This window comes from Dermacentor variabilis, chromosome 1, assembly GCF_050947875.1.
Source record: "Dermacentor variabilis isolate Ectoservices chromosome 1, ASM5094787v1, whole genome shotgun sequence".
In the NCBI taxonomy this organism is placed as follows: Eukaryota; Metazoa; Arthropoda; class Arachnida; order Ixodida; family Ixodidae; genus Dermacentor; species Dermacentor variabilis.
The window spans coordinates 228,310,145-228,454,323 of record NC_134568.1 but is presented as its reverse complement, the minus strand read 5'-3'; the positions used below and the strand labels follow the sequence as shown (position 1 = coordinate 228,454,323).

General features: G+C 44.2%; 3 protein-coding genes and 1 pseudogene across 7 annotated transcripts in view; 1 reads left to right on the top strand and 3 right to left on the bottom strand.

Moving 5' to 3' along the window:
• The first annotated feature begins 33 nt into the window (after positions 1–33).
• Positions 34–25,565, top strand: LOC142558302 (retinoic acid receptor RXR-alpha-B-like). Of its 2 annotated transcripts, none has more exons than XM_075670452.1 (3): positions 34–422; positions 2,070–2,737; positions 12,246–25,565. In XM_075670452.1, exons 1-3 carry the CDS (start codon positions 34–36, stop codon positions 12,494–12,496), a joined length of 1,308 nt encoding a protein of 435 aa, XP_075526567.1. In that variant the 3' UTR covers positions 12,497–25,565. The 2 variants fall into 2 exon arrangements, with proteins under 2 accessions (XP_075526567.1, XP_075526572.1); XM_075670457.1 differs by lacking the exon at positions 12,246–25,565 and adding an exon at positions 9,382–9,522.
• Positions 25,566–33,760: 8,195 nt separating this feature from the next.
• Positions 33,761–115,546, bottom strand: LOC142558269 (ras-specific guanine nucleotide-releasing factor RalGPS1-like). Of its 4 annotated transcripts, XM_075670426.1 has the most exons (13): positions 115,040–115,545; positions 114,466–114,575; positions 109,085–109,135; positions 106,550–106,633; positions 105,689–105,874; positions 95,938–96,114; positions 87,872–88,035; positions 66,984–67,130; positions 65,350–65,382; positions 50,420–50,554; positions 48,106–48,193; positions 39,244–39,336; positions 33,761–34,049 (listed from the first exon to the last, which is right to left on the bottom strand). In XM_075670426.1, exons 1-13 carry the CDS (start codon positions 115,110–115,112, stop codon positions 33,864–33,866), a joined length of 1,527 nt encoding a protein of 508 aa, XP_075526541.1. In that variant the 5' UTR covers positions 115,113–115,545; the 3' UTR covers positions 33,761–33,863. The 4 variants fall into 4 exon arrangements, with proteins under 4 accessions (XP_075526541.1, XP_075526545.1, XP_075526551.1 ...); XM_075670430.1 differs by lacking the exon at positions 50,420–50,554 and having other exon boundaries at positions 115,040–115,546; XM_075670436.1 differs by lacking the exon at positions 95,938–96,114 and having other exon boundaries at positions 115,040–115,546.
• On the bottom strand, positions 71,273–73,576 carry LOC142574589 (uncharacterized; annotated as a pseudogene).
• A 17,330-nt stretch (positions 115,547–132,876) lies between the features above and the next one.
• The window catches only part of LOC142558241 (stearoyl-CoA desaturase 5-like), a 16,227-nt gene continuing 4,924 nt past the window's right edge, over positions 132,877–144,179 (bottom strand). Inside the window, exons 4-5 of the mRNA XM_075670393.1 lie at positions 133,934–134,139; positions 132,877–133,689 (exon numbers count right to left, since the gene is read on the bottom strand). Of these exons, the coding sequence (XP_075526508.1) occupies positions 133,239–133,689; positions 133,934–134,139 (657 nt within the window). The 3' untranslated portion in view covers positions 132,877–133,238. The remainder of the gene's footprint in view (positions 133,690–133,933; positions 134,140–144,179) is intronic.

The window sequence follows — 144,179 nt, the reverse complement described above, 5'->3', positions numbered from 1 at the left end:
GTTCTCGTGTGCGCACCTGTTGCCGTCGGCAGCATGTACAAGAAGGAGCGGCCCAAGCTTTCTGTAACTGCTCTGTTGTACGGCTCTGCGGGGCCTGCGGCCTCGTGGCCGACGCGACCGCTGCAGCCTCCTGATATTTCTCCCCCGGGCATCCGCGCAGCGCCGGGCTTGAACGGCGGGGCTTCCAACGGGGTCTCAAGCAGCCTTCCGCCGCAGCCGTCATTCCTGCTGAGCGGCTACGGCGCACCTTCGGCCAGTCGATCACCGTTGGACGGTCGTCAGCTGAACAACGGACCTCCGGCCACTCCGCAACAGCAGCAACAAGCCATGCGCTATCCTCCTAACCACCCGCTGAGCGGCTCCAAGCACCTCTGCTCCATTTGCGGAGATCGGGCTTCGGGAAAGCACTATGGCGTGTACAGGCGAGTGATTTCATGTGCATTCGCGTTATATTGGCTACAAGCTTTAGACCGTGTGCGTACACAAGTAGTCCGTGTGTGCTTTCAGTTTCCACTTGGCTGCCAGCTAAAAGTGTCTCTTTCAGCATGCTGGACTAGAAACTCTAGGTAAGAGGCAGCCTGTGCAAAAGAAATTCATACCATATTATGCTTACCTTGCACCAAACATACCATTAGTATTAGTATTCGTTGCATTCGAGGCATGCTGCCAGTACAATTAAAAGTGGCCCCCATGACCGACCATGACCATTTCAAAGGATGAATCAACAGGGAAGAAGAGTAGCAAAACATTGCAAGCTAAATGTATGCAGCAAAATGGTTAGTGACCACAGCATGATTCGCTTGCACTACTTGGTTATGTTTTAGAATTTGTTCAGTCTGAACTACGATGTAAATAGGTGCTTCACGATAATGGTGTCCCTACTTTTGAATCCTTGTGACTTTGAAACAAACGACAAGTCAGAGTTAGATTGTGTGAGAAACATGGTACTTAAAATGCTATTTGCAGCTTCAGTAGCCTACATTGTAACCATTGGTGTATTACAGTTTATTGAAACGCTCATACAGGTGGCATTTCGCAAAACTCTTATTGCGCGTAAGGAAGTAGACGACATGTGGCAAATTGTAGACCTAGTCACATATTGTTTTTATGATGTGTGATGCTTTATCTTAAATATTGCTGTGTTTATTTGTTCCTGTTATTTATTCTCCCAATTAGAAAGGTACACATATCCTTCTACATTTGAAAAATTTTTGTTGAGTGAACATTCAATTGCAGTGTCACAGCTTTGGGAGATAAATATTGTAGAAGCACTGAAAGTTGAGCTAATCACAATGAGTTCATTGTGACTAAACAATGCATGAAAACACATACATGAAAAAAAGAACAAAGCAAGGTGCTTAACATGTGCGAATTTTTTTTGCACTGTTCAGCCACAGGATAAATAATATTCAGTGTGAGAGATGAGGTTCTAGCACAAAGTTGCCAAAGGTTTAACCAGGCAGGACACTGGAGTTAATGGATCTGAATACTTTGTTATGCAAAGAAAAAGAGCTTGAGCCCAATAAATCTCATATATATATATATATTCATGTGCTAACTTGCATTGGCAAATTGTTAGTTTTTTTGCTTATTATAATAGTTATTAGACACATCTTATTAGTTTTTATTTTTCTTGATGTTTCTGTTTACTGTTTACACAATGGCAAAAATTAGTGCAAGTATTGCTCTTTAGTTACTTGACATTGAAAATGTAGTGCTGTGTAAAATTTATTGGTGGTACATTGATGGTCGGCACACATTTCTTTTTTCATTTTTTTTTTTCGTGAGCCTTGCTGTTTTTTCTGTATGGTCACCATTTTTCAATTGCCCGTTTAAGCTAGTGGTGCTTGTAATTGTGTTATGTGCATGATGGCCACATTTCAATGGGGGGTGAAATGCAAAAATGCCCATGTACCGTGCATTGGGTGCACGTTAAAGAGCCCCAGGTGGTTAAGACTAATCTGGAGTCCCTCACTATTGCATGCCTGATAATCAAATCATGGTTTTGGCATGTGAAATCCGGTACTTTAATTTTTTAGTTGACTTATGTGGCATTGTTCTGTGTGCAGCTGTGAAGGATGTAAGGGCTTTTTCAAGCGCACGGTGCGGAAAGACTTGACATATGCCTGCCGAGAGGAGCGGAATTGTGTCATAGACAAACGGCAGCGTAACCGGTGTCAGTACTGTCGCTATCAGAAGTGCCTCTCTTGTGGCATGAAGCGGGAGGCAGTGCAAGAGGAACGGCAGCGCACAAAGGATCGTGCTGACAGTGAAGTGGAGAGCACGAGCGGTGGAGTGCCCCCCGAGATGCCCCTGGAACGCATACTGGAAGCTGAGTTGCGAGTTGAGCCACACACTGGCACCCTGTCGGAGAGTGTCCAACAGCAGGACCCCGTGAGCAGCATTTGCCAAGCGGCTGACCGGCAGCTGCATCAGTTGGTCCAGTGGGCCAAGCACATTCCACATTTTGAAGAGCTTCCCCTCGAGGACCGCATGGTGCTGCTTAAGGCCGGCTGGAATGAGCTGCTCATTGCCGCCTTTTCGCACCGGTCCATAGATGTGCGTGATGGCATTGTGCTGGCAACAGGCCTCGTGGTGCAGCGGCATAGTGCTCACAGCGCTGGCGTTGGAGCCATCTTCGACCGGGTACTCACTGAATTGGTGGCCAAGATGCGCGAGATGAAAATGGATCGCACCGAGCTTGGCTGCCTGCGTGCTGTGGTCCTTTTTAATCCTGGTAAGCAGCACCTTCAGCTTTCCTTTGGTTATCGTATATTTTCTGCTGTTTAATACCCCTGTCGCACATGCACTTTTGAGTGTGCTTAAATCACAATTGACCTGCCGTGGTTGCTCAGTGGCTATGGTGTTGTGCTGCTGAGCACAAGGTTGCGGGATCAAATCCTGCGCCGCATTTCGATGGGGACGAAATGCGAAAACACCTGTGTACTTAGATTTAGGTGCACGTCAAAGAACCCCAGGTGGTCAAAACTTCCGGAGTCCTCCACTACGGCAAGCCTCATAATCAGAAAGTGGTTTTGGCACGTAAAACCCCATAATTAAAATAAAAATCACAATTGAGCACTGCTCCATAGTCATCTCCATGCATGCCTAACTTCACCTCTGCTCAGTGCAACTATGCTTCATCAATCATGATTGAAGACTGGTGTTGACATACTCAAACTTAGTTGGCACATGTAATATATGAAGAGTCATCACAATGACCCTCAAAAAAATAATAAGCACATTATTGAATCACAATAAGGTTTTCGCTTAATATGTTACCTAAATTTGCAAATCTGTGCTTTCATTTGCTACACACATGAAATTTAAAGATGAATAAATAAATAGCATTTTTCTGATAAAGTTACCTTCTGCACTAGTTTTACATATCAAAGGCATGTTTTTCAACTAAGCTTTCAGTTTCCAATGCATCTAGCAGCATCTGCTAGAAGGAAATGCTCGCAGGAAATCAACCAGGATCAATATCTCAATGAGCTGAGTTAAACTTCTTAGCAGTGTTTCTTAGCAGCATTTAAATGAAAGTCAACCTGATAAGCATTGCCCATGTAACAGTGGTGTAACACTTTTCCAGATTCTGCTTTCACACGGGTTAAATGTAGATGTCCGGCACTATTACTAAACTCTTTAGGTCTTCAAGTCATAAATATGCAGAAATGTAAACCTCAGTGACCATTATTTTCTGTACTTTAATGCATATTGACGAACAGTGGCCTTCGACCTTGTGCAAGTTAAAAAGGCACACATTAACACTGAGTGATAGAAGTAAAAAAAAAAAATTGTGCATTACTGCAAAGCTTAGTGTGCAGGCATTTTTCAAAGTCATCACAAACTTGTTCTAATCAAATCCTGATTTCTCAAAAAAAAAAAAAGAAAAAAGAAACTCAATATTCGCAACGTAATTATACAAATATGATGGGCAACAAGTCTGAGCACGCACATGTACATGCACAGAGAGAAGAAAAATTTCACTGTTCAGAATTGAGAAATACCTGGGTTTCACCTGTGGCAACATAGTCAAATTTGGACACAGCACAGATATCCAGAGTGGGAACCTGCTGATCTATGAAATTCTTTTCAAGAAAGCAAACACTGTTTCTTCCTGCTAATATGCAGGTCTACAAAATGTCTATTCAAGATATTAGTTTGGATGAACTAAGGTGTGGCCCATGAATGCATTCTGAATCATGGCTGTATGGGATGTGGAAAAATGTGCACATAGAGGCAAGCTGGGTGTTAAATGCCCAGCTTGCCTTGCTGCTCAGGCCACAGTACCTGGTAGAAGCAGTGAAGTTTTGATGCTGGAGTGGTTGCTTAAAGTAAGGACTGGTTCGTTTGACATTGCCAAGCAGTATTGCAGTCTCTGCTCAAAAAAAAAAAAGAAGAAAGCTGGATTTGTGTAGTGATGCTGTTAGGATTAGAACCGCTTTTCATATAATGGCAAGGCATTGATTTATCTGTAGCATTGCACTTCCCATCATTCTTTCTTTGGCGAATGCTATGAGAGAGCCACAAGCATTGGTATTTTGTGTGATTTGTGTCTGTGCTGTCCTGTAAAGGACGGTCACATGAGCACGTTGTCTTGGGTACACACCAGAGTGAACCTGCTGTTTCACGGATAGTAGTTACTGTGTCCAGTTTGTAGCATTTTACTACAGATAGCTTTTGCTGTTGGACTAGCTCCTAATTTAGTGATAAAACAAAAGGGACCTGCTGAATTGTTTTTCGGGGATGGTCTGGTATTATGGTGAATAATGCCTGTACATGGGTGAGCACAGTAACAATGGTAATCACCATTGATTACAGTGGCTGTCCATCATTAATATCTGATGCTGTGGCAATGCAGCTTGCATGCTAGCACTGTGTTCCTGCCATTAACATCACCATTACTTGTGATATGGTGTAACGCTTCTCGGAAGAAAGTGACGTGAACCAAAACATGCTACCGTAGAATCCCGAACTGTGTTCAAACAATACATGGGTACAACATATTGATTCAATGCAACACGTAAGGCAACTTCTGCTGGGTAGAAACAACAGCGCCTTGGCAGCTTAAGAACGCCTCTTGCACATGTGGACGTTCGAATGTTTAGTGTATCGGGCTTCTGTGCTTGAGATGTTTTGTTTGAATCTGGCCATTGGGACAATTTTTCTTCATCATCATCATCATTATTATCATCATGATCATCCTATTTTATGTCCACTGCAAGATGAAGGCACCAACCGATTCCGACTAGCGCCCGCAAATTTCCTCATTTCATTGCTCTACCTAGTCTTCTGCTGTCCTCAACTGTATTTCCCTTCTCTTGGTACCCATTCTGTAACCCTAATGGTCCAACGGTTATCAAACCTGCACATTGCATGACCTGCCCAGATCCATTTTTTTCCCTTATGTCCATTGGAATATCACCTATACCCGTTTGCTCTCTGATCCAAACCACTCTCTTTCTGTCTCTTAATGTTATGCCTAGCAATCTTTGTTCCATTGCTCTTTGCACAGTCCTTAACTTGTTCTCAAGCTTCTTTGTCAGTCTCCATGTCTCTGCCCCATATGTCAGCACTGGTAAAATGCACTGATTGTACACCTTCCTTTTCAATGATAATGGTAAGCATCCAGTCAGGAGCTGGAAATGTCTGCTTTATGCGATCCAACCCATTTTTATTCTTCTGTGAATTTCCTTCTCATGATCAGGAGTCCTTGTGATTAATTGACCTCAGTAAACGTACTCCTTCACAGACTCTAGAGGCCGACTGGCGATCCTGAACTCTGGTTCCTTTGCCCTGCTATTCATCATTATCTTTGTCTTCTGCATATTAATCTTCAACCCCACTCTTACACTCTCTCTGCTAAGGTCCTCAATCATTTGTTGTAACTCGTCTGCAGTGTTGCAGAATAGAACAATGTCGTCGGCATACCGAAGGTTGCTGAGATATTCGCCGCCGATACATACTCCTAAACCTTCCCAGTTTATTAACTTGAATACTTCTTCCAAACACGCATTGAATGGCAATGGAGAGATTGTGTCTCCCTGTCTGATCCCTTTCTTTATAGGTATCTTCCTACTTTTCTTGTGTATAATTAAGGTAGCTGTGGAATCTCTGTAGACATTTTCCAAGGTATTTACATAAGCGTTCTGTACTCCTTGATTGCATAATGCCTCTATGACTGCTGGTATCTCTACTGAATCAAATGCCTTTTCGTAATCTATGAAGGCCATATAGGGAGGCTTATTGTACTCTGCGGATTTCTTGATAACCTGATTAATGAAATGTAAGTGATCGATTGTAAAGAATCCCTTCCTGAAGCCAGCCTGTTCCCTTGGTTGACTAAAGTCCAGTGTCACCCTTATTCTGTTGGAGATTATTTTGGTAAATATTTTATATAATACTGGGAGTAAGCTAATGGGCCTATAGTTTTTCAGTTCTTTAACGTCTCCCTTTTTGTGGATTAGTATAATGCTTGCATTCTTCCAGTTTTCTGGGTCGATAAACACCTCGTATAAAGAGCCGCCAGTTTTCCAAGCATTATGTCTCCTCCATCTTTGATTAAATCGACTGTTATTCCATCTTCTCCTGCCGCACTTCCTCGTTTCATGTCGTGTAAGGCCCTTCTCACCTCATCGCTAGTTATAGGAGGAGTTTCTGTATCCTGTTCATTACTGTTTCTAATGGAGGTATCCTGACTCCTCTGGGCACTGTACAAGTCAGTATAGAATTCTTCCACAGCTTTTACTATACCTTGTTGATCAGTTTTGACAGTTCCACGAATTCTAGCTTATCTCTTGACTTCGACACTTTCATTCTTTGTCGTTTCTTTATTGGGTCCTCTGTTACTTGCGAGAGCTTGCCTACTGGTTGCCTTGGTGCCTTGCCTCCCACTTCAATTGCTGCTTCTGAAGCCAGCCTAGTTACGGTTTCATTCATTACCTCTATGTCATCATCATCTCTCTGTTCTAAGGCTGCATATTTGTTTGCAAGTACCAGCCTGAATTTGTCTGCTTTTACCCTTACTGCCTCTAGGATTACCTGTTTCTTCTTCACCAACTTTGCTCTTTATCTCTTCAAATTGAGGTGAATCCTAACCCTCACTAACTATGATCACTCCACTTCACCCTACCTATCACTTCTACATCCTGTACTATGCTGGTGTCGGCAGAAAGTATAAAGTCAGTTTTATTTCTTGTTTCGCCATTAGGGCTTTTCCATGTCCACTTTCTGTTGCTATGCTTCCTGAAAAAGGTGTTCACTGTTCGAAGCTTAATCTTTTTTGCGAATTCTACCAGCATATCTCCTCCAGCGTTCCTAGAATCAACGCCGTAGTTTCCCATAGCTTGTTCTCCAGCCTGCTCTTGCCCCACTTTTGCATTGAAGTTGCCCATTACTAGAGTATACTGAGGTTGCACTTTTCTCATTGCTAATTCAACATCATCATAACACTGATCTACTTCCTCATCATCATGACTGGATGTTGGAGCGTAAGCTTGTACTACCTTTAATCTATACCTCTTATTATTCAGTTTGATTACGACTACTGCTACCCTCTCATTAACGCTGTAGAATTTGTCAATGTTGCCCGCTATGTCCTTATGGATTAGGAATCCCATCCCGTATTGCTTCTTATCTGGGAGACCTCTATAGCAGAGGACATGGCCGTTATTCAGCAATGTATAAGCCTCACCAGTTCTTCTAATCTCACTAAGGCCGATGATATCCCAAACAATGTTTGATAGTTGTTCAAAGAGTCCTGCTAAGCTAGCCTCACTCGACAGAGTTCAGCAATTAAAGGTTGACAGGGTCAGTTTCCATTGGCGCCCTGTCCAGACCCAGAGATTCTTAGCACCCCCTGCTGCGTTGCAGGTCTGACCGCCGCCTTGGTCAGGTGCTCCGCAGCTGCTGGGGACTGAGGGCCATGGGTTAATTATAGGAATCATAAGGAAGGTAGTGGCTGAATACTGCACCAGGAAGGCCAATTCCTGTTCTGGTGAGGGAGTGTCTTTGTTCAAGCTTAGTGGGCCTTCCTAATTTTGTTGTACCTGGCTTAGTATAGCCCCACTCGCTCTCGGCTTCTTTTGACGGTGTCAGGTGTCACTCCAAGCCTGCAGATGTAGTGCACTGGGCCCGTATTATGAAACGTTCGCCTTCCGTGAAACTATCGCCTTGGCCACGCCTCCGCCAACGGCGTGCACAGATTGGCTGTTTTAGCAAAACCGTAAAATAAACAGCGCCACCTAGTAGTTCCGGCCTACATCATTTTAACATCATGATGTCGATGGGTGCTCTCGTCATGTATTGAATCGAAGAACACGTCTTTTGGTGTTCCGTTGGTGGTGGAGTGTAGTAAATATGAGAGGTGGTAGTTTATAGTAGTCCTTTCGGTGGCATCTTATACGCGTTGTATCGCGGCAGTATTTGTTCATTCATTTAAAATAAAAGATTTCACACTTCCTTTTTCAACTTATTTTACCTAAAGCGGCCGTAGCCAACCGTAGTCAGCGCGCAGAACCCGTACGGCGGCCACTACACTCGAAAACAACACACCCGAGCCGCTCTGCACTCGCACGGCACAGTCTCTCATGCGATGTGACGCGTTCAAGAGCGGATGTTGGTAGTGCACGCTGACGTCACGGGTAAGCAGCCGCTTGATTTACTGAATGTGACTATCGCGGTGGCGAAACTATCGCATAAGGCAAACATTTCGGAATACAGCCCCTGGAGGAGGTGAAATTCAGATGAGGTATTATATACATGGATCTCTATGGGGATTTCAAGAGGAATTTTATTTATTTTGTTATATCCGTTATATCCAATTTCATTATAACGAGGTTCGAGTGTATAATGCAAGCCATTTCCCAAGTCTCTTCATTGCTTACCTGAAGTCCCCATGAATCAAGGAGAATGAAACTGACCAAACATGGAACACCAAGTCTTGTGCTCACTCACCGTGGTCTCGCATTTATTTATTTATTTATTTAAATATATATATTGTTATATATATCTCAAACATCATGGCAACGGCACATATTCGCCTGGAATGTCCATATAGTTGTCATTGCAATAAAATGTAGACATGAGAAACAGTGTCATCTTGTGATACAATATGGTAACTGCAGTTGCAGTTACCATATTGTGCCAACAGGTGCTGGTGTAAAGATGTTGATAAAAATCATTAACGTATAGTGCCAACCACTGCTTTCTTTTCTTCCTTCAATAAGAACATTCTTGCAACACAAGATCTTTTGTAATGCATCATGGTTAAACAAAGTGTCAATATTGGGGCTGTTGCTACTGGATGCATAGATACGTATCCTGTGTTTCATACATGGTTATAGAGTGTAGACAGGCTAAAACTTTCTATGCTTGCAGACAACTTTCTGTGGCAAGAAAAGGAAAGCTACGAGGATGGAGCTTCTGCATGTGTTTTGCTTCACCAAGTATTCCAGCAGCATTGACAGCGCAACTTCCACACGTGACGGTATCACATTTGCCCAAACATGAAATTGGAAAAGCAGAAAGATAAATAAATTAAACATTCAGTGATATATTTTGCTTGCTTTATTTCGCTGTTGTAAATACAATGTTTATATGTCTTCGCTTCGCCAGCCTAATCTAATGTAGATGAGAATGTGGGACTTCTTTCAGGAGCACTCTTACTTGTGTGTGTTCTGCCTTCATAGCTTTCCCTCCATTGCCACAGAAAGCTTTCCATGAGTATATCACGCCCCACATCTGGTCATGACGAGTTTCCACAATCGGATGTCTGTCTTCTCACTTTGCACAAGCACTTCTCACGTGGCAGTGACTATGTGATTATAGTTGCTGAAGAAAGATATCAACACTAATCCTCAATATGCAGGAACGCGTTCTTAAAGGGGCCCTGAACCACATTTTATCGAAGTCGTGAAACCAATTTGATGTTAAAATAGATTATCTGAGAAATACTTTGCTGCAAAAAAGTACTTCAATGCGTTCAGCAGAAGCTGAGTTATTGGTAATCAAACGTCCTCTACAGCGGAGCAGGGCATGCCCACAATGCTTCGCCTACTGAATGTCACTGTGGCACGCAGTTCTAATTTGATTTTGGATGTTAACGTAGATACCAGTACTTCCAATTTTGGCACCTATGACGCGCCACACATGGTTGTCCACAGCAAGTCGCAATGCGCATAGTCAGTGGACTCGTTGCGGCACCCCACAGCAGCCCCGGTATCTACACTACGTAGCAGACCACAGCTACATGCAGCTGTAGTGCATATTTGCAGGGTTTGCTTTGTGCATGACAGGGCTTGAGTGCGCACTCACACTCACATGCTGCAGTCTGGCTGTGCTGTATGGCACAGTCCGGCTCTGTCCAGCTACAGCTTGACCGGTGGATGATAGCCACATCCAACTTGGGCATTTCGGAGCACTCTAGAGAAGTCTGCCAAGGCATGTAACCAGGAGAGAGCAGGAGCGAGTGTGTGTGGTCTGACCTTAAGTATTGCATGGTTTGAGGCTAGTTGAGCATTCAGAACTAGTCGAAATTAGCTAGCCGGGATGGTTACAACACCGATAAGCAGGGTGGCCAAAGTTTAACTCCTATGCAGGCAGCCATGGCTAAGCATGAGCAGACGATAGTTAGCTTCTTCTGGAAGTACATAACTATTGAAATTTGAAAGCAGATTTTCGCTTACTTCAGCCTGTTTGTTAAACTGCGTCAATAAATATACACAGTAACGGTACGAAGAAGTACACTGACCCAAATGCCCTTCTTGATTGATGTCATCTACTGGCCAATAGCAGCCGCCTATGGGAGTCTGCTATATTGCGAAATAGAGCATCCAGAAAAGAGTGAGAAGCAGGCTTCTGTTGAAAAGAGCATTTGAGAAAAAGGTGACTTTGTGCTCCGCTTGCTAGCTCCACGCGCTGTGCACGAATGCAAAATTTGGCTGAGGTGTTCACCAAGCCGAAGGGTGGTTCAGGACCCCTGTAATGAGAAGCGAAATTAGATTCTGCGAGTCACTTAGTGACATTGCTTGTTTCACCAAGCACAAAAGCAGGTGTGAGCATATGCTAGTCACAGATAGTGGAATTTACTCCAGCTCTGATTAAGTTGGAACTACCTCTGTATGTTGATTTTATCATTTGATATTAAACATATAATGCCGGAAGCAAGACAGGAAAAAATCAATATGTCATGCTGTGCTTATCTCAACAGTGAACAGCCACTTGGAATGTGGAGGATTTGACTGTCGCAAAAATGTACCTGACATCACTTCGGCTCGTCAAGGGATAGTTATACCAGCATTGGAGAGATGGCACTCTCTCACTTCATTTCACGTTTATTTTGTGGCCTCCTAGTAAATGCAATATTTTGCAAATATAATTGCAGCCATATTATCTACGCACTGTGCTTGTTCATTCAATCTGTTCAAATCTGCTTAGGGCCCCTTTAATAAGTGAAGGTGAAGACAACATGCTTTCCTAAAGATTTAAATTTCATGAACAAAGGGCTGTATGGTGTAGACATCACTACATTAAACGTGGTAAGACATGCAAGCCCTCTTGCAGTCAGAGCTCCCAAAAATGGAAAAAGCTTGCCACACTAAAGAAACACACTTTGCATCAAAAGTTAATGGCAAAACGTTCTTCAATCTAAATCTCGAATGTACACTAAAGGGTAGTAGTAGCCTAACCTGGGATGGTTGATCACACATCTGGAATAACAAATTAGTGACTATTACCAACATTAGCGGATTGGTATGGGAACCCTACCAGCCTTCATAGAGTGCTCAGGAACCCTCATGTCCCTGCATCCTCTCTCGCCTCTTCTCCTCATTTTAAGCCTATTTATGTGTGGCCATAAAGCTTCTCGCAATACTACTTAGAGGGAAATCAGGCACTGCCGAATATGTGAGTCCTTTTAGGGGCACTGTGGCTCCATGAGAAACCTGGGTTATGAAAACTTTGGCTTGTCTTGAACTTGGCTTGGCGTCAATATGGTCATGGCTGCATAAATAAAGCGTCCTTGGTATAGTCCTTGCAGGACGTTTTGGTTCTACCATAGTACATATTTCGATAATGTTTTCTCACATATAATGTAGAAAGCAAACGAAGGAAATGAGAACGTATGACCGAAACCAGTACAATTGTACATAGATATCCTCGTTCCTTCTCCAAATTTAGCAACCCATATCTGTGAGGAAGTCAGTATCACTGAAAATGGCCGACTGTTTTTGCCGATCATGCAGAGGCGAAGGGTCTACGCAGCACTGCCCAAGTGGAGGCCCTAAGGGAGAAAGTATACGCTGCCTTGGAAGAGCACTGCCGGCAGCAGTACCCCGACCAGCCAGGACGCTTTGCCAAGCTGCTCTTGCGACTTCCAGCTCTGCGCAGCATCGGCCTGAAGTGCCTCGAGCACCTCTTTTTCTTCAAGCTCATTGGGGACACCCCTATCGACAATTTCCTCTTATCCATGCTGGAGGCCCCATCTGACCCATGAGGAATTGCACTGTACAGGCTCTCTGGGAGAGTGGTATGCCCCTGTAACTGTTTTTGTTGAATTTTCATCCTGCTACCTCAGGGTGGGATCAGGGCTCTGACTTCACAGCCCTGTGTCTCAGCTGTGAGGGGAAAGAAGCTCTGTGATGCCATTTATTTAGCATGTTAACTACTGGCCTGTAAGCAGAAAGCTTTCCATTAATCCTGCGCAAATTAGAGATAACAGCAATGTGATATGATGTCTGATGGGCCAGTTTCAGGAATGGAAGATTTTAAAGAAGTAACAGAAAAAAAAATATAGTTGTTATGAAGCTGTCACTCTTCCAGATGCCACTCAGAGTAATAGTTTTCTTACATATTTCTATAGGTTTTAACATTCACAGGGTATTCATTTCAAGTATTGCTATTGGACATGTCAGCTTCAGTTGGCTCATAAAATTCTTATAAGAGTAGTTTGAGCGAGTTGGCAATGCTATAGTTCAATAAAGTAGTACAGGGTGAGTAGGGACAAGAGAGTAAGAATATTTACTCACAATGCTAGCTTCCAGCTTTATTTATTCTTGTGATATGATTTTATAGAGAATCAATAGTGCAAGCGCAGTTCGCATACATTGAAGTCAAGCTCTTTTGTGGATAATGCAGTTCCCTTAAACATGCAGTGGTTGCCAAGGCCTGCTACTTGTTTAGCCTCAGTTATCTTGGGGAATGGATGGATGTAGTTCACCCTTACAGTGACAGATTTAGTCAAGAGTCTGCGCTGCATGCCAGAAAATTCAGTGTTGATTTTGGATCTTGGTTCACTGCTCTCTAATGTAATCATCCATGGTTCTTTCAATTTGACTCCAAAACAGCACACGGATGTCACCATTTGTCATTGTTGTAGTATTTTAAAAAGCGACCATTTGTGTACGAGGGTGAATTAGAAAGTCTTTGCCCCTATTTTTTATTAGCCAAAATAACGTACATACAGGTAATTACAAATACACATGCTATTCTATAAACTTTAAACTATTTTTCCACATAATCCCCGCACGTGTTTAGATGTTTGTCCCATCCCGGCACTAAATTTAAGATGCCCCTGTGGTAGAATTCATCCGGCTGACGGTGAAACCACCGTTGGACTGTTGTCTTGGCTTCACGGCCTTTTACAAACTCGCAACACCACCACCTGACACTTCTCAAAGCAAGACACCTTTCCCCACACGGGGGCTGCATTTCCCTGTGAATTTTGATGGGCGTTCGTCCCTTGCTCCATAGCACAACCACCATCTTCAACAACTGACAGCAGCGCCGTGCTGCAAAGCTACTGGTAGATAAGGCCGGGCCAGTCCAAGAAAGGTGCACCGCTGAGAATGGATATGATGACTTTGCATTTGCAGCCATAGTTTGGCTAAAAAGAAAAAAGGGGTAAAGACATTCTGATTCGCTCTTGTATCTTCCTTTTACTGCAAAGTTGATAAAGACAGTTTCACAGGTTTTCGTGAGATGGCGTGCAATAGCATGGTTGATATAAAACGTAAATGCAACGAAACGTGTGCCAAAGCCCCGAATGAGCTTTAAAATGTAATGATTATTATAAAACAAAATTTATCTTGCGTATTTCTCATTCAAATTGAAAACAACTTATATGTGCAGTTTCTTTAATCAGTGATCCGTAATTTTTGTTTCTCGCATCACATTATACTGGTCCCACATTGGAGGTCAGCCAGCAGTTTGTATGGCTGCGGCAAAGACAGCAGGACGCTGCCATAGTGCTGCAATGCAGCCCGCATAGGAGCCGTCAATAGGACCAGCCAGCCACGGCCTCGCTCGAATGCAGCAACATAGAAGTAACTGCTGCTTTTGGCTGTGGCGGTGAAAGCTAATGCTGTGGTGCTGCAACGCAGCTTGTGTGGGTCCCATCAGTAACACCAGCCAGCCACGGCCACGCTCGAACATAGCAGCAATTCTGCTGTGTTGCTGCTGCATTCGAGTGAGGCCACAAGCCACCAAGTGGATGCTTGGTACTTCCAAAGAGTGTCTTTGTCTTTGATGTATCAGCTGTCGGATCGGCATACATCTGTCAAGAATTTTTTGCTAACATGGTGCAGATTGCAAAGAAAGCAAATGTAATGCACATGCTGTTATTCTGTGACTGGCGCTATGTTGGTTGTACAGGCAGTTGTGTGAATAATTGCCTTGGAATGCACCGCAGCAATATTGAGAAACAATGGTGAACTGCTTTACATTTAATTCAGGGTTTACAAATATCAGCCATTCTTCGATAAATCTGAGTAATCTGCAATGCTGTTGAAGCAGTAAAGATAGTAAGCTTTGGTGGCCATTGTGTGTCTGGAGCTGTTTTTATAATGATCACATTATTGGGAAATATTAATTACACTCTTTGAGAGTATACATATATTCACTTCGCTTACGCAGATGCTTTCATATGAAGGTGTTCTTGGCTAAGAAGAATAGACATGGGCTAGAGATGTGTCTGTGTCTACTTATTTTCTTGTCCTCAATCATTCTGGGCTTTGCCTAAAATAAATATTGCATGTGCTGTAATTTACTGAGAGGTGATACCTAGAAGAATATTGATGACACGGATATACTGCCCGATTTATACTATAAATGGGCGTTTATGGCCAGTTCTGAGGTCACTTATTCTAACGGGAAAAGGGATGTGTCTCTTAGGACTTTTTCTCTTGCAGAATTGGTCATGAGCATTCATAAATATGTATTTCAAAAGGTGTGTACAAGCAAGTGTTCTCACCAAGTGCAAAAGAACAAGTCAGACCAGGATGAGCCTCGGTAGTGATACAGAACACGTTCTGTATGATATGCAGGCGAAATTACAAAAGTGTGGGTTGAAGGCCAGCTGCAACGAAATTGTAGACTACATAAAAGGCCTAGTTTTATGTAGTGTAGATGGCAGCCTCCATGCGAAATTTTACTTCCAAAATGGGAGAGGGGGGAAAAAAAGAAAGCTGCCAATACTGCTCACTTGAAGTGATTCATGGCCGAGAATGCAGAGCTTTTCGGCCTGACCTCCGAGATTAGGCAGCGCGTTGAAAAATTTTGGAGGCAACATGCTGGGACTTTCATGATATCTGTTAAACACCAGGTATATGCGTTGTCTGCTAAGATGCTGTTTAAAGGCTACTAATAAGGAAATCGTTCCTTTACCAGCACTGCGGTTTCGCAAGGATTGCTTCAAAGTAGAAGACTACTCATCTAATGATCAATTTAGCCAAAGTTAAATTTCGTTGCAATTGGCTTCTAACAATAGCAGGAAGCACAACAATTGTCGAGTCTCGTTAATTTCAAATAGCACTTGCCATGACATTTGGAAGAATCGCTGCAAGATAACAAGTCAAATCTGAATGAAACATTGAAATGGTCGAGAGGGTGCATTGCAGGACATACTGGAGAAGTTACAAAGATGTGGCATAATTTGGAGAGTCTCAAGAAATTATCAAAACTGCACTAATCAGTGTGCACCACGCATATTATGGAGATACGAAAACAATAGCCTTATAAAAATTAAAAGGCGGAAGAAAACTGCAGGAATATCTGCAGGAATATATTCAAGTGTATTGGCTGATTAAGAAATTAACAAAGCACCACAAAGCCCAAGTACTGTAAAAAGGAGTGAAATAATTTATGCTCTAAGCAGGGGAATATAAGCTTTGAGCTGCAGTTGTGCACAGTCATAGTGGAAACTCTCTGGAAGCCAATGTGGGCATTGAAAATCTCTTTATGAAAGCAAAAATGACCACTTAAGCTTGGTAGTAAGAGTGAGGTGCTCTGGGTGATGGCAGCAGAGAAGGGATCACATGAGCAACATTTGTCATAGGAATGAAATTGCGTCCAGGGATACAGTTCACCATGATGGCATGATCCTCTTTGGCAGAAGGGTGTGACAGCTTCATTTGTTTTTCATCTTCAATTCTGCACAGTCATGTAAGTCTGCCATGAGTTTTTATTGATGCATTGATATTGTGAAGACCTTGACTATATATGTATTTTGCCATGCTAAATTCAAGTTATATGCAATCAGTTCTCTTGCACAGCTAATATTTTGCAATCATATCATGTATACTGTCTGGAAGTGAACTATTTATTAAAAATTATGGGGCATGAAAGAGACTGGCACAATGAAAGAATTGAATTATGTATCAGAAGGTCTAATAAAGCAAGTATGAATGCTCTAAACCATTTGGAACCAAGTTATAGCATCCAAAACTCTAGTGCGATGAATGACATGTAAGGCAGATGTCAATGTTTCCTTGTGATAGCTGTACAACAATAAGTAAAGGGACTATGACTGTAGCAGAAACGCCACAGATGTACATGTCCCCAAAATTGCAATATTAATATTGATGCTTCGATAAAAGAAGGATTTAAAAGTGTTTCAGGGCCTTTTTAAAGAGTGTACAGTAATGTGGACATAAGTTTACTGCATTTTACTGAACCACTTGTAGCAAGTGAGCACAAAATCACGGGTTAAATCTAAGCCGCTGCGGCTGCATTCTAATGGGGGCAGAAGAGCAAAATGCTTGTGTACCATGCATTGTGGGCACATTAAACAAACCCAGCTGGTCAGAATTAATCCGGAGCCCTCCACTACGACGTGCCATCAGATCATACTTTTGGCATGTAAAACTCCAGAACTTCACTTGTAGCAAGGAAAATGGTTATAAGAAAAAAAGCCATTTTGCCATCTAAGGCAGAAAATGTTTTGGTAAATTTGTCATTTTTGTGTGTACATATCTCAGTCTTGGTGCACTCTTCATTGCTTGCATATAAAGTAACTAACATAAAACATATTTTAAACAATGGCAACAATGGGTTGTATTTTTTTGTAGGTATTCGTTTTCTTCGCTCTTCATTTTTTTTTATCATCCATCACATTGAGCGGCCGCTTCTTGCAGCGTGGTGACATGCAAGCCTACGACAAAGGGCAAAAAGAATGAAAAAAAGAAAATTGCTGCATAGTATAGCCCCCCAGATATTGTGATACTACTCCGAAACTTGCAACTTTCTGGACATCATATGTTGTAATAGTGAAAACATTTTTTGGCTGTGCACTATAACTGATTGCGTATTTGAAATGAGCATGTTGAGATATGTCAATTGTACAAATTTCATCAAAATCCACGTTACAAAAATTTTAAGACACTGTGGTCCAGTGGGTGTGGCATTTCATCCTTGAATCGAGGTACCACAACATATATGTGGTATTTTTTAATGAAATTGCACACAAGTGCAAAAGTTTACAATGAACACACACAGAAAATGTGATTTTTGTGCAATTTTCAATCCCCAAGAGTCATGTCCCCTGCTTTACAGATACCCTGAAACGATGGCAGTAAATCAGTAAGTGATGGGACCGAAATTAATTGTGCATATTGTTAATGTGACGTTTTTTACTACCCAAAAATAGATCATAGAACTTAACACTGGTGTCTTGCCCGCCATTATAGCATGAAGAAAGAAAACTACAGTATCAAGAATTTGAAACATTACCTCATAGAGTTTCTGACTATATTGTCCAGAGGGAAATCTAGCACTACTGCACTGTTGTATGCATGGGAATGCTGGTATATAGTGACTTTGGTTTGGCATCATTCTCGGAGAGCCAGGACACTTTAAAGACACACCTGGCCAGCACCCTTCCATCTGTCACAATTCATTTCCTACAAAAACGGCATGTAAAGAGCTCTGTTAGCTTTATTATTACACAAAAATATGTTTTGTTTATATATAAGGACTTGTGAGTGGATGTACTAGAATTATATGAAACGCAAAAAGGTATCAATGGGTCGCTAAAGTTGAAGAACAGACAAGATTTGCACTCGCTTTGGAACAATTTGCTGCCTGTTGCTTTTCTTCGCTTGATTATGCATTGTAGGTGAGTAAACTTTATTGAAAAATGTAATATGGGTGAATGATAACTTTTTATGAAGATTTTATTTTAAGAACGCATTATCTGTATAGCCATATCCATGTTTTAGATAAAGCCTCATACAACTCCAGCCAACACAAGCCTTGCCCACCCATATACTGTCATTCCCATGACGGCACAGTGCTCGTTAGAAAACTCGCGTAAATGATGGTGCCAGATTTTCGTCTAGGTAATATGGTGAGAAACTCTATGCATTAGCCACCCATTAAACTGTGGCAATATACTGTTACTTAAGAACTCTGCTTCTGGTACTTGCTTAGAAGAGGTGGTTGTCTTGTGTGCCATTGTTTAGTAAAGTTGAAGTCCTTATTAACCATCTCAATGATTTGCTGTGCCAGCCAATCTTATGTCACCATTTAATGGTCCTTTAGGAACAGTCGAGGTCTATAGTAAAATACTGTAAGAAGGAATTCAAATGAACTGGTAGACCTCCAGAATCATGTCTCTATTTTTAATAAGGAGGCATATGCCAATGAAACTTTAGCTGGCACTCTGCTCTTGTGTTTAGAGATTTCATTTGCGAAAAAAAAAAATATAATAAAAAGACAGACATCTAAAATTAAATGCATGAATTGAGGGCACTTTTAACAAGCTTACTTAAATACAAATCAGTCCTTACTGATTTTTTTTTATGACATCAATTACCCTAATTTATAGGTGCCCTGCTTATTTTGGTTATCTTGTACAAACCTAGCCTGAATGGGAGCATGCTGTAACAAATGCTTCTTAAGTTCTATGCTGGTTCTGTTAACTGCCACATGGCCATCCTAGGTTGACTGTATACGGGTAAATATATACTACATTTCCTTGATGGAACTGTTTTCCATCACTTTTGACTGCAGTGGGTGTCAGGCGCCTCAGTAATATCACTTGCCCTTGTTAAGTAGACCCTTTTCGTTATTGTAAAGCTTACTTCCGTGCAGAAGAGTTTTCCCAACTAATGGCGGGATAGTCATTTTTGCAAACAGCGTGTACAAGCACAGTTTGCTTGTATTATTATGTGGAAAATGTAGGTGTGGCTCTCCTGATGAAGCCGTGTGCATGAGACAAGCCCCAGCATGTGCAGCTAGCACTTCTTCATTTGAACAATGGCTGGTGCTGCCATTAGTTGGGCAAATATGAGAGCGCAGAGAAGTGCACTTGTGAATTATGAAAGGACTTTACATGTTGAATGTATGTATGCAAGGTTAGCTTCCACAGTAGTCTGCTAACACTGTTCTCAAATCTAATGTTAAGAGACTGCCCCCTTTTTTTCGCTTAAGTAATGCAATGTAGAGGACGCTTAAGAAACTGCATGTGTGTTGTCGTATTGCATACAAGGCATTATTTTCTTTGCTGTCTTACTTAGGACAGGTAGACCAAAAAGAGACCTTATCAAAAGGTCTAGTTTGGTGGCAGTGCACTTATTTCTACAGTTTTTTTCCTCTCTATGTGTAAAATTGGATCGTGTGCAAGGGCCACCTATATTTTCGAAACCAGCTATCATTATGAAAAATTGACAAAACAGGAAGACTGTATATGCTTGCACCACAGTGGCTTCTTATTAATGACGCAGCAAAAAAATGAATGTTTTAGAATATTATGGCTATGTTTTCATCCTTTTAAGATGTCAAATCTGTGACCTGCTGTATTTTAGTGGCTCTGGGGACCATATTCTGTATTAACAGATGGGTTCCACCCTCAGAACATGTCAATTGCCTTTATTTATGTATATATTTTTCATGGTGCAGTATGATGTATAACGTGAGTTATGTCTCTCATGAAATTACTAGTTATACATAGTGTGCTCTGCTTGCATTTATTGAGTTAATGTTTGGTTCAGTGTGTTTTTGGTACCTGGCTATAACAACAGAAAGCGCACACTTATGTTGGCCAGCCTTCATGAAGCAACTCACCAGTTGTCGTCAGCACAACTGTTTCCGCACAAAGTTTGTTTAGTAAGCATGTATGTGAAGTGGTGAAGTAGACATGTTAAAGGCACATTATTTTGCTTATTTTTATTATGTTTTTTGTTGTGGTTGCCTGTAGAGCACTGGCTAGTAGTGAAACAGTCGGGAGTAAGTGGAAAATAGTTGTATGTGAATCCTGTGCTGCTAGAAGCTTTATACTTTATTCTGTGTTGTGGAAGAGTGACCTTTTTGGTGAATTTCCAGTGCATGCATGACAGTCAAGTACAGGCAGCTTCAGATCGCTCGTCACAACCAAAACTGTTTGGCAAACAATGTGCTATGTTGTTAAAATCAAGATTGTAGCCAGCAGTAATTGTACTTTTTTCACTGGCCTCTGCTTGTGTTTCTGTGTTGTTATTCATATGAATTTCTGAAACTGTGATTTGCAGACACTACAGTTGAACCTCACAATAACGAAATGGGTGGAGAAAGGAAAAAAAAATCGCATTCATGAGAATTTTGTTGTTGCGAAATGAGACAGCAAAGATAGGTAATGCGTCGCAGAACGAAACTCTACTGTCAAAATTCCGTTAGCCTACTTTGGCAAGCTTTGCTTGAGGATATAGAACCAACCGCATTGCTGACAGTACAAGTGCACCACATGCGTCAATCAGCAGTAGAAGCACTGCCGTGGAGCAGTATTCTCGAGCAATTGCTTTTGGAAATACGATTACTTTTGTGAGATTTTGCGTAACTCGGCACTGGACGAAGAGCACCAGCGCTCCACACATGCAGCAGCATTTCCCCAGCACATGCTGTCGCCCATAGGCGCCGACGCGTCCGGTGCTGAGTGCGAAAGTGATCATATCTCGTATAGCCGAAGGCAGTTGGGGGGATCGAGATTATGGCCCTTCCGCGCAAATCTATGTTCGCCGCCGAATCCACACATGATGCCTGTCGGATGGCACCAAAACCAGTGTTCTGGAAGCAAGAGATGCGCATTCCCAGACGATCGCTCAATCACGGCATGATGCGTGGCACTCCATGCTGCGACCGCCATCGCTAGCGCCATAAACAATTCCACATTGATGGGACGTGGATTTCCTTGTTTTTGCTGCATTTTTCACACCAAGGTGCACATACGCACTGCATCAGGTGTGCAAAACTGTTGTCGCATGCCGGTAGCAACATGTGTGCCGCTGGAAACGGGCAGTCAACCCAAGATGGTGGCCATGACGTGTTTCCAGTGCATGCAATCGCTTTAGGCGCTTGGTTGTTTTTGTAAGCAAAAATGGCAGCCCCCACACAAGTGTAATGTGTTGGTATTGTACACAATTTTAGTGCAAGGCAATCATATTTGAGCACATTTTGGAGCCTGCTAGCCTTACCTGAACAGGTAATATGTGGGGTTACGTTCTGGCAAATTTCGTTGGTGCGGGATTGTAGTACAGCAACATTTCGTAATCGAGAGGTACGAAATGCATTGAATCCTTTGGGCGTTCACTGGGGATTTGAAAATATTTCTTTCTCGCGGGATTTCGTTATCGAGGGTTTTGACTGTATTGTCAATTGTGTAGGCATTGTGTAGGCAGCGTGCTAGACTACTCTTGTAAATGAGTGGTTTAAACACCTTTGTGCGACTATCAAGTATGGCAGTGCAGGAAAGTTGTAGATTTTGAGCACCTACTACTAGCTTTTAATCTTTTAGCAAAGCAAACTTTAAAACTAGTTTCAATGTTATGTCCCTCTAGACAGTATGGTCTGAGGCACTTCATTTCTGAAGGTCTAGAGATGCGTGGCAAGTTGATATATACATTGCTTGAAGCAGCGAATCTCATTGCTCGTCTTGGAGTTCAACAAATGCTTTCCTTCCATATGTGGCATGTGTTACAGTGTGTGGATGCTTCCTCACTGATGTTAGCATTCATTCTATAGTACCATCTGGCATGTAAAAATGTGCACAGTTCCTTTTCTATTCACAAACTGGTGATGTATATCTTATACACAAACCATGCCATTCATGACATGCATAGCACTTGAGCACTACACTCACTTTTATTTTTTTCCTTCAAGCAGTTTTAATGCAATTGTGTACTGTCACGCAAAAACATTCTTTTTTTTTTTTAATTTTTAAAAATAAGGTCTGAAAGGCACCGCTCTTCAATTTCTTAAAGGGCCCCTCACCAGGTCTGGTCATTTTGAGCTGACAAGCGCTGTGCATACAATTTGTGCTAACGACCGTCTCTGCTAAGTATTACATTGCTACGTGCTACAGAAAGAGCTGGCATTTCAAACCGAACGCCGTTTGCCATTCTCCTCGCAGACGCCACAATCCAAACAGTAGGGATGACGTATATGTGCAAGTGCGCCTATGTACATGTGTCTGTGCTGTGACATCACTCATAATGACACGCGACTTCAATAATTATTCAAGGCAACATCTGTTATCTGTGTCATCTGTTGCTTCAGTAGACGAATTAAAGTTTAGAGAAACATTAAAACCCACAAACCAAATGTATGCGTCTTTTGTTTTACTTCGTATCGCAGCAAGAGACATTTACGTCCGTTTCGTCTGCTTGTTCCCACGTCGTGCTCGTGCACGCAGACATCGAAACTATGCCATTTTCTACTGTGTTCCAGCGTGCGATCATGCTCTGTGATCCGCTTGTGTCTGCCTCGGTGTTGTGTAGCACTTACTTATACCGCTAGTGAAGTGTTCTTGTGCACTGCATGAAAAATCGTGCACTGCGCAAAACAAGACAAATGTAACAGCTCACACACGACTCCATCAGCGGAAGTGCGCCGTGCAGCAAAAAAGCGAGGAAAAAAAAATAAAGGTGGGGCCCGCGACATATGCGTCACGCGATCCTCAAGCTCTGGTATGGGAGAACACAAAAAAGGAATTCCGCTTGCAGAGGCTAGACAGCACGAGTGGAGAGAGTGTCTCTCTTGGCAGTAGCGCTCACTTCCTGAAGTCATGGGTTTGCGGCACTGTATTTCTATCTCGGCTATTAATGGAACCAATTTGGAAAATTCTTGCAGCGGAACGCTCCATAGAGGGCACATGACAACTTCTAGCATATAACCAAAATTTGCTATATGGCCTGGTGAGGGGCCCTTCAAGTGAAAATTGGATGTGGCAGTATACCTTCGGACTTGACCATCTCTGCACTTTCATTGAAAACTTGCATAATTAGCATCATACTTTTTACCTTGTATGGCAAATCCTTAGAACTTTTGTTTTCACATTCATTCTCCTGTTGCTTCTACACAAAAAGGTAACAGAAAAGAAATTGTGCAGGTTTAACACAATCTTAGCATCTAAATGAAGCGAAGCTTTCATCCTATGTTTAGGTGCATTTCCCAATGTCGGACGAAGCCACATTGAAGGACGCACCCATCTTCCATTGAAGATGCAAATGCGTGACCTTGACTGAAATGCAGAAACTGCGAGTTAAAAGCCGATGTGTTTATATTTTCTTGCACAGTGTAGTGTCTTTTTTACAGTTCATGAAAATGAATTATTTACACACGTAGTATATATGTGGGGTTTCGAGGGTGGCAACTTTAGAGGGAACATGCTCATGTAGCGATGAGGCCACTACATTGCACACGCTTGAATGAGTTCCTCCTCATCTTCCCGCAAAGGAGTGCGGGGAAATTCTAGCAGGATGCTCAAGGTGGTCCGGTGCGTGGAGTAGTACGAGCTGTACTTCAACTCACTTAGGGTATCCAACCTGCGAGCAAAAACGTGGTCGATTGCATACCGCCTGCAAAACACGATAGCAAACTGGCTTGGGGGCATATTGAAATGCAATATCAACTTGAGACCTTAGGTGACCTTCATGAAATTGAGGATCCACGTGCTTTGGGGTTTGTGAAGATCTACATGGAGGTCCCCATGACAATTAGAGGCATCTTCATGTCTGTGTTGTTGTCGTAGCCCAGAGTTATACTGAAAAGGGCAAACTGAACTAAACATTATTCCCTCCTTCCCTTTTAGCCCTACTCCTCCTTCTGAGGGGGGGGATTCGCTGAGACTACCCTCTGAGCCCTACTCAGCAAGATAGGGCTCTACGACAAGAAACAAGGAATACTTGACAAAAAAAGCTTCACAATGCATTGATATGCTTAATGTTACACCTGTGGTTGATATGCTAGGGCTAGTCAGTGCTGAATTGCACTCTTCTTTGCTGAAAATAGATTCAAGGAAGCGAAATTTGCACTAGCGGCTAGCATAGAAATTAATAGACCTAGTGGCATATTTGCCGAGAGCAATAACAGTCCTTCACTTGGGTACACAAGCTCTGCCAGAGTGAAAAATATACCTGCCTCCTGGCAAGCCTATGTCATAGAACATTTTAATAGATGACCACAAGATTGCATATATTACCTTGCAAGTTTAACCTTGACAGTGCAGGCCAAGCACAATATTTATTTGTAAAAAGAATGGGACAAGCTGCTGAATACAGATTTTAATGTGCATAGCATTGTTCTTTGACAGAAACTTGGCTACCATTTTGTTTCTGACAAAGTTTTGCTGCTCAAAGCTCTACTCCTGAGCACAGTGTGTGCTGCATACTGGGCAGCACTTGCCAACTGTTATGGCTAGTTAGTGATCCCGGTGCTGTGACTTCTGTCACTTTGTTTTGCTTGTTGAAGATGTTTCTTTGTAGCACTGCATGTCTGTGCTCATGTTTTTCATACTAGTGAACTTCACAAAGAGTTCACATGTCACATGGTTTACACCAGCATGGAGTCGTTGTGGTTGTCACATTTTCACATAAGCATCTTGTAGATAAAATTGAGTGCATTGTTTTGTTGTTGTGTGGGTGCTCTATTGAGGCCCTGTCTTGGAGCTTTCCACTTGTTAATTTTGTGGTGTCAAAACCCAATGCTTCTCTGTTAGTTTCTGTCATAGTAGATCTTACAATCATGTTCTTGTTCGACACTGCCCTGTAGAAGTCCACCTGATTGTGCCAGCATTCTTTATTCACTGAAGAGCATCACTGTGGTGCTGAATTGCAGCTGAGTCTGGCTCAAGTGATAAAGCCGCCAAGGCTGTGGCAGCACTAATACAGAAGTGTCTTATATGCATGAAAATAAAAAATGTTTTATGGTTCTCATCTCTCAGACTTGTGACCCTTGCAAGCAGTTTCTTGGCAGAGTTCTGCATCATTGTTTTGTACACACATTAGTTATTAAAATGATTTAAATATCGAAGGATTGTATTTTTGGGTGTGTGTGTGCTTTCTTAGCATTTTGACAGTGGGCCAGCATTTGCAAGTTCAACTGCACCATGATGCAGCACTCGTAATGGTGATTACTTTTACTGGTTCTTCAAGGGTAGAATACGCACATGTAGCTGTACCAGGAAGGTCTGTCAACAGATCTTGTACTACCAGAGAGTGCGTCAATAGCAGATTTCTAGTCCGGTACAGAAAGTATAAATAATTCATTAACCAAATTCAGCACAAGAAATGGGATGTGACGAGTCAGTTCGCAGCTTGTTAAAATGGTACATACCATGTGTTTGGCCATTTGTATTTACTGTTTGTCTAGTAAAGTGGCAGCATTTCTTAAGTGCCAAACAGCTATTTTTGTGTACAGCAGGTGTGTGTAGTGTGGCAGTCTGGAGTGGGAATTTGAGACACCTTTATTTTTCGATTTACAGTTGACACGGAATTTCAGTTTTCTACATTTAAGTTATCCTGCAAATCACTGCAGCTCCCAAACCTGGAACCTCATTCTGGACAACTTATGCTGGCATGTGCCCAGTGTTGAGCCATCACAGCAACAAATTTCTGGAAATATATTTACACTGAGAAAAAATCTTACGTAGAACACATCCCGGATGTCTCCATGTAAATGAATCTTTCTTAGTTTTGGAGAACAGCTCATTTAAGGACAACACATCGTATGTACAATGTGCAGGTCTCTTTATTTATAGGTTAGAGTACTGTGGCACCACAGTGCCATAGTACAAGAGATGTGCTGCAAATTCCCTCAACCACTGTGGTGGACCTTGCAGATCAAGCAGAAGTGTTGTTCAGCATTAAAATGTGTTGAATCACAAGACATGGGGTGCTCGACCTTGTAGAAACGCGCCAAAGTATTACGAGAGACTGCAAATTTCAGCAACGAATGTGTCCTGTAACTTTTATCTTCGTCAGCTAGAAGATGCATGTGCTCACTATTTATAAGTAATTTGTTGCTATGCAATGTAGCTGCCGTGCAAAGCATCTCAAAGCGCTAGCTTGCACAAGGGAAATTTGTATGGGTGTTTTATTCCACCTTTTCAGGCATGCATCCGTGGCCTTATAATTAGAACATCAGGCTTATATGTTGGGGAACCAGGTTCGAAACCAACAGTCAGTAATGTAATTTCTTCATATATATATGTAAGTGATTTACATTAGTTATGCGAGCACAGCGTTTGTGCACCTGCACAGTCAATAGAGGTTAGATAGATTATAGATACCGCCAAACCGCAGGAAGAGGCTAGGAAAGCTTCACTTTAAAAAATAATAGCAAAAGGCACATTGACAGCCATGGTGCACTCTTACTCTGAGCGTTCTGTAGTTGGGCAGACCTGGTGCTGCCAGTTCGCACCAGCAAAATCTTGTAAACACTTGCACTATGTCCTTAAGAAAGTGCAAGACCGCCAAACAGAAGTCTGGCATCTTCTGGGCGTACTTTGTTCTTCAAGCACAATGACAAGCTTCATGCTTGGCAACTCGCAGCAGTGATGATAGCACCTTCTGTCTGCTCATATGTGTCGCTGTATGCCTAATGTGTTGCTAACAAACACTACTTTCCACTTTCTTTTGCAGGAAAGCTAGTGTGGGAAAGCTGCCAGATCATAGTGTATTTTTATTGGTAAATGCTTGAAAGCACAGACCATTTTCTGCATTCTACAATTTGGTGTGAGTAGAGCAACCAATGACATGACTCATGCAAATGGTCATCTCTCTCAGGTACTGTACCTCCTGTCAACGTCCAAGAGAGTGGTGTCTAGATGTAAAACTATAAGTACCATACTTTTGCATAACAGCATAATGACTAGCAGCTATTTATGATGAAATGGTATGCAAAACTCATAATTACTCATGTGAACAAGACCGGGACAGGAGGACAAACATAGATAGGACTTGTCCACGTCTACCGTATAAGAGCTCCACAAGTAGGGTTTGCCACACAACTTCAACGCCATCGCCAAAATAGCGATGCTTGCGCTGCTGCATATGCTACTTTCCTGTTCCTGACTTGCAGTCCTAGTGGTAGTGTTTGAGCCATGTGAAGCAGCCTACCAGAGCGTGCCTTCAAAGCTTTTAAATCTAGGCCTAAACAATATAAAAGGCCAGTGGTCTGCCTTGCAAGAGCACCAGGGCAGTGCAAGAATCCACACAAGTATGCACAGCATTTCAAAAAGCTTCAAATGAGTGCAAATCAGTCATGCATAATGATGTGCTGAGAAGGAAACCAGAACGTTGGATTGGCAGCAAAATTGCTGCACTTGACCAGTAGCCCAGATCTCGCTACCAAAAGCACACTCACGTCAGTGGTTGTGGCAGGTTAGATTCTCGGGCACAGTGGCAGCATTCCAATACGGGTGGAATGCAACAATGCCTATATACTGAAATGTGGACACTGAAGAACTCCTCAGTGTGCTAGAGTGGTCAAAACAAAGGTCATCCACTGTGGCTTTCTTTATAGCCTGTGCACAGCTTTCAGATATAATGTCCCATGAACCAACTGTCCAGTAGCTGATTTCAGTGATGTAGCCCCAGATTGACACCCATGTCGAGAAGTGTAGTGCAATGTCTTGTGTAAAATAACTTTTTCTTGGGCAAGTTGGCGCCAGGTCTGCTGGCAGTGTTCAGAGTGTTGGTTCCAAAACTACGTCACTTGGGAAGGGCACCACTAAAATTGGTACCTGCAAAAGCCATGGATTCTTGCTCATGGCATATAGTCCTGTACAAATCAAAACAATTTAACAGGAAGCAGAAGTGGAGTTTCATGGGTGGTGTTAAGAATAGCGGTAAATATTATATTGCTGCTGACCTATCTCAGGTACAGATTTCCATAAAAATTGAGGTGCACAAATTTCTAATAAAATTGAATACAAACATTCCAGAAAAATCACCTTTTAATATTGAATCAAATAGTAAACACATATTTACACTTTCTAAACAAAGTGAAATATAGAAGTTGTAGGAGTCCATAAGGCAAAAAGGCTTATTTACATTATCGAGTACATGTAATGCCATTAGCAAATGGATGTCGGGCCAACTGTGAAACTTACATAAAAATGAGGAACAACTGAAAGGTGATCATCACATACAGTGTGACAATGACAATATTAAAACAAAGGAACAGCAAGTCACAGGATACACGTAGTAGAATGTTTGTTGAAAGAGCTAAATATAGAATACTACACCAGCACACATCATTTAAGTGATCTAAATAGGGCCAAATTGGCAATATAATTGCGCTGCCTAAATCGAGGCATTCTTATTTAGCGACTGGAAACTACTGTACACACACAATCTTCTCCATGCACTCACTCAGAAACGTATGTGCAAAACTCTTGGCTTTCCTACAGTACATAGTATCATTAGGAAGTCTCCACTTTCATTGCTCCTCCTCCTTGTACACTGCAACACCTACTTTTATCCCTAATAGTAAGTACTGAAACAGAACGAATATTTGACAATTCTAAATAGTGAAATATGAATCAAATAAAGACTATTTGTATTTGAATATGTGCACACCCCTACTTTATTCATTTACCTCTTTTACATACCTTCAAGGCCTAGAGGACGGAGCTTATGGGTACAATATCGTTCATCTATTCATTTCAAAAGTGGTTCTTAATACATGTAGCAGACTCGGATGATATGCCTTCCGTGGCAGGTCTGGAAGCTTTCCACTACATAACAACTGGCACGTGAGAGAAACATGCACAAAGTGCCACACCCAGCTGGAATTATCTCAAGCAGGTGTTTGGTTACACACAAAATGGATCCTCACTGTGACTTTCCTTCATTGTCCTGCTTGAGGAAAGTCAAGCTCCTTTGTTTGGGAGTACCACCAGTCTAATGTGGTAGCCTCCACCATGTATTATTACTGCTAAAATGTTTGAAACAACTTGTCACCAGAGGACACGGAGCAAGAAACATTTAGGAGAGGAAACTACGCTGTTTGCGGCGACCAGAAAAAGTCACAAGCCCGCGGAGCCGTTATCGTGCTGGCGGCGCCTGGCGGCCTGGAAAGAAATTACCGCCGTTGAGAGCGCGCCGGTGCCCGGGCGCTGCATTTTTTTTTCGCCGCGGCTTCTACGACACGCCGCATGGCGCCGCCACTGTATATGGCCCCATCGGCGCATACAACAATTGTGACTTTATCTGGTCGCCCGCGCTCGCTCGCGCTGACGGGAGTTTCACCTCCTAAATGTCTTACTCCCTGCCAGAGGACATTAAAATATGAAAAGGCATTCACCACACGAGTTTTCTAATTTAAACAGCACACCATCCCTTGAAGAAACTTCATCCCATTTTATTCAATCAGCTATGGAGGCCTGTACTTGTCTCAAGGGGGGGGGGGGGTTAACTCCTCCAACCCATGCCGAAATCTTGACTATGATGCAGATGGCACCCAAGATAAGTATGGCTGACTAAACATTGATTTGTATTAGGCCAGCTGACAAACCTTTCATGAACGCAATAACGGCCTCTATGGGATGGGGCTTTATAACCTAGCCACACCTAGCAGAGTTAGAGAGAGAGAGAGAGAAAACATTTATTTGGACCATCGAGGTCGTTGCTCTTGAGGTCGAGTGGGTGGTGTCTTCATTTCAGGACTCCACTGGCCATGGCTGCTCGACGTACTTGCTGGACGAGAGCTTCTTGTCCCGCCAGGGTTTCACCGGTCAGCTGTACCTCCCACCGCTCAAATGACGTGCTAGGCGTCTAAATGTTGAGGTTTGCCTCCGCACCCCCACGAGATGTGAAAGAGGGAAGCGTGTGTGTCACCGCACTAGGGTCAGATGCCGCAATACGTATGTGGGAACATTTTACTGTATCTGTGTAGGTTTGAAAATGTGTTGGTCTGAATAAGTCTGAGAGCTACTGCCTCTTCAGTGCTGAGCTTTCTGTGAGGGGGAGGATAAATCCTGCGGCTGAATCACTGGATGTCGAGTCGGTCACAGTAATTGGATGGTAGGGGCACGAAGGTAAATGGTGGGGATTGATAAGACGATTGGTCTTGCCCCGCTCGGTTGATTAGCGCTCGAGCTAGGGCGTTTGCTCTTTCGTTCCCTCCAGACCCGCGTGGCCTGGCGTCCATATGATTTGATGGGATTCTTGCAGCCTCGAGCCTAGAATCTGAGCCGCCAGCAGTGGTGTTCGTCCATTGGTAAAGTTACGGCAGGCCTGTTGCGAGTCGGTAACGACATGAACTTCCCTGCCTACCCTGTCTTGTTGCTTTATTACCAGCGCCGCGGCTATGGTCTCAGCCGCAGCTGGGGTCTCTGCCCTGACAGAGGCCGCAAGGGTCAAGGAGTTGTCTCTCCCGTTCATGGCGGCTACCGCGAAGAGGCCCCCTACAGGGTACGCCGCCACGTCCACGTACGTTACGTACGAGTCACCATTCAATTGTCAGTGCTGTCTGTCGACGCGAGCCTTGCATCGTCCTTCATGGTGTTCATGACTCGTGCTTCGGTATCAGGTTCGCCTTGATCTTGCCTCAGACTTCAGGCGGGAGTGATCATTGCCCATCAAGGGCACGGAGCTCCGTTGCCATTCTGGTCCAGTGGAGGATGGCTCTGCCCGCCGCCGTGTTCTGTAGTCTGGCTTTTTGCGAAGCCATAACCGTGTCCGACAGCTCAGCGAAGGTGTTGTGGATCCCGAGGGCCGCTGCTAACTTTTCGTTTGAGGTGGTGACAGGGAGACCTAGGGTCGTTCTGTACGCGCCTCTGATGATGGCATCGACTTGTTCTTGGTCGCGTTTGTTTAGCGAGTGGTAGTGATACGGCATGCTATATGTTACACTGCTGATCACTAGAGCCTGGACGAGGCGAAGCGTGTCCTCTTCTCGCATGCCCTTGAGGAGAATGTCATCGTAGATGGGGTTGGAAGCTTGACCTCAGCAACATCAGGATGCATGGTTAACATAAAAGACTGAGTTAATTTTGGCCCACTTTGAAGCTTCCTTGAAGAAAGACACAAAGACACCATGAGGCCTCTAAGATGTGTGATCTTCATATGTGGCAAGCTGGAAAAGCCAGTCTGTTGTCAACAATGATAACAACCGACAGGCTCTGGCATGAGCACACACATTGCAAAAATTGCAAAAGAATAATGTTGAATCATTACACATTTCACAGCTATTTGACAAGGGAGGGGAAATTGCATTGGATGAGGTGTAAGGGAGTAGACCAGCTGCAGAAGAGAGGCTCAGGCTGCAAGCCTGAGCTCTAAAGCTTCTACTGGTTACCATTCACGAGGCTGCTCTTTGGTCTTCATGCCTTTCCATGTGTGCTCTTAGGGCATTCAGGCATTACTCAATGCTGGTGGCAGCAAGGACTTCGCCTGCTCATCCTGCACTACCTTGACGAAGCTGCAAACCTATCGCAGAGCACCAAGCACCTCAACCTAAGCCTATGCTACATGCACCCTGCCCATTGTACCACCTCTTCACAATTCCAAGTGAAGTAAGGACAAGTTGCTGGGCTAGCTGGTGCATGGCAGTAAATAAATAAATGCTTGTGCAAAACAGATGACCACAAAACCAATACACACGGACAGGACAGTACTTGCCCTGTCTAGGAGTGTATTCCTTTTGTGGCCTTCTGTTTCGCGCAATAACCTACTTATTTACTGTTCAACCAAAGTGTCATTGACTTTTCCTGTTCAGTTATAAAGCGAAGCTTTCTTTTCCAAACCCTCCCAGACTTTCCAGACCGTGGCTGTTGGGTGCTGCTGCTGTCTTGCTGAATAGCTCACACTTAAAAAAAATATATTTGAATTACATGCCCGATGGTGGGACGTTCTGGAACCTCGATCCCCCAGTACAGCAGCCCGATGCTCTAACCATTAGGCCACAATTGTACGTATGCTTCTATCATGCCAACACCAACTAGCTCTGTGAGATGACCACCGCATGTGTCACATTGCATAGCATGGGTGCACGAGAGCATGTGCATGAGTTTCCTTTATGCCAAAGAAACAAATGAAATGGGCAAATTTATAGAATTTAATTGCTTCACAAAAGCTTCACTTCACATAGATTCCAAGATGTGCATTGCATCTGCATAATTCTTTTAACTAGTCCCAGAGCAGATAGAGCTGCTGTGCAGCACTGCTAGTGCAGGCAAAGAGTAATACGACTGAGAGCTGCAAATCCCAAACGACAGACTGACATTTATTATATATTTCTCCGGGCAGTGGCAGAGAGCCTTCTCACCACACTCTGTCTCACTATGTAGTCTTTCTTTTGTGCCTTAGTCTATTGCAGGGAGAGGGAGACGCACAACCAATTTCCTTGGCAGTTGAGGTTGAGAGTGGTGTGCAGATGGAGTTCACTGCACATTCTTGCATTATTTTTCTTATAATTAAATCTTTTAACTTGTGCTTGCAACCATCTCCATACATGTTGTCCGCTACTCTGGAACACCCAGCAACCCTCCCTGAACTGCTACTTTCTGCAGCTGCTGGCAGGCGGCGACACAAGTTTAAGCTAGCACTGTCACAGGACTTGTTTGCGACACAAGTTTACGGTAGCGCTGTCGCAGCAGTTGTTTGCATCCCCATAAATGAAGGCAACTTGGGAATTGACTGAGCCAAGTGTTACACTGAACGACATAGACACCAAAATGCAATTTTTCTGCAAAATTTGAACAAGAACGGTGCTTTTTCTTTAAACATATTAAGCGAAATATGCACATCCCTGTATATGATGCCTCAGTTTGGAATAAATAATTTGCGAATGTGAACATTTCTGTTATGTCCTCGCTGTCCATCCTAGCTTTACTGCACTATAAACTCATCTACATCAATTTTATGAATCCAATCAATAACATACGACTATTTCTTGTGGCTGGCATCTTGTTTATCCAAGCTTGACTGTACTTGACTTCCACATACTAATACGGTACATGGGTTGATTTAACAACAGTAATTACTCTTCTCAAGTTACACAACACTCACATTATATGCTTTCATGCAGATGACTGAATGTTATTATTAAATAATATAATACAACAGAATTATTCTTATCTGGGAACGTTTTGTTAAATGTTTTCATGATACCTTCCGAGTCTAAAAGATCAACCCACAATGTAGTGGTAAAATACAAAACTAGGAATGCTTAGCGAAGAATGAGCCAGATGTTTGGTCCACAGCACAAGTGAAATCAAGTCAGTAAATAGTATCAAAATAATTTATGATACTTTTCAGTATAATACAGTGGCAGCTGATAGCACTGGCTTAATGCATCTACCAGCATTCATTGCACACCTCAGGAGCTGTCTAGAGTGTTGTGCCAGCAGAAGCACTTAGACAGGCACACCAATCATGGGCTGAGCTGCCCACAGCTGGCCGGAACTTGTAACGACTTCCTCGAGCAGGGTCCAACAACTGGAAGGAGTCCGACTCTGGGCAGGCAAGCACCACCCAGCCCGCAATGCAGCTCTGCTTACAGGGTTGACGCTTGAACTGAAAAAAGAGTCCTTCATTCAACTTCTGCACAGTTTTGTATGGCTTTAGTACAATTAAGCTATACTTTTTTCAGCACCTCTCAGCATTGTGGAAGCTACAGTCATCCTCAACCAATTAGAAAGGCAAGCACATCTGAAAGGGACTGACAACCAATTTTCATGGTACCCATTTTTTTTTTTTGTGTAATGGGAAGCTTACTGGTTAGAGTGTATAATCATGAAGTGGTAACGCAGAAACTGCTGTGGAACATTCTTTATTTCAATTTTTCAATCTGCAGCGAGTATCTAGTCGTTCACTGGAAGCATGATGAAAACAATGATAGGCGAGCATGATAGCAATTATATGCCGGCATTGGTGGGAGACAGACAAGTGCAGCCACAGCTGTGGGAAAGTATTTTGTTTATCAAGCTGATTTTCCTGCAATTAATGTTTTCCAAAGTGTTAAATTATTTCTACAATAATAGCTACATGTTTTTGTCGTTTCCTGTTCAACTGCTTTCATCATTAACCAGCCAAGAGTGTTCTTTAGCCAAGACAAGTTAAGTTCTTGAAAGCGAAACAATGCTTTTACACATGATACGCAGTTCAGCATGTTGTCGTAGCCATGTGTTTGCTAATTATGTAGAGCTGGCACCCATTTATGAACCAGTCAATGGTATTTTGTACCTCGCAGGAAGACCACACAACTCTAGGTACCTACTCGCAAACTCGCGCGTGTACAACAGCATGTGCGCCGCCGTGCATTATGGGACGTGTGTGCTGCTCGTTTGCATAAACTTTGTTTACTTCCATAATAAGCATACAAACTGCAACTTTAAGCAATAAGTATGCTGTGCTAAATAACAGCCGGCTCACGTACAGTAATATTGTATACTACATCCGGAGTACCAAGATTTCATCGCCAGGCCATGTCGCCTACTGGTTTTTGAGACTTTCTTTGCCGATAGCATGCAGGTGACAGCAGCATCTAACACTGGAACTGTACAATGAGATCAGCTGTCGTGATAGCAGGGGTAGAAAATTCACTCTGATACTGATAAGGCATGCATATTCGAGATACCAGAGTCTAATACTTCAAGATACAAAGGAGAAGGAGTGTTGTGTAGTATTCAGAATAAACACTCGACCAGCGTGTACCATGGCACAGGATAGTGGCACCATCCCTCAATCCCCTATAGTACACGCTGCGCTTGCCAATTTGTAAGTGCAGCTGCTCTCTTAATTACAGATTCGTGCTTGCACCTTTCCGCAATCCTGCCACACTGTTCCAAGCGCATTCAATGCCAGCTGCTTCATTCCTCTAGTGCAAAAGAGCAGCTTGGAATGATACCGCACAGGCGAGTCTGCAGACACTAGGGTGCCTTGATGTCAACGCCGCCTCCTGCCATTCACGGTGACGACACCCTCTGACCAGGCCTGCGCCACACCACAGTTCCACCATATTGCGTCGGAGCTGTTGAAGCAGCCATACATGTGCATGTATTAGTCAATGCGGTGCTGTCGTGTTGCCTGATGGTTGCAATTTCCATAGGGCTGAGGATGTGTTCATTAGGTTGACTTTTCAGGCTCGTGATACGAGATCAAAAATGTGTGACAGTTTTATAGCTAAAAACACTCCATGCCCATTAATTGCGCACCTTTGTGCACGAGATCAGCGGAAAAATCACACCTAGTCTTGTATTTCCCAGCAACCAAGAATGTAGGAAAAGGTCAGCAAGAACTTCGTTCATGTAAGCCATGACGCTTAAATTCGCGTCTTTATGTGAAACGGTTTTCGGTAAATTTTCTGATGCACTAGCCAATGAGAAGCCTCCTCAAACCCGATGTGCCATTTTCAACAACCGAATGCAGTGAGCACCCAAATGTTAGGAAAATGTTCTTTGGGAGTTTTGTCATGTTGCAGCTCAGCATTTACTTACCCTAATTGTGCCAGCCAGATGTAACGAGGAGGATGGAATATGGCTGTATTCCATTTACACTGCTACCTAAATGGTAGCAATGTAAGAGTGTTTTCGACCACATGCTTTTTATTAGTTTTACTTTTCACACACACAATTTGTATCTTGATAACTACAGTAGCTTAAGTTATTGGTAACGCTGCCATATTTATTCACCTCGTTTTATGCTACGACTTTTTACATGTCTGATTGGCGACATTAAGCAGCTATAATTTTAGGGGTTAAAAGTTGCGCCAGTCTTTTTTAATGGCAACCTCTAAAACCTGAAGTATACACCATATGTCCATGTGTGTCAACTTTGTTTTCTCAACAAATTTGTGAACATAAGTGAAAGCGGGGCAAAAACGACTAGTTAAAAACGGGGCTCGAAATGTATTCTAGCAGCGCTTTACTGTAAGCATTCCACCTCCATTTCTAAGGTGAAAGGTAAATGTTACAATGCATGTAAGTGTACAAACTGTGCAAATTACGAATTTTTACAATGTCAATGGGCGCAGAGCCTACATTCCTACTGTCCGTCATAGTGCACCTTTGCATGTTCCGACACAACATCGCGGCGCAACCAGACATGTCACCACCCTGTACCTCTGGAGAAGTGCAATATCGAAGCACCATAGCGGATGGCATTCTCATGAAGGATGAAGCACTACCCAGGAGGGGGCCATCCGCAATGCTGTGGCTGTGCAGGCTCTACCTTCGAATTTAGCCAGTGTCAAAGCAATTAACTGTTTGCACCTTTTAAATGCAAATTATTGCCTATACGGCAGCATCGAATTAATTTTTTTCACTTGAACAAGTGGACAACTCATATTTTCAGTATCATAGAGAATCAATAAATATTTTATCTAAAAGCGAAGCAATAGTGCACAAAGAAATCGCAGCTGCAAGTCGCAGAGAAGCTTCCCAGTAAACACCTGCCGACGAGACCATTTGTCAAGAAAATTTAGTCAAGCAACAGGTTCCAAACTATGGCACATCTCATTGTGCAAGAATTCGCACTCGCAGGCCTTGTAGCTTTGGCTCCGCTGCAAGGAACCACTAAAACAGAGTATAGTTAAACCTTGTTATAACAAATTTGAAGGAGCAGTGCAATTACTTTTTCATGGCCATGCATTTGACTGCAAATATTATACCATGGCTGCCATGACTTAAAACAGCTAAGTTGACGTGCCATCACTGTGGTCTATCTGACAGCTGGGCAACCGTGCTCGTGCAAACTGTTTTGAGAAGTATCAGTGCATGTGGGTATCAACTCTCTGCAGGTCTATCAGTGCATGCACCTAGAGCACAGCAGCAAAAATGACACTAGTCATGTGGTCTTTTGTAACAAGGTCAACAGTTAATGCAGTTTATTTTTGTCTAGTGTCTCATTAAACAACATAAGCAATAATTATTCTTGTATTTTTACTTGTAGATTACTTCTGTTTCAAAATAATGATTCAGGAAAATTTGGACATGCTCTCATCATGACCTAATGACAAGTGGTGACTGCAGGGGATCTGATGCATCCATACATGCTTGGAGGCATTTAGCTGTGCTTTCAGAAGCAATTCTTGATAGGGTGAGGCTCTATCACAGGCATGGCAACAAAAATATAGAGCATAGACCTTCACTACTACCAGCGCACTTTTGAGGAGAAAGTGGCATAAAAACCATTTCCCTGCCGGACATATGAACTGTGACTAAGATGAGGCAGAGCAAAAAAAGGTTGTATGAACAAAGCCAAATACTGCTGCAGAAATATAGCTTGCATACCACGGGGTTTCAAAAGTTCTGGCCTTGAGGAATTGAACTGGTTTTGATAACTACAATGGAACTCACACATTCTTGCACCTTGGATATGCATGAAGAAAACAGCACCAATGAAATGCCCTTCAATAAACATACTAAGTAAATCAAATTAGTTACACAATGTTAACTATACATACGCAAAATGAAAATGGAACACATGTTAATATGGAGGGTATGGAGGGCAGGGTGGGCAAGTATCAGAAAGTAGCTTTGCAATTGTGAAGAAAACTTAAACAGACGCCACCCCTCTTGAAAAGATAAGTAATCCATTGAACCCAACAGTCTAAAGAATTCCAGTTCGGGCAGCCTAGACTAAGCTTACAAGTATTTTCGTACAAGAATTTTGAGACCTAATGCTGAAGGCGTTGTACAGAATAAATGGGCACTAAGTTTGACTGAAATGGTGAACAAGCAGATGGACATGGCAGGGAACTTGTTCTACAGTATTTAGGGTACGAAATTAGTAGTGTGTCAGAAATGCATGAGACAAATATAAGCAAAAATTTAGTTATCGATACAAATGCAGCACTTATGACATAATCACTGACTAGATTGAGCCCACATCATGGTCTGTATCTACTACTGCATCTTCCAGTCTATAGGTCACACCTAGGTATAAGTCGCACCCCCCTAAAATCGGCAGTTTTTCTGGAAAAAAAAATGCATATAAGTTGCACCAGTTTATAAGACGCACCTGCTCATTCGGTAAATTATTTTTTAAAAATACAGTAACGCTTCACTTCGTGCACGTGGGCAAAGTGCAAGCGTATTGGTACCATTCCTGTAGAATTGCGATAGCAATGATATGGACACTCCAGGTGCATTTATGCCATTGTGGTTGCTGCAATGTTCCGTATAAAGTTCAAGGGCGATAACATTGTCCCTGCGCACTGTATACTGCATGTGTGAGTGTAAGCGTGCGACGGTGAGCCGAATTGCGCACAAGGGAGGAAAGTAGGAAGGTAGCGTGGGAGGGAGGGGGAGTGGCTTGTACTCTGGTAGAAACTGCGTAGTTTGCGCAGCGGTGTGCGCCGTATCTTGAAAGCAATCTGCAGCTGCGACGACTTTGGAGTCGGTCGACTCGCAGCCGCTTGCGTTGCTGGCCCATCCTTCTCGCTCGGCAGCTCGATCACAAGAAGAACCCGGCACCTCCATAGCGCGTATGCAATTCGTAGCAACTGCCAGAGTAGGTCAACCCAAAGTGCTTCGCGTGGCCATAGCATTCAATCTGATTTTGACGGCAGCTTTTTCCGAAAAAAGAAATGCATATAGGTTATAAAAAGCACCGAAGAGAAATTCAGAAAGAAAAAGCGCGGGCTATACACTGGAAAATACAGTAAACATACTTCTACCTTTATCTGCCAGTGCAACTGCAGCTGGCTAGTTCCTGCACAGGGTGAATGAGATTTGCTCTGTAAAGTTTGTGCAGTGATATCACTCACATCGGAGCGCTCTTTGGCCAGCAGTGACTTGGGAGAGTAGAAGACTAAGGAGTTTCCCCGCAGCTCCACCCAGTAGCGCAGCCATGAAGACATCTGCAGAGAATGACACAGCATTCAACAGAGCACTAGGAGCTTCCCCTAAACCAGGTGTTCCCAAACTTCCTGCCTCTGGGGATTGACACCAGCCTTCACCAGAGCGCCAAAAAAGAGCCCCACTCCATTTCACCAATGTGCTATGCACAGCCTCCCAATAAATGTTGGAATAAATCAGTCACAATGAGCACAAAAACAGTCGATAAATTGCTGTAAATAGGAATTCAATGTGTAACACAGTGCCCTTAATCTCAAGTTTGCTACTACATATACCGTGTGCGCGAGGTATTTGAGAACACTATTCCTTATCGCCACAGACACCAGCAGGCTCGTCAATCTATCTAGGCGTACTGCTTCTTCTTGGTTGACCCCTAATCATTTATACTGCGATTTGTTCAAAGATGGAAGCATACAGGTTGATGCAGGAAATGAAACACCATGCAGTCCTCGTCGCCCTGGCCGCACACCACAACGACTTGGAAACTGCCACCTTTCTGAACGTAGCAAAGTCTTTCGTTTACAAGGTGCGGACAGAACTTATGTGTTCTGGTGGTGACATGGCATCTGTGGCGAAAAGGAAAAAGCACAGTCAGCGGTCAGACATCGTCAGAACCCCTGATTTTCTCTGGCAGTTGCAAGTCATCATGAGTGATGACCCAGGGAAGTCAATGTGGGCCACTGCAAAGGAGCTCCAAGTCGCAGCAGAGTCGACTGTCAGGCTCACTGAGCATGAGGACTTGAGGTACCACTCCTACGTCATGAGGAGGGGGCAATTCATATCCGATAAAAGTCGGGAGAATCATCTGCTCTGGTCCAAGTGCTTGCTAAGCAAGCTGAAGAAGCCCGAGGAGCCTGGAATGCTGTGTTTTTTTTTTTTTTCAGATGAAAAGAACCCTGACCAAGACCAAAAAGTTAACCGCTGTAATGACAGGTGGGCTTGCACAAATGCTGATGAGGTGCCTACACCTCATCACACAGGATAGGAAGAGACGATGACACACGCTGTGTAGTTGTCTTTTCCTGTCCTTGTGAGAACGTTCTGCTGGAAACAAATTGTGCTATGTGCAAAGAACAAGCTCAGGCACACACTATTCTATGGTGATGACCATCGTCGGCAACGAGGGTGATGTCATGCCTCCACACTTTTTTGCAGAGGGACTCCACGTTAATGCTGCCGCATACGTGAAGCTGCTCGCCACCGTTCTAAAGCCCTGGATAGAGACTGTTTCGAAAGGAAGCCCTCATGTCTTTCAGCAAGAGACAGCTCCCACCCACACCGCCTGCATTACCCAGGAGTGGCTGGCTGACAACTTTTATGACCACGTCACTCCCAACTTGTGGCCTCCTAGTTCGCCAGATTTAAATCTGCTCGACTACTACGTCTGGAGCGTCGTTGAGAGAGAGGCCAACAAACAGCCACCAAATACAAAAGACTCGTTGAAGGCCACCACTGCTGACTCAATGACCAACATTTCTAAGGACCACCTGATACATGCATGCAGCCGTTTCCAAAGCCAAATTGAACCAGTTATTGCTGCGGATGGCAGATTCATTGAGTAATTGTGGAAATAAACCATAAGAGACGTATTTCTTAAAGTTTGGTGAAAACATGTCCATTTTTGCTGGACATGTTCTCCTCTGCCTGAAACTAAACATTGTGTTCTCAAATACCTCGTACACCCAGTAAAAAACCTGGATCTAAAGTTGCGCTTGCAAATAGAAATTCCATTAACTCAATTTTATCAAACTAATGTTTCTGTGTTCGGCAGCCAACCTGAAGATTTGGAAATTCATAAAACTATCGCAGCAGGGGCAGGTGGGGGGGGGGGGTGGGGGGGTGGCAGCACTTTTTTTTTAAAGTATTTACCTTTTAGGGAAAACTTACTCATGTTTCACAACCGCAAGAGAAATCCGTGTCTTGGAAAACAAAGAGCAAAAGCTCCACTGGGGCACAATTTATTTTTGCAATGATTTTGCTGTTGCAGACTTTGCCTGCTTCAGAAACTTCTCCGTGTAGGTTTGCTCAAAGCAAGTACCACTCTGGTGCCCCTTGACCATCAGCAGACTTTTGAGTGTTTTCTCACACACAGATGAGCAAAACTCCGTTTGAGTTTTAGTCACAGTGCTGAATATTCTCTCACATTCAGCATTGCTGTGGGGAATGGAGAGAATACCCAACATAACCACTGAAATTCTGTGGAACATGAGCAATCCATCGACACTTCGAATGCTTCCTAATTGCGAACACTGCACGTCGCACCTTGGCTCATTCAATATGTCGGCTGGAACCTGATATGCTTGCAAGTTGCCAAACTCGACTTCAAGTGCGTCGATTGCTTCTTTTGATTCGCCACTGGCTGGGGTAGGATAGCAGGGAATGCCATAATAAAATGACGTACACTGTTGAATGAAGCAGTTCCCAGAGCTTGTACTTGAGCAACTTCAGCCATATTGAGATTGACGTCTTCTAGCGGGAATTTGTGGTGAATGTAATCGCATGCTGCCGTTAAGTACAGATGAACAGCAGAGAAGAACCGTTCTCTCTCAATGCAGCTCAGTGGCTCAACCACAGAGCAGGTTGTGCTGCCAATGACTATGTCTTCATCACCTTTCTGCTTCTCTGCAGCTCCATAGTCAAGTTCCAGCAATGAATGACGTGCCTTGACAACACCTGGGCACACAAATCTAGTCAGGAGATGCTCAGAAAGGTGGCTCAAGAGGCCCCTCAGTACATGAATCTGAGGAGCGAGCCTGTGCCAAGAAGGCAGTTTGCCTTCTCAAAAAGCAGTATAACATTTTGGAGGAAAAGGCAGCATGCCCGGTTTAGCTCCTTCATACCCCAGAATCCTTGGTATGAAGTTTCAGTTTTTTTGCTTGAGGTCCAGAATGAGCTCCTTTCCTCTTTAGCGAGAGTTCATCGCCATCGGTGCTTTTTTTCCCAAGGCCTGCAGCAGTCTTGTGAAGATGTGTAGCAGACTTTGGGGTCAGTGCAGGGTTTTTGGGGGTTTGTGAGGAAGTCTTTGGAATTTGGTATGACTCCAAAAACAAGCTCAGCTTGTTGCACGGCTTTGTTTCAAATAAAGAAAGCTGAGTAGTGGTTTCCACTGGTCGAGCAGCCTCTTCAAACACTTTCCTAATGACAGCCAACGTGTTGGCGAATGCTTCAACATCTTTCTGACCTCGGCGTCATGCATTTTTTGGAACTCTTTAAGTCGATCTTTCCGTTTCAAGCTTTTCTCTAGGTAAAAAAAAAAAGTCAACCAAAGCTTCATCAACCTTTCCAGGAAAACATGAAGCTCCTTTTTGGGCGGCCAAGTTGATGAGATGGCACGGGCAACCAACCCCTATCAAACCCGGTTGAGCCTCTCTCAATACAGTAGAAACACTTTTTCTTTTTTTTTTTTTGCCGATCATGACATCGGCATTGTCCGAACACATAGCCACTAGGTTTCCAACAGGCCAATTCCGAGACTTCATCTCGTCCAGAACCAGACTTGCAATCTTGTGACCCGTCGCTTCCCCTTGGAATGTCCCGAGGCAAAGAAGGCAGCTTTCAACTCTACTTGTTTCTTTTAACGAAATATGTCACAACAATAGGGTAAAGCTGCGTATCCCTACTGTTACTGCCATCTACAGTGATAGAAAATACTTGCCGTTTTAGGGCATCCAGCAACACAGTCTCCGCGCTGGTGGCCATTTCCAGAACAATTGACATCGTCTTTGTTCGTCCACAAGCGTAGCATTTCGCTTCTTCGCACTTGGGGAACATCTTCCGGAAGAGCGGTCTGGCATGATCGCTGGCACTCAGCGGGATGTTGTATTCAACTAAAAACACCGTGAAGAGGCATTCTGCATGAATCACACCGAGGTCGTTGTCACTGTATACAAAACTTGATAGGCTTGGTTAGCTGTTCACGGCTCGCACATATAACTGATGCTTTTTCGAAGCGATGTGCACCTTGATGTCAGACTTGCCGCCATGCAAGATGTTCACATCACAGGCACTCGTGGTGCAGAATCTGAACTTCTCCCCTTCCTTCAACGGCACGAAGCACGGAAATTCTGCCGTGTACGATTTCAAAAACACTTGGAAGTACTGTCGGGGCTTCGAGCCCACCATTGCACTGCGAAGCCGCTACAGACCAGAGTCGCATTGCGTCTTACGCGGCAGCTAGTCACACAAAAGGCGAGGCCAACACTTCAGTGACTGAAGCTGACTGAAGTCCAAACCCGCGCGCCTGTGTGAACTAAGGCAACAGCATGGCAACAGGTTTGCGGAGGCGCTATCGAGCTTTGGATATGGATTCGTGATGCCCCTAGTAGACGACAGAAGTTACTACAACCTTGCAGCTGCTGATGATATCATGCATACGTATTGCTCCCTCGTGGTGGCGCAAGGTACCAGGGTACTACATTTTCAGTTGTTTTTTTTTCGCAAATAAAATGTTTTCCGTAAAGTTTCAAGCACGACTCGTAAAATTGTAATACTGCTCGAAATTCGTACATTTTACGGAAAATTCTGAAGAGTTGGCAGGTATGCAGCAGTGAACTCGACAAACTGCCATAAAAATCCTATTTATTACCAAATTTGGATATTGATTGCATTAATGTGATTGCGTAGGTCTCTCTTGCAGAAGGCATCTTATTGTCAATACAAAGTGTGATGGCTCTGTTGAACCCAAACTGCAACATAAAATTTTTTCTCTGAATTGAGAAGGTGGAAACTAAAGGTGAAGGAGGTGGAATCAAATTCGTCTTGGCTGTTTGTAGAACCCTAAAATTCCACAATGTGAACCCCAGATTGGAAACCTTTGCTCTAAGCTATTTACTTTGGTTCCAATGTTACAGACTGTAACCAATAAAGAAAGATACTTGTATTCAGGTGTTATATATAGAAAAGGAAGAATAGGCACACAAACAACAAAATTTTACCTAAGGTCTCCTTTGTTACTGCTCTGTCGGCACGTCTATGTGTGTACATACATGCATGCGAGTGTGTGCAATAGACAGTGGGCCTTTCCATTTTTTATTTCTGGTTACTCGAGGGCTGCCAGAGCCAGCCAGAGCACCTTCGTTTTTCTCGAGCTGCTCCGCTCACTGCCCGATACACTTTCGCCGCGCATTCGTTTTACTCGGGCTGGACGGTTATGGCTACCCGCGGACGATTTTGGTCGAGGTGCTCTCTGGAAGTTCTCTGGCTAGCAGACAACAAAAAGAGGCGACGAGCACTCACTGCCATCTTTTTGGGGACTTGACAGACTAAAACGCGCCTGAGGACTTTTACGTCACTCAACCAACTGGCTATGGTCAGCTTTGGAATTTATTATCTTTAGTGTTATCTTCTAAGGCACTAACGTACTGTCCCGCCTTGAGAGGCAGTGCGATACGAGCGGCAGTAAACCATTTGAAGATTTTTTGTCCCAGGAGGGCTTCTTCCTGGTCGTGAACAGTGCGTTGTGCTCTCATGCGTGCTTGCTATATCTGCATCGTGTTCCACAAAAGTCGTAGACGCTTATTCCCACACATTGCAGTGCCTTCTCGGTTCAATTTTTCCGGTGAAATCCCTTTCCACATCTCTCGCACATATGCGGTGATATCTCCCTTTTCTGTAGTTAGCAAAAGGCAATGCAGCTAGCCATTGTTTGCTATGTTTCTGTGTCATATATTTGGGTGGCAGCTTGAAACCAATGCGTTCTAATTAGGCTGTTGATGTCAAAAGAATGCACTAGTTGAGTAATGGCCATACATAGATTAGCTTATTGCTCTCGTGATCAATCAAAACTGTTGTTCAAGTAAAACTTTCGCTGGTGGTCACAGGCGGCGTGCATTTTCATGCGCCAGCCACAGCCCCAGCTCCTTCAGCACAGGGGCAGAAGAAAAGCACCATCAGCCAAAATAAGTTTTCTGAAATCGAAGCCCAAGCAGGTTAGCACAAGATTTTATGCATATAATGCATATCTGATATCCTGCTTTTTCGTGTCTTGTCAAATGATGACAAAACGTCAACTCATCAATGCTGCTGGTAGGCGACATGATCGCTGCGAGCAGGCATCCTCGAGCGATCGCTTTCGAGTATGTGCGATTTTGCGTCTTGGCATCGGACATGTCGTAGGCCATTTGTTGCGCTGCTCAAAGTGAAGTTGGCCTAGTGCATGTCCTGTGCCGAGTCACGCGAAATCTTGCGAAAGTGAACATATGCCTGAATGCAACTACAGTAGACTCTCGTTAATTCAAACTCGAAGGGACCCCAGGATTTTGTTTGAATTATCAGGAAGTTTGAATTATCGGAAGTTCTCGCATATATGACTCTGAGCAAGATTACAGCGCACATTACAATTAATTATCCACTTAAATCATATTTTAAACATTTCACTCTTTAATTACACAGTAAAAACAGAGCAGAGGTGAAGGATCCAGAACAAGTTTAATGGAAATCTATGGCTGACTAGACCGTTTGAAGAAATCATGAATTGTTTATTGTTTTTTCTTTACATGTGCATTAAGAACAAAGTTCTCTATTCCATTAAGAGCAGCCAGTTGTTCTTGAGAATTTTCTTCTACAGTCAGAAATTTGCGGACCTCGGCAAGGTAGTGGAAGGCCTGTGCTGCTGTCACAGAGGATTGCTCTTCTGATTCCTCTTCACTTTCGCTGCGATACTGTGCTGGCAGCACCTCAGCCACCAAGTCGTCCAGGGTGTCTTCCCTGCACACGCAGAGGTTATTATCGGCAGCCGCAAATTCACTGAGGTCAGCAGCTATGTTGTGTGCTTGGAGTGCAGAAAGCACTAGCCCTAAAAGTTCGGGCTTGTGACTACCATCCATATTGGCACAAACCATGACTGTGAGCCGCTCCTTGCTCAGCTTTCCGCCGGTGCAACGTTCCCCCTTGCGACACAATGGTTGCTGAGGAAGGCACTTGAAGAACAGTCCCATTTCGTCAGCATTATAAATGTCAGTTATAATTCAAGCAGTAGGCTCTGAAGACGCGTCTGCTGCCAGTCGGTAGTAACCGCCTCATCGACCGCTGCCGCTTCTCCACTTACTGTTTTGAAAGTGAGGCCATGTCGCTCCTTGAATCGCGACACCCATCCATCACTACACTTGAAGTCTTCAATTCCAAAGCGCAAAGACAGTTGTTCGGCCTTCTCTCGCAGGATTGGTCCACTTACTGGTAGACTGCAGCTCCGAGCGCGCTTCAGCCAAAGAAAAACTGCCTTCTCAAGCTCCAGATGCGCCGCCTCCCTAAGCCTTTTTCTGTCGGGAGCGAAATGGCCTGCGTTGTTTTGCAGCTTGTCTTTCGCTTTCACAATCGTTGTCAGCGTACTTTTTGTGATTCCATACTTCAATGCCACAGAAGTCTTCTTTGCTCCAGCCTCAACTTCTTCTATGGCTGCCAATTTTTCTTTCACAGAAAGGGTTCGGTACTTCCCCCGCGGAGACATGATGCTACCAACGCGGGCGACCGACCAGGGAAAGAAAAGCGCGAGCGGTCACGTGATTCGGAATCGGCCGATGCTACTCGCGTCACTTTCGCACCTTTTTTTTTTTTCCTTTTCTCGTGCTCTTTGTTTTTACGTCAGGTTTTACGTCAGTTTTGAGCGTTTTGACAAACGCAGGTGGACAGTCGTCATTTCCACAAGTTTTGAGGGTTATGTGTTTTAATTTCGAACTTCCTGCTTTGAACTGGCTAGCAAGCATGCTAGCAAGCCACGGAAAGTTGAGCAACAATGTGCCCTTCGGGAGGCTTTTGTTTCGAATGTTTGTTTGTTAGGCTCTTGTTCGCTTTCTTTTATTTTTTTAGGCCATAGTGCGCTTATTTTAACATTTTCCGCTGTTGTGGTGATATAAGAAGTCAGATTTTTCACCAGTGGTGGCAACGATAGCCGATAATTTTCCGGTATGGACAAGCAAAAAGTATGAATTAACCGAATTGCGGTGTTTGAATTAAGCGGCCTTAAAATACATTGAAAACATGGCGAACCAACCAAAAATTTGATTTTTGTTTGAATTAACCGAAAGTACGAATTATCAGAGTTTTAATTATCGCGAGTCTTCTGTATATATTTTCAAGCTGAGAACGCAGAAATGGGCCAACAATGCCGAGCTTGCGCCGGCCGCCGCCAAGCTGGTAGCATGTTTACATTTATCCCGCGGCCAGCTGTCCCAGTGTTCGATTTTGCAAACTTCTGGCAGCTTCGGGTTCTCTTGGGATTCCTACTTACGTGACTTCCTCTCAGGACTAGAACTAGCTGGCTGCCAGTGGCTGCCAGAACTCCAAAAATCGAAGAGGCCTCTGTATTTGTGTGTGTGTCGCCAAGTAGGTGGGGAGCACAGTGATGAGCATGCAGTGAGAAGTGCCCTTGGTAGTACTACTAGGAGCTGGTCGGGCAAAAGTGGCAGCATTGTCGAACACAGGTTTTTATTGCATTGTAGCATTGTCAAACCACACAAGCTTTGAAATGTGTTAGGCTTCAAGCATTGAACATGCACAATATACTTGCAACATGCACCATCACATCAGAATGAAACACAGACAAGAAAATAAAGTAGATGGTAACCATTGAAAGGTATTTGTATAGCACAACAAAGCAAGGACACAAGAAGAAATGAAGAGGAAGACAGATACCTTTCAATGATGACTGTCCAACAAGCCCATATCGCCACCCTCGTATAACATTCACCGGCGCATGGAAAACCAGTCCGATTCTTAAAGCTAACTTTTACCAGCGCGAAGAAAACGAGACAAAGGCACAATGAAGGGACACTTACAGCAGGTCGACGACCATCTTTAAGAAGAGTTTTTCTGCGCACACAACCCTGGCAGCTAGCTGGCTGAGTGGCCAGCTCTTCCTCCCACCTGAAAAAGGAATACAAGATGAAGCACATAACAAGCCAAAAAATAAAGATATAGTACTACTATAGTAAGGAGGCAGTCTGTGATCCAGCATTGTTAACAGATATTTCAACACATATTCTCAGTACAAGAATGCTCGTCTTGCACAATTATTGCTTTCAACTCTGATGAGTGCAGCAGTGCCCTCAAAACCGCATTTCCATCACAGTACATACCCAACCCAACCTGATATAGCTCCAAGTGAAGAAAACCAGAGATGCCAGGCCACATGAACACATAAGAACATGGTGCCTCTTTTCTCTTCATTATTTAACAAGAAAGTGTTTTATGCAGGGGTCCACCATCAACTTCTTGTAACGGGTGTGACGTCGGTGCGAATGCGTAAAATATGCTCTATCTTGACAGGGACAGCGCCACCACGTAGGAGCGGTGAAGCGAAGTACTGTATCATGACACTAACGAGTACCGACAGTGAGCGCTTCAGAAGTCTCAGCGCAGCAGGGGCTACAATGCGGTGCAGCCAGGTGTAGGCAGTGTAGGCCTTCTGCTGAGGTGACGACGCAGTTTTAGCACATGGTTTGCCTTTCACATCAAATTAGCCTATGACGTCTCATCGCCTACAGAGTGCAGCTTCAACATGCAACAGCAGTACGCAGTACATGCAGTGAACTCTGCCACTCACATTACTGAAGCTGAGCGCTTTGCAACTCAACTGGCTGCCCAAGACACTACGGAGCCGCACCAAAATGCTCGTACCTACGCCAAAGGTACTCGGCAGCAGGACGCCATGCGCTAAGCAAACCTGCAACACGGTCGCCGACCCGCAAATCGTGCATCTTTCACTGCAGCAGAAAGTCACGTGATTCAAGCCGTCAAATTCAAACAATTCAACGACAGATACTGGCATTCCTAGTCCACCGTGCTTCTCGTCGGATGCACGGAGGACAGCGGTAGCAAAGCGTCTTCACCTTGCTGAAGTGCTTGAGACACTCGACGGCGAAAGCAGCGAAAGCTACTGTCACCGGATGTGTCGGAGGATGCGTCGGCGTTGCACAAATGTATGTTATATGCGGCCACAAACCAGTGAACACCCGACGACCACAACACGATTACACATGTTTTGCCGCTCTCTCACAGAGAATGCTGGGACGTCGATTGCTGGTGTCACATGGTACATTTCACCTCACACGTCCCCCTCCAACCTGCTCTCCGGATGTACGCCGCATTGCAGTGGCGGGCCAAGTGTTCCAGCTCTCACTGCGTTGCCACCCAACTTCGCACTGCACCGCGCTTTACCCCTGTTCTCTCAATGGAATTCGCCATAACGGCCCACCCCCTCCCACTTCTAGCACGCGCACATCTCCCCATTGGTGAACACCCTCCCAGCCTTTCTCCCTTGTAAACACAAGAAGACACCGTCGCATCCCCCCCGCCCCCCCCCAAGCCACGATCCTTCTCGGATCACGCTCGCAAGCTTTCACTTGCACCAATAGCATATGGCACACGGCCACAATGCACTTAGACTTTATACGGAACATCATGGCGCCGGCGACGCCAGCAGAAATTCGCCTGGAGTCAATATAATTGTTATTGTAATAAAAACACACACACACACAAGGTGGAAGTCAACAAGGGCACACATTTGACCTCCTTCATGCGCATGATTTGTTTTGCGTTTAGATTCCTTTCTTTCTTTAACCAGCTCACCTAACAATGGCACTGTCAGGAACACACTTAATGCTAATCAGCATAGAAGGCATAGACTTTTGTTAAAGCTTATAGTTCTTTGCATATGGGGTGCACAATTAACTAAGTGTACCCAGGGCCTCACAAAACAGTTAAGTTTGCTGGTACAAAGCTCCCTATTCACCTGTACTCCCTCAAGCTAGCTTAACAGAACATGCAAGACTCATATCTGCTTGTACTTACACTTGCAGGGAACCTTATTACTCACACATACCGAGAACCAGACTAACTGCGAGTCTGCACGAGTCTAAGCGAGCATTCACGTGTTTGCCAAACTGTGATGCAGATGTAAAGCATTGCCTTGTGCTGGGGAGCCTCTGGAACTCTTGAGCATGGGACTACTACCGAGCAATTCTATTTTTCGTGCTTCTTCCAAGTTTTCATCGAATGAGGTGCAGAGCTAAGAGCATCAATAGTTCTCCAAGAAATGTGCAGCACAGTGCTTCTTAAGAGCATCACACATTCTGGCCACCCAGTACTAACCCATAGAGTGGTGCCGGAGGCTCCCAAAGCTCCAAGGCTGCTGGCCGCCACAGAACAGTGCCGGCACCTTCAGCCACACTGTCATCCAGCAGCAGGCGGCCCTTCTGCTCAGGGGCTGCAGCATCCCCCCATCCACTGTATGAAGAATTGCACAGGTACTAGTTAGAGCTTAAAGTCCACGCTAACTGAAAAAATGCAGTTCGGCTCTTTGGTCAGTCATAGCTTCTAAACAGTCCCATCGAATACACAGGACCAAAAAGACAAGGTAAATACAGGGGCCGTATTCTGAAACGTTCGCATTCCGCGAAAGTTTCGCCGCCGCGAAAGTCACATTCAATAAGCCAAGCGACTGCTTACCCGTGATGTCAGCGTGCACTACCAACGCGTGCACTTTAACGCTTCACATCGCATGAGAGATCGCGCCCGGCGAGTGCAGAGCGGCTCGGTTGTGTCGTTTTCGAGTGTAGTGGCCACAGTACGGGTTCTGCGCACTTACTACGTTTGCTTACGGCCTCTTTAGGTAAAATAAATTGCATAAGGAGGTGTGAAATGTTTTATTTTATATGAATCAACAAACGTCGCCGCGAAACAACTCGTGTAAAACGCTACCAAAAAGGCTATTATAAACTACCACCTATCTTATCTCTACTACACTCCACCACCAACTGAACGCCAAGAGACGCCAAAAGACATGTTCATTTATTCAAAACATGTCGAGAGCACCCATCGGCACCATGATGTTAAAATGACGTAGGCCGGAACTACTAGATGGCGCTGTTTATTTTCCGGTTTTGCTAAATTCTCCAATCAGCGCGTGCCGTTGGCAGAGGCGGGCCAGGGCGAAACTTTCGCGGAAGGCGAACGTTTCAGAATACGGCTCCAGTAGACTTCCACTAATTCAACCGTGATGGAACCATCTGAATTGATCGAATTATCTAGCAAGCTAAGAGGCAGAAAAAACATCCAGACACACCGCCACTTCATTTGGTCTTATTTAGCTACATAATGTACTCCTAAATATAACATGCTGTTTTAATGGATTTGAAGTAGAAAATGTATGCCCACACCTAATGTACACCCAATTTTATATATATAAAAAAAGCATGCCTTCGATTCTGGCATTCAGAATAATGATGAAAGCTGCAGCGTTTGCCTTCATATAATGAAAATTTGCACCTAATGTTTATCACCACTGCTCTCAGAAAGCTCTTTATCACTATAGCCACATGTTGTCCTCTGCGTTGACCAGTCAAGTTTGAATTATCTACCAAGGGCCAATTTCAAGATTGAAATAATGAACGTCTTAGCCCATATAAATGTATGAGCACTGCCCGGCATAAAATTAACTGAAAAATCAAATTAACCAGACTCGAATAAACAAAAGTAGATTGTATAAGGTGCACTAACAGCCCAAAGTTTATTCCTTGACTGCACGAAATATACTGACTTACAAGCAAATCTGCATAAAATCTACTTTTCTTTCGTTTATACCCCCTAAAACTTCTAGAGAAGCAATTATAATGCTCTGCATATGCCTAGGCAAAACTGAGTGCATCAAAATGATGGTGAGGACATGCCTGTGAATCTGAATTTTCGTGTCCTCCAAAGTGCGCACAGTGTGATGAGGCCACTCAGTGCAGCCCCAATGACTGGAGGGGATGCTACATGTTTTTAAATAAAATAAGTATGCTGAATAACCAGATCTCTACTCAACAACAGAATCTCCCAGCCAGCAGTCACAGTCGGGAAAGTCTGGTAGGGTTCGCAAAGAAAGCTTCACTTCAAACAGTCTCAGTGCCATCTTTCGTCCTCTGATGTATGTACAAATTAAAGAACTTTGTATCATTTTTCACAATACTGGCAACTTCAACACTAATGCCCTGTTTCAATGTAGTAACAATATCTGCGCTGAAAGTTTTTTCATTTTCTTATTTTCTTTTTTTTCCACACTACTTTTAAGTGCTGTTCAATTCTGCTGAAAATATATTGTGTATCTAGCTGTGTTCATGGCCGCTTGGGGTACAGGAGACTCCGAAACCACGATGTTAGAACCATTGCGAAATACTATGCCGTGCCACCTGCCGCGATCATCAAAACCCGTGTACCGCGGATAATTCAAGCATGTTCTCAGGCATTCGAGATATACTAATTGGACTTAAACTGACTCTAGCCATGTGCCTTGCACCGACTTTTTAGTGAGAGCCCCCCCCCCCCCCCCCCCCCCCCAAAAAAAATTTAAAATTGTAGCGCTAAAGGAAGAGAAAAAGTGACGAGAAGGTCTGCAGTAGCACGCAAACAATAGGAAAAAAAAAAACGCAACGGCAATAGTTGCAAAGTTCACATACAGATTTTCATCAATAAAAAAGGTAGTAGTTTGCATCCAGTTTCTTCTACATTTGCACTTATATTCGTTTTCGCGGGTTTCCCTTTGTACTCCTGTAGATCACAAGCATGTATTCGCTACTGTGAAAAGTTGTCGGTATGCCTGTAGGGTTTGCCTAGCTGAGTTCACAGCAATCTGCGCACGTGCGATTCCATAACTACAAGGCCAGAAACATTTAGAAATCGTTCTATATTGAGTTACACATCGTGATCAGGAAAAATACATCCATCACGGATACATAAAATAAGTTATTAGGCATGTAAGGCACCTCTGGGCTGTAATTGTCGGCGATAAGGTAGCGTCGCCACCTACTGGATTATCTGACTAAGCTATGTGGAATGCTGGGTTGCCATAGTCAGAAGTTCGAATCCTTCTATAAGTTTTTTTTTTTTTTTAATTTGATGATGGTGAGCTTGAAATTCACCTCCTCCAGTGCACATCTGCAGGCTTGGAATGACACCTGACAATGGCAAAAGATTTCGAGAGCGAGTGGGGCTATACTAATGCAGGTACAACCAAATTAAGAAGGCCCACTAAGCTTCAACAAAGACACTCCCTCACCAGAACAGGAATTGGCCTCCCTGGTGCAGTATTCGACCACTACCTCCCAAATGATTCCCCTCAATAAACCCATGGCCCTCAGTCCCCAGCAGCTGCAGAGCACCTGACCAAGGCGGCGGTCAGACCTGTAACACAGCAGAGGATGCTAAGAATCTCTGCGTCTGGACAGGGCACCAATGGAAACTGACCCTATCAACCTTTAATTGCTGAGCTCTGTTGAGTGAGGCTAGCTTAGCAGGACTCTTTGAACAACTATCAAACATTGTTTGGGATATCATCGGCCTCAGTGAGATTCGAAGAACTGGTGAGGCTTATACATTGCTGAATAACGGCCATGTCCTCTGTTATAGAGGTCTCCCAGATAAGAAGCAATACGGGATAGGATTCCTAATCCATAAGGACATAGCGGGCAACATTGACGAATTCTACAGCATTCATGAGAGGGTAGCTGTAGTCGTAATCAAACTTAATAAGATGTACAGATTAAAGGTAGTACAAGCCTACGCTCCTACATCCAGTCACGATGATGAGGAAGTAGATCAGTGTTATAAAGATGTTGAATTAGTGATGAGAAAAGCGCAAGCTCAGTACACTGTAGTAATGGGCAACTTCAATGCAAAAGCGGGGAAAAAGCAGGCTGGTGAACAAGCAATTGGCAACTGCGGCGTCGATTCTAGGAACGCTAGAGGAGAGATGCTGGTAGAATTCGCAGAAAGGAATAAGCTTCGAATAATGAACACCTTTTTCAGGAAGCATAGCAACAGAAAGTGGACCTGGAAAATCCCTAATGATGAAACAAGAAATGAAATTGACTTCATACTTTCTGCTGATCCCAGCATAGTGCAGGATGTAGAAGTAATAGGTAGGGTAAAGTGCAGTGATCATAGGTTAGTGAGGGCTAGGATTCACCTCAATTTGAAGAGATAAAGAGTAAAATTGGTCAAGAAGAAACAGATCAACCTAGAGGCAGTAGGGTTAAAAGCAGACAAATTCAGGCTGGTACTTGCAAACAAATATGCAGCCTTAGAACAGAAAGATGTAGATGACATAGAGGCAATGAATGAAACCGTAACTAGGCTGGCTTCAGAGGCAGCAATTGAAGTGGCAGGCAAAGTACCAAGGCAACCAGTATGCAAGCTGTCCCAAGTAACAAAGGACCTAATACAGACATAACAAAGAAAGAAAGTGTCCAACTCAAGAGAAAAGATAGAATTCACGGAACTGTCAAAACTGATCAACAAAGTCAATATGAGTGATATTTGAAACTATAACGTGAGAAAGACTGAAGAAGCTGTGAAAAATGGTCGCAGCCTGAAATCAGTGAGAAAGAAACTTGGCATAGGAGAAACCAAGAAGTATGCACTGAAAGATAAGCAGGGTAATATCATCAGCAATCTCCAAGATATAGTAAAAGCAGCAGAAAAATTCTATACTGACCTGTACAGTACCCAGAGGAGTCAGGATATCTCAATTAGAAATAGTAATGAACAGGATACGGAAACTCCTCCTATAACTAGCGATGAGGTCAGAAGGGCTTTGCCAGACTCGAAGCAAGGAAGCGCAGCAGGAGAAAATGGAATGTCATTCAATTTAATCAATGATGGAGGAGACATAATGCTTGGAAAACTGGCGGCTCTTTATACGAAGTGTCTATCGACTGCAAGGGTCCCAGAAAACTGGAAGAATGTAAACATTGTACTAATCCACAAAAAGGGGGACGTTGAAGAATTGAAAAATTATAGGCCCATTAGCTTACTTCCAATAGTATTAAATAAAATATTCACCAAGATTATCTCCAATAGAATAAGGGCAACAATGGACTTTAGTCAACCAAGGGAACAGGCTGACTTCAGGAAGGGATACTATACAATGGATCCCATCCATGTAATTAATCAGGTTATCGAGAAATCTGCAGAGTACAATAAGCCTCTTTATATGGCTTTCATAGATTACGAAAAAGCATTTGATTCAGTAGAGAGACCACCAGTCATAGAGACGTTGCGTAATCAAGGAGTACAGACCACTTACGTAAATACCTTGGAAAATACCCACAGAGATTCCACAGTCACCCTAATTCTACACGTGTAGGAAGATACCTATAAAGAAAGGCGTCAGATAAGGAGACACAATACCTCCAATGCTATTCACTCCGTGCTTGGAAGAAGTATTCACGCTATTAAACTGAGAAGGCTTAGGAGTAAGGATCGATGGTGAATATCTCAGCAACCTTCGGTATGCCGATGACATTGTTCTATTGGGCAACACTGCAGAAGAGTTACAACAAATGATTGAGGACCTTAACAGAGAGAGTGTAAGAGTTGGGTTGAAGATTAATATGCAGAAGACAAAGATAATGATGAATAGCCGTGCAAGGGAAAAAGAGTTCAAGATCGCCAGTGATCTTCTAGAGTCTGTGAAGGAGTACGTTTACCTAGGTCAATTAATCACAGGGAACCCTGATCATGAGAAGGAAATTCATAGAAGAATAAAAATGGGTTGGATCGCATACAGCAGAGATTGTCAGCTCCTGACTGGAAGCTTACCATTACCATTAAAAAGGAAGGTGTAGAATCAGTGCATTTTACCAGTGCTGACAGATGGGGCAGAGACTTGGAGACTGACAAAGAAACTTGAGAACAAGTTAAGGACAGCGCAAAGAGTGATGGAACGAAGAATGCTAGGCATAACGTTAAGAGACAGAAAGAGAGCGGTTTGTATCAGAGCGCAAACGGGTATAGACGATATTCTAATTGACATCATGAGAAAAAGATGGAGCTGGGAAGGTCATGTAATGCACCGGTTAGATAACCGTTGGACCATTAGGGTTACAGAATGGGTACCAAGAGAAGGGAAACGCAGTCGAGGACGGCATAAGACTAGGTGGAGCGATGAAATTAAGAGATTCGCAGGTGCTAGTTGGAATCGGTTGGAGCAGGACAGGGGTACCGTAAAAACCTGCATATAACACAAGGTTTTTTTCCTATTATTAGCATCCCAAATTTTCGCCTCGTACTATATGCAGATCCGAACAAAAAGTTCAGTCAGAAAATTGGGCCAGAAGTTTTGGTTTCGTTATTGCTGTGTGGCTATGGCTTGACTTTGTTATTGCTGCGTGGCTACGGCTTGGCTTCCTTATTGCTGCATGGTTACGGCTTGGTTTCGTTATTGCTGCATAACTACAGCATCGTTTCTTTATTGTTGAGTGCACACCTTGGCAGCACACGTGCAAACCATGCTTCGCGTGCATCTTTTTTATTCCGCATTGAAGGACTAAGATGTTCGGACCACGAAAACAGTACTCAGCTGCTTTCAAGAGAAAGGTTATTTTAGCCACACAGGACATCGGCAACAGAGCGGCTGGGAGGCAGTTTGGTGTAAATGAGGGAAGCATTCGCGCATGGATTGTGTCAACACAAGGAAGCCTTTTTCACGAGCAGCAGAATGCAAAGAAGCTTTCGCGGCCCGAAGAGTGGGACATTCCCGGAAATTGAACTCGCCCTGACGGAGTTCGAATGCCAACAGTGAGCCGCGCATCTAGCTGTGAGCTTGGAGCTTATGCAGGCAAAAGCTAAGGAGCTTGCAAGAGAAAAGGGGCTACCGAACTCCGTCTTCAAAGCGAGCAAGCACTGGATTTATCGCTACATGTGCCGTGCTGGTTTTTCCTTACGCCGCCGAACTTCGATTTCGCAAAAGCCGCCCGAATCGTTCGAAGAGCTGCTTGTGGCTCTTCCACATTATTTTGCTGCGCAAGTTCAAGAACTTCCAGCTAGGGCAAATCGGCAATGCTGACCAAATGCCGGTTCATCTGGACATGCCATTGCCCCTCACCGTGCACGAAAAGGGCTCTAAACAAGTTTATGTCCAGTCCACTGGCAACGAGAAAACACGAGTTACCGCCATGTTGTCATGCACGGCAGACGGACGCAAGCTTCCGCCCTATGTCGTCTTCAAGCGCAAGACAGTGCCTAAAGGTGAGGAGCTGCCAAAAAATGTGGTCGTGAGATGCCGTGAGAAAGGCTGTGTGAACAAGAATCCTATGCTCGACGGATAAAGGCCATCTGGTGTAGGTGGCCCGGCACACTGTTGTCGTTCCAATCCATCCTCGTGCTGGACCCATTTTGTTGTCATTTGGCCAACTCAGTGAAGAGGCTGTTTCGTGAATCTGGCACTGAACTCGTGGTGATCCCGGGTGGGATGACGTCTCAGCTGCAGCCTTTAGATGTTTGCGTGAACAAGCCGTTCGAGGACGCGGTCAAGCGGTGTTACGCAGACTGGATGCGCTCAGGTGAGCCTGCAGTGACACCGACCTGGCAGCTGAAGCGGGCTTTGCCAGCCGCGCTATGTAAGTGGATTGCGGACGAATGGGCGAGCATACCAGAGGACCTTGTGCATCGCGCATTCAAGAAGTGCGACATCTAGAACACGCTCGATGGCACAGAGGATGAGTACCTCTGGGAAGATATGACCGACAAAGAACTATCCGAAGAGAGCGCAGCTGAGGAAGACAGTGATTGAAGTGCGGAGTGCAATTTAAATAAATGTTTTCCTCAAGTTTTCCTAATTCGTATTATATGTGGATAAAACTTTTTTTTTCCATTTCGCGTCCCAAAAATTTCACCTCGTACTATATGCGGGTTCGTATTATATGCGGGTTTTTACGGCAATTGGAGACCACAGAGAGGCCTTCGTCCTGCAGTCGACATAAAACAGCCTGATGATGATGATGATGAGCAATATCTTGAACATACAAAGTGTTTTCCTTACAATACAGATTTTTTTAGAAAAAGTAATGAGTGCAGCAACCGTGGAATCCTTGCAGATGAGTTCCTAGGCGAGGCGGACATACTTTGCCACTAATAACCTGAGCTTCAGAAGGCTAATTAACAAATATTAATTAATTAACTTTTTGTTATTGCCTTGGGGGCAGTTGTCTAGACAGTTCATCTGGAAGCAGTGACATTTTCATGCACACTTATCTTTTAGACATTTTGGATATCACACCTAATTCAATATATTCACCACCAAATTTCGAAGCTTAACCGCGGCAATATAGAGATTGAGCACCTCCCACTCTGCGCCAGACAGCAAGGCCCCGTAAGGAAGTGAGGGACAAAGTTTGAATTCTGACCCAACATACAGTCGCACAAGCTTGCCAGGCAAAGCGTGCTGTATCAGTAGCTGCCACAACTGGCCAAGACGTTCAGTTTTCAACTTCCTTGCACTTGTCGTCACAGGGCATTTCATTCTGGTATGATAGCGAGGTCGCCTATTCTGCACTCCCGTGGTGCTCGGTTTCTGTATTGCCTGAATTTACCGTTGAAATTTGATGATAAATATCTTGAATCAGGTGCGACTTTCAGGATTTAAAAAAAAATGAGGGTGCACTAAAATGTGACTGCCCTCAAATTCGCCATTTATGCAACTGCCCCTATGGCACTAATAAAGAAGTGAATAATTTTTTTAATCAGTCTTCTGAAGCTCACATTATTAGCAGCAAAGTATCTTCGCCTTGCCTAGGAACCCATCGACAAAAATGCCACGTTTGCTACACTTATAGCCTTTTGATAGAAAATCTGTATTGTCTAAATAAAACACCCCGTATAACTTACCTATTTCATTATAACCTTGTCATCTTAATATAAAAGCAAATAATAAAATCAACTTACGAGTTCATTATTCTAATCTGTCATTAAACACATAAATTGTACCAGATCTGCTACTAACAAATATTTTTCTGCCTTCTATGGCTCTAACTTCAGCCAATCTGCCTCAGTCTTCACAATATTCAACCTATGGAATAACTTGCCATATACATTTATTTATTTATTTATTTATTTATTTATTTATTTCTTTATTGATACTGCAGTCCTGTTTCCAGGACCTTAGCAGGGTGTATACAAAGTGAAATTGAAGAAATCTAAGTACATTATATTACAGATTAATATTACTTCTTCATTTAACAGTACTCAGGAACTCTTTAAAGTTATTTATTAAATACAGTAATCCATCGTTATAACGAACTCACTTCTTGAAATGTTGCTTTATTCGAAATTTCTTCCGGTCCTGACCCAAATGCATGCATTTTAAGCCACATTACTCAAAGCACAAGAAGAGCTTGACCCGCCAGAACAAAGTTGCGAGCGGAGGCCTCGCTGACCCTTTTGCACATGCAGGGTCAAATTAATACTGATGACGAATTAGTCTCATGCAGGCTCTGAACAGGCCACAAAAGTACCAAACCCATGACCAATACCGCCTAGTTAACTAGTTAACAGGTACAAAGCAAGTGCCGAGTGCTCCCAACTGTTTACTGCGGAGTGAACGAAAGCAGTCAAATTACATGGTGCAGAGTGCCCGAACCGTTCATCTCGGTCGCAATCGCATTGCTGGTGACCCCCGCGATAGAATCCACATGAAAATAAAATTTTCCTGAAGCTTTGCAATGCCAAAAAAGCGCGGTCTCTAAGATGCCGAAAAGACCGCGGGCAGACTTGCACCGTAGTATTCCATGGGGTGCGCTCAATGAGCAAAGTGTTACCCCTCTAAAGAGCACTTCTGGTGCTGAAACGTGCTGAAAAGGACAAAAGAAGTGTCCGTCCAATTATAAGTGACGTGTTCAACGCGAGCAGCTACGTTAACAAAACAGGAAAACGACTTTGGGGAAGTCGGTCTAGAAATTTGCTCGATGCTCGCCATAATGGGCCTGCATCGCAATAAAGCGCCGCCCCTAGCTTCGTTGCACTTTTGACGTTGCAAATCAACCGGTAACTTGCCAAAAACATGAAAAATCCAAGCGTCGCCAGCGGCGAGTCAGGCTAGCCACATGGTGGGTTAGTGCAAGCTGGTGTTCCCCTGCCGCTTTTCTCAAGCTGGTCATGCTAGATTCGCACCATCTGACTTTAGACAAATGGTCTAAATGCCTGGTAGGGTCATTGAATTTTGTTCCTAGACATTTGTCAATGGCGCGGACGCGACGGAGTGCAAACACCAACCCTCGAACCATAGATTAGCCCAGTGTTGTCGACGACAGTGTGCCGAAAAACTATCGTTTTGCAAACTTCACAGCTGCACACCTCAGGAAAAAATTGGCCAGTGATCATGCGAAGCCACTACTGCAAAACCGTTCAGTTTTAACGATGGCGCTGCATACCCACAATGAGCGGCTAATTGTTTTTTGAGCACAACAAACACAACCTCAGACTCGAGCCACGGCATTTGTGACGCCTTCCAGCACGATACTCTCATAGTCCTCCGTGACATCCGCACCCTCGCCTATACAAGCGGCCACTGCCTTCTCCTCCTCCTTCGCTCTCCAGTCTGCAAGCCGTTTGGACGCCAGTCACTCCTCTCACTTGCCTTCATGTCAACCTTCTCACCTCCTTGCTGCCAGTTTCGACGTCGCTGCTCCTTCCAAGCTGCCCTCTTCCGGCCTGCCCTCCCAAGCACACTCTTCCACCAACAGGTGCCCTTCCACGGGTTCCTGCTTCTTGGTCTCCACAACTCAGATTGCCTTTCTTTCGCTATACGTGAAGCCGATGCCAAGCCCACCATTGCAACCGTCGCCAACACCAGCGCGCACTGACGAGGAAAGCAAGATGCCCCGACAACATTTTGAAGCTTCTGTCTTCTGCGTTGCTCGCTGCATTCAGTCATTTTGGTGCCAACAGCGCGGGTATTTGGATCTGTGCTGCAGGCCATGCGATTGTGTGTTATTCGGTGTGCTTTTGTGATATACAGTGATAAATGGCTCCATCAGTCTCTAGGTGAAAGTGTCTGACTTTGGAGCAGAAGGTTCTGCTGATAAAAGAAGTGGAAAAAGGCGGCCGGCAGAAAACTGACGTCGTGAAGGAATTCAGTATACCGCCGTCTGCTTTATCAACTGCATTAAAAAACAAGGAAGCTGTGCTGGATTGCTTTGAAAAGAGCTTCTCGGCAAAGAGAAAGAGGAATCGCAATTCGAATACCCTGAAGTGGAAAGTGGACTTCTACAGTGGCTGAAGAACGCCAGGAGTGCAAATCTCCCTGTATATGACCTGCACTTACTGCAAAAGGCAAAGTTCTTGCCCTCCAAACAGGCCATAAAGATTTCAAGTGCAGCAATGGCTGGCTTGCGCGGCTCAAGAAATGACACTGCGTGACCTTGAAGTCAATCGTTGGCGAAAGCACAGCCGTGAACCGTGACAGTGTATAGACGTAGGGCGTTCACACTGGCTCCAAGCTCTACTTGAAAAGTATGAAGACAAAAACATCTACAACCTAGATGAGGCTGCATTTTTATACAAGATGCTACCAAATCGCACGTTCAGTGTTGCTGGCAGATCCTCATCCGGAGGAAAACAGAGCAAGGAGCATGTCATGGTGCTGCTTGGTGCCAATGCAACAAGGGAGGACAAGCTTCCCTTGTTGACACTGGGGAACATAGAGAAGCCACAGTGGTTCCAAATTGCAACTATTCCCAAGGAAAGCATTTACAGAAGTAACAAGCGAGCATGGTTGACTGCTGCTATTTTTGAAGAATATGTACACCTTCTTGTTGAACGGTCTGACGCTAAGAATCGGCAAGTGCTTTTCATAACTCACAATTATCCAAGTCACGGGAGGATCAACAACCTCAAGGCGATCGCTGTGGAATTTTTGCCTGCATGCACGACTGCGGCAATGCAACCGATGGATCAGGGCATCATTGAGACGACCCGGAAGCTGTACTGCAAGGCTCTTTTGCAGCACATGCTCACAGCGTATGATGCCAGCAAGAGGTACAACATTTATTTGCTTGGTGTGATCCTTTAGCTGAACTTTTCAAGGAAAGAATTCGCACCTTCGAAATTTGCTAACTGCTTTGCGCATGCCGGCTTTTCCCGCGCCATCGTCGGCGACCTTGACAATGCCCAGCTTGACGATGACTGGACTTGCAGCGATCTGTACGAGGCTGTTGATAAAATTGCTGGCCAAGAGGTAGAAGGCAACTTCGAGACATTCGCGTTGGCCGACGCTGCTGCTCCCGTGGTCGCCCCAGCGACGGATACAGAGATACTAATTGATACTGTTAGTGGCCCCGACAAGGACGAAGAGCCATGTGAAGTACAGTATGGTACACATACGGGGGTGCCTACGCCTGCTGCAAAATAAGGTTGAATGCAGCACATGCTCACAGCGCATGATGCTAGCAAGAGGTACAACACTGATTTTCTTGGTGTGATCCTTTTGCTGAACTTTTCATGGAAAGAATTCGCACCTTCGAAGGTTGCTAACTGCTTTGCACATGCCGGCTTTTCCCGTGCCATCGTCAGCAACCCTGACAATGCCCAGCTTGACAATGACTGGACTTGCAGCGATCTGTACGAGGCTGTTCATAAAATTGCTGGCCAAGAGGTAGATGGCAACTTCGAGACATTCGCGTTGGCCGACCCAGCGATGGATGCGGAGATACTAATTGATACTGTTGACAAGGATGAAAAGCCATGTGAAGTGCAGTATGGTACAGATACAGGAGTACCTATGCCTGCTGCAAAATAAGGTTAAATGCATGGGCGGCGATCGTGGCCTCGTGCAATGCTTGGTGAAATTATAGCAGGGGTTGCTCGCGCCTGGTAAGAACTTGAAACAGCCAAAGCTCACTGCCTTTTTTGCACCTGAATAAAGTTTTGCTTCACTGAATACATTGTATTTTGACTTTCTTGCAGTTGTGGCGCAATTAAAGCTCGACTGCTTTAGCTTTTCTCAAGTGGTCGCTTATATCAAATTACTGCTTATAACGAATTTTTTTCGCCTTCCCACTGACTGTTATAACGAGGGATTATTGTACATAATTTCATGCTTCTATAATTTGTTGTATTATATATTGGTTCACTGTTGCTTTATGCGACTTCTATGTTCATGTGTTCATGCTTCATTTTTTATGTTGTTTGCATAGTCGTAACTTTGCTTTCTTCTATGCTGCATTATTCTATTTCATGTAATTTACTAAATTCATCGAGGGTCACAGTACAGTCACTACGAGATCTACGTGTGTTGTGGGGTTCTCACACCCATGCTCTAGGGACAAAGGAACGACAACACAGTAGTGCAAACAATCACAAGGGCATTTATTGCACCTTTCATAGGTCAATGCCTGCTAGCCGAGCTGCTATCCACAAAACATCCTGATGGGCGCACCACAAATCTAGGAAGTCCGACTCACCGCGACCGGATAGCGAGCTAATATGTTCGCCCCATGCTGGATCCCAACGCCTGGTCGTTCGCTTGTACGGTCACGCAAACGGTGGCGCGTTCGAAGGCGGCCACGCAGGACGTCCGCGGCGCTCGCCGGCCCGTAACCCAAGAGAGAACGTGTTCTCCCCTGCACCCCCAAGTAACCCTGCCGTGAGGCGGCATTAGCAGCGCAACACTCGCGCCATCTCTCGCACTGCGCTTCAATTACACGGACCGCCGCCGGCACTAGGCCACGCGGCGAAGCCGCACTGCAGGAGATGGGAGCTATGCGGGAAAACAAGATATCAGGGGACGCGTGAGAGTCACGCATCCCCACAGCGTATATACATAGTACAGTGAACTCTCACTTGAGTGAACTTCAAGGGACCGAAGGAAATAGTTCACTTAACTGAAAGTTCACTAAACTGAATATTCACTAGACCAACATAAGACATGGAATACAGAGTCAAAAGTTTGAAGTGCAATTCATGGAGCAAAAGACATGGCATCCATAGTATTAGAAATGTGTGAAATGGAAATTGTACATATCAATGAAAAACACACCACGTGGGTCGTTTGTGTGCACACGCGGAACCGATGAGACTGGAAAGAAAGAGACGACAACCATGCCACGACTAGCCGGTCGGAAAAAAACACACACCACGTGGTTTGTGGTGTGACAGATCGCCGCTTTGCTCTGGCAGCGTTGTAAGCGTCAGCGATGTTACTTTGTTCATGGCCTTCGAGATTACGTGCTTGCTCGTATTGTGCGGGCAATCTCGTTGCCATTCGTTTTCGGCGCCGCCGCTTTGCCCCAGGGGCGCTCTAGCGCCAGCAACGTTACATTGCCGCTGGAGTGGCGGTTTGATGGAGGCGGGCATCGGTTGCACCTGCAGTGCACTGCAGTGCAAGCCTTGGTCCTCTGAGCGAGTTCGTTAAACTGAAATATTGACTGTTCCGAAATTCGTTTAAGTGAAACATTTTTGCATAGAATCTATAAGAAAACTGCCGGGGATTTTTAAAAAGTTCGTTATTCTGAAATATTCGATAAACCGACGTTCGTACAACTGAGAGTTTACTGTATATGAATTCTATCTTCTCGAAACCTAATAATAAAGACTGATTTATCAATTGAGATTTACTTATTTATTGAAGAAAGAAAAAGAGTACAGCAGAATGATTAGCAATATGGTGCACTGGAGAAATAGAAATGTGAACACAACTTACTTGATCCATTTAGGATAACCAAAAATATGTCAATGATTGCCTGCAAATGGCCTCGGCAATCAATAAAAATTCTGGGATTTTACGTGCTAAAACTACAATCTGATATGAGGCACACCATAGTAGGGGACTCTGGATTAATTTCAGCCACTTGGGGTTCTTTAACGTGTACCCAATGCACAGTACATGGGCCCGCATCGAAATGCAGCTGCCGCGGCTGGGATTTGATACTGCGACATAGAGCTTAGCAGCGTAACGCGAAAGAAACTAAGCAACCACGGCAGGTAATCAATCAATAAAACAACAGGCAGATAAGGAAGGGCTTGGCCCATGCATTATATTGTATGTAGCATGTGAGCCTTCGCTCACATGCTGTTTCTCTGGCAAGCAACAAATGATTTAACAGCAAACCCGATCAAGTCACTGGCTTTGTCCGTTATATTATGCAGTTTCTTTGTTAACTTAAACTAAATTCAGTAAGCCAGAAAGTGCTTTGGTTTTTTTTCTTGAAATCACAGAAGCACCACCAATTCGCAGTCACACTGCTGATACTTTTTATTAGACCACTTACTTGCTTGTGGTTGATGGGCCACTCAGCAACACACTGCAAGAAAAACAGAAGGCAGTCATCACACAACTTTCAATGGCTGCAAAGAAGTACAAGTCTATCCAGCAAAATGAAATAAGTATTGTTATTGGTACATTTCAGAAAACTGGTGAATAAAAGGCAATGCAACTCTGCGACAAGGTACATACCACACCTGTCTGCACTTTTACTTAGCACCTGCCCAATTTTAAGAACTAGTTAACCCTTTGACAGTCAATGACGTAAATATACGGCACCATGAACAGGTCCGAAAATGGTCGATGCCGTATATTTACGGCGCCCTCTGTACATTTAAAAAGAGCGCCAATTTCCTAACTTTTTCTTTTCTGTCATGTGCTGCCACTATGTGGGGATACAGGGAATTTTTTTCACGCGCCTCCCTCTCTCGGTTTTCATTGCATGGTTTGTTTTAGCGCTAGTTTGCTCCCGCGCGTCTATATACTACCGCTCGCGCATTGGCACGCGCGTGTGTGGGCGGCCGTTTCGATTTTGTTTTGCGGGCGGTTTTGGCTTTTTGCGCTTCCAAAAGTGATGGCTATCTCGTTACTAACCGCTCAAAGGGCGACCGTTTGTTTCTCGCTCATTTAGTGCTCACAGGGGTGCGCATAGGAAGGATTCTGCCGTGCATGCATTTCCGTTTCTTTCCTTTTTTTTTTTTAAGACTCGCGAAAACTAATTGCCCTAGTTGGTTGGTGATAAGATGAAGATTAGCGGAAGTTTGTCACACATGTTGCTTTTTTTGATGGGCACACAACCAAACAGTTTTCTTGAGTGCGCGCACTTACGCAGTTCGATTACACTATGGACGTACGTATTAGTGTAAGAGCAGGAACATTTGAGACTTGCGAAATATTCTCGTGTGCAGATTTTTAAAGCCTTGAACTATGTGCATAAAAATGCATGAAATTTTTAATTCTGATAAGTTTATTTCCTTTTTTATTGTTGTTATTCATGAATGAAGAGTGCATATATACCAATGCAAAAGATTTTTTTCTCACTTTACGGTCACCCTAGAAAAATTACGTTAAGTTTTTTTCGAAATAAGTCCCTAAGAAGAATTGGAATGTGCAATAAAAAAAATCGACCCTGGGCGGTCGCATATGGCGAAAAAAATTGACCCTCAAAGGGTTAACTCCTGGCCTTAAATTTGTGATACACACTGCAGTACAGTGCAGCTCAAGTATTATAAAGAATGTGTCTTTACCACAGGAACTTGTAACATTTCTCTATTTTGAAGTTTACCAACAGAATTTAAAATTGAAACACGACTTTTTCTTCACTGCCACCCTTACCTGAATTTGTAATGCTATCATTTGACAACACAACACCATCACTACTTAAAACATGATAACAGCAGTAGTCACAAAGGGTGAGCGTCTGTTTATGCCATTGGAGGAAGTGAGGATCAGGTTGTGAAAATGATTGATTTTGGGATGCCATTCTTTTCAGCATGTGCGGCACCTAATCTAATCATCTTAGTTGAACACACTGTCCCAAAATTTCTCTCCTATCCCCTTTACATGCCTCATCATCATCACTGATGTAGCAAGGAGCAGCTCTTCAGGCTGCCAGTCCAGTTTTGGCTTTAAGACACTTACTTAGTTCCTAAGCTGCGAGCTTTTCTATGACCAGGAATGAAGCGAGGAGGCCTGTTGGCACTTCCTGAAGGTGGACTGGGTTCTGATGGCGGTGCCAGCAGTGTCAAGCTTGCTTGTCGCCCAGGGGGTTCCAGACGCAGAGACTCTCTACACAGAGCAAATTCAGTTCCAGGTCAAAACAATGTAAACATCAAGAATAATGAACAATGACGTCAAGAATCGGTGGGACCAGGTGTACTCAGACCAAAAACAGGGTAAGGTTTTCATAACATGCCCAGATATGCAGCATTTCTTGTCCAAAAATAGCTCAAAACAAATAAATACTTCATCCGAAGCACCTATTAAAATATACTACTCGTAAGCACAAAAAAGACACTTTGTAAATATATTTTTACATATATTTAGGGGTGTCTCTATTTGCCAATGATATTGCTACGGAACAGTCAATAGCCAGTTGACATAGATTACAATGCTATGTTTACACTATGCAGTAAGTGTGATAGCCCTTGGGTTGCTCTTCTTTCTGATAAAGATTGCATATCTGTCCTGCTGCGATCAGCAAAACGCGTATACAGTGGATAATTCAAATGTTTTCAGGCATTTGAGATATACGAAAGTGGTTTAGACTGACTCTACTGACATGCCTTACGCTAACTTTCTAGAGAGAACCCTACCCCCTCCCTCTCAAAAAAAAAAAAAAAAGTCATGCAAAAGGAAGAGAGAAAAGTGATAAGGTTTGCAGTATCATGCAAACAATAAGTAAAACACAAACGTAGCAACAGCAGTTGCAAAGTTCACATACAGATATTCATCAAGTAAAAAAGGTAGTAGTTTGTGTCCATTTATTTCTTCTACATTTGCACTTATATTCATTTTTGCATGTTTTCCTTTGTACTCCCGTAGATCACGAGCATGTATTCGCAACTGCTAAATTGCAAGTATCGCAAGTGCGGCAGCAAAAGGGACGTCAATAGCTTTCCCGATCGAAGTGTACAAACAATGTCTAACTGATTGCAGAAGCATTCACTGTAGCTTAAAGCAGTCATGGTATTGTAACGTAGATTGAAGACGGAGTCTCATAAAATAGACCCTTCTCTTTAATGGAGGGCCAGAAGAAGAATGTGCAGCTTACGCGCTTCATTGTCTTTCAAGGCGCCGACCTTTGCGCGCGCCGTCCCGCAGTGCAGGAGCCCCACATCATTGTGTCAATTGCCCCCCATGCAAAAAGAGACTGTCTCGGTCGCGTAAAAATTTTCTTTCAGCGACAACAAGAAATGGAGCTCCTCAGGTGCATCTCGGCGTTCACGTATACGCATAGCATGGTTTCATGCGCACTACATGAACAACTTCACCACGAGGACGACGACGGAGCGAACCGGGGTGAGAACTGCAGGGGACGACTTTGTAGGTCACATCACTGAGGCGGCGTATAACCTAGTAGGGGTCGAAATACTGGCGGAGCAACTTTTTCGAGAGTACACGGCGAGAGATGGGCATCCAGACCCACACGAAGGCGCCAGTATTGTAATGGATGTCGCATCGACCCTGGTTGTATCAAAGGGTGTCAGTATGCTGTTGGCTCGGGATAGGATGCCTAGCAAGCTGGCATGCTTCTTAGGCTCTTTGTACAAACTCTTCCGTGTGTTCGCTGGTCGGGCTATTATCAGCCAGAGGTAGCATGACGTCAAGTGTTGACATGACGTGGCGCCCGTATACAAGTTCAAACGGCGTAAACTGTGTAGTTCCTGTACAGCAGTGTTATACGCGAAGGTCACATAGGGTAAAATCTCGTCCCACGTCTTGTGCTCTACGTCGATATACAAAGAGAGCATAGCGTTCTGTTCAGACTTTCGGTTAATCCGTTGGTTTGAGGGTGATACGCAGTGTTCTTGCGGTGAGAGCAATGCGTCAGCTGGAGAACGTCCTGCATAAGTTCGGCTGTAGATGCTGTACCGCGGTCAGTGATGAGAACAGACGGTGCACCATGTTGTAGGACAATGTGGCGTACAAAGAACTTGGCCACTTCATAAGAGTTTGCTTGCGGAATAGCTTCGGTTTCGGTGTACCGGGTTAAGAAGTTGGTAGCGACTATTCATTTGTTGTGCAAAGAGGTCACTCGGAATGGCCCAAGTAGATCCATTCCCATTTGTTGGAACGGTGCTTAACCCTTTCGCTGTCACGGACGTACCGGTACGTCATCGCGCTTCCCCCCACAGTGTCACTGACGTACCGGTGCATTCTCTATCGTGCGTCCAAAATTTCGCGCCTGAGCGCAAAGCTGGCGCTCCTGGATTGGCCACGCCATCTGTTGACTCTTTCTACAGGTTCGTATATTCGCTCCAACCTGTGTTAGTACATGTATTGAAGAGTACGGTGTGACTGCCACTCGCCACTTTCTCTTTGCTGAGTGGCGCGGTGGCTCCGCGTTCGCTGGATCATGCGTCGCGCGAGTGTGGTTATGGGTTCAAGGGTTGTTCTGCCATCTCCGCTGGTTTGAAGGTTTTTATTTTTCTTCTGTTGGTGTGTCTGCTACGGCACGTCAAGTTCAGGCACACAGGCCGTTGCCTCTCCGAAAAGAGTGACTCAATTGCTGCTTTCGCTCTCTCGCCGCACCCTCGCTTCCGACTTGCAGCAGTAAACGTAAAGCCCTTCGAACTTTGTTTAGCCTTTTTCCATCTCCCTCTGTCTTCTTGATCACGCAACGTCCCATTTCTCTCCATTGTGCGGGCGACTGAAAGTGCATACTCCTCCCTGCGCGCGGTTACTTTCGGATGGCTGAGCGCACGAGACCTTCGTCTGCTCATTGGAGCGGTGGCTCAATTCCGATTCAGAATACGAGCCGAGCTCAGATTCAGACTCGGACAGAGTCGCATGCGAGGAAGAGGGTTCCACATCGTCAGATTCGGATGTTGAATGGATTTTATAGTCAGGCTGATGATGATGATAATGTTTACTAACAACAGCTGCAGAACACTGAAATGTGTATATTGCATTGACTATGTTATTTGTATACCAATCATAATCAAAAATAAATTGCTATGTTCATTCCCTGTTATGCTCGTTCCCTGAAACCAAGCCGACACTGGGGGTGCGTCACGGCCAGAAAGGTCCGACAGCGAAAGGGTTAAGGAGGGTCCACAGGGTGGAGAAAGCCAGCCGGTTTTTGCGGCACTGACAAACACGGCAGGTCTTCACGTACCGTTGCACAGAAGAAAAAAGCCAGGGTCAGTAATACTTCTGTCGTATCCTTGCTAATGTCTTAGTGAATCCCAGGTGTCCCGCGCATGACTCATCATGGCAGGCTTGCAAAATGTCTTGGCGCATTGCCGACGGCACAACAAGGAGGTACGTATTTGGACTGCTTCCACAGTTTTTCCTGTAAAGGACGTTGTTGTGCAAATAGTACGACGATAAGCCACGTATGAGCGAGTGGGGTAAAATACCTTCAACTCCTTGAAGGTGCTCGATCAGCGGCAGCGGCTCAGGGTCAGCGCACTGGTGCTCAGCCATCTTTATGGCGTCGATAACGCCAACAAATGGTAAGTCATGGTCAGGGTCCGATGATGCAGTAGGGAGTGGTGCACGTGGCAAACAGTCAGCATCGCTGTGCTTCCTTCCAGATCAGTAGAAAACTGTAATGTCGTACTCTTGTAAGTGCAGGCTCCAACGGGCTAGTGTGCCTGAAGGATCCTTGAGGTTGGCAAGACAGCACAGGGCGTGGTGATCGCTGACAGCCTTAAGGGGGGACGTGGCTTTGAAAATCAACTTCCTTATTTCTTCATGGATTTTGATGAAAATTGGCACAAATGTTTAGAATGTCTCCCTGATGCTTCCATAAAAGTTTCAGAGTGATACCTTGAGAACACTTCGTTAAATTTGATTCAGCAGAATGTTTCAAACTCGAACATTGTGAAGAGCCTGGGGAAGTTAAAAAACGTGATAGAAGGCTTGTTAAGTACTGACTGCATAGCTAAATGCAAGCTGAAGGTCGTGACATTCTTGCTTTTTTTTTTTTCAACACAAATATTTTGGAGTGTCATTTTTTATGTTGCCTTCGTATCAAGCACACTTTCGGTGTCAACGAATAGCCACATCGTAAATTTATAAAACGTTCAGGCCTAAAAGCAAGAATGTCACGACCTGCACTGTAGCCCAAGAAACAAGAAAAAAAAAACAGAGTAAGAATAGGCCAAACAGTAAAAAAGGAATCAGCTCCGCAAACTGAGCAGAAAGGCAAAAACACAGTTTTGAGAAAAAGGCCTTCAAAGTTTTGCCTTGCCTCCACTCTTCTAAAACGCACCAGGATTGTATTCCTTGGTGTCCTTAGCACAGCGGGGGCTTCTTGGGCATGTGGCCTTTCATCTGATGTTTTTTAGATGCCTTTTTTTTTTTTCGTAGGGCATCCTTTTCTGCAGCTCTTTGAAGGGAATGCTTTTCTGGCTTCAAGCCAAGTGAGGCATAAAACTGTCTGTATGCACGAAGCGTTCCGACATTGTACTTGCAGACTGCCTCATTGACAGCTGTTTCCGCTGCAATCAATGAAGCATTTTGCTCTTTTGGTAGAATTGACCAAATGACAGAGTGGAGACTCTCGGCTGCATTCTGAGTCTTCTTGCCTTGGCAACGGCTGAGTAGCTGAGGATCCGAGAGGCATTGATACACAGGCAGCAACACAGCTGAAACATGTGTTGCCAATTTGTACTTATGTTCTGGCGGAGCTTTACCTTCGGCTTCTGCAGCCCGGTGTCTGCACCAGCTCAGGGTTCCTGGAGGGCAGAGCTCATGATGAGGGTCTTTATCTGTTGAAGTGATATGATAGAAGGTTGCCATTATGGCCCTTTGCATATCATCTACTTCAATATTGTTACGTATGGCCATGCCATAATAATTGGTGAGCTTTTTGATTAGGTCTTGGATCAGGCCACCCTCCCCTCCAATTGGTTTACTTCTTCTGCTTTTTAAGACAAGTGTTCGCAGGGCTGTACCCATCCTCTTTTTCACGTGATTGATACAGACATCTTTGTTGAATGTAATGAAGCCATAAGCCTTGTCTTCACAAAGGGCCTGGAAAGTACGGCTATCCCCATCACAAACAATGGATGTGTAGCGGAGGTCACTCCTTTCCAGTGACCTTCTGAACATGATCAACACTGCCTCGACCTCCATTCGGCTTGAGTTTGCATCAGTGTTCTTTTGGCACACGTGATTCTCTTTCCATTCACTGTAGCCTTCATCGTTTTCTTTCGGCCCAAGCATGCATCCATGGAATCTGTTCGAGAGCACAACGCAGTCAAGCACCAGACCAGTGTAAAATTCAATTATTGTGCCCACACCAATATGGGATGCATGACCGCGTGTCATCCATATCTCGTCGTAGACTACCGTCACATTTTTTGTGAATGCCAGGTCCATTTCGCTGTAAACTTTCCTCACGGCTGCCACAGCATCAGAAAAGAGACTTGCCGCAGCAATCTCACCAGCAGGCCTGAATTTTGATTTCAGATGTCTTTGGAATGTCTTATGGTGCAAGCCCCTGTGTGAAACTTTCATTACTGACCAAAAGTCAGTCAGTGCAGTTGCCCCTCAGCCGGTCGTTTTAATTGTTTGCATTGCACGCATATTCCCGTCAAAAAAGCCTTACCACCCTCTACTCGCTGCGATGACCATTCACTTGCAACAATGCCACAGGCATTGCAGGTCAGTAGCATTCGTGCAGCCAATCCATGCCTTATTCCCAAATGAACAGTCAGTCCCGGCTGAGAGCATTCTTGGCACAAGGCATTCTTGTGCAAAGCATTCAATGCTGTGACCTGCACAACCAAAAACTCATCCGCCAGCTCCACATAGGCACAACCTCCACTCTCACCTGTGAGCTTCATTTTTCCCTCGGACGCCAAACCAGAACTGAGTGATGCTTGCATTGTCTCAGCTCGCCCACGAGAAGCTTCTATCGATATGTAATGCGGTTCCAAGTGAGCCTGAATTGGTACTGCCAAATCTCGACGTTTCATTCACGCGCGAGGTGCTTGGTCGCGGGTCCGAGTCGTCGGCGTGTGAAGTGCTTGGTCGCGGGTCCAAGTCGTCGGCATGTGAAGTGCTTGGTCGCGGGTCCAAGTCGTCGGCATGTGAAGTGCTTGGTCGCGGGTCCGAGTCGTCGGCGCCTGAAGTGCATGGTCGCGGGTCCGAGACGTTGGCGCCTGAAGTGCTTGGTCGCGGGTCCGAGACATCGGCGCCTGAAGTGCTTGGTCGCGGGTCTGAGTCGTCTGCACGCGAGGAGCATCGTTGCGGGTCCGAGACGTTGGTGCGGGTCCAAGACGTCGGCGCGGGTCCGAGACGTCGGCGCGCAAGGTGCTTTGTTGCGGGTCCGAGGCATTCATACCTTGAGGGAACTGCTGCTGCGTGTCCACGATGTCAGCGCCGCACTGAACATCAGCAGAATCAGCACTGGAAGCTGTTGAGGACGCTTTACTTTTGGGCATCGGAGACTTGCGCTTACGGCTGCCAAATTGATGCAAAGTTTTGTACTTCTTGCGCCGTCGCCTATCCATGATCATAGCCGAGATACAACGCGAAGCTACGCCACGGAGCTTCGGAGCCGCTACCGAAGCTATGGACAGGCTCGTGATACGGGTGATGGAGATAGCTGCGGGAAGAGCAGACGACACGCGGCACTTCGCCTGCCGTTGCTAGGGGCAACCGCTCCGGAGACCAACAGGGCCGCGCGCCGCTGTCACGTGGCACACGCCGCCAATCAGGAACCTCCGCGAGACCTCGAAACTTTTGCTTTTTCTGCGTTTGTTTTCGCTCGGAGGAGGCCGGGAAGGTGGCAGATTTAAAGTTGAAGAAATGCTCTTTTTGTTGTGACCAAGACGGCGGCACTCGGTTGCGCCGTTACGGAGATATTGTGGCTTGAAAAACACCATCTTTTTGCGATTTCCGCAAAACTTCTCGTCACCATGGCTGACACAACAAATTTTTTAAAGCACTTCTAATCGGTTTTCTGGGAAGATATTTTGGAATCAGGTAGAGAAAGGGCTATAAAAACTGAAAATGTGATTTTCGAAAAATCGGTTTTTCGGTCATTTTTCGCTATGCGAAAGCCGCGTCCCCCCTTAAAGGGTATACAGGGTAAAGGGTACACTTGCAAACAAATATGCAGCCTTAGAACACAGAGATGAAGATGACATAGAGGCAATGAATGAAACCGTAACTAGGCTGGCTTCAGAACCAGCAACTGAAGTGGGAGGTAAGGCACCAAGGCAACCAATAGGTAAGCTCTCCCAAGTAACAATCGACCTAATACAGAAACTACAAAGAATGAAAGTGTCCAACACAAGTGATCAGACAGAATTCGTAGAACTGTCAAAACTAATCAACAAGGAGAAAATAAGGGATATTCGAAATTATAACATGAGAAAGACTGAGAAAGCAGTAAAAAATGGACGCAGTCTGGAAACAGTAAGAAGGAAACTAAGCGTCGGACAAACCAAGATGTATGCTCTGAAAGATAGCCAGGGTAATATATCATAATATAATAAATAATCTCATCAGCAATCTCAAAGATATAGTAAAAACAGCGAAAGAATTCTATACTGACCTGTAAAGTACCCAAAGCAGCCACAATACCTCCTTTAAAGTAGTAATGAACAGGTTACAGAGGCTCCTTCTATACCTAGCGATGAAGTTAGAAGGGCCTTGCAAGACATGAAATGGGGCTCAGGAGAAGATAGACTACCAGTCGATTTAATCAAAGATGGTGGAGACATAATGCTTGCAAAACTAGCGGCCCTTTATACGAACTGTCAAACGAGTTCAGGGGTCCCAGAGAACTGGAAGAATGCCAACATTATACCAGTCCACAAAAGGGAGACATTAAGGAATTTAAAAATTATAGGCCCGTTAGCTTACTCCCAGTAGTATATAAAATATTCAACAAAATAATCTCCAATAGAATAAGGGCAACACTAGACTTTAGTCAGCCAAAGGAACAGGCGGGTTTCAGGAAGGGATACTCTACAATGGATTACTTCCATGTCATCAATCAGGTAATCAAGAAATCCACAGAGTACAATCAGCCTCTCTATATGGCTTTCATAGATTATGAAAAAGAATTTCATTCAGTAGAGATACCAGCAGTCATAGAGGCATTACATAATCAAGGAGTACAGGACACTTACGTTAATATCTTCGAAAGTATCTACAGAGATTCCACAGCTACCTTAATTCTCTGCAAGAAAAGTAGGACGATACCTATAAAGAAAGGGGTCAGACAAGGAGACGCAATCTCTCCAATGCTATTCACTGCGTGCTTGGAAGAAGTGTTCAAGCTATTAAATGGGGTGGCTTAGGGGTAAGGATCAACGGTGAACATCTCAGCAACCTTCGGTTTGCAGATCACTGGGGACGAGTTACAACAAATGATTGAGCACCTTAACAGAGAGAGTATAAGAGTGGGGTAGAAGATTAATATGCAGAAGACAAAGATAATGAACAACAGACAGGCAAGGGAACCAGAGTTCAGGATTGCCAGTCAGTCTATAGAGTCTGTGAAGGAGTACCGTATTTACTCGCATAATGATCGCACTTTCTTGTCCCAAAAATTGACGCAAAATCAGGGGTGCGATCATTAGGTGGGTTAAATTTCCCATGAAAAGAAAAAAAAAATTTTTTTTTCGTCCCGCGTTTGCTGCGGGACACCTAAACAAAAATGGCGGCTGGCGGAGCAAGCCAAACAAGCCGAACGAGATTTTTTTTCTTCTCGTGAGTACATTACATGCATTGAAACAGTTTCTTCCATATCAGTAATTAATAATATTGTTAATATAGGCAAGTTTGCGGCAATAACGTAGCCATGTCCACTTCGAGGGGACAGAAACGGATGGGCGCACTTAGCTGCCAGTGACATAGAAACACACGGCCGGCATGCTGCGGAAACTGCGGTGTCTGTCTTCACTACTAGTATCCTAATACGGCACGTTTCCGCTAAGGGTGGGTAAATATGTTAGCTGTGTTACAAGCGTCGGCGTATGTATAGGGTACACTTTTAATGTATCAGTGTAAACGTGGATACTATCGTTTCCGCTCAAGATTTGTTGCCTGCCCACGAGTGCAGATGAGAAGAATCGAAAGGTGCCTTTTTTTGTTGTTGTTGACCACAACCATTATAAAGCCTACACATAATAAAGGCAAGTTTGTTTGTACCTCTTTTTGTCATGGAAGTGCAGAAAGTGATGAAAGTAATGAAATGACGCATTTACTTAAGAATTTTTGGTGCGTGCAGACCGCTTGGTTTGTCTTGAAGAGTCATTCGCGTATCATTCGACAGATGGTAAGCACGATCAATATTAGCTAGACTTGGCACACGACATATCGCTGCAGCAAGTTTGGGGTGCGATCATTACACGGGAAATAAAAAAAATTTAATTTTGATGACAAAATTCAGGGGTGCAATCATTACGCAAGTGAGATCATTATGCGAGTAAATACGGTATGTTTACCTAGGTCAATTACTCACAGGGGACCCTGATCATGAGAAGGAAATTTACAGAAGAATAAAAATGGGTTGGAGCGCATTCGGCTGACATTGTCAGATCCTGACTGGAAGTTTACCATTACCATTAAAAAGAAAGGTGTACAATCAATGCATTCTGCCGGTGCTAACATATGGGGCAGAAATTTTGAGACTGACAAAGAAGCTCGAAAATAAGTTAAGAATCGCGCAAAGAGCAATGGAACGAAGAATGTTAGACATAACATTAAGAGACAGGAAGAGAGCGGTGTGGATCAGAGAGAAAACAGGGATAGCCGATATTCTAATTGACACTAAGAGAAAGAAATGGAGCTGGGCAGGTCATCTATTGCGTAGGTTAGATATTTAGTGGACCATTAGGGTTACAGAATGGGTGCCAAGAGAAGGGAAGCACAGTTGAGGATGGCAGAAGGCTAGGTGGGGTGATGAAATTAAGGAATTTGCAGGCACTAGCTGGAATTGGTTGTCGCAAGACAGGGGTAATTGGAGATCATAGGGAGAGGCCTTCATCCGGCAGTGGACATAAAATCCACAGAAACACAGAAATCCTCGAATATTTAAAAAAGCCAAAAAACTCAACGAATGTCAGGACAGTAATGTAAAATCAGGGTGGCTACCAAGTTGATATTTTCAAATTCCCAGAGTTTTCTAGGTTTTCCCTGTGTGATACAGAACTTTATTTTATGTCAAGACAGGCTGACACCACACCGGCCGATGCTATCTGTCTCACGTAACCATATTAAAAAATAAGAAAAGCTTAATCCAGTTTGAATAGTAAGGAGTAGTGTTTATTTTATTCAAAATAGAAAACAGGAGGTACGAGACAGTAAAATGCACAGAAAATAAAATATCTTCAAAAAAGAAAAATGATAAAGCCCATTGTAGATAGAATCGAACATTTCAAATACGAATAAAAAGAGATGCATACAGAAGCAAATATTTTCAAAAATAAGCTATTTCTGTCAAGTGATAGCAAGATCATTGATATTAGGCTCGAACTTTGTCAGAAGTGAGATTTTCTCAGCAGCTGGAAAGTCAACCTCAACTGTCCTGACATACTCCCAGCCCGCATGCAGCGCCTCAGTGTTGCATTTCACTGCTTTCTAGAGTTTATATTGGTTTGGATGAGGGTCACCTGCATCTCGGCGTCAGCCAACACTTTGCTTTTTGAGATCAAGCTCCTCCACAGAAGCGGCGGCACACTTCATTTTCCGTTCATTCCTCAATGCGTAGGTCCTTTGTGTTCTCGTCCTCTGTCCACCACGCATTCACCCCGCGGACCAATTGAAGCATCTTCTTGGTCTGTTGTACAGTCAACTTGCGATTTTTCGGACTCCTTAGAGGCCACAAAAACGTCCAAAAAAATGAATACATGTCTTTTACTTCTCAAACTGCCACAGGCACATCTGGAAAAGCTCTGAAGGCCTGTCAGTACACTTATTAGTCATATCCGTGCTCGTACTGGGACCGGAAGTGGCAGGTGAACGTGTGTGCAATTAAGGAATACATACTGGGTCGGATCGACATTTGGGCGAGTTGGTACTGGTTGAACATCTTGAAGGGGCAGCGCAAAAAGACGATGACAGAAGGCAGGAACACACAGGACAGCGCTTAAGTCACAACTAACTTTATTTGAAGGCATACACACACTTATGTACACAACCCATAGCCACGTGCTCTCCCATCTATGGCGTCATTATCAGTGCGCAGGCAAAAAACATGCAAAACCATTTAATGTAATGCTACGCAATGAGGTGGCTTAAAAATTCAACTTCACTATCATGCAAATTTAACGATGGCATGCTTACACAATGCGACCCTTTTTTCCTGATATAGAAGGCCTCAATAATCTCCCTCGTAGTCTGATTTTTATGCGCGGAAAGTATTGTGGTCTTTTTATATATTGGAGTGCACCCATGCTCAGAGCAATGCTGCGCGACATGCGAGTAGGCATTACCCGTTAGTGAGCGCCTATGTTCAGACAATCTAATATTGAGGCAACGACCTGTTTGACCGATGTATACGTGACCGCAGGAAAATGGAAGCTCGTAAACAACTCCCATTCTACAGTGCACAAACGGGGAAGTGCTGGATGTACTGCCCAAGGTCAGAAAAACCAATTTTAAATTTTCACTCCGCACATTCCAAGGTGGTAAAAAACGGCATTGCGTTTTCGGTTCTATTTTCCGCACTTTCGAAATCGTGTTTTCACAAGACATCTGAGAGTTTCTTAAAACAATTGGAGCGTTTGAGAGCGGCAGGTTTTCGAGAGGATGCTATCCGCATGAAAGTACAGAAGCTTGTTAAGCGTGTAAAATTAGGAACACACACAAGAATGAACAATCCAGAGCCTGCCGACAAGAAAAAACTGGTTGTAATTCCATATGTGCATAAACTATCACACAGTCTCGGGAATGTAGCAGGCAGATTTGGTATAAAGGTTGTTTTTTCTGCCCCTAACAAGGTGATCAAAATTTGTGGTAAGATCGATAGGAAATTGGCCCAGGCTGTCTCCACTCATGCTGGGAAAGGCTGTACTGTTAAGCATACTTCCCCGTTTGTGCACTGTAGAATGGGAGTTGTTTATGAGCTTCCATTTTCCTGCGGTCACGTATACATCGGTCAAACAGGTCGTTGCCTCAATATTAGATTGTCTGAACATAGGCGCTCACTAACGGGTAATGCCTACTCGCATGTCGCGCAGCATTGCTCTGAGCATGGGTGCACTCAAACATATAAAAACACCACAATACTGTCCGCGCATAAAAATCGGACTACGAGGGAGATTATTGAGGCCTTCTATATCAGGAAAAAAGGGTCGCATTGTGTAAGCATGCCATCGTTAAATTTGCATGATAGTGAATTTGAATTTTTAAGCCGCCTCATAGCGTAGCATTAGATTAAATGGTTTTGCATGTTTTTTGCCTGCGCACTGATAATGACGCCATAGATGGGAGAGCACGTGGCTATGGGTTGTGTACATAAGTGTGTGTATGCCTTCAAATAAAGTTAGTTGTGACTTAAGCGCTGTCCTGTGTGTTCCTGCCTTCTGTCATCGTCTTTTTGCGCTGCCCCTTCAAGATGTACATACTGGGCCCCTTACCCCACTTGTTAAGCTTCACCGCAATACTTCACGTGCGCTTCACCGCGTAACATCACTGTGCTGAGGCGAAGCTGCCTTTCGGGAACTGGTATTATGCAAAGCGCCATGCTTTCTAAGCTTTGAAGCCAATCACGGGGATTATAGAGGCGGAGTCGGTGCCATTACTGACAGCGGCAAATTCTTTCAATGAAAAACACAGCACCGAATGGCCAGAACCTTAATAGCGAATGTCGAAGCAGCTAACCCTAGCATTGCCACGATGGTGGCTATGGCTGTCAGATATATGACCCTGCCTAGGCACTACGGAGGTTTCTTAGCAAGTGTTGTATGCGTTTGTACCCTAGACATGCCGGCATTGCAGAGTGCGATCAAGTTTGTTTACGCTCCGCTGCTGGCTGCCCCGCGCGGTGAGGCAGTGGGCATGGACTCCCCATTTGGTGATTGCTGTGTATGAAGGGGCAAGGTTGTGACTGGTGTTGTATAAGTTGCAGGTCGTTTTTTTTCGTTGAGACGATAGATTAGATTTTTTACAAGCACTGCTCCAGGAGGGCACATGTAACCGGCAAACAGAGGCCTCAGGAGAGCACCTGAGGTTATAATAAAGCAGGTGGCGCAGGATTTTTAGGGCACCCAAGGGTTAGCGGGGAGATCAAAGCTGGAAGCAGGGCAGCCCGTGGGTTGCGGTTGCGGAGGCCAAAGTGTGACAGGGGGTGTTCGCATAAAAAATTGGCTGTCCGCGATAGCAGACAGCCGATCTTACAGCCGTGTTCGGCTGTATTGAACTCGCAAAAAAATGCCTATCAGTTCGATGTAGAGCATAATTCGGTGTAAGCCTGCTAAATAATTGGATGTCATAAAAGCACATACCACTTATAAAATCACTTTATTGATGGAACTAGCTTAGTTTCGCATGCAATAGTCCTGCATTTTCTTCTGCTTGGGCAATTTCATTGCCTGCGATGCACACTTCTCCACATTGTCTAAGGAGTCTGAGCAGCTGAGGCCACAACTTTCCGCATTCGCGCAGAAGCACCGGACTAGTGCGGGCACACCAATCACTTCAGAGGATGAGGGCAAAGGACCGTCGTTGCTTTCCTCATTATGCCCACTTTCACTTGTGGTCGGTACGATGGCGGCAATGTAGTCTTAGTTTTCGGGCTCTCCCGTGGTTGCGACACCATCATATCCACTCACAAACTCGTCCATTGTTGATTCATCAACAGCTTCTGGAAATTCTGACAGCTCGGTCCAAACTTCGGCAACACCGGCAACAGCTTCGTCGCATTCATCAGAATTGACAGTCATCACTGAGCACACGGAAGCCGGCACGGCTGAAGCAATTTTGGATGAACCACTCGTACATGGCCACGCGTACATGTCGGGCGCCATGGGCACCGGGTTGCGAGTTTGGCCACTTTAACCCTAACCTCCCCCTTATTCTTCAAGATCGTGCTGAGAGTGCTCTTCGGAATCTTGCATGCTGTGGGGACGTCCAACTTCTCACCGCGTTTGACCTGATTTATGATTTCGAGCTGCAAGACGAAAGGCGAATTCTGCCGCTTAATCACGGCAAAAAGGACGTCTTGTTGGGCGAGTTGGTCACCAATTCATCTTGGGTACTAGGCGCGAAAACACACACGACACAAGGAAGGAGACGGGACAGAGCGCCTTTTTTTTTTTTTCCTTGTGTCTTTTTCCTTGTGTCATCTGTGTTTTCACGCCTAGTACCCAAGATGAATCATCACGGCAACACTGCAGGAGAAGGCCCACAAGGCGCACACACAATGAACCAAAAAAGCAGCGAGACAACTCGCACCTTCACCATCTTGCACGAAAAGGGCACAAGAGCCCCTGATTGGCTGTCTGAGCAAGTGCAGCGAGCGGGCCAGGATAATTTTTTGCAGGGGGGTGTCGACGGCTCGTCCGAGGCAGCGCGGTCACAACAGGGAGAGCGGTTGGATGGAGCGGTTGGTTAGGTGGATGGAAAGCCAACTTCTGGAGGCACTTTTCCGCCGCATAACGTTCTATATATCGGGAGTTGCTGCTATTTTTGTTGGATGTAAGCATAATTTTTGCTATACACTTATATCTCGTTATAGCAAAACGGCTTAGAACGAAATAGTAATGGATATAACGAAAGAATTGTAATTCCCCTTGAAAGTCCCCATAGAAACCCATGTGTTTAAAATTTCGTTTTAACGAAAAAAGATGCATTGATCAACGGATATAATGAAAAATCTTCATTCCAAAATTGCAACCTAACAAGCCACTTTGTACACAACATATAGATTTCTTAAATTGCGTGACGCGTTGCAGCCCTCCGATGCGGCAGTTCAAATCTCCCGCGGTGGCCCGTCATCATTCGGAAACGCTCCAAGCTAAGCCAAGCTGGCCAAGCAGCCAAGCCACTCCATCCGTTGCGTGCAGTTGATCCAGGGCACGAAGGTCGATTTGTATATGGCAATAGAGATGCTTAATGCGGCATGGATGGATGTGACAGCCAGCACCATCGCCAACTGCTTTCAACGTGCATCATTTGCTGCCAACGAAAGCAACCCAGACACAGACGACTCAATGGACCAAATAGCCTTACCTAGTGGTGCTGCTGTATCAGACGAAGCTTTAGCGTAATGGAGGGTGCTCTACGATGCTGGTGTCGCGTGTGAAGGTGAAACCTTCTGCGACTACGTGAGTGTGGATGCCGACGTTCTGGCAACGGAGGAGCTGACAGACGACGACTTTGTGCTTGCTGCCCAGGAGCACGAAAGAAGCAACGATCAAGGTGCCGCAGGGGACAACGACACTCCACCCTGTGCTTACGGCGTACCGACATTGTCCCAGGTGCTGGATGCGGTGGACCTGCTGTGCCACTACTTCGGTGGCCACGAAGACGGTGCAGATGGGCTTGAGATAGCTGTTGTTGCCGAGAAGGCCGTCCTTCGGTTAAGGAAGACACAGCAGCGAAGCATAACCGATTATTTTACGCCGTCAACATGAAACGTTCGCGCCATCGACATGGAAGACAGTAAAATCAGTTCTTATGTGTTTGATTCCAGTTTCCACCTGTGTGCAATATCGGTAAGGACGATTAGCACTTGCCGTGGATGCAGCCACTCGGCCACGACGGGAGCTGATACCGCGGCGATTGCTTACCTGTACTAAGTGCACGCTCGTGTGCAATAAATTAGTCTCAAATTATTAGTCAGTGGCTATAACGAACAAAATTTAGCGCCCTTTCGACTTCGTTATAACAAGGTATAAGTGTATATACTTATTGTAACTATACCGTGTCCAGAAATTGTTCGATATATAGAAACATCCTCATCATCATCATCATCATCATCATCATCATCATCATCATCAGCCTGGTTACGCCCACTGCAGGGCAAAGGCCTCTCCAATACTTCTCCAACTACCCCGGTCATGTACTAATTGTGGCCATGTTGTCCCTGCAAACTTCTTAATCTCATCGGCCCACCTAACTTTCTGCCGCCCTCTGCTACGCTTCCCTTCCCTTGGAATCCATTCTGTAACTCTTAATGATCATCGGTTATCATCCCTCCTCATTACGAATCCTGCCCATGCCCCATTTCTTCTTCTTCATTTCAACTAAGATATCATTAACTCGTGTTTGTTCCCTCACCCAATCTGCTCTTTTCTTATCCCTTAACGTTACACCTATCATTCTTCTTTCAATAGCTCGTTGCGTCGTCCTCAATTTAAGTAGAACCCTTTTTGTAAGCCTCCAAGTTTCTGCCCCGTACGTGAGTACTGGTAAGACAGAGCTGTTATAAACTTTTCTCTTGAGGGATAATGGTAACCTGCTGTTCATGATCTGACAATGCCTGCCAAACGCACCCCAGCCCCTTCTTATTCTTCTGATTATTTCATTTTTATGATCCGGATCCACAGTCACTACCTGTCCTAAGTAGATGAATTCCCTTACCACTTCCAGTGCCTAACTACCTATCGTAAACTGCTGTTCTCTTCCGAGACTGTTAAACATTACTTTAGTTTTCTGCAGGTTAATTTTTAGACCCACCCTCCGGCTTTGCCTCTCCAGGTCAGTGAGCATGCATTGCAGTTGGTCCCCTGAGTTACTAAGCAAGGCAATATCATCAGCGAATCGCAAGTTACTAAGGTATTCTCCATTAACTTTTATCCCCAATTCTTCCCAATCCAGGTCTCGGAATACCTCCTGTAAACTCGCTGTGAATAGCATTGGTGAGATCGTATCTCCCTGTCTGACGCCTTTCTTTATTGGGATTTTGTTGCTTTCTTTATGGATGACTACGGTGGCTGTGGAGCCGCTATACATATCTTTCAGTATATTTACATACGGCTCGTCTACACCCTGATTCCGCAATGCCTCCATGACTGCTGAGGTTTCGACTGAATCAAACGCTTTCTCGTAATCAATGAAAGCTATATATAAAGGTTGGTTATATTCCGCACATTTTTCTGTCACCTGATTGATAGTGTGAATATGGTCTATTGTTGAGTAGCCTTTACGGAATCCTGCCTAGTCCTTTGGTTGACGGAAGTCTAAGGTGTTCCTGATTCTATTTGCAATTACCTTAGTAAATACTTTGTAGGCAACGGACAGTAAGCTGATCGGTCTATAATTTTTCAAGTCTTTGGCGTCCCCTTTCTTATGGATTAGGATTATGTTGGCGTTTTTCCAAGATTCCAGTACGCTCGAAGTCATGAGGCATTGCATGTACAGGGTGGCCAGTTTCTCTAAAACAATCTGATAATAATATTTGGGGTTTTACGTGCCAAAACCACTTTCTGATTATGAGGCACGCCGTAGTGGAGGACTCCGGAAATTTTGACCACCTGGGGTTCTTTAACGTGCACCTAAATCTAAGAACACGGGTGTTTTCGCATTTCGCCCCCATCGAAATGCGGCCGCCATGGCCGGGATTCGATCCCGCGACCTCGTGCTCAGCAGCCCAACACCATAGCCACTGAGCAACCACGGCGGGTGTCTAAAACAATCTGCCCACCATCCTTCAACAAATCTGCTGTTACCTGATCCTCCCCATCTGCCTTCCCCCTTTACATAGCTCCCAAGGCTTTCTTTACTTCTTCCGGCGTTACCTGTGGGATTTCGAATTCCTCTAGACTATTATCTCTTCCATTATCATCGTGAGTGCCACTGGTACTGTATAAATCTCTACAGAACTCCTCAGCCACTTGAACTATTTCATCCATATTGGTAATGATATTGCCGGCTTTGTCTCTTAACGCATACATCTGATTCTTGCCAATTCCTAGTTTCTTCTTCACTGCTTTTAGGCTTCCTCCGTTCCTGAGAGCATGTTCAATTCTATCCATATTATACTTCCTTATGTCTGCTGTCTTACACTTGTTGATTAACTTCGAAAGTTCTGCCAGTTCTATTCTAGCTGTAGGGTTAGAGGCTTTCATACACTGGCGTTTCTTGATCAGATCTTTCGTCTCCTGCGATAGCTTACTGGTATCCTGTCTAACGGAGTTACCACCGACTTCTATTGCACACTCCTTAATGATGCCCACAAGATTGTCGTTCACTGCTTCAACACTAAGTTCCTCTTCCTGAGTTAAAGCCGAATACCTGTTCTGTAGCTTGATCTGGAACTCCTCTATTTTTCCTCTTACCGCTAACTCATTGATCGGCTTCTTATGTACCAGTTTCTTCCGTTCCCTCCTCAGGTCTAGGCTAATTCGAGTTCTTACCATCCTATGGTCACTGCAGCGCACCTTGCTGAGCACGTCCACATCTTGTATGATGCCAGGGTTAGTGCAGAGTATGAAGTTTATTTCATTTCTAGTCTCGCCGTTCGGGCTCTTCCATGTCCACATTCGTCTATCCCGCTTGTGGAAGAAGGTATTCATTATCCGCATATTATTCTGTTCCACAAACTCTACTAATAACTCTCCCCTGCTATTCCTGGTGCCTATGCCATATTCCCCCACTGCCTTGTCTCCAGCCTGCTTCTTGCCTGCCTTGGCATTGAAGTCGCCCATCAGCACAGTGAATTTTGTTTTGACCTTACCCATCGCCGATTCTACGTCTTCATAGAAGCTTTCGACTTCCTCGTCATCATGACTGGATGTAGGGGCGTACACCTGTACGACCTTCAATTTGTACCTCTTATTAAGGTTCACAACAAGACCTGCCACTCTCTCGTTAATGCTGTAAAATTCCTGTACGTTACCAGCTATATTCTTATTAATCAGGAATCCGACTCCTAGTTCTCGCCTTTCCACTAAGCCCCGGTAGCACAGGACGCGCCCGCTTTTTAGCAGCGTATATGCTTCATTTGTGCTCCTAACTTCACCGAGCCCTATTATATCCCATTTACTGCCCTCTAATTTCCTCCAATAGCACTGCTAGACTCGCCTCACTAGATAACGTATAGATATAGATATATAGATAATTCGATGTAAACAGGTTCGATATAGTCGGCTTCGACTGTATACACCCTTGGCACGCGCATGCCTTGGAGAGCCCCAACCCACGGACCAGTCCGGGTTCTAGCCTTGGTGTGCCCCCCCCCCGTTGCCACTTTTGTGTCTTGGAGGGGCCGCCAATAATGTGAAATAATGACACATTGTTACAATTAGTAAAAAACATGACTGAATAAATACAATAACATCCAGCCACCAACTTGTGACACTAAGTTCAGCACTACCACGCCCTGCGACTTCTGCAACACCAGTCGGAACTTTGCCTCTGAAGGTACGTCACACAGACGTTTCTGGCACCTGCGGCGCTGGTGCTGCATCAGTCGTCACCGGCAGCCTTTCAGCCACTTGCGTTCAACCACAGTTGCTAAGGCGCTCTACCTTCTAGATTTTCAATATATGCGGCTCGGGCTCTACTACGGTCGCTACTGCTCCCACAGAAACATCTGTGATGTTATTTATAAGGTACATTGCCGTAAGGTGCGAGAAAGCTATGATCCGCCACGATTGACTTGGCACGAGCGCCGCAGGTGTGAGACAGTCTGTCCAACACAGCGGTCGCCAAATCGGGCATCAGTGCCCGCTGCTTCACCTATTTTACCACACCGGCCAGCCAGCGTCTGAGCATAAACAAACTCGACCCCCCTCCGCAATGCCAGCCCACCTAGGGACAAATGCCTACAACACGCTCTAATAAACCTCCTCCGTAGTGCCTAAGCAGAGTGATACTAATATATTCAAGGAGCAAAAGCCCCCAGATAACTCTCTCGCGCCCGCTCTTACACGCACCGGCGCACAAACAGCTGGCGATCCCTCAAATGAACATCTCGTCGGCTGCCAGCGCATCTATGTGCGAGAGCGCTGATTCGAGGCAGCGAGAAAATCAAAATGGCAGTGTTGGCTTTGCTCAATGCAGTTTCGGACCTGCGGTCGTGACAAAACGTCCGGAAAATTTTACAGCGAAGGATTCTTGTGCCCGAAAATGCAGCCTTTCTTATACATTGACTCTATGAGGCACGTGGTGGTGCCGCGAAATTATCCGCATTATTGGGGATTTCACAAAGATCGGGCGTCCGGAAAATCAGTCGTTGACTGTACACTGGCAGCTCGTCCAGCCGACGAGACAGTGTCAAAGACAATTCGTTACGGTTCTTCTCTTTTACTCGAGCCAGTAGTAGGGAGACTTTTGTTCCCTTTCATTAAAATGACAGCTAATTTTCCCTGATTGAAGCACAAATTCCCTGAGTTTTCCCCGAATTTTTCCAGACTATTCAAAATCCCTGAGAATTCCCAGTTGGTAGACACTCTGAAAATGAGTATTTTTGCGCATAAAAAAGGGGGGGGGGGGAGGAGGCAGTACACAAGTTGCTGAACAGTTTTACAAGCAACGTCATCAAAACATGCCAAAACCTGCTTATAAGGGAAACTGGTCACCCTGTTAAACACCACAAGTGGTAGCCCTTGGTATGGCCTCTTATCTGCTAAAAATGGAGGATGCATTTAAACCTATGAAAACACTCTGGGGGTGTTGGTCATACTTCATGCTAAGGTTCCCCAAGAAAAATTTTGCACCTGTGTGGACAACCAAGTTTGAAAATCAAAGTGAAACTGGCCAAGCAATTCTACTTCGGGATTTTCAGCAGCCAGGCCTACAAATAATTTTATGCACCCGTGAGGTATTCATGCTAGTGTGGCCATAAAGATTTGCAAATTAGTGCATGTCATTTTGATTGCCCTGGAAGTCATGCTACTTTGCAACTAGACAATGCTTCCACAACAGCCTGTTTGTCAGAAAGTGCATACCGGTATGAATCTTCCTGAAGGAACTTCTGTAGTTCTTCAAGGTAGAAGGGCTGCATAAGTTGTGCCTGGAGGCTTGCATTTGGGTTCAGAGCGAAGCGCTGGCAGGAGCTCTGTAGAGCACCCAAGCAGCCCAGAAGGGAGACATTTGCTGCTCCTCGATCATTCTGCAACCAGCAATGCACACCATCAATAAGTCTCCACAAAAGGAACTCTGCACCTTAGAATTATTGCATCCAATAAAGCCATAATTCCTAAATTATTGCTTGTATCAAACAGAAGAATGAAAGAAATCTCCTTAAAAATCTTAAATAAGAATATAGAAGTGGCGCGGGCTTGTATTGAGTTTCATCCTGCAGGTCCTTTGATGTATTGAACTATGCATAGTGCTGTGCCCCAGAAAAGTGCGCTATCCCTCAGCACAATCTTCTACTCACAATGGTGCTATCTCAGGGACTGTGGTCAGTTATCATTGCCACAATCTTGCTTCAGGGGCACTTGATGCTCCACAGGTGCTATAAACAATTTGCAAGTGAAGGTTGCTTTGCAGTGTAGCACGTATGTAAAAGTCCTAGCTGTTAAGGGGGATTTCCTTCTGTCTGTGGTTTCTAATTTCCGGTGGATGAGCATCACCTGCGTCCCCTAGTGTACAGAATGTGAAGCACATTAACACTTGGGAGACCTATGCAACTTTATAGAGTCATGGATCAAAGACCAGTGCAACTGTCAAACTTTCTCACCAAATAGGACCGTGCCACTGTGATGCACTGTGCCTTCTTGACACTATACAACATGTGCTGATGTCTCTTACTTTAATGTCGCCAAGTGTACAGTGCTCTGAATAATGTGCTTATTTAAACATTTTTGACTTCAAAAGGAAATTTTCCATGCTCACATCAGCTCAAAAAGAAATTCAACCATATATCTATGCAAAGTTTCAGTTCAAGATCTTCCTTACCAGATAATTACATCACCCCTTTGTTTTGGTAGGCCCATGTTCTTTGTTAATTTCTTGTGCATCTTCTAAATGACCCACACACTTGAAATTTTACCCATGAAATGCTGTGCAATGTCTCATATTTTTGAAAAGTTCCATTCAGATCTTTTAGATTTAATATAGCTATTGTTTTATTCCCTCCACGATCTCTGTAGCACACACCACTAATAAATTCATGTGACTCTGCCAATTTACCTGTTTCTTTGTGATTTATGCAGTATGTTATGTAATAAGCCCATCCCTTCAAAGTTTCATCCCAATCTGACATTTACTTCCCATACAGCAACAAGCTGGTGTTATTAGCAATTAGTGAGAGTTTGATAATTTCTTGTGACCCTCACAATTATATCACATGTTTATGCTTTTGCCTGCATATCCTAAATGTTTGCCTGCATAATGCCTTGCACAACTCTTCCAAGGTCCCCCCCCCCCCCCCCCGCCCCTTAATCTAACCTATAATTCTCTTGCACTAGGTGTGGATGCTTGTAGTGCATGTACTTTTATCAAACACCATTATCTGTACGCTTATGACTGATTCTAGTATTTAGCTTCGCTATGAAAGAAGGAATTGTTGGGTTGCCACGTGCACTCAATGCACCATGTGTTGTATACGCACTGCCCAAGTGAAACCATAACACAAAAGAGAAGTCACACACGTGACAAACTACACATCCATTGCTGGGTGAGTTTGTATACTCCCTCAGTTTGAACACATCAAGATAGTGAGCATAGTGAGAGCAAGAAAATATCAGGATACGGACAAACATCATGAATTGAAAGGAGCATTTGCCATGGGAATGAATTACATCAGTGTCACTTTGCCACTTCTGCTAGCTGAAGGTGGACTGTCTGTATGACGTGCACACGAAATCCCAAATAAGTTGGTGTCATTACGCTGAACACGTAAATTATATAATAGAAACAATGCATGCCACAAATCAATCAAGGGGCCCCCACATGAGACATGGTACAAGACACAAGATGCACATTGCACATAACACAATATGCACTTCCCTTGCTTTTGCGTAATGTGTTGCTTAAGCCCAGACCACACATACACTTGCGGACGCACGCAAGCTCGCGTCCACGCGCCTACGCATGCGCAGACGGTGCGGCATGGCTCATACATGTCGAAACGCGGCATGATCTCGAGGGAATAGCTCCTCTCTCTTATCGCGCGCTTGGGTTGCCTCGCGTCGGCGCGCCTGGCTACGCGGCTATGGCACGGAACATTCAACTCTCAGTGAAGCAGACTCATATCATGCAAGAAAGTGCTTCTTCTTTCCTTTGTGTGCCGATCTAACAGCTATAACAACATAACAATTACGTTTACAGATATCGAAGCATTTTGAAACACTGTCAATAACAAAGTACGAAGCGGCATCTGTCAAGGCGTCTGTGAGTGAGCCCAGTGAGCACGCGCTGTCGCGCGTCTTTGTGGATGCAAACCGCCATTCCTCGCGAGGCGCGGCAGGCGCTAGGCACGCGGACACAAGCTTGCATGCGTCCGCAAGTGTACGTGTGGTCTCGGCTTTACACGAATGCTACCCACATATGGCCTCGACAAACCATGTGCTTCTGACCCTCCAAATAACCAAACATTGCCTCATTGAGGGCCAAGTAAATCTGATTAAGTTAAAGCAAGAGGACACAGGTTCAAGTCATTATGGTTTCATTTTCCAAAGCGCACTGACAACGAACATTCATTTTTTTTTTACTTGTTTGCTTTAAAAGATAGCTGTTTATTCAGTATTCACTTGTATAAAGCTTCAATTTCTCTCGTATGCTATGAATAATTATAGCACCATTCTTAAATGTGACCAGTTCAAAACAGGTGCCATAGATGATCATTATATAAGCACGGACATGTAATCTAATGAATTTCTTCTTAAAAAGTGCCGCCGCATGACTTCAAGCTCGAAGTGACAATGCCAATCGGAAGTGGTGATTATGAGCTATCAGGAACTACTGAGGTCCATGCCAGCCAACCCGGTAAAGAATGCGAACCCAAATTGCATACAATCAATCAATAGCAGTGCTGTGACATACCTAACTTTTCAATCACCTAAGGTGACAAATGTATAGCCATGTTAATATTCAAAATTTTGATTATGAACTGATTATATTTTTAAAATTAGTCTTTCAGTCAGAAATCATATACTTAATAATTGTTAATATTTGACATGACATAAATAGTCCAAACTAATCCAATATTCAAGAGTGCATTTGCGAGCACTAGCTCTTATCTTTTTCTTAGAAGGCTTGTCAGCATAACGGCAAGGCACTGTCGGAAATCGTTCATAGTTATATTTCTAGCTGTGCTGTAGCAAGAGCTGTCTTTTGCATTTGTTTCTATGTAACCTGCAAGAGTGTACCCACTTTCATGCTGCATTGTACACTCGTGTCGTGGCATGTAGAGTGATTAAGGTGAGCTGCCCATGGGCCAGTCTCTGTGACGTCTGCACTCATGAGGTCACATGAAAACTAGCATGCATTTACACATAGCAGGGCATGACAACAGAAAACAAAGCTGCATTCGGAGCCACTAGCCCATGTAGAGAAGCAAGTTGGAGTAGTTGGCGCATACCCCAGGACAGACTATTTCAACTAGCACTAAATACAAGCAGGACCAGAACAAGAAGCACACTGGAAACAACAGAACAGGAAGGGAAAGCATTGTGAACAGTGTTCTTGGAACTTTTCATAAGTGTGCACGAAGACTGAGGTTAGTTCATGACATCCTGGTTGAAGGTTGCTTACGATTCCTGGTTCTCTGCATTAATTCTAAAGGTGGTCAACTCAGTTAAATTTAATTCTAAAAAAAAAAAAGAATGTTATTTTCACCCATAATTCAGCTAACTCCAAGATTGTCAAAAGGGGAATAGCTCCGAACTGCCTTCAAGCCACTATGCAAAAGTCCTGTGGAAAAGTTTAACAGAGAGAGAGAGAGATGCTTATTAATGGTTTATTTGATTCCGGTGTGGTGTGGCAAGTGCTACACCAGCCAAATGGGCCAGTGATTAAATATAGCTTGAGGCAGCAGTTTAAATTATTGCTGGGGCAGCAATTAGTGCTCACTTATCACTGGCAAAAGTGCCAGTGCACCTCATTGTTTCACAGCTCTTGGGCCGTATAACATAAAACTATTCTAATATGTTTTTATTCCAATCTCCTGACGTCAAATTTGCGTAACCGCCGACGCAAGCATCGGGCAGTCACCTGCAGGGTTGTCTGAACAAACCAATTAAATGCTCCCCTCGTTCATGGGTCACTTTTGTTTGCTTGAAAAATGAATAACATTGCCTCTACTGAGCAGCTTGTCTTATCTAATTGGCTCACAAGAGGCGAGGAGCATGCTCAAGTGGAGAGGGATTCGATGGGGCCAAGCCACCGCACTGAATATAGATAACTGGGTGAAGAAGGTAGTGCCGGCGTCTGCAATTGGTCCGCTTTCTCTTACTTAGCTTGCGGCGGCATGCAACGGAAGTTTAAGAATGATGCTAAAACGGATCCTCAGCAAAGAAGAGTTGGCAGAACAAGGTCGTAAACATGCCAAAAGTGCTCGAAAATGTTACACAGCCACGCAAAAAGTTTTATTACACACAAATAAACCCATGCTCTCTGGCAGTGGCGAGTAGCCAGTGCCGGAGCGATCGGCGGCAGCCATCTTTTATTCCTTTCGGAACGGGGCAGCCTGCGGCTATTCAGAAGATAATCCACTTTTGTTTGGCATAATAATGCATCTTTAATGCGTACATGTCACTTCGACACGGCAAGTTTTTGCAGTTTTGTGAGGTCGCGTGAGAGGCAGGTGAAGTGGGTGCAGCCCGAAAACTTTTGACCAATAGCCAAGCACTGGCGAAAAGGCGTTGAATCAGAAATAACTATTTTTGTTTTGTTTGGTCGAATTATGCATAATCAGTGTATACACGTCATATCAGATGGGGAGCTATCGCGGTTTTCGTGACGTTGCGTGACAGACAGGTGAAGTGGGGGTGGTCCAAAAACATTTTTGACCAATCGCGATGGGCTGATTGCAGAATTGGAATAGAAAAGTTTGGAATAGTTTTACGTTATAGTGCCCCTTGTGTGTTTCATGGGCTTCAGAGTAGAGTAGATAAGAAGATCTTTGCATCAAGAACCAGGAGGCGGGTCTGTAAACGTACCGTCTATGGCCCCCACTATGAAAGACTACTTGTCTGGAAAATAGCCTGCATTTAGACATATTAAACAAAATTAAATTAGATGAGTTTTAACACCCCCAAGCTGGCACAGTGGGCCACGAGGGAAACTGTACTGGAACTATATTTTAACCACATGGGGCTCTTTAACATGCACCTAAATGCAAATACGTACGGTACTCACGAACGAAATGTGTCAATTCAGGGCTAATATGCATAGTTTCATTTCCGCTGTCTTGAGTTTATGTTACGTGGTGCAATTATGGCTCTTCCACTTGGAGCAGAGTTCTTACTACCTTTATCGGCCGGATGCATAACAATGCGACATCGCAGTCGAGTGATTGGGCCTACTTGGTGTTCTAGTTTAAATTTTCCCGTCATATTTAATTCTGTGATATAGTACACAAGCATTCTTGCATTCAGTGCCTATCGGAATGTGGCTGCCACAGCCACGAATCGAATCCACAACCTTGAGCACAGCAGCACATACCATAGCCACAGAGCCACTGTGGCAGTTGTATAGACATTACGACGGCTTACATGCCATAAGAGGAAAATCAAGGTTGCTCCTCTATGTCGAAGTTCCATGCATCCCATGAATTGTGTGTTTTCTGTAAAAGATCAGTTGAAGTCCAGCATCATGCCCCGAGTACTTCTCGTTCAGGTCCTGTGTCTCTTCCGCCCTAGTTGAGAGGTCTTAATCCTGATAGCCTCACTGCAATCTCGTGGCCATATTGGAGACTGTATGTGTGCCAAGTCAAGCCGAGCCATGGCACTTTAAACACCCAGAAAAGAAGACAGTTTGAGAGCAGACAATGCAAAATCCAAGACCAATGATCAGCATACTCATTCCAAAATCATAGGAATCACTGTCATGAAAGTCCAATAGGATCTCGCGACTTCCACAAGGCAATGAAGGCAATGGCATGACATGTGAGTCTTTATTTGAAGAAGTAGAGTGCACCTCCTGATCATTTTCTTGAGATAGCCGAACACCTCGCACTGAACTTTTCACAGAGAAATAATTTTGTTTAAAACAGCAGGAATGGAGGAACAACAGGAATGGAGTGGGGAGATGTCATGACATGTGCTGCAATCGTGAACAAAAAACTACAAAGACGATGAAGACACCTTCTTGATCGTGAAACGGCACGGGAAAAAAAGCATGAATGATAAAGAACTTCAAGAGAGCCTCGAGGCGTGAGCATAGAACCAGGAAGCAGCACCATTATGAAAGGATAAGCCAAGAGAGGAAGGCAGCAGCGGCGGAAGTAGCAGCCTGAGAGACGATGGGTACAGGCTCCTGCCCATGCCTGGTGCTCCTGAGCCTGCAGCTCAACGTTTAAAGCCTTTGAGGCATCCAGCAGAACATTAAACATAGGCTTTCAGCACTTGGCCTGTGTTCCTGGTGTTCCTTCACAAGTGACCACTCTTGCCACATCACCTGGCCACTCGGTCTGTGGTTACAATACCTCAGCCACAACAGAAAATAGATGCCTGCATGACTCCAGCCATGGAACTTCCCCAATGAAATCATGAATGGTGCCTTGTGAACATTCGAATTTTATTCACATAGTTTGAGGATTAAGTTAAGACTTTATAGTTAAGCGTTTCTAGTTTATATCTTAATGATGTGTTAAGCTCTTCAGCAATGACATGGACAGTCCAGGCGCAATTCTGCCGTCGTGCTCGCTGTGATGTTCCATATAAAGTCCAAAGGTGATAACATCGTCCTCGCATGCCATATGCTGTGTGTGTGAGTGAAAGCGTGTGACCGTGAGCCGAATCACGCACAAGGGAGGAAATTGGGAAGGCAGCGTGGGAGGGAGGGAAGCTCGTACTCCGATAGCAACCGCATAGTTTGCCCAGTGATGCGCTCCATTTTTTGAAAGCGATCTGCAGATGCGACGACTTGGGAGCCGGTCGACTCATGGTCAGCCTGCTGCCACTTGCGCTGCTGCTCCGTCCTTTTCACATGGCGCTCGGCAACTCGATCACGAGAAGAACCCGGTACCTCCACAGCGGGCGCACAACCCATAGCAACTACCAGAGGAGGTCAACCCAGCATGCTTCGCGTGGCCATAGCATCCAATCCGATCTTGTAGGCAGTTTTCTTCCGAAAAAAAAAAAAAATGTATCCAAGTCACACTGTCCTATAAGATGCACCAGCGAAAAATTTAGAAAAACACTGCGACTTATACACCGGAAAATATGATACCTACACCGTGACGAGCGAGTCGAGTCGAGTCGCGAGATGTAGAGATACAAGAAGAAAAAACACAAAGTGTACCCCAGTGCCTTTCCAAGAGATTGTGGCCACAGCAATGCATACATTTGCACCTAAATTCAGCTTGACACAAGCACCGCTTTTCCATCACCCGTTTACCATCACTTTTGCGGTGCATGCCACATGCCACGTTTTTGTCATGTGGCAACATATGTGATACACAACCAATTGCCTTCAAGTTGATGAACATTTGATACTGTAGAAAATGCACAAGCTTGTGTGGCTTCAACATGAATTACATTTAATTTTCAAAATGATTGAACGTCAAATAAACAAGCTTTTTCTGTAATGGCTTACTAATCCATCTCTATTGTCAAATTTCTATCCTATTTTAACATGTTAATACAAAAACTTGTGGTAAATAAATGAAACTGCATTTAATTATTCAAGATTTGAAGCTATGTATTCATATTCAATTCATAAATTTGAGAAATACAATACTATTCACTTGCTTCTAATGTGGACAAGAATGTGCTTTAGTTAGTAAATGATAAGCTTTCACCATAATTTTCACAAGCACCAGTTTTACAAACACATCGATCTAAAAATGGCCCAACATCCTGATTAGTCATGGTTTCCTTATATATATAGAAGTGGCAGCCACCTGGGGAGCACAAAGTTCCATGTGGAGCAAGTCTCGCAAGTAGGGTCCCAGATGTGGCACAAAAGGGCTGCCACGAGCCAGAGCACTCCGCAGCCGACTCCGCTGGGAACCAAAGTTATCCTCTTCTGAGAAAAGGGAAGCAAGACGTTGCAGCAGCTGGCGCTCACGACGGCCCACCTACATAAGTGCCAGCAGGTGTCACATGTACTACAGTAGCCCGCCAAAACAACGGTTAAAAAATAATGATAAGCAAACACACTGCAATTAGTATAACTAACTAATAAAAATGCAGCTAAACTAAACCAAAAAGGCTAATTATGAAGAAAACAAGAAAAACCGATTCTATATCTTCATATTTACAGAACAGCATGAACAAACACAATGGTGTAGGAAACCGCACAGCATTGCAGGTTTTCAAGACCTGTGCATTATCTTCCATGCTGTTCTCCTAATATCGACACCAACTTGCCCCGTTTCTCACTCTTCTGAAGCACAACCTACTTAAACAGGAATCTTGGCAACAACAATACTTTTTTTTTTTTTGTCGCTTGTATCACTGCCATTAGTCCTAGCCACCAAAATTGTGAAAGTGCAAGATGCTATTAGAACAGTTTAGCGCAGTGCAAAGCATGATCCACTACAAAAATGCATTGCCCTGGAGGGTCAGGCATGTATGTAGTTGTTTTGGCAAACACCTGCCACCTTGAGGCAGTGCACAGACATAGAAGGTAAGGTAATGCAGGTAAGATCTTGCCTTGACTATAGTAGGATGCAACTTAAAAAAAGAGCAGTTGGCCACCAAGGCACACAAACCACGCAGGGTTGTGTTAGTCCACCAGCCAATCATAGAAGCAAACAAAATCGTCGTCTTGCGATGTTTTCAAAATGGAGTTGTACTTGACCCCCCACCTCCAGACTGTCTGCTGTTCTTGAGTCTTTTCATCAGAAGAAGTGATGAGGTGTGCAAGAGACATTGACAAAGTGTACGGAGTCTGAGCATTTCACTCTTCAAAAGTCTGCGGTACAGTTCATTTCATTGCTGAGCCTGTTTACTCATGAAACTTCACTGCTAACTGAAGTGAACCTTGACAATAAGTAGTTACCGCGAAGCAAGCATTTTATTTCAGTTCAATGAAGAATTAGGCTTTCACCCTTACACTTTAATAGACGATGGAAACCGTATAAAAATTATACACTTGTAATTCTGTTTTTGTGGTTACCGCCTTATTTAGGTAACAGGGAAACTTTGAAGTACGAACTATTTGCAGCCTCGTGGAGGAACCATGGCAAGCAGTTATGATGGCATGGGTGGGGCTTCACTGCAGACTTAAGTATCCAACTACAGTCGAACCCACTCATAAGGATACCGGTTTTAACAATATATCAGTTATAACAATGAGAAGCTACTGCACTGTCAACTTTTGTATGTTTTTCATGGTGAAATAGCCCGTTTACTACAATGCCCCAATGCCGCATTAGCGGTTATAACGATGAAGTCTGGCTGCTTTGGTGTCCGAGCCGAAAGGTAGTGAAATGCGAAATCCTTGAAAAGAAAAAAAAAAAGAAAAGAGAAATTCAAGCCACTGCGCGATGGCCTGCTGCTTGAACAGCCACCGCGCACTCATTTGCCAGCCTTCACTGCGCACCTCCCTCCCGTCACCCTTCCACCCCTCCAAACACGAATGGGCTGCGGCCATATCTCTACGCCTCGCCACCCTCCGAAACACAAATGGACCGCACCAACTGCGCTGCTCGCATCTTGCTCGCTGGCTCCTCATTCAGCGCAGTTCTGCAGACAGCCCCATGTTCGTCTTTTGCATCGAAATCATTCCTGGCCATGTGGTTTCTCAGCCTCTTTTGACTCGCCGCTGATAATCGGTAATGCACAATGTTGCTGGTGAAAAGAAAGCGCACGGCTATAGATTTGGAAACTAAGTACTAAGTGCTTCTAACCGATGAGGCAATCGTCACGAATGTGCTTGAATCGGATAGCGACGGCGACAACAGCAGCGATGACGTGGTAGGGCAGGCTGCTTCAACGTTGTCCTCACAGGAGGCCCGGCAGACGATTCCGTCCCTCCAGGGCTTCGTTTTCTCAAGGAACCTTCCGCTGCACTACGTGGAGCACCTGGATACCTTGGAGAAGGATGTCAGCAAAGCTGACAGACATTGGGTTTTCCCGTGCAATGCAGTGCGACGTTACGTGGTGAGATGCTTGTGGCGGTCTCATCTCAGAGTTCCTTCCGGATTTCTCAAGCTCACAGGCTGCCGTGGCAACCTCCTCGCATTTATTAAAAGGCTCCCTTTGGGGCCCACCAAAGCGCTGCCTTGGCGGTGCTCGCATATCGCTTGCCACCTGTGATCCCTCTTTGCAGTTATAGCAGTGCCACTCTTTAACGCCGACAGCCGCGGCTTCTTACACGTAAGCTGTCAAGCATTAAAAAAAGGAAATTATGTCTATTTATTGTCAATCAGCAGGAAAAAAAAGAAAGTTCGAACATTTGGCCATCCCTACTGGGTGAAGTCAGTACCCGGGACGTTTACTCAAAAGTCAGAACTGTCCCGCAAAATTCGGAATGGTTGGCAACCATTAGGCAGGGTATACATGTGCATGCATAGCTTGTGCTCATGGAAAATTATTGGTCACAAATGAATGTCCAATAGCTGACATCTATGGGCTGCGGCCGCCTAATGTCAGCTGGCAGGCATTTTGAAGAATGACGAGGAGAAAACCTGCCTAATAATCATTCGTGCCCACTGTAATGTCATCACTGATGCTGCAAAGGGTGAAAAAAAAAATGGGGCCCTTGAAAGCCACAGAAGAGAGCAAGTGATCTATTATGCGAAATTGTAGGTTCCCTGCTGCATACAATGCAGTAATATTTGCTTGCATGCTCACAGTAGCATTTTTTAGAGATCGGGATTGTTTTCTTAACGAGTTCAAGAAGCATTTTAGTGCCCCTTTAAAAAATATTGGCAAAAAAGTTACCTAGTCACCTTTAATGCCACTTTCACAATTCACAATGCATCCTTCATCGCAATAATATTATTTGTGCCCCCACATGAACAAGCTGTGACATGCTGTTAGATACGGGGCCGTTTCCTGAGCCTCCTTCAAGTTCACCAGACCACATCGAATCGCACCACAGCTAATTAAGGAGCGCAGAAGCACGGATACCACATTCCTGAGGAGCCGCACGTGCAAACAAGTTGGCGGCCCCCACTTTGTGTGCCGCAGGTGGAGCTATTCACTGCTTGACTCTTCCCAAAAGTAAAGCGAGAGCCTGGCACTGTTCCAAATAACGTGGGTCCCAAGGCAAGACGGCTGTAATACACCGTGAAGCCACGACCGTGTCGCCCCCATCCGGCTATTGTGACGGCGCATTGCAAGTCAGCAAGGCAGGACCGCAGGGAGAAGTAAGCCCTCGGACAATTGAGGACCCAGCGGCGATTCTCTTCGCCGGGTATGACACCATCGCACGGGTGCCTACCATTGGCCGAAACTGACGACACTTGAGCGGGCTCGCCGATTGGCCGAAAATGGCGTCATCTGAGCGGGCTCGCCCATTGGCCAAACGTGACGTGTCTTCGAGACACCGGAGGGCTTAAAAGACGCATTCCTAGAGCATTCCTAGAGCATTCCTTGATTCATCTCTTTCGAGCTTCTTGCCACGGGCCGCAGCGTCCGAGTTGCTGCCAGCCCGTAATGACTTTAAGACTGTTAATTGACTCTCACTGTAAATAATGTAAATAAACCTCCCAAGTTTTTCATCCCGACGTCCTCCTCAACTCCTACAACTGGTTGCCAGCAGTGGGATCGCCTCTAAATGCAACTACTGGTGGCAGCGCTACGGATCAACCTTCGTCGAGAGAAATCCTGAGGAACCCGGAACAGCGAAAAAAGAGCCTTCGTCCAAAGGAGTCGCGAGGAACCGGGAAGAGCGAAGAAGAGAGAGCCTTCGTCGAAAGAGGTCCTAAGAAACTGGGAGTAGCGAAGAAGAGCGAGCCTTCGACCCAGGGAGTCCTGAGGGACCGGGAACAGCGGACCAATGAACCAGATGGCAGGGTGCTGCAACCGCAAGTGATCGCGTGGTTTTTTTCCTTTTGATTCGCCAGACTTCAAATATTGTGTTTATTTTGATAGTTCTGGGAATCGGGAATTTGTTGTATTGTGTGTTTGCACAAATTAATTAAGGAAAACAGTTCTAACCACCTGTCGGGGCAGCTGCCATGGATCTTAGAAGGCGAGGTTAGACTTGTTGTTGGTGTGCGACGATTTGGGAGTTGAAGCGGACGAACAGATGAAAATGCCAGCTATCATAAAGGCGATTGAAGATAGTGGCAATGATGATAAAAGCATTGAGCTTGCTTGGGAGCTGATACAAGAACCACGGGAGCATGAGCGTCGTGAGCGTGAGCGTCATGAACGTAAGAGTGATCGTAAGCGTGAAGAACGCGAGAATGAACGGAAGCGTGAGCTTCAAGAACTTACTCTTAGGTGTGAGCGTCAAGAACGTGAGAATGAACGTGCGTATCAAGAACATAAGCGTGAGCGTGAGCAAAAGTACGAGAGTGAGAAGGCAGCATTGATAAAAGAGCTGCAATATTTTGAGCAGTTAAAGGCACAGAGACAACGGCTGTCTGCAAATTCTGTACATAGTGCAAAGCAAAAGAACGAGGAAGTATTGAGCGGATTTTCACAAAAAGCCGACGAGAAAAGTAGTGCCTGTGAGATTAGCGGCTCATTCATATGCGAACGGAAAGGGCTAGCTGCTAACGATGCCTTAGTGGCAACAGAGGCCGTTAAAGGCCAGAGTGAGAGCGACGAGGTGCTGTGCCTACAATGGACTGTAGAGACAGCTAGGCCAGCTGCGAACAAATTGGCACAGTTACCGCGCGTGTGCATCGCATCTCATGATATCGAGGTCGTTAGCGAGGTACAGGGTACTGTTGACCCGACAGACACGAGCACCCATGTTGAGTCAGATCTCCGTGCCGAAGTGATGTGCAAGCTGGACGATGCAGTTGAGAGTAGTTCTCAGGATGGCGAGCTCCGTAGCTCAAGAGAAGATAACTGCATTGTTCAGGGATCGGTGCAGCTCTCCGCCAGTCTAGGTAGCCTAGATAGGCATGATTCAGTTATTAATCATTCGGACTGTGCGCATGAGACAGCAATCGATACCGACGGGCTGTGTGTCGATGCACAGCGTGAGCTGGGCAATGCAGTAGAGGGCAGTTCGCAAGAGTGCGAGTTGCATAACTCGAGTAAAGCCTGCTGCATTGTTCAAGAGTCAGTTGAGCTGTCCGCCAGTCGAGGCAGAGAGAGTGTTGATTTAAATGAAAATCAATCAGATTGTGCGGGTAAGAGACCGATCCGGGCCGATGAGAGGTGTAACGGCCAGCACGAGGCGCCAGAAGGCGACATGAAAGAGAATTCAAAGAGAAAGCGCCGCAGAAAGAAGCGCCCTAAAGATAGGAATGCGGTGACTAATGTAGCGCCGCCAAAGACGGCGAGAGACCCAAAAGGGCAGGGCACGAGTAAAAGAAAGGTGCGGTCGTCACTGACGATGTTGACGCATCAGACACGTTCGAGCCACCGGTCAAAGGGGGACCGAGAAGCATGTTCTGCACGGACGCGGACAAAGGGCAAGGGCAGTTAAATTCCTCGTCGTTCTGTCATTCTTTTCGAAGATCAGCGTGCAGTACAAAGAAGCGCAAGGTGGCAAGACGAGACCAGGTGGGGAGTAGCGACGCGGTTAATCAAGTTCGTGTTGAAAGCGGGGCGCCAGGACGCAAATTGGCAGGAGACTGTAACGTCCTGGGGGAGCTGATAGTGAATCAGCCCTTTTGTTGTTCCTCGATAGCCAGAGTAGCTTTCGGACCGCGACCACCTCGAGTATGTACGGCTCAAAAATGAGTCAGTCGAAAACGTTTGGAACGGGAGACAAACAGAGCTTCCTAGGAGTGAAATGTGTTTTGTTTTATTTTTTTGAGCATCGGATAATTTTCGCGATTTGAGACTAAGAATTTCTTTCAATATGTAAGGTATGAGCTTTGTTTGTGTTTTCGTTTGAGAAGCTCCGAGATTGGAAAGATGCATTTTAGGTAAAAGTTTAGTCTCGCAAGGTGTTCATTAATGAGCATATAGGCTTTCTTTTTTTGTGTGCGAGTAACCTGAGGGTCAAGGCTATCGGTGACAGGCCTATCGTAACGCGCGTGTGTATTAGTTAACCTTCTTATTTTTATCCGTTTTTTTTATTTTCTAAGGTTAACCACGTAGGTTTTCAGTAAGTGCATCATTTGCACTGAGAAGCGTTCTTAGTTCCATTAGCGCGTGTCCTGTGCGGACGGAAGGAAGCAGATGTTTTGACTGGGTTGCTCGTGTGCGTTGAGGGCAGCCGTATTCTGACTTCTCTGGTTAGCGTGCCTGGAACTAGTTATTAGAAGACGCATCATTTTAAGGTTTCTGTGGAGTGCGTAAGCCCCACAAGTTTAATTGCTCGCGTAAGTTACGTGTCCTGTAAGGACTAAAGGAAGAAACGTGAGTAAGCGTAATAAAAAGTTTGCCTACGACGCAAGTACGCGTTCTGATTAGTGACCACAAGGCTAGCGCACTTGTGATTACGTACTCGTGAAGTTGACCAGAGTGTTCAGTGGCACCAATACGTGCGATAAGTACGCCACTGCGATAGGTTGGAAACATGCTGTTCGAGTAGTTAGGCCACTTAAGTTATGTTCGGCTGTTTTTATTGTTTGTTTGCAACGGCAACGACCCATTGTTTTGCTACAACAATGACACTCTGGTCTTGTCGGCATTCGGGGAGAAATGGATAGCAGTTTGGAAGGGTGGTTGGGACTGCTTTGTCAAAATTGGGGAAATAAAAGATCAGGGTTCATTTTGACTCTGTAATAGCCTGGCGAGTCAGGGGTGAAGAGCCTGCGCTTACACGTGGTGCAGCGCTGTGTTGTTTTGTTTGTTTGACGTACGCTCTCCAGGGCCCAGGATGCCGAAGTTCGTCAAACGAGGCTCGACACCAGTACCCTGCAGGTTCTTTCAGCGTTCCTCATGGCCAGCGAATTGAGTTCACCGGCCATTCCAAACTTCCGGGGCGAGGACGAGCTGTTAGATACGGGGCCGTTTCCTGAGCCTACTTCGAGTTCACCAGACCACATCGAATCGCACCACAGCTAATTAAGGAGCGCAGAAGCACGGATACCACATTCCTGGGGAGTCGCACGTGCAAACAAGTTGGCGGCCCCCACTTCGTGTGCCGCAGGTGGAGCTATTCACTGCTTGACTCTTCCCGAAAGTGAAGCGAGAGCCTGGCACTGTTCCAAGTAACGTGGGTCCCAAGGCAAGACGGCTGTAATACACCATGAAGCCACGACCGCGTCGCCCCCATTCGGCTATTGTGACGGCGCATTGCAAGTCAGCAAGGCAAGACCGCAGGGAGAAGTAAGCCCTCGGACAATTGGGGACCCAGCGGAGACTCTCTTCGCCGGGTATGACACCATCGCACGGGCGCCTACCATTGGCCGAAACTGACGACACTTGAGCGGGCTCGCCGATTGGCCGAAAATGGCGTCATCTGAGCGGGCTCGCCCAGTGGCCGAACGTGACGTGTCTTCGAGACACCGAAGGGCTTAAAAGACACATTCCTAGAGCATTCCTAGAGCTTTCCTAAAGCATTCCTTGATTCATCTCTTTCGAGCTTCTTGCTACGGGCCACAGCGTCCAAGTTGCTGCCGGCCCGTAATGACTTTAAGACTGTTAATTGACTCTCACTGTAAATAATGTAAATAAACCTCCCAAGTTTTTCATCCCAAAGTCCTCCTCAACTCCTACAATGCCCACTCTTCGTTTTTCCTGTCTCGCACGTTTCTCACGTGTTGAAAATTTGAATGATCTTGTTTGTGCAGCTACAAAGAAGCGAAACAATTGCGTCAATTATTTTATAGAGAGGACTGCAACAGGTCAATGTCAATGAAATTTAGTGTCTGTTTGTTACTCTCAGGTCACCTGAACCACAGAAAGGATTTGGTCTTTTTTATGACCTATGCTTTTCAAAACGCGTACCATTTGTTTGTTTGCATGCATGAGCGTGACTTTTTCTTCACACAAGAATGATTCTTATCGCCGTATCTATTCAAATCTAGGCCGATAGTTTTTGCCGAATAATCATATACAAAACTCTAGGGTTGGCTTAGATTTGAGGATTTTTAAAAAATGTGCCTGTTTGTAACTGAAAATGGTAAATATGGTCCATAGCTAGCGCCATCTAGAAAACTCAGTATCGCAGCCACTACTAGCCGGGCCAGTAGCCAACTGAAGTACATAAGCGATGTCATCGCTTTGACCTGTGTCGTATCGGAGCTGTTTCTATGGTACTGGCGTGCAGTGTGGCATTATCATAATGGCACACTATAGTGTCGCTTTCAAATGAAAAGTTGTGCTAGCCGCAGAGGCATAGTAAGCCAGGCGGTACTTCAGCATCAATAAGAAAAAAACGTCCGTCGTTGGAAGGGAGCAACGGCGGGAGACGCTTTTGCGTGTGTCGCAACGAGGAGATGACAGCTATAAGGAAGATAAGCGCGCAATAACAAAGAGGTGCTGTTCACCGAGATCGCGCTGCGTTTCGATGCGTGAGATGCCACACTGTCTACGCATGCATGGGTGCACAAACGCTACTTTGTGCACGTCCCCAAGCGTGCGTGTGGTCTGGGCTATAGTGACGACGCTAACGGTGGTGACAACGTAGAGTGAGCTCGGCATGTTCATATTAAATAAACGCTGTTATCGTTTTGTGAACGCTGTCCTCACATTTTTTGTTCGGCCTACATTCAAGGTAAGCTCATTATTTTTTCTGGCTTCGGTCATTCAGGGGTCGGCTTAGAATCGGGGCCAGCCTAGATTCAAGTAACTATGGTTATTCATACTTATGTTGATACTACTAATTTAGAAATGTTAGTGATACTTTTAAGATTTACTTGTAAAACTGAGTAACAATGCCGTAAAAAAATTGTACGGTGTACATGTTACTGCATCTCACACAAAATCACAAACGTAATTTTCTACAATTCTTTTACCATAGCGAATAACAAAGCCCCTGAGCCACAGTTAAATATTTTGGGTCATTTATACTGATGGCTCAAAAGAAACCATCTTTGCTTACTTCACTAGCAATGGATGATGAGCCACGAAAGAGGATGGACATGGCATGACTTCACTCTGGCTTCAAGACTAGCGTTGAATTGACTTTGCCATATCCTGTCAAATTGAGGCTTTACAAGGATGAGCTGATCCTATTTATGTTACATATTTAAAATAACCTAGATTTTTTGCCACAAGCTCTGCAGAGACAATAACAAGATTCAGCTTCGATCAAGTGATATGTCTGTGCTAGCTGAAAGCTGTACAATTTATGCAATGAACTTGGAATGTTGTGGTGATGTGGGTTGCCGGTGTCAGCTGTGACCCTCAAGGACTATCTTGAGACACACAGGATTACCGAAGTTTAATGCCTCTTGCTAGGAATATATCCACCGGTTTGCCAATCAGCAGCTCAGAGCCAATGATCCTTTTAGGAGTTCAAACCGCCACTGCATATCATATACGGTAGTTTGTCTAGCAGCCAAATCAAAGTGCCCAACACAGTGAAAATGCCAGCGCTAGGAAGCAAGGTAACACAATTCCAAACACTGCACTCAGCTTGCACAAAATTGACACACACCCCTTGGCAGAGTACATTACCTGTGCCCAGGTCTTGGTGAGCCGAAAAAGTGGAGCACTCTGCAGGGCTGAAACGATGGCACAAGCACCATGCAGGTTGCCCAATTGCTGCAGCTGCTGAGCCAGCCGCACAAAATAGCCCAGCAGCTCCGCCCGTCGTCCAACCGACCGCTCGCACAACACTGACTGCACCACCCACAAGCTCACCTGCAAACCAAACACAAGAGGCATACCTCCTCTGTGCTATACACCTCTCATCACCATTCTTCCCTTGACAAGCACCACAGATCGCCTTTGTCCTTGTGACATTGCTGCGACACTGTCTCACACTATGCATCGACCTGATTTGGTGTTTGCATTTCGGCACAGCTTGTGAATGGTGTAGCGCATAAATGAGTCTAGAGTAAAGAGATTAAAAGTGCTTTGCATCAAAAAGAACAGGAGGTAGGTATGTAAGCATCCCATCTCTGGCTTTCAATACGAAAGATTACCTATCTGAAAAAGAGTCTGCACTTAGGCATTATAAATTCAAATTATATAGTGGGTTTTAATGTTCTGAAGCTGCACAGTGGGCCATGAGATTGCGTGAGATTTAAGTTGTGACCTATGCAATGCATAAGCATAAACAGTGCATGAGATTGCATGTTGCATAGAATGAAAATTAAGGCACCTGTATGCATTGCATTCACTTGTATAGCATTTCATTAATAACTTCGCAAAACCACTTCTTCACATAGATTTCAACATGTGCACTGGATCCCCATAATTTTTTATTACAAATATATGTGCAATTATCTTTTGTGCAGCAAATCCTTTCACAAACAGCTAATGGTAAAAAAATTGTTTGCCCCCTACTATTCAGTGGTAACGTGCAATACTTGCATGGTTGAATCGGCCAGTCAGAGCAACAACATTAGGAGCTAGCTGAACCTTTTCTCGCCTGTTCCAGCCACAGCCAGCCAGCTCCTGTATGGAAAAAAAAAAGGAAGGATTATTAAAATGCCCTTTTAACATATCCTACAACTTGCATTAAAAATATAGTTATTGCTGCCAATGTTAATTTAACATAGTCATATTTGCAAACAGCTGTATACCTACCAGCAGAAGTTCCCGAGTGTTTCAAATTATCACACTACTGCAGCCACAAGGTGCACAATCAGCACGCAATGAAGTTCAATGAACTGTAACTCATAACACTAAATTAAGACAGACTCGTTGATTACTTTAAGTATTATACCTTCATTTGTTCACTAAAGAAGAGGTGGCTTATTATCAAAATGGAGGAACTCCCATTTTGCAATTTTGTGCAATTATGCATCTCTGCAATGTCTCACATTTTGCAATATTTTCCTGCCCTTTATTCGGCCTTCATTATGCAAGAAAATGCTTCAGAAGTTTCCAGGTTGAGCTTTCGTTCATTTACAGGAGTGCAGTGCGCATGTGTTCCATTCTCAGTAACTAAGCTGCATTCTGGAAGTGTAACCTGCCACCTAGCTTAAGCAAACAGTTTCTCTTGTGCCCCTTCAAAATAACGGCGACACAAAAGCCTGACTTTCAGAGCAAAAGCAATTGCCTGCAGCTTAAAGGGACACTAAAGAGAAACACTCAATCAGTTTAGACAAAGTATTCTTTCAAAACTGTTTGTTACTTCCATAGAGTGAGGTTGATTACTATAATATAAAATGAAAGCAGAAGTTTCATTTTTCAAATTTGGTGCCGCAACCCCAGCTTCAGTACATCCCCAGTGTGACGTCACTGATGTCAAAATAAATTTTCTTGTTTGGGCCATTGTGGCTCAGTAAAGGTTCTTGAAACTTGCTAAATGTATTCTCTGGCTCTTTTATAATATGGATCTGTGCCGATAAAAATTAACTATGCCCAAGCAGATGCCATCAAAACCCATGATGTCATGGCGTGCTGGTGCAGGTACTTTTCCCCAAGGCAGCGTTGCCCACCAGTGTTGCATTTCTGGGTCTTTTCTGGCTCACCAAGCCGCCTCTTCTCATGGTAGGAGTGGGTTTTTTTGGTACTGAAGAAAGGTAAATTATAAAAACAGCTCAAGTTACTTTGTTTCTCTTTAGTGTCCCTTTAACTCTGTTGCAAGTGAAATCATTAAAGTTTTGCTAAAGCCTACAATAATTTGTCACTGAAAGAGACACCATAAATCTTTGTGAAAATGTACCAAAGATAACATACAAAAAGCCTAATGGTTAATTAGAGTAATGAATGGGCATACATCTGGGACTACTTTCTTGCATGATATCCTGCAGCCACAAAAATAATGAATGACAAATGGCAAGCGAACATATCTCCAAATGAAAAAAATGTATTAGTAAATCTATTATAAATGCATTGCAGGAATGTGCATGGCTTCTTGCGGCTCGAGGTGGCGTCCAGGCCAGGAATCCACCAAGCCAACTGAAGAGTACGTCCGGTAGTAGGAATGAAGGAAAAAGGATTAATTTTACATTATTTACACTGGCTCCAGATACGGAAGCCCACTCTATGCAAGAGCATATTAAATGTCTGAGTTCACATCAGGACACGTCAGCCCCTTCACTGCACCATCGCCTTCCTTAGGAGACTAGGCTAGGGAATCTGATGACTGTATCTCGGCCAATCACAATCGTCGAATCAGTCGCAAAATCCCTCCCAGGACGTCGCATCGTTCTGCCGGCTCTGCCTCTTATATTGCACCTTCGACACAGCATGTGGCACAAGAGCGTAGCAATCTGAGAAACTGAGGTCAACACTGTTCTGATGGCAGTCTTCGGCGTTGGTCCCTTTCATCACTTAGTTCAGCTTGTCAGAGTGAGACTCAGGTAGAGTGATCTTCACGGTAATCACTGCTTCTACGGAGGGCAGCAGCTGTTGTTGCCTCAAAATGAGCCCCTTTGTTTGTGCATCACAGTCTATGCCGTCGTCTGGGCGCGCGCTGATGACAGGACGGCCTCGTGGGAAACGTCAATGCTCATCGCCGTATTGAGATGTAACAGGCTTTAGTGTAATTACAAGGGATCCTCAGTTCATGCCTCATTATTACTTTCACTCAATAACAGTGCTTAGGAACCATTACAAACGTTAGTATCTAAAATGACTACATGACACCTTTGCAGCAAAATAAGATTTCCCAACAGCAACCAAGACGCTAGAAAAACTTATTTTTGCATGTTGCATGTGTGTCAAGGGCTTGTCGTCTTTTTTTTTAAATTTTATTGCTGAGAAATTTGTTTCCAGAAAAAGAGAAAAAGAAAGGAAAAAGAAAGAAAACAATTGTGAGGATATGTTTGTTTTACTTAGAACCAAAATATAACCGAGGCGATTCCTCGGGTTAACCAGTGTTAGTCTAATGCAACTCACAAGTTATTCAACACCACCATCACATTTTTTCTAGATTTAAAAAGTACTCCAACTTACCTGTGGGTGAACTTTCAAGAACACTTGCACATCTAGGAGTGTTAACTGGTTCTGAAATGTTGACACAATAATGAACCTATTTTGAATGGAAATCCATATAGCATGCGAAGATAAACAATATTACAGCAGTGGAAAAAAGTTTGTAATACAAGCTAACCTGAGATCCTAATTTTCACAACACAAATAAGAACTGTGAATAAAAAAATGAGTCTGTTCGCTAATCTGCATGCAAGCTAAATATAGATGGGTCTATATCATTCTGCAGTGCGATTTTGATGTAAACCACTACACAACTTTGTTTCTCAGCAAGTGTCAGTAAACACGCCTGTGCACAAGCTTGCTTCCAATCCACTTTTTTTTTTCTTCATGACCATGGTGGTAGGCTTGACATGCAAGCATATAATCGGAATGAACTTGTTGGTCCCCTGACTTTGTTTTGTTTGCAGTGAAATGCAATAAGAAACTGCCTACCAAAAGAATCAATTTCCCTTCTGAGAGACGCATTGTAGTTTGTATTTTTTTTAAGAAAATGAATAGTTCACCAACAGCCTATACTTCAGCGATGCCATCAAAAGTGTGCATAAGTGGTTTTCATTGCTGGAATCGGCAGAAATGTTTAACTAATTCCATGTGTTGCGCCTTTTGCTAATAATAACTACACACCGCAATGGCTTAGCGGCTATGGTATTGCACTGCAAAGCACGAGGTCGTGGGTTTAATTGCCAGCCGAGGTAGCCGCATTTCATGGGGGCAAAATGCAAAAGTGATTGTGTACTTAGATTAGATGCATGTTAAAGAACACCAGATGGTCAAAATTAATCCTGAGTCGCCCACTACGGCATGCCTCATAATCCTATCATAATTTTGGCGCATAAGACCCCAGCATTTATTTTTTAATTTTGTAATAACTATACACTATTTCATAATCATAGGGCACTGGTGAGGAAGCTGCGAGGTGTGCTTTGACACTTGATAGTGTGCTTAATACCCCTGACACACGGGCAAAAGTAAAGTACTTTCCAGTAAACGCCTTTTGCTACTCTGAAGGACCCTTTGCAGAAAGGAGTTGCGCCGATGACACACGGCACCGCACTGAACTTCTTTAGGTAGTTCCTCAGATGAACGCCGCAAGAAAAATAGCGCTGGCTGTTAAAGCCACAAGAGAGAAAACATTCTTAAAAATCTGCGTATTTAATTACACTTAGCTACTGTAGAACCTAAAAATATATTTTTTTCATTGTTGATGGCCAATAATGCTTATAGTCGTTTATTTTATTCGCGTGTTTGCGTTGTTAGCAGCCATTTAACTTGGTCCAGCAACTAAGTGCAGCCGGTGTTTTGCTGTGCGCATAGAGTTTCCTACAAAATTACTAGAGGGAACTGTGGCGCTAGTGTCTACGTGAGCTACAATGGGAGCGGTTGTCCTAGCATGGGAATTATGGGAAGTACATGGATTTGCCTAAACTTCGTCTTTCCGGCTTCAAACGGCTTTGTAGCTTTGCAAATTGATCGTATTGAGCAATATATTGCTTTGTGAATGCGACAATTCACAATTATTATGTAAAAATACTGAAATTAATTGACAGCACGCGCTTAGAAAAATGCGGACGCCAAAAGATTAGGAGAAAGAAGCTTGTAGTACCAGTGTTGCCTTTGTGACCTGTAACTAGATTTAGCAAGAATTTGAAAAATGCAGTGCCAGATAGAAATTATTTTTCAGATATGACGCTTCATTTTTGTAAGTGATGGTGCCGTACTAGTGTGCTTAAGCAGGTAAGAGAGCATAAACACATCATTAGTAACTAATGAGTACGCGTTTGCTTATTTTTGCGCAGGCCAAGTGGGCTACTACATATTTATGGACTATGGCTCACAGCTTTGGGGGAAAGAAGGGGTGGAAAGGGACGATGGAAATGATGGGAATAGGCAATATTTCCGTTTCGCTAGTTTCGTTCGACGTATAAAAGATTGTGCTAATAAAGTTGTGAAGTGAGCACCGCTGCTATTATGCAGTGGTGTGAGTCACACGAGATGCATTTAATAAATTATGCTGAAAGGCTGCGTGAAGTGCAATAGTCTTTCCCTCCCCCCCACTCCCAATTTTATAATGTCTGTCGGTTTAGAAATACTTTGATATGTAGCATGCACAACAGGACACACCGATAAATGGCATTATGTGTAGGTTGCGACTACAGCTACTACGCGTTAAAATAACGCATACGAATTCTGCCAACTATTTCTTGTGCCGTCAGAGCGGGGGAAAAAAACGACTTCGTCTGCTACCGCATAGGCCGTGCGTCGTGCTACGTGCCGTTGCGTCTACTGTCATAGAGTTTCCTACAAAAAATTCTACTGTAGCATCTGACAGCGTAAGGAATCAGTTAGCGCAATAAGCTGCAATTACGCGAAAAATTACATGTGTCCATGTTTTATTTTTTGTCCACGCTTAAAAAACAGAACCAAACGACACACGTCCGCCTTTTCAAGCCAGCGATTAAAAAATTAACGCCGCGAGCATTGTAGAGGCTCTCAGTGACGCTGGTACCGCCGTTCGTTGCTCGCTCATAGATCGTTCGTTCATCCCAGTCACGCCACTACGGCAGTTACAGCTTTTGAGCTCACCGCTTTCAATACGTTCACAATCAGCCGAGACGGGCCGACGCTGTAACCGAAAAGATGCCGAAAGAAAAGCATACAGTAGTATAGTCATTATGGTAACTCTACGATGAAAAGCCCAGAAAGAGCTATAAACGAAGCCACAAGTACGTTTAAAGCCACAAGCACGAAGATCAGACAAATCCATGTACTTCCCATCATTCCCATGGTAGGACAACGACTGCAGCGCCAGAGTTCCCTCTAGTAATTTTGTAGGAAACTCTATGGCTGTGCGTGCTGTTTATTCTGGTGATGCCCACGTTTCTGTCGTCCTTTTTCACGTCTTTGTCGTCCCGTCCTCTGTGCGCGCAGGCTTAACACGTTTTATTCAATATGTTATTCCAACAACTGTGGTTTCTTCTGGGTATTTCCTGCGGGCGCTGATTGTGCAGTCTCTATCTCGCGACGTGAACACACAACGACGACACTGCCGGAATTCAACATGGCGGCATTAGCGACGTTATGCGAGCGTTTGAGAGTATAGCTAGAGGAAATCTTCACTATTTGACAAATTGTATTACCTCTAACAATTAAAACATTTTCGCAAGCTAAAAAAAATACCTATGGGCACCGTAGTTGTGTGGCAGGTTTCCTTCTATTGACGAGTTGTGCACGCTGTGTGCGAGAGTAACTCCTTTTCCGCTCGAAAAGTAGTTGCGCGATCTCCTTTCCCGAAAAGGAACTTTGCCGTAAAGGAGATACTCCTTTGTCGTGTGTCACTGCACTTGAACGCCTTTCCGGTAGATGTCCCCTTACCTAAAGGACTTTAGAGTGCCCGTGTGTCAGGGGTATAAGACTGAACTGATGACCGACAAGGAGAGACACCCATGGATTCACACAATTGCATATTTCACTGGCTCATGCTAGCAGAACCTTGCAATTCATTGCCGAATTGTGACATGGAGTGCAGGTGTGTGAGGCAAGCTTGGGCATGTGCATATTTACTGGCAAGTATGCAGTAATACATTTGTGCTATTACTACCACTAGTTCTAGCAAATTCCAGCACATGTGTCATGAACGCAACATGGACTAACATTCTGTTACAACATGCTACCTCTGGCAATAATTTCCCATACAAAGCTTCATATGCAGTCCAACAATGTGATCTCCTTTCGTAAAGGTAAAAAAAAGTTAGGCCACACACACAGCGAGAGTAAAAAGTACCCCACAAGCAGAGTAAGTAACGGTTTGCATTGTTAGCTGAACTAATGAAAGTAATTATAAAAGAATATTCACAGAAATCAATGCAACTGAGTTAGAATAATTACGAGTGTCAGCATACCCTATCGCTGCAATCATATATTTTATATTTTGTATCTGAGATGATTTTATGCACCTTCAATATCAAATGTACAAGAAGCTCATCACTGTAACCAGTCATCATAAGTGTCACATAAGCCATCATATAATTAACTTCCTTGATACTAACAATTTCTTTAACCAATCCCAGCACGAATTCTGGTAGGGACTAACTTGTGAAACACAATTAGCTATTTTTCTTCATGACCTACACTGAAATCTCAATATTAAGATAGAAACTGATGCAATTTTCCTTGACTGTACAAAAGCATTCGACAAAGTACCTCATCAACTTCTCATAAAACTTTCACAGCTAAATTTACATCCTGCAGTTTTAACATAAATCGAACAATTCCTTACAGATTGCATGCAGTTGGTGTACATTAATAACCATACTTCTGAGCCCCTACCTGTAACGTGAGGCGTACCTCAGGGTTCTGTATTAGGCCCCTTCCTACATTTATTATACATTAATGCTTTACCATTATATGTGTAATGCAAAATCTACATGTACACTGATGATTGTGTTATTTATCGCTCAGTTACTAACAATAATGACCAAATCGCTCTTCAGGAAGACAAACAACATTCAAAATTAATGGTCCTAAACCCTACTAAATGTAAATCAATCTCATTCTCTCGCTGTTGTAACCCCTTGGTATTTCAATATGAAGTTGCCAACCAGCAAATTGAGATTGTCACTAATTATAAGTACTTGGAAGTTACCGTTTCAAATGATCTCGACTGGCAACTAACGTTATCTCATCGGCTAACAAATCACTTGGGTTCTTACGACATCACTTAAAAAATGCTTCACAGCACGTGAAACTATTAGTTTCTAATACACTTATACGACCCAAACTAGAATATGCATCAGCCATTTGGAGCCCTCACCAGCGCCCTTGGGGCTTTTCAGAATTGTGCCATCCGGTTCATTCACTCTGCTTTTTCATCAGCATAACTTGGTTAAAAGCAGAATCTGGCATACAAACCCTTTCCCATTGTTATTTAATTGCCAGCTCATCATTATTTCATAAATTTTACCACAGCATATCCCATCGCATAGGACATTCCTTAAACGTAGCTCATCCACACATGCATACTATCATCTTTGCATCTTCTTTTTTCCCTCGAACAGCCAGACTGGGACGACCTTGTACACAGCATTGTTCCTATGCCCAGCTCATTTGCCTTCATAGAAGCATTTGCCTTACATTACGCCTAATAATAATGTTCATTTGATATTCTTTGTATTTCATATTATTTGTAACCCACCCCTTATGTAATACCCCCAAGTGAGGCCTTTACGGAAATAAAGTGAATGTGAAAGTGCCATCACTTTAGGCACACTGCACAGTAATACCTTTGGGAAACATTCACTCATACAGAAGGGCAAAAAGGAAGTGCAACTGTCTTGGCAACTCACAGCAAGCTCATCAGTATCCAGCTTGAGCACATCCAAGGTGCTGCTGTCACAGCTGGGCGTGGGCTGCTCCGAACGCAAGCTCCACACTGAACCATCACAAGGCCAGCGTTCTGCCTGCAGAGATAGGCAACTAGAAGTTAGATGCACCACTATATTGCACAGCATGCCGTCAGCATTTTTGCACTATATTGCTGAAAACATGTCAGCCACTCGGTGCAAAGGCACTTATATCTGATGCAGAACATGCATTAAAACGATTTTCGATAGCATACCTTGCCACTTAATGACCTAATTTACTAAGAAATTGAACCTTCAGTACAAAGCTCGAACAAATTGTACTGTGTTCGTAGGCGACTAGATAAGAGCTGCGTCATCACGAACTAAATCGCCTCAAAGTAGTACATATCTGATGACATGCCTTTAAAACAAGGCTGCTAATTTTTCTTTCCACCTGCTTTTACAGGAGCGTAAACGCCAGAAATTAGGGGGCTTCCTCTTTTCTTATTTTCTCTACTATGCACTTAAGCTAGTGAAATGTTAAATCCACGGTCTGTACTTCTCAAGAAAAGTTTACTTGCCTCGACATTGTGCGAGCTGTCAGACTGGACTCCGCGCACATCCGCGGGAACCATAGCGCTGTATTTCATTCAGATAAAAATTTCACACTTCGTGATCATGTGGTAAACAAGTGACATCGTCCAAATCAATGGCACTATAGTCCTGATGTAACTTCTTTAGATCTGCTGATTAGATATGGGCGGAAACACGGCACGGACGTGACACCGGTCGTGCATGGTTACTTTTACCATTTGACGGATCGTATTCAACACAGGCTGCGCATAGTAAGATTGAGTGGCGGTTTCTCATGCCACATGTATTGTGCCAAACACAATGCGCAAGTCTTGGCTTTGAAATACTGCTGACCAACGCGAATCCGTATTGCTACACGCATTTAGTCGACCTATCGAACTGCCAGACTCAGACCCACTCAACTCCTCGTACTACCAACATCACAAACCAAACGACTCCGACAACTCCGACTGGACTGCAGCTGACAGACGCTGAGTGGATTGCATATTGGCTTGTACCGGCGTCACAAGCAGTCATAAGACGAGACGTTCATTTGAGGGATCGCCAGCCGTTTGTGCGCAGGCGCGAGTAAGAGCAGACGTGAGAGATAAAATTTGGGGGCCATAGAGTTTCTAAGTAAATACTAATATGAAACTCTATGTTGGGGGCTTTTGCTCCTGAACTCTGCCTAGGCACTACGGAGGAGATTTCTTAGCGCGCGTTGTAGGTGTTTGTCCCTAGGCGTGCAGGCATTGTGGACGAGACGTTCATTTGAGGGATCGCCAGCTGCTTGTGCGCAGGCGCGAGTAAGAGCGGACGCGAAAGATAAATTCGGGGTTTTTGCTCTTTGAATATGACTCTGTCTAGGCACCACGGAAGAGGTTTTTATGTAGGCGTTTGTTTGTGGGGTCGTTTGTTTACGCTCGGACGCTGGCTGCTGGCGTGGTAAAATAGGTGAAGCAGTTGGGCACTGACGGCCGATTTGGCGACCGCTGTGCCGGACAGGCTGCCTCGCACCTGCGGCACTCGTGCTAACTCAATCGTGACGGATCATAGCTTTCTCGCGCCTTACGGCAATGCGCCTTGTAAATAACATCACAGATGTTTCTGTGGAAGCAGTAGCGGCCATAGTAGAGCCCGGATTGCATATATTGAAAATCTAGAAGGCAGAGCGCCTTAGCAACCGCGGTTAAACGCAAGTGGGTGAAAGGCCGCCTGTGACGATTACCGACTCGGTACCAGTGCCGCAGGCGCGAGAATATGTCTGTCCGACGTACCTTTAGAAGTTCTGACTGATGTTGCACAAGTCGCGCGGTATGGTAGTGGTGAACTTAGCGTCACAAGTTGGCGGCTGGACGTGATTATACTTCCTCAATCTTTTTTTTTTTTTTTTTACTAATTGTAACAACGTGTCATTATATTGGCGGCGCCTCCACAACAAAGCAGCAACGGGGACACACCTAGAACCCGGAGTGCTCCGTTGGTTGGGGCTCGCCGACGCCAGCGCGTCAGGGGTGTACGAGATCGGCTGTCTGCTATCGCGGACAGCCAATTTTTTATGCGAACAGCCCCGGAACGCTTCGGCCTCCGCGGCCCCAACCCACGGGCTGCCCCTGCTTCCAGCTTTGATCCTCCCGCTACCCCTCGGGTGTCCTGGAGATCCTGCGCCGCCAACTAATTATTGTAACCTCAGGTGCTCTCCTGAGGCCTCCGTTTACCGGTTACATGCGCCCTCCTGGAGCAGTGCTTGTAAAAAGTCCAAAATATCGTGGCGACGAAAAAAGCGACCCGCGACTTATACAACACCAGTCAGAACCTTGCCCCTTCAGACGCAGCGATCACCCAAATGGGGCGTCCGTGACCACTGCCTCACCTCGCGGGCAACTCGACCACTCGACCGCACTCCGCAACGCCGGCATGCCTAGGGGAGAAACGCATACAAGACGCGCTAAGAAACCTCCTCCGTAGTGCCTAGGCCATAGAGTTGCCTAGGCGGAGTCATGTAGGATAAATGCAGGAGCAAAAGCCCCCGGGTTTTCTCTCTCACTCCCGCTCTTACTCGCGCCTGCGCACGAACGGCTGGCGATCCCTTAAATTAAGGTTGAACGTCTCGTAGTCACAAGGGCCAATGTGGCTACAGTAGCTACAAGCTGCTTATCTAGAAGCATAGAGTTTCCTGCAATAAGGACCCGTCAGACCCGCCGCGGTTACTGGCGGTTACCTAAAATCCCTTAAACCATACTTAAACTTCGTAAAGTAGCGACACTCTCCTCCTCCGCCTTCACTCCTCGTTTCTCCTCTCTTTCGAGCTTCCTCCTCGACCGTGGCGCGGCCTGCACTGCTCAAGCGTAGCAACGGCGCCAACATGCGCTCCTCGCCACTCCGTAGACGCTTCTCGAGCAAAAATGGCGCTGATGCAAGGCGCGAGGGCCCACGTGATGCTATTAGGCCAATGGGGAACCAGCGCTGGATAGGCGGCGCGTCGAAAAGAGTGCGTTGCGCGCCGCCCTGGCGACGAAACGCGGCATATTCCAGCCGCTCGACCAGACGACACGTCCGCGGCCGTTTCATAGTTCGTATGATTCCGTTTTCGCGCCGCTTCAAGTGGACAGTTTTCGTAAAGAAGCTAGCGCCATCAAGTGAGGAAATGACGAAAGAAGCTTTTTAAGCTTTATATATTTTTCAGTGTGTCGCGGCAAGCACTTGTGTTTCTTTAACGGTTGCGCCGTGTGCCGTTGCCATGCTTGTGTGGCAGCCTGCATCGCAAATCTAGCAGCTATGGCGCCGGTCGTGCTGCGCTATGGTTTCGGAAGTATTAGTTCGCCTGAAGACATCCCCATACTTCTCTGGCTAGTCATAAAAAATTCTAATGTTACTTCGCCACAGCAGTCAATAGAGAAGAAAGCTTTATCGCATCGGCTGACTCGTGCAAGCAAAGGTTTGAGTGCTCCGCTGCTTGATCCGTAACAACCCTGGCTACATTTAGCACTAATTACATAAATTTACCGGATGCATCTCAGCGCTGAGTCCTTATCCGCATGCGCATTTTTAAAAACACATAGGCGGCTTAGTCGCGCGTGCATCGGCAGTATGCGCACACAACTCATATTAAAAAAAATTGTAGGGACGTTTTACGTGCCAAAACCACTTTCTGATTATGAGGCACGCCGTAGCGGGGGACTCCAGATATTTCTACCACCTGGGGTTCTTTAACGTGCACCTAAACCTAAGTACACGGGTGTTTTCGCATTTCACCCTCATCGAGATGCGGCCGCCGTGGCCGGGATTCAATCCCGCGACCTCGTGCTTAGCAGCTCAACACCATAGCCACCAAGCAACCACGGTGGGTAACTCGTATTACAAGACAGCTTCCCTCCCACATAATTCTTGGCGATGAATGGATAATATTTACCTTTCGTATCATTCGCTTGGTGCGGTGGCATTCGAAGGGGCTTGGCGGTGGTATTGCGATGGAAAAATGGTTGGTACATATGCCGGATGGTGCATGCTATTGCTCATTTTGTTTCCAACGAAATGCCGACTGCAGATTCTGCTGTTTGGTACTGGCTGCCACGGCTGGCCGTCTTCACTATCGAATAAACCAAGCACACACGCGAAATTCGATTTAGAAACCTGCCCGACACCGCTTGACAGGGCGACAAGACGGGAACTTACTCCGCTCGCCTGACTGCTTGGGTCCAATGCCGCTTTCGTTCTTGTTTGTAGGGTTTAGATGGAAAGACGCAGAAGGATACATCCTCCCTCATCCCGACGTAGTTGTGGCACTTGTATACGCAACAGTATCGTCGGAGTCCTTTTGTTTTCCTTCGACTTTCAGCGCACGCAACGCCACTACCAGTAGCAATTTTCGTCCGCACGAGCGGCTGCATTGTGCACATTCTGACCGCCAGGGCAGCGCTGCAGGCGTCGTGAAAACTTCAGCGCTGGTTCCCCATAGCGACGTGGTGTCGGCCTCAGCCAGAGTGCGTGAGGAGGAGGCAGCATTCTTCAAAGCATGGCACTACTTTACGAAGTTTAAGGGGCTTTACGGTTACCCTGCCCCCAGCTACCTCAGCGACGACTCTCTCTGGGGAACAATTTAAAGCCAGTCTCGAAAGCCATGCTTTTGCTGACTGCGTGCGCCAGAAGCAGTAGCGGAGCCAGAAACCCGCCGTATTGACATTATTATTTTGGAAATGAATTTTAATTAACACTTCGAAGGCAATGCTTCTGGGATACTTCGCGTTGTTATGCGTCTGTTTTGTACCCCCTGCGCTCCCTGCTTGCATATATTGCGGCGTCTAAAACACAACGCATATGACGTATTTTTGGCCACCAAAATCACTTCCGCCGCATTCAACCAGTGAAAGCACAGCCTTCAAGATTTGCACTCTAGAGAGTGTTACACAATGGTCCGTGGATTAGGACACCCAACCACCGAACACCTATATATGACCCAACTTCTACAACGAACAATGCTTTTCTAGAGTGCAGTCAAGATGGCGCTACCGACTCTGACTTTGCTTCGCTGCCATGGAGGAAGGAAAACATGGGAAAACCATGTTTGCTGCTTACAACGCCAGACTTGTGGCCAGACCACAGAATATTTTATGCCATACGACGCCTTCTGTGTGCAGCCGAATGCCTGCATCACCTCAAAAGGGAAATAGACTTGTGCTAACTCTGTTGACTGTATAGGATAACATGTTACAGATATGAAGTAAAGTGTACTGTGGTATATCCGAAAAAGTATCCTCTGACACTTCGAGTTCACAAGCTGTGTGGACACTGCATTTAAGAACATAAACAGTTGTCTGTCATAGATTAAGTATATCTATAGACTAGACTGGTCAGCTTTGAAAAAAGAAGGGGGGAGGATGAGTGTGAGTGAGCTAGGAACAATTGTGTGGCCTCATGCACTTTTAATGCATCTGCATTGTCTGGCTTCTTAACGAAGATGTTGCGTCCAGTAATGCGCATTTATTTAACAGCATGAGACTAGTCATGGCTTATACATACATAAAATCACACTGGGCTGTGCATGCAGTCGTAATGATAAACCAAAGATGCCTCCCGTATACGCCTCGTGCACCGCCTATAGAGGCGCCACTGAAAGCCACCTAGCGGACGCTTCCAACAGTACACGCGGGAGCAGTAGCAGACGACAACCCTTTGCAGCGAGGATGGCTGAAGTTCGCGGCTGCGATTTCTCCTTTGTTTGGGTGCCAGGCTGCTTCTTCTGCGGTGACAGCTGTAGGGAAGATGCTGACCTCTGTGCGAGCGGGTATAAACAGGATGTTACCGGTGTTTGGGACAGCATAGTCCACATACGTGCAAAGTGTGCCCCGCAGACAAACGCCATGAACCCCATTTACATGACGTGGAGCTCATGTTCAATAGCAGATAAATTTTGTTTAGTGATACGGTCTCTCGATGGTTTTTTTTATTCTACCCTTGCCGCAATGCTGCTTCTGTACCTGAATAATAAGCATGCGTCGTTAGTCCAGACTTATATCAAACAAATCCGCAGGGTGCAATCTCTGCATATGCCGTTGTGATTTTTCTGCCGATGAATACATGTGACATTGCCGAATAAGTGCAGTCGAAGTCGCCTCAAGAAGAGTAATTGGCAATTTATTGTTGGAAATGCGTACACTAGCCAACGAAGTCACCAAACACACGGGTTAATAAAAAGCATGTGTTAGTGCTGTACCGTCGATGCAATTCTGCTGCATACGCCGATGAACTACCGTTCCCGCTGCAGTTTGTGCAATTTTAAATTCCCCAAGGGAGCTGCTTGGAAACGTACAAAGCTAAAGACTGACTAACTTTTCAGTACTTTCTTTATATTACTAGAGAGAGGTGCCACATGATATATTTAAAGGCAGAGCAGCGCCAGTCAAAGTAGATGAGCGCTGGCAGCAAGGCCCGGTTTCGTCGTCTGCAGCGTAAGTGTAAGAAAGAATTCAGTTGAGTACAAAACTCACATGCAAGAAGGGACTACGTTGTGAAACAAACAAATCACTCGGTGTGTTAAGTTTGCTCAGGCAGCATCGAGGTGTGATGACTTCCCAAACGGGACGCGAATTTTTCAGCGAGAAATGGAACAAAACTATCATATGCAGCAGCTATAAGCAATTCTCGCCCTGAACAACCTATTTTCTAAACACATTCCCAAAAACGCAAACAATATCTAAGATGCCCTTGGGCGAAAAGAATAAAGCTGTTAAAGAAGCACTTCCTTGGCATCATTCCTATTAGACAAAGCATGATTTATACCCTTTACAAACGAGGCAGGGTGAAAATCTCGCAGCTCAAAAGAATCGTCAAGAGTTATGCATGGAGCAACTAGGAACAGTTAAACATGTGCAAAGCCACAAATAAAATAGATGTAAAAACATGAAGTGTGCGACAGCTGGTGCGAGGATTTACTGCGCCACATGAAACCAACCATTTCAGTTCTTGCAAACTTCAGTAGCTCTAACATACAACGCAATGCGCTCGTGCAGTCGTGCTGCCTAGCTAGCGCAACGCTGTAAAGAAGTGAAAAACAATATAAGCGGTAAACAGCATTCCGAACTTTAGCGAAATGCCTTTAAACCTCATGCTACACTGCAGACGAACTTCATTGCTCACGCGTCTAACTATGATCGAGGGGAAAAAAAACACCGGTGAGACAAAGGAAAGGATGAGAACAAGAAATTTCCCTTCGAAGCGACGATCCATTTTTGCTACCGTTGCTCCCGCTGATGAGGCTTTGCCGGGAATGATTAGAACCGTATCCCCGGCCCATTTTCACCGGTATTTGAGCCCCCCACCCTGCGACAATTCTTCTTCGACATTCCCTCTAGCTTTGGCCACCCCACACGTGAGAATGGTGTTGCCTATCTTGCTCTGAAAACGTGAATAAGACAGAGAAGCACGATCAACGACACAACAAACAACAAACTACAGCGCGCGCCAGGCTCCTCTCCCGCGTGTTCTGCACAAGGCCGCCACCAGTGGCGTGTCTGTCGGCGTGCACGGTGCCTATAGACATATATTCATATGTTATGGCAAACACCGGAATTTAAAAAGCATTGTATCACTGCAAATGTTGTTTTGAGCACAGAAATTAAAGCATAATGAAATATCCTGAACTGACTGCAGTTTTGTTTAAGCGCAATACACCAAGGCACTTTGTGGACAAAACTTTAATTACTCTTATCCTTTATTATCAAAATGGCTAATTCAGTGAAAAATGAGCTATTATAATAATAGCATAGCTAAGTGGACAGACTTCCACGTATATTTAGCGCTGACTGCTCTCACTGCTTATGCATCGCTACTCAAGGAAGAATTCTTCCTTGAGTATGAATTACCAATACGCCAACAGTCAGTATGTGCTTCTAAATTATGCATCTCCGAGGATCGGCTATCAGTGCCTTGCATGTTTAGAACTGATGGTTGTGAGAGGCAGTGAAAACAACAACGATATATATTTTTAATGGCGTTGAAGACAATATTATTGACAGATTGCTCGCACATACAGTTGAACACCTCTACAACGAAATGACCTGTATAACAAAATGTTTCATTTGTCCCAGCTTGAATTCCTGTCTGTCATGTGTACTTTGACGCCTCTACAGTGAATGTCCCTACAATTTCCCCACAAAAGAAAGGAATCTAGGCAACTCCAAGGGTCGATTTGGTGCTTTACAGCGAACACTCATAGCAGCGCTGCCAATTGCCTCCGTAGCCACCGCACCGCAGTGGTGCACATGGTGCAGGAGAGTCTGGAAACTGTAGTAGCTATGGTAGTCCGTGATGGGGTAGCAACAGAGGAGAACCAGAATCGATCGGAGACTGCGCAAAAATGTTGCACATCCGAAACCCGGTTAAGAGCTTCACCGTGGTGCTACAAAGGCACCCCGATAGGATTTTTACTATTGTGCACAAATTAAATAATTCGTTAGTAAGAGTCCTCATGAACAATAAAGAGATTTAACTTGTGTATAAACGTATGGTACAGTTGCTGGAATAACGAAACACTACGAACATTAAGGTGAACAGTGGTGATAGTGGAGGCATTTTACAACAGTGGCATTAGCCAGTCATGACCATGTTCTGCCTATCTGATGGTGCAAAGGCGTCAGCAGCAGCAAGCCAGATTTATTTCCCTTTTTAATCCTTTCTACGCGGACAATGGCACAACATGAAAATGTTTCTCAGGCGTTGTGGTCGAAGAGAGTGCCATGAGATCATCACCAGAGCATCACCAGCGCTTCTGTAGATGCCTGGATCTGGTGTCCCAGTATTCTACAAACTGTAATATGTTACACAGACAAGCCGAAGCTCTCTAGTAAGGGTCAATTTCAAATGCCTGGTATAAACATGGGAAAACACAGTGAAGGTGGGAGATGGAAATTTAAGACGATGATTTTACCTTGTTCTCGTTTTGCTCATCGTCTGGCATAAGCATTGATATAATTGCATTTCAAAGATTTCACATCCCTGCTGATCAAAACAACACCTTTATGCACATTTTCTCCGTAGAATGGCTGAGTGATACGGCTGAGTGATACATTGGTTTCCCCTGTGACGTCATCTAGAGTATTATCAGCCTGGCAGTGCTGATCCGATTTTTTTTAGGGACATATTTTTACAAACAGCATTTGACTGATTGGACACAACTTTGTTTTCAAAGGCAAAGATTCTAGGACAATTGTCATGTGCGTTGCTAGAACAGAATACCATGAGAGCACTACTGCAGTTTAAGTTGACTGACATCTGCAACTGTTTATAGACTTGGCGTGCACCTTTGTGCATGCGCGCAGTTAGTGCCTCTCTTTTCATGTCTTCATCCCCTTCACTGCCAGGTAGCAAACCGGACATGCTTCTGGTTAACTTCCCTGCCTCTCCTCAATTCTCTCTTGTTTTAACTAACCTTCTTATTTTGATGTTTAAGAACAATTTCAAAAGACTGAATTTTAAAGCTTCTATGGAAGAATTTTCTTACTTTAACCAACTAGAAATATTTTCACTTTCAAAGAAAATTTGTGAAACACTCAACCTACCCATCAACTCCTATAAAAAAAGATTCCTAATGCAATCTTGAAGGTATATGTAAAGTCTCTCTTTGAAAAACATGTACAAGGTCTAGCGCTGCAAGCCAGGATTGTGCTATCAACAGGCTATCTTACCATCCTTCTTCCTTAGAATTTACAACTATTTTTGGAGGGCTTCCAGTACACTTCAGTTCCAATTGGCTCTTCTCGTTGAAAGCAGCAGTAAAGTGGTTTGTAACAGTCACAGAACGTACTCGTGGATACACTGCAGGAAAGTATGTAGCACAGTGGGCACACAGCATTATGATTAAGGTAGCCACCTGACCGGTTCTTCCGTCATGGTGCCAGCTGCCAGCTCAACCCTCCACACCAGCAACCCATTTGCCGAATTTATGGTTCTCCCTTAATCGACCCACTATAGAGCTACTTTAATTATTTTTATTTTTGCATACATTTTGCAACTCCCCCCAACCCCCTCTCAGTGCCACGTTTTTTATGGCAACCATACTCATAAAGCAAGGGAAGAGAAATGCAAAACAGTGTTTCATGTATCAGCCATTCTCGCTCTGTGTGTTCATAGCACCTCACATAACAATTTGTAGGCTCTCACTAAAAAAAATAACATTACTCAGCACCTAATGCACATTTAACAGATTATTCAAAAATTAAGAGGTTCTACTCTTTGTGGTGATCGTATCACAGCCTATGTTGTTTTTTTGCCACACTTGAATGCAGCACTTGAAGAAAAATTTCCACCTACCTTGTGGGCCAAGTTCTTTTGATTTTACATTTGGATGTTTAATGCTGCCAATTACCAGCAGTCATTCGTCCCTCCAGTTCAGCTTGACTCTATCTGTGGTCCTACTTGAAGCAGCAGCCAACTTCGTTGAAAAGCAGTCACATGCCAGGTTTACGAGAAGACTGACTGCTTGAAAAGCAAAGCGCAAAATGAAAGCTGCTGTGCCAAAAGCTCCGAATTTTTCTGCTAATAACTGACGGCAGCTCTAACTTTGTTCTGAAGAGGACCTATAAGGCATGTACGTCACAGTTTGGACAAGGGCAGCTGACATGTTATTGGTTCTTTAAAAAGCTGTGGTTTTACGTGCCAAAACCACAATGATTGAGACATGCTACAGTGGTGGACTCTGGATTAATTTTGACTACCTGAGGTTTTTTCACATTCACCCAATGTATGATACACAGGTGTTTTTGCATTTTGCCCCAACTGAAATGTGGCCGGTGTGGCCGGTATCATATCCCGCACCCTTGGGCTTAGCAGTGCAACGCCAAAGCCACCATGGCAGGTCAGTTACTAGTTCTTCGCTCCTGTATGCGTTACACCCTGGGCACCAAAAACATGGTTTGTAGTGGCACCTATTACCACTACAAACCAGGAGGGTGTTACTAGGTCTTAGTGAGGGGAGCTACTCCTATAGTATATGCATTGCTTATCACATGGTCAGTTTCATGTGCAACTGATGCTCAATGAGCGACCTAGCCATGTATTAAATGTCACAGCAAGTCTCAATGCCAAACACAGGGTTATTTAGAGTTGCAGAACCAGCTGCTTTCCGCTAACATTATAATACTCATTTGTAACAGTGACAAGTTTTGCACAAGTTCCAAATATTTAATAGATGCCACCACTGTTACCATGATGCAGATTCTCCAACTAGGGTGCAAAAATGTAATGCACAGCAGTCAAATACAAGGCCAGCACGACGCACAGGCTCAAGAAAACCTGGTCATTAATGCACACTTTCAGGTGTGTCACTTTTCCACGAGCGAGAAAACTGCTTGAAGTCGCATCCAAACTGGCACCTATAATGTTTGCAACAGTAAACGTAGATGCTGCACGTAAATTACTTCGACGCACAGCTTGCAGATTGGCAGCCAGAAATTTTTTATTCATTAAATAGCAATTGTGTTTTTTTTTTCCTTAACTGTGTGTGTGCACGTAGCTCGCAAACCTTAGAAATGTCTGTGCTGTGGGCTATAACTAGGGCTCCATGTTTTTGAATAAATCCAAAAAAATCCGGTAAACACTCGCTGGTAAAATTTTAAACAATTCGGAGTTATCTGATAAACTCAGATTTTAACGGCCAATATGACCCTGTTTCGTTCTTTATCGAAAGCCTTTCAATAAAGGGCATCTAAGCGGTCACTGATACATTAGCCAGCTTGGCCAATATAAACGTTTCCTCACGTCAGCAGTATCTCGTAGACTGCACTCATTGCACATTTAACAAAGGGCTTGTCGCCCCCGGGAGCGAGAGACATCTTGATACACGGTCCCCTGGTGGCACTCATGTGCCAGGGAACCGAATCAAGTGCAGAAAGCCTGCTGGCAGAAAGCATGGCATGCTCACATGACGCATTTCTGTAGCGCGTGAACAGAAATCTTGGGAAAGCAAAATGGGTATGAAACGAAAGCTTTCCAGTGACTACGTAAAGAATTTTAGCAATTTTGAAGAGTCGTTATCTCAAGGAGTCACTGTTTGCAAGTTTTGTTGTGTGACAGCATTGCCAAGAGCAAAGGCACCTTGAGAATTGCGGAGCATCTACAATCGCAACGCCACGTCCAGCTGAAGAAGCACCGTCTAGACACAGGCGAGTATTTCTTTAACTGTTGGTGCTCCGAATTTACGGCTATGTGAGAGTGTATGAAGCATAGTTCGTACAGCCTGACACGCTTCCTCCTATGCCAGGTGTCTTAACAGACTCCACATGGTAGCAATACAATTTGTTCCCATCCTCTTAGGCAACTATCACAGCAAAGCTCGCTGGAAGAATGCATCACACGGGCCTGATCCAACAGACAAGAAGCGGATGACATCCTGTGCCAGTTTTGCCGTGCACTCTCATGATGGGATTCCACTGCACCAGGCTGATAGACCTCTTGGCAGCCTCTTTCGAAGCGAGTGTCTGGCGGCATGCATGATACCAGGCATAGTGATCAACTATATCAGAAGTACCTACATGAGGTCAGTGCGAAAGACATTGCGACAATAAGCTCTTCGATGAAAGTGCCCCATTTCCATCACCATCGACGAGTCGCTGGAAGTACGTAGACGTCTGGCAGTGGCAGTGCTTGCAACCTTCTATGACGACGAGCTTCCTGGACGTAGGGCCCTCATGATAGACTTGCAAGTAGTTCAGCAGTGTAACACAGTATTGATTGGCGCGTTGACACAAACCGCTTTTCAGGAGGTTGGAAAGGCCTTAGCTGACGTAGCTGTCATCATCATCATCAGCCTGGTTACGCCACTGCAGGGCAAAGGCCTCTCCCATACTTCTCCAACTACCCTGGTCATGTACTAATTGTGGCCATGTTTTCCTTGCAAACTTATTAATCTCATTCGCCCACCTAACTTTCTGCCGTCCCCTGCTACGCTTCCCTTCCTTTGGAATCCAGTCTGTAACCCTTAATGACCATCAGTTATCTTCCCTCCTCATTACATGTCCTGCCCATGCCCCCCCCCCACATTTCTTTTTCTTGATTTCAACTAAGATGTCATTAACTCGCATTTCTTCCCTCACCCAATCTGCTCTTTTCTTATCCCTTAACGTTACACCTATCATTCTTCTTTCCATAGCTCGTTGCGCCGTCCTCAATTTAAGTAGAACCCTTTTCGCAAGCCTCCAGGCTTCTGCCCCACATGTGAGTAGTGGTGAGACACAGCTGTTATACACTTTTCTCTTGAGGGATAATGGCAACCTGCTGTTCATGATCTGAGAATGCCTGCCAAATGCACCCCAGCCCATTCTTATTCTTCTGATTATTTCAGTCTCATGATCCGGATCTGCAGTCACTACCTGTCCTAAGTAGATGTATTCCCTTACCACTTCCAGTGCCTCGCTACCTATCGTAAACTGCTGTTCTCTTCCGAGACTGTTAAACATTACTTTAGTTTTGTGCAGATTAATTTTCAGACCCACCCTTCTGCTTTGCCTCCCCAGGTCAGTGAGCATGCATTGCAATTGGTCTACTGAGTTACTAAGCAAGGCAATATCATCAGCGAATCGCAAGTTGCTAAGGTATTCTAATCAACTTTTATCCCCAATTCTTCCCAATCCAGGTCTCGGAATACCTCCTGTAAACACACTGTGAATAGCATTGGAGAGATCGTATCTCCCTGTCTGACGCCTTTCTTTATTGGGATTTTGTTGCTTTCTTTATGGAGGACTACGGTGGCTGTGGAGCCACTATAGATATCTTTCAGTATATTTACATACGGCTCATCTACACCCCGATTCCGTAACGCCTCCATGACTGTTGAGGTTTCGACCGAATGAAATGCTTTCTCGTAATCAATGAAAGCTATATATAAGGATTGGTTATATTCTGCACATTTCTCTATCACCTGATTGATAGTGTGAATATGGTCTATTGTTGAGTAACCTTTACGGAATCCTGCCTGCTCCTTTGGTTGACAGAAGTCTAAGGTGTTCCTGATTCTATTTGCGATTATCTTAGTAAATACTTTGTAGACAACGGACAGTAAGCTGATCGGTCTATAATTTTTCAAGTCTTCGGCGTCCCCTTTCTTATGGATTAGGATTATGTTAGCGTGCTTCCGGTATGCACGAGGTCATGAGGCATTGCGTATAGAGGGTGGCCAGTTTTTCTAGAACAATCTGCCCACCATCCTTCAACAAATCTGCTGTTACCTGATCCTCCCCAGCTGCCTTCCCTCTTTACATAGCTCCCAAGGCTTTCTTTACTTCTTCCGGCGTTACCTGCGGGATTTCAAATTCCTCTATACTATTCTCTCTTCCATTATCGTCGTGGGTGCCACGGGTACTGCAAAAATCTCTATAGAACTCCTCAGCCACTTGAACTATCTCATCCATATTAGTAATGATATTGCCGGCTTTCTCTCTTAACGCATACATCTGATTCTTGCCTATTCCTAGTTTCTTCAGTGCTTTTAGGCTTCCTCCGTTCCTGAGAGCATGTTCAATTCTATCCATATTATACTTCCTTATGTCAGCTGCCTTAAGCTTCTTGATTAACTTGGAAAGTTCTGCCAGTTCTATTCTAGCTGTAGGGTTAGAGGCTTTCATACATTGGCGCTTCTTGATCAGATCTTTCACCTCCTGCGATAGCTTACTGGCATCCCGTCTATTGGAGTTACCGACTTCTATTGCACACTCCTTAATGATGCCCATAAGATTGTCATTCATGTTTTTTCAACACTAAGGTCCTCTTCCCGAGTTAAAGCCGGATACCTGTTCTGTAGCTCGATCCGGAATTCCTCTATTTTCCTTCTTACCGCTAACTCATTGATCGGCTTCTTATGTACCAGTTTCTTTCGTTCCCTCCTCAAGTCTGGGCTAATTCGAGTTCTTACCATCCTATGGTCACTGCAGCGCACTTTGCCGAGCATGTCCACATCTTGTATGATGCCAGGGTTAACGCAGAGTATAAAGTCTATTTCATTTCTAGTCTTGCCATTCGGGCTCCTCCACATTCACTTTCGGCTATCCCGCTTGCGGAAGAAGGTATTCATTATCCGCATATTCTGTTCTGCAAACTCTACTAATAACCCTCCCCTGCTATTCCTAGAGCCTATGCCATATTCCCCCACTGACTTCTCTCCAGCCTGCTTCTTGCCTACCCTGGCATTGAAGTCGCCCATCAGTGTAGTGTATTTTGTTTTGACTTTACCCATCACTGATTCCACGTCTTCATAGAAGCTTTCGACTTCCTAGTCATCATGACTGGATGTAGGAGCGTAGACCTGCACGACCTTCAGTTTATACCTCTTAAGGTTCACAAGACCTGCCACACTCTCGTTATTGCTATAGAATTCCTGTATGTTACCAGCTATGTCCTTATTGATCAGGAATCCGACTCCTAGCTCCCGTCTCTCCGCTAAGCCCCGGTAGCACAGGACGTGCTGCTGTTTAGCATTGTATATGCTTCTTTTGTCCTCCTAACTTCACTGAGCCCTATTATATCCCATTTACTGCACTCTAATTCCTCCAATAGCACTGCTAGACTCGCCTCACTAGATAACATTCTAGCATTAAACGTTGCCAGGTTTAGATTCCAATGGCGGCCTGTCCGGAAGCTGTGTTGTGCTCCAATTCAGCTTCCTACATGCAGAAGCTTCACAAGAACTCGCAACTCTCCAGCCCCAATTTCAAGGCACTTCACTTCAAAGATCCGTGCCACCTAATTAATGACACTCTGGAGGATGGAATTAAGACAAGCTCATTTAAGGTAGTTCACAATTTTGTTGTGCACTTTCCTGCCCTGTTGAAGTCGTCGCGGGAGCTGCGCCGTAAGGTTAGTCTTGTGTGTATGGCCATGGGTGCGACCATCAAGTCACTGTAGACTGAATGCCCATCTAGGTGGTTCTCTCTTTATGAAGCCCTAGATGATGTTCTGGACTTTCAGCATGCCATTTTGTCTTTCTTGACAAGCAATGATGCCAAGGGAAATAAGTGTGAGAAGCTGAACACTTTTGTTTCATTGCCTGAAGTTGTGCACGACTTGCTGATTAAGCTGAGGTTTCTTAAGATGAATTCATGTGCTGTGCTCTTAATCATTAAGGAATTTGAGGCACAGGATACCCTGGTACACCAGGTTTACCCCATACTGGGGGTTTGTTTGCACGCGCTCCTCAGTTAATGGCGTAACCCACCTGAGGTCTTCACATCAGATGTCACAAGTCTGTTGGATCTCCTTGATGAGAATGACCGCTCAATGACTGTCGCAGACCTTCATGGATACTACGCTTCTGTCGCTGAAAAGTGGAGACCGACAGTTGAGAAGAATCTTTGCGATGCACTCCAGTACACCAGTGAATTGTTTTGGTAGTGTTTAAACTGTGAATCCAAATTTGAAGCATTAGCTACCCTGCACATTCGAAAACTATGTGCCATCTTTAAGCTAGTGTTTCGACATGAGTAAGTTCAAGAGTGATTTTGCAAACTATCAGAGCTATGAAATCGGTAACATTGTTGAACCCCTGTCGTTTTGAAGACTTTGCACTGTCCAGTGTTTTCTCGCTGCATGCAGAGTCTTCTGGCTTTCCCTGCTTCTAGCACAAATGTTGAAAGGGCATTTTCAAAGCTGAGAATCAATCGAAAGGAGTACGCTTCCATCAGTGACAGCAACCTTGTAAAGTATGCTTGCATCTATTACAACAAGCCTTAAGGTTGTAATATGCACAGACAGTAATTTTGTATTTAGGTATTTGTGATCGTGTGTATGTGTTTGTACGTTCAAACCTTCCAGACAACTAAAATATGCTTCTTGTGTTCTTATGTTTTTTGTGTTCAGATATCATTTTATCTAAGATTTTGGAGTACTGAGAATAATCCAAAATTTAACTCCGAATTTCAGAGAATTAGGGATTTACAAGAAATAAACTCGATAAACGCCAAATTTCTGCCAAAAAATAAATTCCAAGAACACCCTTCTAATTTCAAGAAATATTAACTCTAAAAACACAGAGCCCCAGCTATAAATGAAAAGAAATTTATACTTTACCTTTCCCCCCCCCCCTCGTGTTTATTACATATATAAAGCAGAAATTTTACCAATTCACGACTGGGTGTACAACACCCTAGCATCTTTGTTCTAAACCTACTGCAAAAATATCCAAGGAAATGGTAAAATGCTGCTAAATTCCCCGACAGCGTACAGTGAAAAATAACAACAGACAACATTTCGAAAGAGGAACATTTATGCAAGACTTGTTGCACACAATGACAATTGCTTGTTGAATTTGTGCTTTAATCTTCTTCACAAGCTTGGTTAGTTCTGCTAGTGGCCGATTTTCTTGTGCCAAAAGTATATGCAGTGCATTCATTGCCGTGAGCTTGCACACTCACTGCTGTGTCAGGACATATAACCATGATGCAGTCACATAGCTTAAATCATTTCATGGATGAGTGCATGATGTAGTTAAACTTTAGGTTTTTCAATTTAGATGCCATTCTTGCCGTTCTCTTGCCATTGTTTTTGTTACGGTTTCTTGTTTCATTCTTCATAGCTATAATGCACCCTCTGTTGTACTGAAGTTTTCATTAAAGCACTGAGGTACACGACTAGGGTAAGCTGGCATTGTTGAACAACTTTGATTTAACAACTACTGTAATGCCTTCCCTTAAATGCATGCTAACAAGTTGTTGCTTGCTAGCCACAGCAAAGCCAAACATGTGCTAGTCAGAGTGCACACAACATTAACTCAAACAATATGGTAAAACTATCACAGAATAGGGAAACATCTCTTTTTTATTATCATATATGACGGCCACTGTGTAAACAAAGGAAGCTAATGATCACTAATGCAATGAACAATTTTGAACCAGCCCACTGTGCAATAACCAAAACCCTGGGAGTTTAGGTCTAGTCAGAAATAATTGTGTAGCAGAAATTTGGTTCCCAGAGTTTTACGTGTGTCTATTAAGTGTTCACTTAAATGGGAACACAAATTTCTTGTTTCACTGTATTCATGTCTATGCTTTAGACTCACAGATGGCATGTGTTGCTGTTTCATGTTTTTGAGTGTGTTCAGCCTATCAGCCTACAGCAGTAAAGTTAACATACAACACATGCGAGGCATATGATAAAGGTTTCGCACCAATTTACATCATGGCTTTGACAGGAACCTTTCTTTTCAGCCTTGTGCAACTAACCTCTGTGGACTCAGATTTAGTCAGCATAGTAGGAAAACTAAAGCAAACCACTCAACAGCTCTTTCAATAGACTAAGGGTAGCTTGCAAAATTCAAGCCTAGTGAGCATAACAGGAATAAAAGACCACTGAACAGCTATCTCACAGGAGACTCTAATGAGGGTTTTATTTCACTCAACCTAGCTTAGTTGTGCTTTCACATGCAAGGATACAGTGTTGATCAAAATATCACCGGGTCTGACGAGGCGATGTCCAGCAGGAGACAATGAACAGCCAAAAGAAGATGGTTGCCAACACACTAACAATGGAAGCATTCACCTGCACTTCCTGATAAATAGCGAGTCTGCATAAACCAAGTGACATTACTTCACAGTGTGACATCAACTATAAATAACAAGTCCCAAATGACAGAAAGGGCAGAGGTGGTTGACTTGTCAGATCACACCCCCATAATAGAGGAACAGAGGAGGCAGAAGAGACAGGTGGTTGACGCAGCCACACAGTCACCAGCTGCGTGTGCCTGCTGTCAGGCCTCGGGAACCATCACCAGTACGCTCCATACGCCGCTCCACAACATTCGTGGGCACCGCTTTGCGATCGTACACCTGACCAAGCCAGGCAAAAAAGTCAATGAACCACGTGGTTGTGTTGATACGGCAGCCCAGCTCACTGGTGCGGTAGTCATAGGGAAATGTGTGATGATAGTTATGGAAGCCTTCACCATGGGCCCCAACAATAGTCACCAGGTTCTGCCGTGGGCTAATATGCCGGTCATATGGTCTGTTTCCCCAGATGTGTGCAGCGCTGTTCACCAGCCACGTCATGTTGAGTGTGAAGCAGTAGCGAGTCAAAGAGCAGACCAGAAACGAATTCCACAGAGTCTCCCCCCACAGCCACCATGGCAACACAGCCGGAAGGATGAAGCAAAGGGACACCATCAGGGGCAAGTAGTACCTGTACAACAAAGAACATGCAGCTTCGTTTGTAATGAAAACACATTTACAATACTTTAAGGTATCTTCATATTCTGGCAACATGTTTACTTCATGCATATGCACTGGCCACATAAACAACCTTATTTTTTACGTTTTTATTCAGCTTCAAAATGCACACTGTGCCATGCCATTGTTAGCTGCCATACTACTGTTACAAGGTATCCTCAATATGAAAGATAAAGTTTCCAAACAGTGACACATACCTTCTTTGAAACCGGACAACTGGGTCAGCCAGCAGATCACTCATGTCGATGTTCTTGCCCTTGTTACGTACATCTGGGTGCTTGCGCACAAGAAGCCAGCCAACATGTGAGAAGAAGAAGCCTCGTGTCGCATCATGTGGGTCAGCAGTTGTCTCTGAGTACTTGTGGTGCATCCTATGATCTCTAGCCCAGTCAAATATATCATTCTGAAAGAAGCCACAAAGACAAGTCAACTTCAGCACATTTCTACATCAATCTAACCCTGTGGCAACAGTTCCTTACTGGTTCTGCACAACATCACTCGTATGGATGAGCTAACGAGTAGTGTGCACCACCTATAGTTGGTGACAATCTAAGAATGCAGTGGCAAATATACAAGACTTCCGTTAATTCGACTCTGGTTAATCCAGTCCCAACCCAAGGTCCCAGCCGGCACCCATGCATTTCTATGGGCGTAAACTTTAGTTATTTCTATCCTAAAATTGGCCTTTGCCAGATAATAGAATTTTCAGCCACCCCTAGAAAGATTTTCAAGCAATAACCGTAGCTCACAATGTTCGATTACGGTATTTACCCGATTCTCATGCGATTTTCTTCTTCAAGAAAATATAGACGAAAATTGATCACGTGGTGCAATCGAATACAACACCGCTTTCGCAGTGTTTGTATACTATACCGCATCACACAAATGTACTGCGGCAAAGCTGATTTTAAAAAACCAGCAGCCATTGTGCAACAAAATTTTTTTTTTTTTGCTAAAAAATCGGGTGCGCATTACATTTCTACTTTCTTTAGGAGCTTTAGTGTATTTCGACATTAATTTTCTACTTTGGATACACAGAAATCGGGCACGCATTTGATTATGGGGGCGTGTTAGACTGGCAAATACTGCCAATTGAATTGGCTGCACATTTTAGATTTTTATATGCATTTTGTGTAATTCAGCCAGCCGGATAATTCAATCAATTTTGTCGGTGCGGTCAGGGTCAAACTAACGGAAGTCGACTGTACATGACTGTTCAACTTGGAAAAAGTGCATAAACGTGCCAGTCAATTAGTTTAGCAAATATACGTGTTGTTATGGTGGAGATTACCTTAAATTTAACAGAGACTCTCTCAAGAACTATGTTTTGAAACACTGATGCACAGAGGGCATATGCAGTGAACAGATATGGAAGCAGCCAAGGGAGTTTTGGAGCAGCTCTAGCAGGAGCAAATTTGGCACATTGTAGCAAGTTTGGAGCAGAAGATATGCTTTAGGAACAGGTTGGAAAAGCTCAAGATGAGTGAAATAAAGGCGGATCGAGAAAAGGTGTTCTTTATTTGACTTTGCAAAACACTATTAAGTTGCGGCAAATCAGTTCTGTGGAAGCCCGCAAGGTGGAGGAGAGTTCATGAGAGGGAAAAATTGTCATCTGCCCGAAAAACGAAACCCAGATGGGTTTCTCAGAAACCACAATTAATGAAGTTGCATACCAGAAGTGCCCAACCAAACGTAACCAAGAAAAAAGCAACTGAGGGCTTTACGGGAACAGCATCCACTGTATGTTGATAGGCATCAGTTGATGCTAGTCAATAGTTATTTTTCGTTGTGCACAAGCAACTAATATTTAAGTTTAATTAGCTAATGTTTATTAACTTACTTATTGGATAAGTTGCCAATGCAAAGTTTGTGGAGGACGTTGAGATATGACCAATGAAGTGTTCAAAGCAATCTAGGTAATTTGTGGTCCCTGTTTCTGGCAAAAGTGAAAAAAAAAAAAAGAGCCCACAAAATTTTTAAAAATTAATGTGACAATGCATCACCACACCAGTGATATCAGCGCTGTCAGACATAAACATCTCCATCAAGTACAATGTGTATATTACTCATGTGCGAACTAGGGGCACGGTCTTGCAACGGTTCAGTCCAGTTCAGTTTACTTCCAACACAATGTTGGGGGTCCTCCAGGCAAAAAAGTTGTGATAGACAACTTGAGGGGACCAGGGGACCATACAGACAGCAGGCAAAGCGATGCATGTACAAAAGCACAATTTGAAAGGCTTTACATCACAGGGCATTTAGAAATAGTGAAAATAATATACAATGCAAGATAAAATCAAATACAGATATGGCAACTACGAACATACAATGAAAACATAGAAACATGAAAAAATGAATATGCACTTGTGTTAAAGGGTTCTTCACTCATTCAACAAAAAACGTCTTATTTGAGACTTGAAGTTATAGTTTCATGCTGAAATTTATTTGTGAATTCACACACTTTATTACTGCGGCGGGTATTTGATAAGCGAGGACAGCCCTTCCGAAATTTGTAAGTGTTCCTGGTGTTGTTATCCGTTTGTTACGCAGTGCATGACGAGCTGACGTTGTGTGTGCTGAATGTAACAGGTTATGTTTATGTATGTCCAGCAGGAGTTTGTAGTAATATAATGTACTTGCATTGAGCAAATTGTGTTTAATAAACAAAGGATTAGTTGGTAGATCTTTGGGTTCACTATGGTAATTCTCAAGAATCCTCAGCACTTTCTTCTGCAATACCTCCAGTTTGTTATAATTCACAGTCGTTGTAGTACCCCAAACTAGTATGCAGTAGGATAAATGGGAGTAGAAGTGGGCATAATATATCGCTTTCTTTAGCTGCAGAGGAATTAGATCTAATTTGAATAATAAACTGTTCTGCTTAGTTCTGAGGTTAGTTTGTTTAGGTGTGTATTCCACGGCATACTTTCTTCAAATCACACACCTAGAAGTTTCTGACATTTTACGCGTGCTATGACGGTCTCCTGGAATGTCAGCGTGAGTTCACTCCCACATGTTTTGTTAGTGGGTTTGAATAAGACGTAGTTAGATTTTTTAGGTTCAGCGCTAATTGATTTGCATGAAGCCAACTGTCAAGCTGAATGACGTAGTCGTTAATCACGTTCTGAAAGTGTACGCACAGAAAAAAATATATTGGTATCATCTGCATAAATGACTACTTTGGAGAGTTAGGTATATCAAATATATCGTTTATGTAAAGTATAAATAACAAGGGCCTTAGAATCGACCCCTCAGGTACTCCTTGTTTTACTGTAGTAGTTCGGGAAATAGCATCACCAATTTTTATACACTGTTTTCTGTGGGAAAGATCATTTTTTAAAAGATCTAAGGCAACTCCATGGATGCCGTAATCATGAAATTTAACTAATAAAATCTCACGGTTAACACAATCAAATGCTTTCATAAAATCAACGAAGAGACCAACGGTATGAAGCTTATTTTCAATGTCATTCATTATTTTATCGTTAACACATAATAATGCAAGTTCAGTTGTTTCATTTTTCTGAAAACTACACTGTGCATCATTTATTATGTGGTGCTTAGTTACAAAATTCATTAGACGCGTGTTAATACATTTTCAAAGACTTTGAATAGCACGGGCAGCACCGAGATTGGCCTGTAATTACATACGTCACTAAGGGCCCCACACTTGTGTATTGGGCATATGCCTGCAAGCTTAAGATCGGAGGGGAAGATTCCAGTTTCCAGCATTTGATTAATTATATGCATTATTAATTATCGCTTTCCAAACTGTTACAAGATCGCACTACTTTGCGTTTCATAATGAGCGAAGATACGTGCCAAAAGCGTCTGACGCATCGACAACAGTGCTCGGCCAGTCGTTTTCATTGCCCGTATATGAAAATGTTTGCGTTGAGATTGATGCAATCTATGGCATGCAGAAATGTCACAGGACTAGAACAAAGGTCCGCATGAATCCTAGCTTGCTTTAAATGCTGCTATCGGCTGTTCTGTCAACGTACTCGACAACTCTTTCATTGACATCTCATTGGTTGGGGAAGTTATAAAGTTAGCTAATTAATCGTGCTGGGGCACAATGAACAATACTCACATTAACCACCATGAACAACACCCATCAATATACAGCGAGTGCCATTCGCATAATGCCTTCTGTTATTTTTCAAGTCTTGTCAGCATTCAAATGGGCCTCCCAGCTCGAATGAATATACACAAGGCTAGGCCCACGAGATCCTGGACTAGGGTTGCCGCCAACGTCGGATGATTCCACCGTTGGCTCATCTTTATAAAATAAAGTTTATTCCGGTGGGAGAGCAGAATACCGCAGAATAAATGTGAAATTATATCCCTGGTCATTGCTTGTTTGCCAATGTTACACACTGCTTGCCGAGCAAAAAGCTTTTTTTTTTTCTTTTAAAAAAGAAGTGAAAAAATTTTTCACTGGCTTTCAGATCAGCGTTGTCGACCAATATTTTGCACAAGCTTGGTTATTCGGGCTTTTTGCGATTTGCAGGTGCCCATCAAGCCACTGTAAAACAGCAACCGATATTTTGAACGCCGAATCAAGGCTTATTAAAATTTTCAGACTCCATTTGCACAATTGACGTCATTAACATCATTACTGTGAATGCAATTTCTGACGTTTGCACATTCTCCGACCTTTTACGACTGCTATTTGGCTGCCGAGGTTGACTAAAGCCATAACTTTACGTCCTCAGCTTGCATTTTGCGGTGGCAGAAGTCTTATCTTGTGCGGTGTTGTGCAGCAAACAGAGTACCTCGAGTCCAAACTTCAGTGACGATTACAGTTGCCATAGGCTATTTATAACAAAAGCAAGCAGGTCATTTGTCAGCATGCCGCATTACCATACCGTCAATTGGACTGGTGCACATGCAAATTATATTTTAAATGTTACACGCATGAGTGCTTGCCATTATACGGCACAGATTTACCAATAGAGTGCACAGGTGAGCCCTAAAATGTATAAAGAAACTGCCAAGCTACACAGTGAACAGACTGATTTATTCATTCAGTTGAAAGCGCAGTTTTCTTTCCCGACTGTCCCACAAATTGATCACCAGTTCAAATAATCTTTAGCTGGTCCGCATAGTACGCAAATGCATTAGACTTATATAAAACATTCGTAATGCACAGTACAACACAAAACAATTTTGATTTTCCTGCGGCCAAATTACAATGCTCCACCAAACACATCTACACTCCAAAGATTCCGATGACGAAACTGTTTGCTTAGGCTTGGATTTCAGGGCTCAGCGCTAGCTAATGCATAGCTGTGTGGTTGCCACACAACACACACATCCTACAAAATTTAGCGATTTCATTCAATATTAGCGTTTTTGCACAGATTGGCGCAATTGGCACAGCACTTCCATCCCCGAGTGTGGTTTTATGGACAGAGATTGCCTTGAATTCTTAGCTGTCACAGGACTTAATGCTAGCTAAAATGCACTGATTTGCATATGTTACAAAAATCATTATAACTCATATTACAATTCAATTAGAAGTTCAGAAGTGCAATACATGTATTTTGTCATTGATATGTGTTTCTGATTTAAATGTCCTCAATTACAGGGCAAAGTCATAAAATAAAGTCAAACAAACATTTCAGCTTATTTTTTTATTTGAGCCTATAGTACTTGCTATTTGTTAAGGAGCAAAATGATGAGTAATCTGCTGTTTTCCTGTTAAGGAATTTCATATTTAGGTTATGTCACAGGAACCTATAATAGACCATTAGACTTGCACTTTTGAATCTAAAGTTACTGATTTACACCCTATAAGGGTGACGCAAAGTACAAATACACTGCAAAACAACTGTAGAAGAAAAACATGCTATAGTTCTACCATCCATTACTTGGCTGACGAACACTGTTTTCACATGATATTGTTTCTGGGAGAAGTTCAGCACGTTGTAGAAATTAGTGGACACTGTGGTCCTCATTTGCATGTGCATTTAGTTACATGCTCGAACTTGCCAGTCCATTGTACTGTGGATTGTTAGTTTACGCTTAAAACTGAAACTAAATTACTGCAGTGCCGACACTGTTGACCCTGCAACGACTACATGTTCTGTTGCACTGATAAGAGACTGCATGCTGATCAGTGTGTTAATCAATGAAAACACAGAAATGCCATATGCCTGCTTAACTAGGGGCACAACAGGGGACTCTTCTAATTCTCAGCAGCAGAGTGGGCATGGTCGAGCGGCAGCAGCGATGAGGTGGCTCAATCTAATTTGCTTTTTCATACAGATGCTGTATGCCTATGCCTGTGGCGCATGGCCTACACCATCGATGGTGCCAGAATACCCCCTGTGGTTACGACCAGGAGCATGTTCAAACCTTTCACTACCACCGGCGCTTCCCTCCTTCCCGAATCTGGCTTGGTATTCTGATGGGCCAACCACGACAAAACTCCGTTCTTTCGGGACAACCGCATCGACACAGACTGTGCCGTACCTATGGAATAAAGGCAGCGCACCATCTGATATGCACTTCAGTGGGTGTGGTCAAGCGGCAGCAGCAATAAGGTCGCTTAATCCAATTTGCTTCTTTGTACAGGTTGGTTCATGTTCTCTTTATTCTAAACGAACCAGCAATCGACGTTTGCTGCTCGTACCATACCCAAGCTTTGTTCACGATTGCTGCTGACTGATTTTCTGTAGCAAAGTTGCTAATTTGTTCCGGCGACATTGAACTTAATCCTGGGCCTCCTAAATTAGACCCTAATCACAATGGAGACGTAATAGCTGTAATAGCCACTCCCACTAACACTATGAAATCTAGTCACGCCGAAATGATGACCTCGCTTAACGAGGTCAAAGCTAACCAGAAGATTCTAGAAGACCGTGTTACTGATCTGAGTGTTAGACTGTCAGCTGTAGAGGATAAAGTAAGCGCAATAGAGCAACTTCATGACGATGCTAACATACACCATGTCGTTTCAGACACCACCAAAGGCAAAATGTCACCTTCCAGTCACGTTTAGACAACTATGAAGATCAGTCACATAGAAGTAACTAAGTTTTCTACAGTATAGCTGACAATCCGAATGAAACATGGATGAGATCGGAGGAAATACTGCGTAACGTTCTGCACTGCAACTTCCGCTAGAAGCTATGGCACATGCACATCGTTTAGGCACTTATCTTTTAAACCAAAACCACCCGCTTATCGTACAATTTCCTTCTTTCAAGCTTGAAGATTCAGTGTTTTCTCACAAATCTAAACTCAAGAGGAACTGAATTACTGTGCACAAGGACTTCTGTAAAGCTAGTAGGCGTTCACGCAGCAAACTAACTGATTTCGGTAAGAAAAGCGAACAGAAATTTGCTGTAAAATACAATAAGCTCTACATAAACAAACAATGATACATGTACTGTTCACTCGCAGACAGGATTTGTGAAAACGAAACACAAAATACCCCGGCTGTCAGTGGTGGGCCTCGTGCCTCCTTTACTTCAGCCCAAGCTTCTAGGTCTGCCCAGCATCCCACGGCCGCTAAGGCGAAACGTAGCCGTGACTTTTCTTTTTACAAATACAAGAAGTATCATAAAAAAATGCGATGCCCTTTGCTCACTGGTTGACACCTCCTGCACTGATGTCGTCGCCTTGACCGCAACATGGCTATCTGCCAAGATAACAGCTGTGAGCTCTTTACTTGTGCAAATGATTATAGATTTTATAGGCACGACTGTTGTGATCGTTCTGGCGGCATTATTTTGATACCAGTACCTCACGATTTAGATTCTTAGGAAATCCCCGTGCAATCACCCATTGAATTGATTTGTACGTGCATTCGCCTCAATCACAAAGATATGATTTTTTGTACTTGTTATCGACCACCAAATTCTTCTATTGCTTCTTGCGATGACTGCCTAAAAAAATTTGTGTCCGATTTCCAAATGCACCACTGTTCCTTCTCAGTGATCTTAATTTTCCTGGAATTTCATGGTCCAGCTCTTTTCATACAATCACTACAAATTTCACAGTGTTCTATTTTTGTTGATTTGTGTGCCACATTTAATCTTACCCAAATGGTTAACAAACCCACCCTTGTTACATCATCAGCAAAAAGCAAATATACTTGATCTAGTACTAACCACGTCTCCGTATGCCATCTTGTCTCTAGCGGTTTTACTAGGGTTAAGTGACCATTCAGTGATACATTTCACTATGCCAACGTGTTCACCCCGCCCCTCCAAACAGTATAAATTTCTTCGTAACTTCAACAGAGCGGACTTCCAAACCATTAACATTCAGCTTCAAATCTTTTCAGATGCCCATTTCCCAAGGTTCTGGGGAAGAACTGAAAACTGGTTATTATTTAAATATGCGGTATCGGAACTTACAAACAAATATATACCCCTTCATAGAATACCCAGTGCAAAGAAATCGCCGTGGTTCAATGCATCTTTAAAGCGGCTTTTAAACAAGAAAAAGCAGGTCTTTCACAGTTGTAAAGCCGCTCTCAATCTGCACAGGTGGTCTCCTTATCTTACGATAACCTCGGAGTATAAGAAAGCCCTCTGAGATGCCAAACACAAATTTTTTCACAGGACTTTACCCAACTTGCTGACTACTAACCCTCGCAAGTTCTAGAGTGTCGCAAGCATGCGCAAAGTGGTTGACAAACGGCTGAAATCTGACAGCAGCTTTTTTGTGCCAAAACATGAGTGCTGTGATCTTCTAAACACCATTTTTTCTTTGTCCTTTAATCATGATGTATTATCTACTGTTCCATCGTTTAATGCTCCGGTTTTTCTTCAAATGGAATGTATTACTGTTGACTGGGTTGGGATATGAAATCTTATCCATCATGCAAAAGTGTCGTCATCCGCTGGTGTTGGTGATAACTACAAATTTCTTTAAAAACACTGAAACATACTCTTCTAATATATTGTCCTCTATCTTCACTCAGTCCTTAGAGATGAACATGCTAGGGGACAACTGGAAGGTGATTCCGGTACACAAGTCGGGCGACGGTCTTTTGTGCCCCTGAACTACAGACCCAATTTATAACATCTATACCTTGTAAACTTACAGAGCACATAATTTACTCCATCTAGTTATTTTTCTAGAGACTACCCAGCTTTCTTTCTTCTTTTCAACATGGTTTTCGAAACCACCATTGCTGTGAAACAGAATTAATAGCATTTACTAATGACTTGTTAGCAGCTTTAGACTGCTCACCAGATGTAGATTGCACTTTTGTAGACTTTGCCAAAGCGTTTGACACTGTGTCCTATAAACTACTGCTCCTCAAACTTAACACACTTAATATTGATGTCAATGTTATTAAATGGAGAGGGTGTTTTTTACACAATCACAATATGATCACATGCACACAATATGTGATAGCTATTGAACATAATTCCTATTGTCCAGTGGCGTCACGGGTTCCTCATTTTTCCGTACTCAGGCCACTTATTTTTCTCATTTACATCAACGATCTCCCCACATCAGTTCTAAGATTATTTGCTGATGACTGCACACTTTACAGTAAAATTACTAATTTATCTGATGCCTGCATATTGCAATCTGATCTCAATGACATTTCTCATTCGTGCGACACTTGGCAAATGAAACTGAACACTAACAAGTGTAAATCAATGAGAATTACATGGCCTGCTATCGATTCTAATCCCAATTCTTATATTATTAATGGTTCCCTTCTAACTATGGTGACTTCGTACAAGTACCTGGGCATTCACATCACTAATGATCTTTCGTGCAATGTGCATGTCAAATACATTATTAAGAATGCCAATCGCAAACTTGGTTTCCTTCGCAGGAACTTTTCCAAAGCCCCAGTATCCTTAAAATTGCTACTATACAATACCCTAATCCGATCCATGGTAGAATATACCTTGTCTGTCTGGTATCCCCCAACTAGATCACTAATTGCGTCCCTAGAATCACTTCAAAATTGTTCTGCATGCTTCATTCTCTAACTATTCATGCCATTCTAGTATTTCACAGATGAAAAAAAACTTTAGATCTTCCTGACCTTTCTGCATGACGCCGCCAAGCCCGACTATGCATATATCACAAATTGATTACTTCAGTGAAAACTTGAAACAACTTCTGTTCCCCTCCCCTCATTACGTATCATCGCGCGTTGACCATCATATCAAAGTTGGGGCGCCAAATTGCCATACTAAATGTTATTACGAATCCTTTGTTCCAAAAACCAGTATCGACTGGAATCATCTGCGTACCTCCGTCGTTTCCCTCTCAGCACCCGCACCCTTTAAAACTGCAACTGAAGAAATTTGTAATGAAGTGTATCTGCCCTTATATATATATATTTTCTATGTTTGTTCACACTACCAGTCCTCTCTGTAATGCCTCATGACCTTGAGAGTACCTAAATACATAAATAAAAATTAATTAATGTACAATTCAGTTCACAATACAGAA

What these genes read in the sequence shown, in the direction of transcription:
- LOC142558302 (XM_075670452.1), top strand. Translation starts at nt 34, where the DNA reads ATGTACAAGAAGGAGCGGCCCAAGCTTTCTGTAACTGCTCTGTTGTAC. An exon ending in AAGCACTATGGCGTGTACAG is followed by an intron (nt 423 to 2,069) that starts GCGAGTGATTTC and finishes TTCTGTGTGCAG; the next exon opens with CTGTGAAGGATGTAAGGGCT. An exon ending in TGTGGTCCTTTTTAATCCTG is followed by an intron (nt 2,738 to 12,245) that starts GTAAGCAGCACC and finishes CCGATCATGCAG; the next exon opens with AGGCGAAGGGTCTACGCAGC.
- LOC142558269 (XM_075670426.1), bottom strand. Translation starts at nt 115,112, where the DNA reads ATGAAATACAGCGCTATGGTTCCCGCGGATGTGCGCGGAGTCCAGTCT. An exon ending in TCACCAAGACCTGGGCACAG is followed by an intron (nt 96,115 to 105,688) that starts GTAATGTACTCT and finishes GCACTTATGTAG; the next exon opens with GTGGGCCGTCGTGAGCGCCA. An exon ending in CTTCAGGAAGATTCATACCG is followed by an intron (nt 67,131 to 87,871) that starts GTATGCACTTTC and finishes TGCTCTGTGTAG; the next exon opens with AGAGTCTCTGCGTCTGGAAC.